This window comes from Solea senegalensis, linkage group LG18 (assembly GCF_019176455.1).
Source record: "Solea senegalensis isolate Sse05_10M linkage group LG18, IFAPA_SoseM_1, whole genome shotgun sequence".
Taxonomy (NCBI): Eukaryota; Metazoa; Chordata; class Actinopteri; order Pleuronectiformes; family Soleidae; genus Solea; species Solea senegalensis.
The window spans coordinates 8,812,718-8,956,896 of NC_058041.1; the positions used below are offsets into that span (position 1 = coordinate 8,812,718).

The 144,179-nt window shown below is 42.4% G+C and overlaps 4 protein-coding genes and 1 long non-coding RNA gene across 6 annotated transcripts in view; 4 read left to right on the forward strand and 1 right to left on the reverse strand.

Moving 5' to 3' along the window:
- The first annotated feature begins 296 nt into the window (after positions 1-296).
- Positions 297-73,210, forward strand: sdk2b (sidekick cell adhesion molecule 2b). 2 transcript variants are annotated; one of them, XM_044013832.1, is made up of 45 exons: positions 318-456; positions 14,091-14,197; positions 16,295-16,442; positions 25,223-25,356; positions 27,055-27,166; positions 28,302-28,492; positions 30,099-30,182; positions 30,315-30,509; positions 31,824-31,940; positions 32,556-32,723; positions 33,158-33,260; positions 35,815-35,991; positions 36,909-37,045; positions 37,647-37,794; positions 39,693-39,833; positions 40,570-40,751; positions 41,118-41,233; positions 42,405-42,600; positions 42,966-43,064; positions 44,186-44,377; positions 45,667-45,788; positions 46,150-46,259; positions 46,876-47,026; positions 47,132-47,369; positions 48,024-48,139; positions 48,305-48,494; positions 48,608-48,706; positions 49,133-49,327; positions 49,885-50,086; positions 50,513-50,616; positions 51,342-51,412; positions 51,938-52,070; positions 52,389-52,445; positions 53,018-53,119; positions 53,886-54,001; positions 54,446-54,632; positions 56,566-56,703; positions 57,157-57,318; positions 58,300-58,425; positions 59,330-59,494; positions 59,925-60,065; positions 61,209-61,368; positions 65,611-65,740; positions 70,403-70,459; positions 71,006-73,210. In XM_044013832.1, exons 1-45 carry the CDS (start codon positions 377-379, stop codon positions 71,474-71,476), a joined length of 6,570 nt encoding a protein of 2,189 aa, XP_043869767.1. In that variant the 5' UTR covers positions 318-376; the 3' UTR covers positions 71,477-73,210. The 2 variants fall into 2 exon arrangements, with proteins under 2 accessions (XP_043869769.1, XP_043869767.1); XM_044013834.1 differs by lacking the exon at positions 70,403-70,459 and having other exon boundaries at positions 297-456; positions 61,230-61,368.
- Positions 73,211-77,170: 3,960 nt separating this feature from the next.
- cdc42ep4b (CDC42 effector protein (Rho GTPase binding) 4b) lies at positions 77,171-94,409 on the forward strand. Its single transcript, XM_044014345.1, has 2 exons — positions 77,171-77,350; positions 90,717-94,409. Exon 2 carries the CDS (start codon positions 90,904-90,906, stop codon positions 91,903-91,905), a length of 1,002 nt encoding a protein of 333 aa, XP_043870280.1. The 5' UTR covers positions 77,171-77,350; positions 90,717-90,903; the 3' UTR covers positions 91,906-94,409.
- A 6,030-nt stretch (positions 94,410-100,439) lies between these two features.
- On the reverse strand, positions 100,440-102,866 carry LOC122759465. The gene is made up of 3 exons (XR_006358263.1): positions 102,505-102,866; positions 102,287-102,353; positions 100,440-101,827 (listed from the first exon to the last, which is right to left on the reverse strand). It is a non-coding gene; the product is annotated as an uncharacterized LOC122759465 (long non-coding RNA).
- A 22,017-nt stretch (positions 102,867-124,883) lies between these two features.
- Positions 124,884-129,631, forward strand: tekt3 (tektin 3). The gene is made up of 8 exons (XM_044013367.1): positions 124,884-125,043; positions 125,198-125,790; positions 126,395-126,478; positions 126,587-126,657; positions 126,752-126,895; positions 127,602-127,824; positions 128,438-128,592; positions 129,254-129,631. Exons 2-8 carry the CDS (start codon positions 125,221-125,223, stop codon positions 129,468-129,470), a joined length of 1,464 nt encoding a protein of 487 aa, XP_043869302.1. The 5' UTR covers positions 124,884-125,043; positions 125,198-125,220; the 3' UTR covers positions 129,471-129,631.
- A 7,325-nt stretch (positions 129,632-136,956) lies between these two features.
- Positions 136,957-144,179, forward strand: part of pmp22b (peripheral myelin protein 22b) — a 7,390-nt gene continuing 167 nt past the window's right edge. The window contains exons 1-5 of the mRNA XM_044014597.1: positions 136,957-137,130; positions 137,656-137,746; positions 137,967-138,057; positions 141,051-141,191; positions 141,903-144,179. The exon at positions 141,903-144,179 is cut by the window's right edge and continues 167 nt beyond it. Of these exons, the coding sequence (XP_043870532.1) occupies positions 137,669-137,746; positions 137,967-138,057; positions 141,051-141,191; positions 141,903-142,063 (471 nt within the window). The 5' untranslated portion in view covers positions 136,957-137,130; positions 137,656-137,668 and the 3' untranslated portion in view covers positions 142,064-144,179. The remainder of the gene's footprint in view (positions 137,131-137,655; positions 137,747-137,966; positions 138,058-141,050; positions 141,192-141,902) is intronic.

Consider the following 144,179-nt stretch of genomic DNA (forward strand, 5'->3'; position numbering starts at 1 on the left):
TGGTTTCCAGTCGCCTGACAGCTCAGCTTTTGCTCGTCTACACCCACTCTTCCTAGATGAAAGTTAAGTTATCCCTAAAGTGGGCACTTTTTCTTCCCCTCTGTCTTTTATTTGTCGCTGTGCACTTCTTTGCCTCCGGGGTACGGATGTGTGTGGGATTCAGGAGTAGGTGTGTGCTTTTGAGGTTTTTTTCTGTTTGCTTGGTTCAGTGAAGGGGAAATAAATAACAATAATAATAATAGTAATAATAAAGAAGAACACTTCAATTGTAAAGAGTTCTCATCTCTTCTTCACAGACGACGTGCCGCCGTACTTCAAGACGGAGCCCGTGCGCAGTCAGCTCCACCTGGAGCGCAACAGGCTGGTGCTAACCTGCATGGCTGAGGGGAGCTGGCCACTGGAGTTCAAATGGATCCACAACAGCACGGAGCTAACCCGCTTCTCACTGGAGTACAGGTGAGAGACATTACACAGTGCAATGTAGTCTACTTTGCTTTAACTAGAGAAAGAAAATAGCCAGGGATTGGATTTTTGCATCATAATTTGATAATTTGATAATAATTTCCCATTATAAGTTTGGTACCACGTCAACGATGCAGCTGAAATGACACAAAAAGGAATGTTAGCCCAACTTAGTGGTGTAGCAGTCACCGCCTCTCAAGTGTACGTCTCCAGTGGTTTTTGTTTTTTAATGGGCATTATTAAAAAAAGACATTAAGCGTCATTAAACAGTCATTATACCATATTTATGAATTATGGATTAATTTGCTTTACTTGCTTGTCGTTATCTTTTTAAATTAACAACAAAATTAAAAGGTCATATTTTATTTGCACATGTGTATTTCATTCTTCCAAGCAGAGGGTCTCCATTCTTCTGTCTCCACGCGGGCGACAGTTGTCCATGCAGTCCTTCCCATTATGAATGTGATATGTCATCCCTGCCTTGAGGGGATTCCTCCAAATTCGGCACGCTCAGATGAACTTGTGTAACGAAGCGCTTTTTACATAACTCAAGGATTATTGCGTTGATAATGAGAAAGGGAAAAAAAAAAAGGTTTAAAGGTCTTTAAAATCAATTACAGACCACAGTTTCAGCCATTGTGATTTCTGTGCGGACTCACCTATTTAGTAAAGAAATACACCATATTAGGCGTCTTCCTTTTTTCCGCCACTGCCTTTCTTGTGTCCTCTTGTGTTTCGGTGACCTCCATCATTCTCTCTGGAGAGGCAGGGAACAGGCGAAAGGCGCGAACGAGGGTTAGGACAAGAGATAAACTGTCTTTAATGGTAACTGGAAGATCCTAATCAAGTGGAAAATGTTATCTCCGAGAGCAGCGTCTGTGCACCGTGGATGTGTGTGTGTGAGTGTGAAGACAGGGAGTACACGGATGAAGCTATAGAAGGTTTGCGAGAATGTTCGCTGACACACACTTTGCTCATCTTAACTCAACTGTTGTGCCGCGTAATATGTGAAAAGGGGTTCATGGGGAAAGAACAGAGGGCGAAAATACAAGCCTTATTGATGGAGAGCGTGCCTTTCTTCTGACAATCCCTGGGGACGGATAAGATCAGAGTGGAAACAGCTGGGAAGAGCAACAGTGACACGTGGATGCTAGAACAATTGATCAGAACGGACTGGACTTGAAAAAAAGCAGTTGTAGCCTCTGGGCCCCTTTGACTTTATTACAGGTGAGTGATAGAATGAGTGATTAAACAACAGGAGCCTCTGTGTGTGTGTGTGAGAGAGTCTCTACTAAATAGCAACATTCAGGCAGAGAGTCATGTATTACTGAAATGCAGAAATTAGAAAATGAATGAAGTTCTTCCATTCATCTTCTACCACTTCTATCCTCCACATGAAGACCTCGGGGGGGGATGCTGGTGCCAAACTCAGCTGGCATAGGGCAAAAGCCAAAACAACCATTTGCTCTCACATTCACACTTAGGGTCAATTTAGAGTGTCCACTTTGCCTAATCCTCAAATTTGCATGTTTTTGGACTGGGAGAGGAAACCGTAGAACCCAGAGAAAACCCACGCAGAAAGGCCCGTCATGAACCCCGGGTCTTCTTGCTGCATAGGCAAACTCCATGCATTCAATATATCATATACTCCATGCATGTATTTAAAATACCAGAAAGAGAAAGAAAGTTGACTTAAGTGGTGCCAAGTGGACTGAGTGGGTCTGAGAGAATGGTCCAAAAAAAGACAAAATCACTGAGCAGTGGTTCTCAGGGCAAGACTGCTTTAAAATGACAGAAAAGGCAACAGTAACTCGGTGCAACCAAGGTTTGCAGAAGACCTTCTCTGAAAGCACACAGTGTAACCTGCCTTTCTTTTTCAATTGTCACTCGCCCGCTTAAATTTGAGCTGCTAGAAATAAGTGAGCTCTCAGAATAATCAGTCGTGACCTGGAGCAACTCCTGCAGTGAGAGATCTAATCCAAAAAGTCTAACAAACGAGGCGACGGCAGTCCAAATCCTGTGCACCAAATCCGTCTTTGAGTGTGGATATATACTGTATGTATATATATATATATATATATATATATATATATATATATATATATATATATATATATATATATATATACACAGTATATATACATATGCATACTCGTCCTCCTTGACGTTTGAGTCAGCCTTTCTCTGTGCCAGGAGAGAATTTGCTCAGACTCGGCCCTCATATTAATGAGGTTATGGTAGAGGTCCCCAGTGCTGAGAGCTGTTTTAAATATTGACACCATGTGACTTGACCTTGTGTCCTCTGGCAACCGATCAATACTGCAAGGTATGCGCGTGCACGGGCATTACTATTCCACATGTCTGTCTCTCACACTGCGTGTATGAGAGAGAGAGAGGTGCAGAGGTGTACGACTGTCAGATAACAGCAACATCATCTGGGTGCCCACGAGTCTCACAGACATGTAGTCACACCCTTTGGCAAATTCCCGCAGTTTTCTTTGTTCCCAAATAGTCATTTAAGCGTCTTATCTTCACATATAATTAAAATTGAAGATTACGTCAAAGACAAGGAAGGTTTCTAGAGCCATCAGCCACAGAATTATTTCGCAAACAATGATTTAGTAACACAGCATAGCACCACCATCTCCCTGTAACACTGCCAAGGAAAAAAGAAGAAAGTAAATCAGGGGCAAATACCTGGCACACGTCCAGTCTGTATGCCTCACACAGTTCTTGTTAATTATTAATCAAACTCAAGAGTCATATTTGTCTGTCAAGTGGTTCTTGGCTGGTGTGGTGAAGTATGCCCTGCGTTGCCTGTTGCAAGATAGTAAACTTTCCTCCCAAAAGTCGAAAAAAGGACTTTACAAAGACAGAAAGAAAAGTGGATGTAATATCATCGGTAGTCACTCTCAGAACAAAAAAAAAGAAATGGCATTAGTAAGAAGACGTCACAAGTTCACTCGGACTGACGTATCTGTGGCTCTGTTGTTGTTTGTCAGCTCTGAGGAGTGAACATTTGTTTCCCTGACAATGCAATCACAAGTGATTTCATTCTCAACAACTTTTTTTTTTTTTTTGCAATCAAGACACAAAATAAAAAAAGAGAGAAACGAAAAGAAAATGAAATATACATTTTGACAGCTGGCACAATAGAGTGGCACCGTGTTCTCTTCGGTAATGACCACTCTTCTGTGCAATGTGACAGTGTTTTGAGGAAAAAGTCAGTCATGGGGTTTTGTTGTGTCAAAAAAAAAAACATCAACGAGACAGGTACCGTAAAGGAATTAAAGCATTTTTGAGGCACTAAAGGTTGGCGAAAACGGACGAAAATTGGCACGCTAAGCTAAAGCACGGTTGGACAAAAGCCCAAACTAAGTTGCACTAAATTCCACGAAACTTGGTGGAAACATTATCCCAGCACAAGTAGAACAAAAAGGTCTATTGGTACCATGGCCTCAACTCAACAGGAAGTCAACCATATTAAATTTGGCGTCCATCTTGGCGATTTGCACGTTTCGTAAATGAACGCACTCGTCTGAGCACGATAATCGTACCAACATTAAAAAACAAACAAAAAAACGCTAAATTTGTATGAAACACGTTGGCGATGAAATGTAATTAAGATGTCTTCTAGATTGGAAAGGGCGTGGCCACGGCAACCATCGGTATCTTGGAAAACTTGGACCATTAGCCACGAAACAGGAAGTGCCCTGTAACTTTGCCATACATTGACTCGAAACTTCATACGTGACACGAGACACCGACCCGCGTTTACAAGCATAAACTTCCCCCGTCAGGAAGTCAGTTAATGTAGCCGTCGTTTTTGCCACGAGACAGGAAGTGGCCTGTAACTCTGCCGTACATTGCACAAAACTTTCATACAGACGTTTTGTGACACCCGGGCCAGAAAACATCAGCACATGAAAAGTGAGTCAAGGGGCATAGTGCCACCTGCTGGCAGCACAGCGGCTGCATGGGCCCGCACCATACTGCTTGCAGCTTTAATTATTATGAATTTTTAGGAGAGATATAATTTCATAGGCTCCGAATAAATTACCACAAGTTCAACGCAATGTTACTCCATGTCTGGAGGGAAGAGACGATGAGCTCGTCTTGCTAACAAGATGTGATGAAAGAATCATGGGGGGGAAAATGAGCAGTTGAGCATGTGCTTGCGAGTGCACACGGCTGTTCTTCTGTCTTTGTGATGACCACTTGGACGATAAGATCTTGTGATATATCAGGTATTTAGATAGTGTCTCTCTATCAGTCCAAAAACATGCAATTTGGGGATGAGTTAAATTGGACACTCTAAATTGACCGTAGGTGTGAGTGTGAGAGTGAATGGTTTGTGCAATGAAAGCAATGAAGCAACAATATTCATGATGATATTGCGCCAAATTAAAAAAGTAAAAGTAAAAGTGTCTGTTATGATATGGAATGGTGCACAGTTCATATTATAGCAGGTATGAAACTTGATATCAGGGCGGATGAAATGTGGTGGGGCTGCATATGGAATGCATTGTGCCAATGACTGTCCTCACTGTGTGTGTTGTGCAAAACTGTTATTTGGATTGTGCATTACACAGTGAATACATGTTTGTTCTCAATTTAACTTGAACCAGGAGTGGATATCGTTCTGGTAATTGTTTTCTTTTGTTTACTTCATTTTTGTTTGTTCCAACTCCCGCCACATAATCTCAGGAAGAATAGGAATTATGCTGAAAACTAAATCCATCTTTTTCATCCAATTTGGCTGCCAAGAACAGTAATCAGTCATCAACAGTCCCAAACAATAAACAAGGGAGCACTGTTACAATATCGTCTTACAATATTTTTCTTCTCTTCTATTTATCACTCTATAAATATCTTAAACATACCGTCAAACCAGTTTATGATACATCCATGGAGAGGAAATTGCAGTTGGATTGGAAATTGAATTTTCTTCCATTCGGCATCATTCGGTTCACCTCACTGATCAACTCGCGTTGCTCACCTCCACGTTAAGTTAAATTAAAATCTATTATCCTGTCGAGCCAGTTTGTGACATCTCCGCTCTAAGTGAGCTATGCTGCACAGACTCCCTCCACATCTGCTCCACTCTTCAACGCCCTGCAGTTAAGCGGTGAATACTGCGAATATTAGAGGAAAAATGTCATAAAATATGGAACATTACACTGGATGGAATGACAATGTCCTTGAATATGCTTGGTAACAGTCATGCGTTATACTTAGTTTGAATGAAAAACGTTTCTTTTGGGGGTTTTTAAACCGTAAGATAACAGATATTCTAATATGTAAGCAACACACACTTGTATTTGATGCATTTATTTAATTCCTTTTATGTTTATTAGATGAAAGAGCAGAAAGAGCAAACCAACAAAAAACCTTGGTCTTGTGTCTGTCAATGACTCGGGCAGAACCAGCCCCACAGCCTCTCTCTCTCTCGCACTCTCGGTTTGTTGGTGACCTTAATGGATTCCTATCGGAAACTAAAAATGGCTGTATTCTACTTCCCTGGCACTCTCCTTCACAGCCCCCAGACACAATAGGCTTTTTTCCTGCCTCTTCACCATCACTCACTTCTTGTTTGTTTTTGTATGTTTTTTTTATTTTCATTTATTTATTTATTAACCTTTATTTAACAAGGTAAATCCCATTGGGATTAAAAAAAACACACACAACAAAAACTATTTTCCAAGGGAGACCTGGCCAAGATAGGCAGCATGAATGACAAATAAATAAATAAATGAATAAATAAATAAATAAATAAACAAGGTGGATTACCAAAAACAAGCATGTGTGATGGAATCTGCCTCAAATACTCAACATACTTCATTTGGATTTAAAAAAACTCGTCTTTTTCCAGTCATTCTGCTGCATGTTCCATGTAAATGGTGCCGAATGGACGAAAGACCTTGACGTTGATGGCGCAATTCAAATCCACCATATGAACACATTGAGCAGGGGCCTGAATGTACAAAAGATCATCATAGCAACAAGTCGCATTTTCAAGTTATTTTCAAAAATAAAAGCCCAATTTCAGTTTCATCTTCTTCACATGGTTTATAAGTGAGGGAGTCATCACTTAAGATTTGTACATGTTAATGACTTCTATGTCATTACCCTGCTAGTGAAATAAAGTGCGACTGAAAGAGTGAGGCGGTGAATAACCCTTACTTCATTAACCACCATTATGGCTTAAGCACAAGGTCATGTGATTACTGAGGATTGAGCTCATGCATAGGTTTGTTCCCTATAAAATAAAATAAAATAAAATAAAATAAAATAAAATAAAATAAAATAAAATAAAAAAAAATAAAATTAAATTAAATTAAATTAAATTAAATTAAAATTAAATTAAATTAAATTAAATTAAATTAAATTAAATTAAATTAAATTAAATTAAATTAAACTTTTTAAACACAGCACACTGTGCTCTTGTGCAACGTTGATTCTGTAGTTTGATATTGAATGACAGAATCATAGTGGCGAGGTCCCCGAACGTTTAGTGCTGACTTGCATTATCGTGGTGCAGGCAGTGGTGTTGTCATTCCATATTAAAACCTACACCCCAGCCCGCCCACTCCGCTCTGCATCTGCAAACCGGCTCGCTGCCCCCTCACTGAGAGGATCGCAGAGGCATTCTCGAGACTGTTCACTGTCCTAGCTCCCAAATGGTGGAACGAGCTCCCCATCAACATCCGGACAGCGGAAAGCCTCCACATCTTCCGCCGCCGACTAAAAACACATTTCTCCCGACTGTACCTCGACTAAAACGACGACAAAAAAAAACAAAAAAAACTTATACATCGCACTTATGACTAGCACTTCATAGTTTGGCTTACTTGAAGCTCTTACTTACTTCTAGCGCTTATTTGTACCCAAATGTTTAAATGCACTTATTGTAAGTCACTTTGGATAAAAGCGTCTGCTAAATGACATGTAATGTCATGTAATATATTACACCCACCTAATACTGCAACAAAAAAACTGAAAGCCTGCCGCTCCTGTGCCACACAGCTATTACGACACACCACCAACAATGGATGCAAATGGAATGGAATGAAAATCCAAAGTGTGTCGGATACATTTTATAAATTAGAGCTGAAAGTAGAGCTCAAAGATTAGGTCATTCACATTCAAATCCAAGTGATTATCACCTGATTTAATTACACACCCACTCACACACCAGAGATGGTGATTACATGCCTGGTTTCGACCATCAAACGGCTTTTACTGCTGCCACTTGCTCACTGTAGGGGCAAATTCAATACCTGCAGCCATTCCTCCCCTAGAAATTACTTAATTATTGACATTAGTAATTTGTGACAGTCAGTGTAATGTTGCCCCCAATCAAATATTGTGTGAACAACAGAGGGGGAATTTATTAAGCAACATAAATTGTCTGCATCAGACAAAGATATGTGGAGGTCGTCGTCCCCTGGCCTGTAGACGAATTACTCATTATTGATTTCCAGTAGCTTAAGCCAGAGCCTCGAGTCGCCGTTAGCTGTCATGTGTTGTATGTGGCAGGATATCAAGACGAGAGAACAAGCTCAGAATGAAGCCTCTTGTCCTGTAGAGTTCAGGAGACATCACGGAATGTGATTCGATACACTCTCAAATGACTTGTCTTGTCAAATCATATATATACGGTATTGACTTTCTCCGGATGATGCGGCGCAGCCATCACAGACATCACATCTATAGCTCACTGGAGAACTGTGTGAGTTCAGTTTTTCCTCTGCATTGTGAGAGGAAAGTTGTGATACACACATGGTTCTATTTTCAGTATTACCCATATCAACCCTGTCATTGGTTTTGCTTATGAAACTGAATGTATTACACATATATACCAGAATTTTTGTTGACATTAACGCAAGTCAAGTTACATCATGACACTGTGGTGGGTGCGACCCTTTAACATCTAAGCCTCAAAATGTCCGTCTGCATATTTTCCAGAATATCTTTCAATATCTGGCAGTTTTTTTTACATTTTACTGCATGTTAAAATATGGTTTTAACAATTTAAAATGAAGAAAAACAAAAGGTTTTATTTTTGTGGTTGTACATGAACACCAGATCTTGCATGTTAAATCATAGGTCTGCCCCTCATTAAACAAAATAAAACAAAATAATTGACGAAGCAATGATTTTAACTCGGTGTGATCGTTTAGTGTATATCATAATCTATTATTCGTCCTGATACATTACAATGCTTTAAGTAATGTCACTTTCACATTTACATTCACACTATACATCTTTGCATGTGGTGACTTTAATGCAAGTGGAAATCCCTCTCAGTAATCCATTTTATAGCAATTAAACAAAAACGAAACGTAAGAACACATTCATAGGGTTTTTACGAGGTGACCCTGAACGCAACACTGAATGCTGCTAAAAAGAAATAGCAATCTGCAGCGCTAGATCATTGACTAGGTTCTTTTGCCATAATTTAATCAAATAAACTCTTTCCCTTTCTGGTGACTGAGACTTCCTGCAACAGTGCGAGATTACCGTAAAAACCACGTTGGCTTTGACGTGCAACTTTTCCGCTTTCAGAAACCATTGGAATTTTTCCATTAACAAACCAGCACGTGATCAAGGTAATGCAAAGTGTGCTTAAGTGCAAACGTGCCGTTGTTAAAGGGTTGAAATCATTGCTGCGTGACACAATGCAGTGCACAAGACACACGATTAAGATCTGGTTTTAAATGAATACTGTGTTGAGCTGAGCGATAACAGCGGCGACCCATACAGTGATGGTAAACGCACTGATTGAAGGGCTGTTACTAGTTCAGATTTATTATGACATATTTTTATGTATTATGATTCACTTTAGGAGAAAATTCTCATTTTTATTGTATAACCAGCAATGTAAGGAAAAAATGTTATTAGTGCTGACCTGACCTTGCAGGTATGATGTTATAATAGAAACACTCGCTGTTAAGTGCACTACTACAGCCATGTTCAATCAAGGATTATAGTTTTTCCAATCATCCCCTCCCATTGTCCCCTCCCCTTTTTTGTCTGTCCTTCTATCTTTCTGTCCCTCCATTAAGGCCGCAGTCTCTGCCTTGATCTCTTTCCAACCCACTTCATGCCCAGTTCCTCTTTGTCACATCCCTCTATCCATTTCCCTGCCACTCCTCCATCTAATCATTTCTCTTGAGTGGGGCTAATTAAAGGGGATCCGACGGAGTGCGCTGACCACAGGAACATCAATCAATCTCTGTCCAACACAGTGAGCCCCCACTGACTCCCCCAACCTGCTGCCAACGTGCAGCTCTGCAAAGGTTAATTGTATTCATTATATAAGGGACAGAGCGAAAAAGAGGGGAGACAGTGTGAGGGAGGATAGTGTCTAAAGTCACCGTGAAGATTCTGGCTTGGCGTGAATTCTCAGTCCACCTCAGCAGGGTTAATCTTGGAGCACCAACACCACCTGGCAGCTACCTCTCCTTTAATGTTTGACACAAACTCCCAGTGTGACTAGCTTTCTGACTTTACACCGTTCCCTCACTACATCATTCATTCACCTCGCGTTCTTTTCATCTGCGGGTAACACATATACTCAATCTTATTAATTGAGTTGATGGAACATATGAAAGGAGTCGCACATCATTAATAGAGTCTCCTGATTAGTTGATTAAGCCTTAACAGACTCCGTGCTAAAACTCATTTGGTCCTTTGAGTCCGACTGACACTGCTGCTGATGAGATTTAATACTGCATTTTTTTTGTGCGTGCGCGCGATCGATATGTCAAACGTTCCAACACAGCTTATCATTAATATGATACTGTTTCTATTTCTCAGCAGCTGCTTCCAAAACAAAGGAGACTGTTTTAGTATATCAAAATAATACCACTTAAAATTGGCTTTACTGACTGATATGGTCGCAATCTTAATTTCCTAAATAGCACAGGAGGTCGGTCAGAATAGTAATACATCTGCGCTGCCAATATAATTTTATGCTGACATGGAAGCTGATGGACGCAATTATCTTTAAACAGTGAGGGTAACAAACGTGCCTGTCAACTGCCAACAATCTGTAAATCTGTGTCAAATCTCATTCAGGATTTTCTAACATTATTCATTGATTTAACCAGGTAGTTGTGTGGTTACACATTCCTATTATTTATCCATCCAATTGTTGTGTAGTTTTCAAGACTGTCCTCGCAAAAATTATAAATACTATATCGGTCCGATATTGGTCAAAATCACTGGATCGGATAGCGGACGGATAAAAGTGTAAAGTGTAGAGTCATGTTTGGGGAGCTTATTTCTTCTTTTTGGGAGAACAATACTTGTTACACAGTTGGAGAATTGTGTCTTTGAAATGACTCAGCACAAATGTGTCGGTAACAGCGTCATGTGTTTATAAATGTTCTAAAATGACTGTACATCGGACTAATATTGGTATCGGTAGATAATCGAGTTTGTGATATCGGTATCAGACACAAAAGAGTGGTATCCCTTAAGCAAAATGAAATGGTTATGTGCATAAATGTGTCTATACAGCTTCTGCTCCTGCAGTGAGTCATATACAGTATGCATTGTCAGCAATTCAGCGCCTGCAAAGTATATATTTGATGCAACAGGTGGCTGCTATGAGTGAGTGAATAAACATCCACTTTGAAATAAGGCTGGGGGATTATATTTATTCCTTTCTTTCCCCCAGTTGCATAAAATTTGACGACTAATTAAACACAAAGCCAGAACTGAGTGGATAAAGGGAACAAATCAATGTGGATATTTCGGTAGGTTTCATTCATCAACTAATGATAAAAAAAAAAGAAGTGTTGCATGACGACACTTTACACTCAACAACCCCAAAGGCGTGTAGATCAAAATCAGTTCAAAATCAGAAGGACTTCAACAGATTGACGGGTTTGTTCATTTTAAAATGTCCCGTGTGAGGTGACTACATCTCTTTTAGTTTCCTGTAAACACTTTGTTGAGAACTCCTCTGTGTCCTTAATTGCTTTCTTGTATGTGTCTTCTGTCCCCTTGCACTTGCACACATTACGGTTACTGTAGAAACCATCACTGAAGGTTACCACGGAGACATTCTGCCGTGATGGTGTGGCCACCTATAGCACATGTCATGGGCGGATGTGACAGCAAATATAGCAAACACACACGAGTGGCAACATAAGAAGTATTTATTATGACAGGCCTTAGTTAGCGACTATAATTACTCATATAACTCATGACAGCTACATTTTATACAATTTATACGTGTTATGATGCCATCCATTAGAGTCTGTTTGTGCTACCACTTCAATAATTATGGGTGTTCTATGTGCAGTATTTCCCACCCCAGCATTTATCCTTTGTTAAAACACACTAGGTGCCTGACATTCTGAGCAGCCTGGAAGTGTGATCTCTAGAAGGTTCATATCAATGACGCCAAAGACCCAAAATCCACTATTGAACCAGGCCACGTTCACACCAGTTAAAGAGGAACCAACGTGGGAGGACGTAAACACACTTTTTTTATCCATACTTCCTCTACTTCCCGCTCTTCTTAGCAACCCAGGGGTCTATATATGGGTCTTCAGGGTGTTGGGTCAGGACACTGTTGTAATATTCTGGTCCTTTGATAGAATTTAAGCTGTTTATCAGCGTTTGTGTGAGTGTGTGGTTGCTGCAATACAAACACAACAATAGCGACTGATTAGAATATAGTACAACCTTTAAAAACATAAAAATACACTGAGCTAGCCAGATAACAACTGCAATACAGCTCCAGATTAGTTATGAATTTTAAGTTGGAATTGATCGATTAAACCTGAATGAGCATTAATACACTGTCACTGATCAATTAGCATTCAGTATGCACTGTATAAACAACAGGGATTAGCAATACAGCAACATAAACCTCTCCGATTGTTGCTAGTTTAGCGGCTAGCACCACGTCACTCATTAGCGGGTAATTGCGCATCACATTATACAACCGATGGCGCAAAACTACTGCTAAGTCATCAAAATAGACTCATGGATAAACACATAAGTAAAACATCATAACTCACGGCTCTATGGACGCACACACTGCGGAGATCGTCTGGCCGATGTTTGCTCTGAGCCGAGCGGTACGTGTATGGTGCGTTCAAGGACCTCGGCAGGGTGGGAATTCACATGGGCGACAATTATAAACAATGAAAGAAACATGCACATAGAACTTTGGACAAAACAAGACATTTGAGGACATCGTCCTTTCCAAGTTTGAGAAACACTGATCAGCATTTTATGGGCCCAACGATTACTCGATTAATCGAGAAAATAATCGTCAGAGTAATCTATTATGAATATAATAATACATATCGTTAATTTATGTATATATGTATATATATATTTATATATTATATATACATATATGTATATATAATATATAAATTGTGTTGTGTGTAAAAGGAATGGGGTAGGTTCATATAAGTTTATACTCGTGCCTACTCCTTTTCAAACATGTGACGAGATGGAAATGTGTCGTCATTGTAAATGTTCTATCTATTTACAATGAGCGTTTGCATGACTTAGACTGTTACACAGTCGCATAAAAGACCTTTAGGGATTCACTATTCTTGAAAGAAACTACTCATTTATTTGGCCTTGTCCTGTTTGAATCACTCTCCTGTAGCCGCTGACTTTCTCTACTCAACAACATCTGCATTTCTTTGTGTCGCATATCACAAATTATTCACACAAACGGGGGTTATGGCAAACTGCTTGTGAACGTGGCCTCCTGAAAGGCATTTATACTTTTTGTACTCTCAGAAATAAACGGTTATAATAAACTTATTTATTCTAATCACACACATTAATTGTGTCTTTTATGCGTGACCTAACCTAAGAAATTGTTGAAAAGTTTCTAGCTGTTTTTTTACTAAAATAGAACTACACAACTTTACTTTTAATTTTCTATAAATATGCATTTAGTAAGAATAGTTATGTTTTAATCATATCATTATTAGAGCATAGTAAATGAGAGAAATTCATTGCACTCTCACTGGCCTGTCACCACATTAGCTGTAACACAAGTATGACATACACCAAAGCACTGGTTCCAGTCCGACTTGACACACAACAGCTGTACAAAGTGTATGTCATGCTGCCTCCAAATGGCAGGGAGGTAGTACTGCGCCACAGCTGGCCACTAAAATCAAGGTCATAGGGGAGAGTGTCAGCTGATGGAGACACACAGCCTCTACCTTCGTCCCAGGGGGATTTTGTTAATGTGCGCTTGTGTGAGTGTTTATGTTTGCATAGAGGACATTTTAGGCATGTTTGTTGTCTGTTCCCATCTACATCAACGTGTGTGTGTGTGGCTTGGGGGAGAGCTTTGCAGTGGCAGCTCTGTTAGCCTCTCGAGCATCATTATCACTGGAATAAACAACAGCTAAGCTCCAATGTCCTCTGCGCCCTTGCTCCTTTATTAGATGGTCTTAAGTTTGCGCGACTGCGTGTGCACCGATGACAAAGCACACTTGTGTCTTTTCCGCTCACGTATTTGTGTGCAAAGTCCCTTTTCGTTCAAACTTTTGGGTTTTAATTAGTTAACCACTTTATTGTCATTGAAGACAATCCCCATCTGTATCTAATATGTTTGTGTTTCGTTCAAGGTACCTCATCCCGTCCCTGGACCGCTCCCACGCTGGCTTCTACCGCTGCATCGTCAGGAACCGTGTTGGGGCTCTTCTTCAGAGGCGCACAGAAGTGCAGGTGGCCTGTAAGTATCCACAAGGGATGCAGCTAAAGATGAACCAAATGGATGAATAAATGGATAGGTAATAGATGGGCAGCAGCAGCAGCGAGAGAGATTAAGAGCGAAAGAGTGTCTGCCTGAGTACACTATGCCCACACTATTTGGTTGCCTTTGTATCAAGGACTGACGAGGGAGGGACAGATGCTGGCTGGGTGAAAGATATACCTGCATCTCGGCGGTGGCGTTATCAACACGGACAGCTGTTCCACTCAGCATTCTCATTACGTTGATATTGTTAGTTGTTTTTAACTTTGCTTCATTTTAATAGGACCGTGGCTTGTTTCATTTTCTCCCTCTTGTCAACAACATCTGTTATTCCTTGGCGAAAATGAAAATGAGATGCGCCGCGTTTCCGAACACTCCACGTCAGAACGCTCAGTCGAGGCGAGGCACGTCGTCCAAAAGCCAACCCCCTCGTAGACACAATGATCCTACACCCATTATCCTGCTGTCCCTGGGTATGCCAGGTTCATTGACTACCCTTGTTTAAACTACATTTGAGTGGATGTGACACACCGTTGTACCTGAATGAACAATGCAGCTAACCAGGCATGAGCGAGAAAGTGTTGGGAGGGAGACATGGGGGATTGAACAGTCCCTCTGGTCCATTTCTTTTGTATTGGGCAAACATAATGTTGTACAAACCAACCCTTTACATCTTTCTGCATCCCCCTCTCTCCAGGAGTCTGTCTCCTTGTAGCTTCCATTACCGTTTTTTTTCCCCCTTTACTTTCCTCTTTCTCACTTTACTTGTTCTGTCGTCTGTCGACCACTGTTTTCTATTTTCTATTTGTTTCTGGGCTTTCGCCCCACTGCTATTCAGTATTTCTTGATTCCCAGCTCTTACCATCTCCGTACATCTCCTCCCCCCCCCCATCAGTTGCTCATGAAGGGGTACCGGCACAGGCAGAGTAAAGGAGGAGAATTATGGACACCTGCAGAAGAAATGAATGAAATAGAGAGTGTAGAGAGAGAGGGAAGGACAGATAAGAAGAAGGAAGAGATAGGGAGATGTCTTTTGGAAGCTATGCCATTGAGGCATCACAATTAGGATTACGGAGACACACCTCGGAGAAAGAGAAACATGCTGAAGCATTAGAGATTAGGGAAGGGAAGGAGGACATCACATCGTCGAAAACTGCAGATCAAAGTCAGGGGATTTGCACACTTCCCCAAATTTTCATTTAAGCTAAGCACCAGAGCTGCACTGTTAAGCCAGATTACCTTTTTTATTCTCTTTGAGAGAGAGAGAGAGAGAAACTGCCATCAATGCATCACCATTCTCCAACATCCATAGTTCAAAAAGCCCCTCGATCTGTTTCTGCAATTGTGTGTTTGATGTAATATTGAAATGATTTCAATTGTTTTCTTTATTGTTTCGGCCGAATTGATGAGACAAATACTTCCCTCGCCTCTCAAGGAGCTTTAAAGGGAGGAAAAGAAAAAAGACATTTAAGTTCCACTTCTTTCTCTCTCTCTCCGACAGCACTGGAGGAAGAAAAGACAACACCTACTTGTTACAGCTGTCTTAAAATGGTTCCCATTCAGCAGCAGACAGTGCGACTGAATCAGACCGAAAGCATCACTTGAAGTTGGGGTCAACCAAAAAAAAAAAAGCCTTAACTTAGATTTCACTTACAAATAGGCAGAACAAAGGTTAGCGCCGTTTTTGTCTGAGCTCACCTTTTAATGTATAATGAGGCAGGAGACGAGCTGGAGCACTGGCCATCTACTATGTTCGAGAAAGGCACACGTTTAGAGTCTGATCAAGACTGATTGCCCTCCACGCATTCACACAGAATATGAAAATGAATCAATTCAGTGTCCTGTCTGTGTCCCTCTGTGAGTCATTACATCTTGGTTCCTTCTAGCCTTATTTGATGTGCTTTGGAAACCATGGCAACAACAAGGCACTGTCCATCAAAGCAGTTGTGTGTAAAAATCCAGAAAAGAAAGCAAGGGAAGTTTGGCCTGTGACTTTTTTTTTTAACCTGTCCCTTTGTTTGTCTCTCACGCTGGTCTTCTGTTCATGTGTGGAACTGTTTCTTTGTTTTTCTATAGTTATGGGCAGTTTTGAGGAAGGTGAACGCACCCAGGCGGTCTCTCAGGGGGAGGGCGCTGTTGTCACAGCGCCGCGGATTCGCAGTTTCCCACAGCCACAAGTCACCTGGTTCAGAGATGGCCGCAAGATACCGCCCAGCAGCCGCATGTAAGTCCCGTTTTTATTGTGTTTCTTCCCCTTGTAGTCTTTGTTTTTGCTTCACTTGCTTTGTGTCTTGCTCTGTGAATATCCTCGGTGGTTTGTTTGATCTTGGACAGTCTGAATGCTTAAATTTGAGTGTCTCCTCCTCCTTGTCGTCCGCCATTCATCCGGCTACATTTTGTGGTGAAAGGGACTTTGAATGTCCTCAGCAAATAAGGGCCAACACCAAAGCAGTTTTGGCACAGTGCAAAATGGAATCCTGCCCTTTGTTCCTCATTTGTATTTCTAGAGAAGACCTAAATCAAACACTTTCATCTCAGCTCATCTCTGTCGCCGTCTCTTTCTTGTTTTCTTCCTCGATGCCGCTTCATTTCGGTCTCAAAATTAGAAACTATGGGAGCTGAATGGCTAGGCACAGACCACATGGGCACACTTGCCCCGAGCAATTTTCAGTTCCTGGCTCTCTTATTCCCAGTTCGACTCCTGACTGGCTGGGCAATTTACTGCATGTACTCTGCCTTCACTGTTCCAAGTAGAGGCACAAGTAGAGGCACAATGTGACCCAAAAAAAGAAATCAGATACTGTGTTTTCTGAGGTTTGCTACCCGTATTTTCTAACCAGTGGCAGTGATGTTGGTCCAGCACCATCAGTGCGTGATAGGGGTATTGAGAACATCCCATTTGAGGATGCTGATTGTTGTTTTTCTTTTCCAACTTTGTTCACTTATAAATATAAAATATAAAAAGTGTATAAATGGAGTGGTGGCCTCGTAAAGAAGAGTTCTCGCTCTTAATTCCACTCGCAGTGGCTAGGGTTTTCATCCTGTATGCTCCAGCTTTAGAGACACAAAACAAGAGCATGCTCTTAATTGACACGTTTGGTTTTATTCAGATTATTATTGAAATAATTCTCCATTTCTTTTGCATCGTTCCCAGTGTCAGGCACAACAACGATCACAATTCATGCAGCAGAAACATTCACTGTCTGAACATGATTCATTTTGTTTTTTTTATCTTTACTAAGCAGTTCAGCCATCAACAGTCCACGGGGACATGTTGTTGTGCTCACGTAGCCTTGAGCCAGTGGCTCCAATTATTATTTTTTAATAATACGGTATTAATATTTCAGCAACTATTAGGCTACAGTGCGTCAACAGTCAAGGTGGAGCATTTTCTATTAAAATAACTGGCCTTTCCTTTGACTGAGCACATGTGCTTCTTCACTCTCTGCATCCGCTGCATGTACTTTGCCTCTTTCCGTCCTCCCGTCCGACACTCGAGCTCTAAGAATGCTAATTCCACGCTCACCACCAAGGTCACAGTGAGCAACTGAGCACCGTTGAAAACGGTCTTTTTTTCTTTTTTTTTCTCAAATTGAAAATAATTGAATTGAATTTGGTTTGTGCCAGTCGCGTTGACTCTCACTAGTGGGGAACATTGGGGAAGTGCCAAAGAGTGAGATCCGCACTGAACACCACAAATGTTACTTTGATGAAGGCTTTTTTCCAAGGACTAGTGCTCTCCAGAGTCAGCGCCAGCTGTGTAGTCTCTCTAAACATCATCACCTAGGCTGTTATGCATCGTGGTTATAGTCACTGCAAGACTGCTAATCAGTGCTGCACGGGCTAAGTTGGAATTTAGAATCGCAGTGACAGGAGGGAGAAGAATCAAGGGTTGGAGACCATTTTCTTTTCCATTTTAAATTATCTCTCTGACTTTCATCTGCTTTTTACTTCATTTTTTTTTTCCTGTCTCCGCACCTTGTCCTCTGCTCCTGCTACATCCCTCCTCAGGTGCCATTACTTTAATTTGCTAGCTCTCCAGGGGTTCGTCTTGCTGCTTCTCTCTGTGTGCTACTTAATCACACCTTGGTAAATTGGGAAGGTAGGTGTGTGTGTGTGTGTGTGTAGGGGAGGGGTTATCCAGATAAAGAATAACGGTAGTAATCACCTCCAACAAAATCGGCTAATTAAATCCACCCTTCCTCTATATGAAGTTCAATTTGGCCACTGTTGCGTGTCAAAGTGTTCGGGAATAGCTTTAGTAATTTATCCATATTGCATCAGAGGAGATGTTCTTGTCTGATATTTTAGTAGAACACTGTCAGAATGCTTGGGAATCCCATTGAGATGGCACCGGTTGATTGCCGTGCACAGAAATACATCCCATGTAATCTGATCACAATTAGACACTTGTGAGCAGACAGATTATGGGTAAATTCAGATTCCAACAGTATTATCAAATACAAATCATTTATATAGATTCTTTAAGGTTTCAAATATCCTGGTTATTCACAAGAAACTCGAGTATCCACCACTCTCTGTCCAGATTTCTGATCAGCCACTTCTGTTCCTTGCAACATGTTTGTGTTTTTCATCTGGTTGCTTGAAAAACAAGAAAACAAAAATGAGCACTTTCCTGAAGTCACGTTTTCACGTAATTGTCACAGCAATTCTAACATCATATTTCCTGGTTTGGGACGCCTGGGTAATCCTGGGTTTTCGTGTCACAGTTAGCATCTGCGTGAAGATACAGAAGGGAAACGTTATAAATATATAATAAGACTTAAGGAATACTTCACCTATTTTTGAAAAATTGTACTTCCCAACCACAGTTTCCCCTGAGTCGAGAAATATCTATATTATCTATATATTTGTTTTTTGTTACATGCCCACCAGTGACACTTGAAACTGCAACGCTAATTCCGCACTCGTCCGCCATCTTTGCTAACAGTTATGCTAACAGGACCAAGTGTCACTGGTGGGCATGTAACAAAGAAAAGAATGAAGATATTTCTCGACTCAGGGGAAACTGAGGTTGGGAAGCACAATATTTACAAAAATACTACCCCGAGTAATACACATCAGTGAAGTATTCCTTTACATGTTACATTTGTGTGTAACCGGTACAGTCATGCACATTTTAATCACATTTTTGAATAGATTGACATGGACCTTTGGAAAGACAGTCATGAGCCTCAGAGAATGACACCTGCTTATTTTAGTGACACCAACATCATTAGGTTGACATTTGTCATTTGGAGTGAAATGTCTATTAGAAGAAGAAGAAGAAGAAGATAATTGTAATGAGATGTGCAAATATGGACTTTCCCCTCAACTGTAATATGATCGAAAACCAAATGACATTAGCACCAGTAGTTTGTTTTAGTACAAATATGCATATTCTATATATAAATATATAAAAACCAAGATGGTCATCATGGACGACACCATAATATTGTGCATTGGCATTATCGCTGAGCATGTGCTGGCAAAAGCCTTTAAATCAAAGCCCGATAGAGACTCTTGTGAAAGTCTTGTTAATTACCCATTACAATAACAAAAAGGCTTTTAGCAGTAATATGGAAAAAAATAATAATTGCCTTGTTTGAAAAAAAGAAGGCCTCAGTTTTGCCAAAATGAGTACACACTTGCTCATCTAAGCAAAGAAAAATAATTGTATGACTTGATTTGAGAGATAGACAGTCATTAAAAAAAGAAGAGAAAAAGAAATTCCATTAATTTGCAGGACTTGGATTGTCAAGTTTTTAAGTGCAGGAACTTTTCCCTCAGGGTCTGAGATGTGTAAAGTCATGCAAAGAAAAGTGACAACACAACACACTATCCACACCCTGGAATGGTTTTGCTTCCCTGCTGCCTCGCTCCTTCTGGCAAGGCAGCGCCTCACTGTGGGAATCGGAATCCGACTGCTCTCTCTTTGCTGTGTGGCTCCTCCGCAGCTGTCATTCTTTGTTCAGGCAAAGACTCTCGCGCTCTCGCTTACCCATGAAGCTGTGGATTCATGAATGAATCTGTTCAACCTGGTTCCGTGGTGACTTTGTTGTGTTGTGATGTAGAGCCGACTACAAGTAGGAAAAGAACTTATTTAGCCCTAATAGTCATCATTCTTCCCTTATTGAAGGGAAATGCTTTTGGCAGGATCGCTCCCATTTGGCAAGTGTGATTTGTTGTGTTATTTTCGGAGACTTAATGTGGTGTATAATCAGAGGCGCGGCAGTAAATACATTTGCCAGGATTTGTAGTTATATCCTCTCGCTATTTCACTCGTGAAACCCAACTTACCACCCACCACCTTGTTTTCTCTCTCCGAAACTTTCCATTGACACCACCCTGACATGGATTTATCTGCTTTTCGCTGAAAACAACCTTGTAGAGGTGTCTGTTAAGACAGAACATGGAGGAGCCTGACCTGGAGGAGTTGGTGGGAGGACATCCTTGACACACACCCATTGTAATTGCCTTGAGTAATCTGCAGTAGCTACTGATCAATTAATGGCCCCGGCCTGTGATGCGAGGGTTCTGTCAGTCTGCTATGGATTCCCCATTAGTCACAAGGGCCGGTGACTAGCCAAGCTCTTCCTCGGCATTTCCCCACATCAAACTGCCCACCATTAGTCATGTGCCTAACAATGTGCAGGTTAAATGGGAAGGGGGTGTCAAAGAGAGGCCGACAGAATTGCATCTATTTAAGGCAGAACTGAGCATGTAGTTATGGGTACGAGCAAGTGTTCACGTTTGAGCATTTTGAGCACTGAATTGACATTCCCAGCTATTGTGTTTCCTATTGTAAACCCAACATTTGTTTGTATGTGCACATGATTGCTTTTTTTTCATAAAATAAGCATTTTAAGGCAAGCGACACACTCGACCAACCAAGAGCAACAGAGGAGCAGAAAACAGAATAGTGAGCCACAAATCTCTAGTTCATCCCCCTGGTGAGAAAACAAGTGGCTGTTTTCATGAGCAACACTCCCTCACCTCACCTCTTCTCATCTCTCTCTCACTTCTCCATCTCTGCGTCCCCAGGAGCTGCGGCTTTTTCATCACAGGTCTGTTGAGCAATAGGGCATGCAGCCCGCTGCTCGCTGCTCGCTCTGCCTTCTTCTTTCCCCCTCCGACTTACTTTCGCCATCATCTGTCTCCTGGCTGTGATTTGACTCATTTCTTAGCCAGCCATGTGAGCAGCTTGATGTCTCAGACCTCTCTCCCTCTGTCCTGGGGGAGACCATCAGTCGACCATGGCCATTTGTCTACATGTAATGGAGGTCTGAGGTCTGTGGAGCGAGGTTAGGCCCCTCATGGCCCGGCAGAGAGGGGCAGTGACTACAGATGCCCAAATACCCCTGTGTGTGAGAGCTGGATTTACGTGATGAGCAAACAGACGCACAAAGCCAGTAGATTTTCATGGTCTGTTTCTCCAATCTGCATTTTGGGTACTGAATGAACAAAATATTAAATACGTGATCATCAAAAACTGAACTTTGTCAAAGATTTGGAAAATAACAAAAAAGTTTTAGTGCATTATCGTGCTTTTAGAAATAAAAATGTGTAAACTTACAAACTAAAGTAATAATCATCCAATGCAAATTATTAAAAAAAGGAAAAGAATCATACAGTAATGGCCTCACCCATTAATCTGTCTTCCTCGAGTTACTACACAATTTCTCTTGAGTGTGACAGCATGGAGTCCAGGGACGACGAGCGCATAATTAAAGGCATCAACTCTGAATCATCTTATATCTAATTTGACTAATGTAAATCATTAGTAATAATTAAATATTAAAGCAGCAAAACATCGTCCGTCTTTTCTGTTTCAGTCAAACATGAATCCACATCATCAATGTCGATTAAAGCGATAGTGAATCACGATGAGGCTGACAGACGTTTAGGACTCACTGTAGATGTATAAATATAAATGAATGAATCCAAAGGAAAAGTAATTGCAAGAGAGACGAACACTGATCTTTGCTGCGAGCAAAAAGAAGAAGCTGCACAGTCGGCCAAATGTGCCTGAGCAGCTGTCCGTCCTGCCAGCCTTTCTTGTAGACCACCGCTCATTCTAGAGAATAATAATGGAAAAGGAAATTGGAGTTGGAATACTCAAAGAGAAAGTGTTTGAAAAAAGAGAGAGACAGGAATAAACATAAAACCCAGACAGAGACATGTTCATACATAAGTGATTTGTCCACATTTCTCACTTTTGTGTCTTGATAAATTCCGGCACCGTGCCTCATATGTGGCGAGCCACTGTTACAAGTAATCATCAGACAGCTGCTCACGATGCCACAAAGACACCGGGGAGATGATTTACCAAAACGCACTCCGGCAGAGAACGAGGTGAGATAAGAATAAGCAACACTCTAAGACAAGAAATTGCTTCAGGAAGCTACATTGAGCAATTTCATTACCTTTTTTTTTTTTTTTCTTAAACCAAACTCTCGTCTCCCTGCTGCTCCCTGTACATATAAAGCAATTCTAGATAATTGGCTTACTTTTAATTTCTTCCTCCATCGTGTGGTCTTTGATCCCTGAAGCCTGGGGAGTACGGGAAAGTGTTAAATCTGCCAAACACGTTGTGTAACAAAGTTTTTTTTGTGTGTGTGTGTGACCCTCACGGTAGCAACCCTGATTGCAAGCGGAGTGGACAGAACACTCAGCGGGGGGCGGTTGCGTTAAATCAACTAACAAGAGGCAAAAAAAAATTCCTCCTACTCTGACTAACACTGATGAAATCAGTGACTGTTGTGAATGATGGTAAGATAATCGTCAAGATGTCGTCTTGCAGCTCCCTGGACAGAGTTCCGATGTGAGGTTACTGTAGGAAAAAGGAATAAGGTTGTCGAAATCACCATATGCAGTCCTTGTTATTATCACAGACACAATATTCTGCTTCCCCTGGGTCATTGTGAAGTTGTGTCTCTTATAAATTACAAGCGGCGCTGGTGCTGCATATTCATCCTCGAGAGTTCCTTAAACAGCAGGTAAAGTAGTTAAGCCTCAAAATTGTGTCTCCTTTTAGAGAGGTCCTGGGACAACACCTGGGATTCATCTGGCACACTGGACGCTTCTGTTATGCCCACATCCCCAAAGGAATCCATAATTCATAGCCGCGCGTCCCGGATGTCACCACTCCAGCGAGCTAGCATTAAATATTTACCGCAGATCATAAGCCGCAGCCGCTGACGCCTGCCAATCCCTTTAGGAAGACTGTTTTCAGGCCCCGGCATCCGCGGGGAATTCCAAATGAGACTGGCGTCTGGAGCCGCTTTGAATCATTCCCGGAGAAGGAGCTCATAAGTCATACATGTAAATGCGAACTGCACAGGTAGCTTTATACAGCGCACAAAGCACATCACTCTCTGTGATGTGTACAATCAGTTCCGGAGTCTCTGGAGCTGCATTAGAGCCGCGAAGGTTTAGTTTAATGTGTGTGCTTATCTGTGTATATTTCAAGTACTTTTTTTTCCTCTATTTGAGTCTCTTTTTTGCTCACTTTCTTAGCAGCGCACCTGCTCCCTTGATAAGGTGCAGCAGGCACTCATACCTCCCGCTGACCTAATGGAGGTCGGCGTGGAGGAAGCGTAGGACGCTGATGAAGCGTTGGACGCTGATGGACAAATAGAGGAGATTGCAAAATTGCTGTGATTACAAATGTATCGCTGCAAATGTCTCTGGGAATTTTAGAGGAATTTCTAAAGCGGAAAAAATCAAAACAAGAGGTATTCCAGCAAAAAAAAAAAAAAATACTGCCATTTTGCAGTTATTGACAACTGCAAAAATGGCAGTATTGCTGTGAATAATCATGCAATTGTACCTCGTATAGCTACTGTGGCTCTGTGTTGCCATGTGGATTGGTACATGACATTGCTTTATAGTGTACTAACAATGTGTACGACACAAAACCCACAGTACGTCACAGCAACTATGCAGCCGCTGATCCGCCGCTGGTGTGTCTGTCAAGGCAGAAGAACGAATATCTTTGCAGCCACTCCGAGCAGCCATGAACGGGCGGGAGTAGATGGGGGATGAGGGTGGAAGTGGAGGATGGGGCGGGTGCGGATGGACAGATAAGGCCAGCGGGAAAGATATATGTGTGGAGGAAGGCAACCAGGCAGAACGCACTATGTACATCCAGATTGTTGAACAGACACAGATAATAACGAAATATTGATTTCGAACATTGTCTTGGGGCTGTAACATCGGGTGGTGGAAGAAGGAGGATTTTCTATCGCAGTGGTCGCTACATAAACGAGAGAAAAGTCCAAATAACGGCGCCGCAGGTATTACCCCCTATAGGACACCCGCTGAGAAATTGATCCGCGCTTACTTACCTCAACATTGCTTCAGCAGCTGACAAGGAAGACACTAGTGTCAGGAATCAGACGTTCACGTTTCAGAGCAGACCGTCAGAACAAGTGTGAACCATGGAGTTACTTCAATACTTCAGCTGTGCTCAGTATGCACCAGCAAATTGTTTACACATTATAAATCCATGGACCTAATGCTGCTTGAACAGTATAATTGAAATGTGAAATGTCCTTTTCAGCCGCAAATTAGACTTAACAGGCCTTGTCTGTTTTTAAATCCCTCCTTAAAACCCACCTTTTCTCTTTGGCCTTTGACACTTTTTATTTCTTTTATTTCTTTTAATTGGAATTGATTTTGTTGTTTTTTTATCGTATGGCTGCTATTTCTTCTTGTGTTTTTTTTTTACGAATTTTAATCCATTTTTAGCAGTTTTATCTAATTTTGAGCCTTTTACTTATAATGTCTTTTATTTATTCTGTACAGCACTTGGTCCACTGTGGTTTGTTTAAAGTGCTTAACAAATAAAGATTGATTGGATTGGATTAACAATAATTCGGCAATCCACTGCTTCATTCGCAGGTTGAAAATGCATTATTTTTCAGGAGATGAACGAGGAAGTGTCTTGGACACAAAATGACCTAAAATACGTCTTTAATGCCCACTCTGCGTCCTCTGTAGTGCCATTACTCTGGACAACACACTGGTGATCCTGTCCACGGTGGCGCCAGACGCCGGCCGCTACTACGTCCAAGCAGTAAACGACAAGAACGGAGAGAACAAGACCAGCCAGCCCATCACCTTGACCGTAGAGAGTGAGTAACCAAATACTACAAAACACACAGCATATGATTCTCATCGTTAAAGTTAATGCGCCAGTAATGAGAGGAAAAGCAAAAAAAAAAAAGCTCAGTTTTTTTGTACATTTCTGCTCCTTAACTGCAAGTATTATTTAAATAAAAGGCCCTTTCTGAGTGTCACACTGTTATATTATATTGTACTACTTATTCCAAAGACACAAGACACACAAATCAAAACCAATTCAACTGGCTTCACCTCAGCAGAGTGAAATATAAGAGGAAAAGCTGACAGACAGCATCTTATGACACGGTAGACTGGATTCGGCTATAGAAGTGAGTGAGGAGGGTGAGGGTAAGATATTACAGCTGACAACACAAGGGAGCAGAAATAGCCTGTGGCATGTATGGAGAAGAGTGGCAGAGTTGATTATACTAGTGTTAGAACACCCACACACACACACACATACTCACGCGTGCACACACACACACAGGTGATAGAAAGCCTAGTGGGAGGTCTAAACCCAGTGGGTCTTGTGAAATCATGCCATGCATTAACATGAACATTCCACACACGGTCTACATATTCACACACACACACACACACTCATGTTAATGTTCAGGTTGCTGGGAGACCCAGTCCGGAGGAGTGTGTGTGTGTGTGTGTGTGTATCTGTCAGTATCTGAAACAGCAGCTGTTCCCGCGGTGACGCCTCGCATTTCCCATGAGCCCCTCGGCTCCGACGGTTACCTGCCTAAGACTTAGCAAGAGCGGAGGACAATGGGAAGTCTAATGAGACTAGTGTTGCTCTATTACAGTTTCCAAAATACTTGATTTGCACTAGAACTAAACTTGTTGCATCGGTGGAGCGATTAAATGTGTGCTACTTGAAGGAGTTTGACATTTTTTCCGCTACGGTGTGCATTTAGCGTCAGACTGGAGTCAGGTCGCGTATAGGCGTTCTTTGTACACCTTGCACGCTGAAGTGTTGACTCACGGTCACCGTCATTCAGTCTTAATTCTATGCTCTGACTGCAGATTATAGACGTGAGAGTGACGTCGGTATTCTTACTGCGCGACACTCTTTCCCCTTTGATTGCACGCCACCTCTTTGAAGTATCGACACTGTACTGTGGTAGATTTATAGTCATGACAAGCAGTCAAACCATGTGTTTGGCGTGGGTGTATGCGTTTGTGTGCATGTGACCCCGTGTAGATAATGTGCATCCGACATGTGCAGCACACACCTAGGGCGTGATGGGATTGAAGGATCCGTATGAGTTCATCACAGACGTGACACATTTCTGACAGCACAAACACACACACACACACATTAGTGTTCATATATGCACTCCAGCACATACAGGGCTTCAGCCTTGCGTCGGTGAGGCAGAGTTTTTATTGTCCCTAGTTGTGAGTTTCCCGTAGACGTCCCATTATACACAGTGCAGTGCCCTGTCGCATCCTATTCGGTCCGTCTCTCTGTCAGAAGTCAGATGCCCGTGTGCACTGGTCAGTTTCAATATTTCACATTGATGAGCGCCCACAGAGTGCACTGGGTGGAAACGGAATATATGGGACGCCGCGGTCGAGAAAGCTGCTGACAGACTCGTCACATTTTTTTGCCTCCCCGAAATCGGTTGTATTTCCTGCTCAGAGTCTATCAAGGTCATTGTGCTCTGCTTACTCTCCCCCATGTGTGATGATCTGTTTAGACGTGGGTGGTCCAGCAGACCCCATCGCTCCCACCATCATCATCCCACCCAGGAACACAAGCGTGGTCACGGGCACCTCGGAGGTCACAATGGAGTGTGTGGCCAACGCCAGGTAAATGTCCAGAAACGTCAAGCTCATAGACCGGGTTCGTTAACCCTCTTTTTCTAAGATAACTTTCACTTTACCGTAATGTCAAGTATATGAGCGCAAAGTTCTGTTTCTCTGCTATCCGGTGTCCATTCATCCATCTGTCATCTACGGTAACGAGAAGTATGCAGAAGGGTTAAAGGGTATGAAATCATACAGGATAATACAAAACAAGAGATTTTTGTATTACACAATAAGTTTCCAATGAAGAATTGTGGTTCTTTATCAATTACCGCCATCAGGTGAGGATATAGTATGCAGAGACAGCTGAATGACTCCCTACGACAAAGCTATCGCAGACATTTCCTACACTGTGTAATATAAAATGTAGTTATGCGATGTTTGACTGGCAATAATAAGCAGTCTGGTTGTGTTACGTCTCCCAGGCCACAGGTGTCGCAATGTGCAGAAGAACTGATACGTACGTTGTTCTCGGGGGAATCTGGCGCCTCAGATAATCTGAGGTAGCGAGAATTTGCTGCCAAATGGAGATTAACACAGATTATGATGTAGACTGCGTGATATACAAAAGAAGTATATCATACAGGACGCTCTGCACTAGTTGTTATACTCCTTGTAAAGTACACGAGGGGCTAAAAAACAAACGTGTATGTTTTTACATTTGTCATGTAATTGTAGATTATCAGTGTCATTTCGCCCTAATGATCCATTTAACATAGAAGTTTCTTGAAATTATTTTAAGTGCTAACACCTAACCTTTGTAGCAAATATGAACTGTGGCTGGTTTTAATGTATTCCGTCTAATTGCGAGGTTTTGTTGACATCTCGGTACACGCCGTATTAAAGCAATAACGACATCCCTCGATTCATAAACTAGTCAGTTTGAAGTGAGACACAGCTGGCCTCCTCTCAGCCCATAGACAACTATGTTGTTGTTGTTGTTGTTTTCATTTCACTATTATTTCTATACCTGATTCTCCAGCAGATGAAACAAATTGGACATTTTACACATTGTGTGAGAAATCCAATTTGAGCCAGTGTTGCAGAACAAGAGTTGTTTCACCGCGGAGCTTAAACAATAACAACATTCATGGAAGGGCTCGAAGACATTTGACACCTCTACTTTTTCCCTCCGCAGACCCCTTATCAAGCTGAGCATCTCTTGGCGTAAGAACGGTGTGTTGGTGATGAGCGGTTTGAGCGACTTCAACCGCAGACTGACCATCCTCAGCCCTGTGGTGAGCGACTCCGGCTACTTCGAGTGCGAGGCCATTCTCCGCAGCAGCAGCGTGCCTTCGGTCAGTGCTGGGGCTTATCTGCACATTCTAGGTAAGAAACACAAGAAACAACGACTGACACAAACATTCATATACACACGCGGTATTCTTACACGGAACGTGAAACACGCACACGCACAGAAAAAAAAGGCATAATTTGAGATTTAATAACAGCCAAACATTCAACAACAAACAAACAACAACAACCTGAGCAGGCAAAAATCGAATTATTATGAACTAAATCAAAAATAAACAATTAAGACTTGAATTAAGACTAATTTAAACACTTATCTCTTGCGTCAACTTCAAAATAAATAACGGAAAATAAGGGAAACAAGTGCAAACGTACGAAAACACATGGCTCGTTCCAAAGATTCCCCATTTATGTCAGTTCGGGTCAGACGGGCGTGTCGGTCACATGACCGCATGATGGACACGGAAAACTCTCGAAAAGACGAAATAAAAAATACGCTTTGAAGAAATTATTTTATAGTTAGGTTCGCTTGTTAACGTATCTCATAGGTGTATGAATATTTAATACTTAAAGGGTTAGCATTTAGCTTTGTATTACTAGAATAGGAGGAGTGTTTTTGAAAAATTGTGCTTCCCAACCTCAGTTTCCCCAAAGTTGAGCAACATCTTCATTTAGCTTCACAAAGCTAAATGCAAATCGTTGAAGTATTCCTTTAATCATTGATTTAATTATTTGCCATTTTGGCCTTTAGTCCACCCTGGATTGGGTCCACACCAATTTACATAGTTTGATTATTGCTTATATTATCTACTGTCTATACATTACAGCAGTGTGAGTAGTGCTTTTCATACTTTCATACAAATACTTTTATTTTATGAAATACTTTCATAAAATATGAAATTCATTATAAAATATGAAATTATTTTATTTTATGAAATACTTTCATAAAATATGAAATTCATTATAAAATATGAAATTATTTTATTTTATGAAATACTTTCATAAAATATGGGGGCCAACATGAAAAGGTCAGTTAGTCAGTGTTATTTTTTTCTTCTTTTCTAGTTGCATACATCAAGCGCGCGTATAAGCGTAAACATAGTGTTTATGCTTTATTAGAAAGTTCAAATAAGGCAGGTATGGCGTGACATTGCTATAAATGTCACGTGTCTCACTATATCAATCTGCCAGAGGTCCATGCCGTGGTAAGGCAGTTAGCAGAAAGTCTAAATGATTTAAAAGGGAGAGAGAGCTCAGGGCCCTCAAGAAACGGTTTAATAGCATTGCTTGAGTCACTTTCATTTCATCTCGCTGAAACACTTTGATGTTTTCAAGGTTGTGATGTGATTGAAAGCACAAGGTGTGGTGAACTTTTTCCCGCCGCCGAAGCCGAAGTCTTTTCCTCCCATCAAAGCCACATTTAAAAACCGTGACACCGCACTAATTACTTATACTGAATCAAACCACCGTATCATCTCATTTTTCACTGTCAAATATAATAATTCGGTCCCCCCCCCGAATCGATACGTTTCAAAACTAAAATACTCCGACTTCATTTGCTTTATATTATACTGTAGTGTCGTTATTTATTGGCGGTTTCTTCTCAAATCATGTAATTAGTTAATGAGCGGCGGTGATCGCATCAATATATCCTCCTGTCTTTGTTGTTCCCGCTGTCCCTCAGAGCCACCGCAGTTCATAAAGGAACCAGACAAACACATCACAGCCGAGATGGAGAAGGTGGTGGATATTCCCTGTCAGGCTCGGGGTGAGCGCTGCATTTGAATATGTTTGCATTTAACAGCGTGCAATTATGCAATTACTGCAGCTAATTTCACTTCGAGTGATGCGTTTCTGCGGTGCGTCTCACTGTCAAACTGGTAAACATTGCCTTCGACAGGAGTCCCCCAGCCCGACATCGTGTGGTACAAGGACGCTCTGCCAATCGACCCAGTGAAGACGCCCAGGTACAGGGTGCTGGTGGGAGGCAGCCTGCAGGTCAACGGCCTCCTGCCTGACGACACCGGGATGTTCCAGTGCTTCGCCAGAAATTCCGCAGGAGAGGTTCAGACCAACACGTACCTGGCTGTCACCAGTAAGTCGTCCAGGAGCTCGTCATTAAATGACGTCTCACGCGGCACTTTTGACATTCTCAGAGATGGTGAGATTGCTTTTAGCAAGAGTTCTTTACATTGAGGACAAAGCGTCACTCAAGGTTGAGCAGATTTAGACGTGCAAAGGTCAACGTTATTGTATCACAGTTCTTTTAGCGCTTGAATATGACAGGTGACTACTTCACACACTCTCAGACTTGAAAGGTCAAGGTCACAGTCATAACACATCGTATAGTTTGGTCATTAGGATAAAAATCCAAACAAATATGGAACAAACAAGTTCTTGAGTTATGTTTCAGCACCAAACCCATAGGAAAGATGGTAGAATAATATAATATGTAGTCACTATGAAGTGTGATTTAATACTTTTAATAGATAAGCAGTTCATCGGGTTTGCATTGATTGAGTTTACATTACCACAAAAAGCACTGAATAATTACACAGCATTTGCTGCTTAAGTCCGTCCACTGTGATTTTGCGACACATCTGTACATGTGCACGTGTTCGTGACGCGCCTGCGGCCGCGTTGAAATTAATGCTGATTTTACTCTCGCTGTGCGTCTGTTTGAATAGTCTCTGACATATAATTCTTCACTTTGTCTCAGTGCCTGCTGCCTTCACTCCACACTGCACCACGTTATCAGAATTCATGATATCCCCCTCACCGACTCACCCCTTCCATTCCCACCCCACGCTCTCTCTCTCTCTCTCCCTCCCTCCCTCCTTCCCAACACCGTCTCCTCTTCTCCTCCTTTGAGATCTAATCTTATCATCTCCCTTTTCCTGAAAACATTAATGTCCCCACTTCTCCCTCTGTCCTACTCCCTCTGTCCTGAGATTAACACTACTCCTATGACAAACTCCCCCCTCCTCCACCTCCCCTGCGTCTCCTCTGGGGAGTGATACAGTTTTCTGTCATCCTATAAAAGCTTTGATTTATTGCATATCAAAGATAGGTATTTTAGTTATCTGCATATTGCCTTTTCTTTCTGGCTTCCTCAGTCGTTTTCCTTCCTCCTCTGCCTCTGTGAGTGCAAAAATAGAAAGAAAATACAGCCAGTAGCAGACAGTTATTGGCACTGAAGTGAAGTCTATGTCAATCCAGAAAGAATTAGTGGGACAAAGCATCGACTAAACACTGGGACGCAGCAGACTGTCGCTTACAAGAAATGCACTTGAACTGGGGTTTTGCCAGAGACAATTATTCTCTCATCTAAATAACCCGCTTACCTTTTCTTGTTACTGTGCTGAGCTGCCTTGTGTGTGTGTGTGTGTGTGTGTTTGTCTTCCCTCAGGCATCGCTCCGAATATCACGGCTGGACCCACCGACAGCACGGTGATTGACGGCATGTCAGTCATCCTGCACTGCGAGACCTCTGGTGCTCCTAGGCCGGCTATCACCTGGCAGAAAGGTGCTCTGCTACACCCTTGCTCACACGCCTCGGGATTATAATCTCCGTTATCTGTTACACACGGGACGGTAGTTTGTCCATGGCTTAACAAACAGAGCCTGATTGGATTTCTTTCCCCCGCATTAACGCGGTGTTATGCTTTTCATGTTTGCATCCCAATAGCGGATCAAGAAAACACTGTCTTTGTCTCTTTTCCTTAGCCCTTTAACACCTAAACCTCAAATGTTTTTGTTTGCTTATTGGAGCCGTAAAAGGGCCAGAAAATGTCATGTGACAGAGAGTTTTTGCATTTTAATTTTGAAATTTGAACCGTATAAATCATATTTCCAATCCAAACCACACAATACAAGCATGCTCTGTGGCTCTCAAGCCAAAACCTGAGTAGTGGTTTTATCACCCAGTGATCTTTGCAGTGAAATTACCGTAATAGCCACATATTGGCTTGGAAGTGCAACTGCTTTGAATTTTTGTCCAAACGTGTCGCCGATGGTTTTAACAAATCCCCTTCCCTCTGTTGTCTGTCCCCGAATGCAATTTTTGTCTTCCTTCCCTCTTTCGCTCTGTCTGCCATCAACTCATCTCCTGTTTTCTTTTCTGTTTTTCTTACACTTTCAGGTGAACGTGTGCTGGCCAGTGGTTCAGTGCAGCTGCCCAGGTTCACCCTGCTTGAGTCCGGCAGTCTACTCATCTCCCCCTCACACATCTCAGATGCTGGGACGTACACCTGCATGGCAAGCAACTCCAGGGGCATCGACGAGGCGTCCGCTGACCTCGGGGTCTGGGGTGAGTGTGCAGGACCGGGTCTTTGATATTCTTCTCAAAGCACAAACACACACAGCAGATGTTATGTGCTGCAAATTCCCAAACAACCCCTCACAGCGGTTGAAGTTTTATTGAGAGGCGCGTCTGTTTTGTCAGAGGTTGGGGAGCGAGGTTGTCCCGTATAATAATGTAGCCACACTCAATTCCTTAAGATACAGCGGCACTCCTGTGTGCAACTTCGGAGCCATCATTGGGGTGTTTCTCTGCGAGAAGCCATAAAGGAGCGAAATAAAAGACAGCGGCATGTCATTTCAACCGAAATGAGTTTTCTAAAATACATTTGTCAGTTTGTTTCACTGTATTGTTCTTCTCAGGAAGAGCATTTCGGAAGTTGCCTTGCCTTCACTCTGTGTGCTCGTCGCTCACATGCCTTTGTCCTCGTCCCGTCTCTGCAGCACGCACCCGGATTACCACCCCCCCACAGGACCAGAGCGTCATCAAAGGAACTAAAGCCGTCTTGACTTGCGGAGTCACACATGACCCCAGCGTAACCGTCAGGTAAAGACACGTTCACACAAACACGCTACGCGAGCATTCAGTAAATCTAGCGCTGCAGCTAACGATTATTTTCATAATCGATTCATCTGTTTTGTCCATAGAATATCAGAAAACCTTAAAAAATGTTGATCGGTGTTCGTCAAACCTGGACATGAGGAATGTCTTGTTTTGTCCACAAACCAAAATGATTGACTTTTAATGATTTATTTGTTATCCAGAGCAAAGAAATTAAGGAAAATTTCACATTTAAGAAGCTTAAACAATCGGAAATCCTCTTTTAATCATGAAAAAAAAGCTTCAAACCCATCAATCGATTATCAAAATAGTTTTGATTAATCGTAAATCATTTGTATTGGCACGGCACTGTATTATAAATGCGTCAGAATAAACAACACTAACATTAAGTCTAGACATGATGTAAAAAGACACAAAGGAAAGTCTGTGTCTCTGAGAGAGGGAATTTTTCTCATTGTCACCAAATGAACCGACCAAAACTGACACCATCAATTCAACCCTCGGTGGCATACCAACTAATTCATCTTCCCCTATGACTGCTGGGCAGAACTTGAGTATTTTTCCAAATTGTACCCATGCAAGCACATTTATTAGGGACTATTGAGTATTTAGGACAGCGCGACAGAATATGAGACCATTCACTGTGTGTAAATGATGTGTTTTGGGTAACAATGAAGCTCTATGGCGCAGGGGAATAAGCCGTTCCAGGCGCTGGCTGCACAGACAGAATGTGTTACTAGGATACGTGCATTGTTTGTTTTGATCTATTCATGTGATTTTTATTATAATAATAACAATAATAATAAAAATAATAATAAAAATAAAAAATGGACTTCATTGCCAGACTTATACTTTAAAGGTACCCACAGTGTCCACAGATCAGAAAGACTTCCAGAGCGTAGGAGCCACATTAGTAGAATCAGCTGAGAATCGGCCAAGCTTTGATGAGACGACATTTGCTAATGTATATGGGTCCCTGGCCGTGCGGGCGAACCCCAGGCTGGTTTAATCTGAGAGGAAATCAATGTTTAGAGATAAAATGATTCCCTAGATAGACGAATCCATGGTTGCTTGGTTTGTTTGCACACATTTTGCCTGCATGAATCTGTCAATGAAGAGGCGTCGCCCTCAGCTAATTCTCGATGTACTGACCGCTGGGCCTTTGGTTGTGAATGAATAATTCACCACTTCTAAATATGTATCGTTAACCCTCTGTGTCCTCGACCATGCAGCTGCTTTTCCTCCACTGGAAAGCTCACGACCACGTGCATGTACATACAGTCAATAATAAAAAACTGAAAGGTGCGTCTGCAGCCTGTGACGAAAGACGCGCACTTTGTACGAGATGAGGGTGATCGGTCACTAGAAAAAAGGTTTGCCGCACACCTCCAGCTAACAACTGAAGTCTAAACCCCCGGAGCAACACACAACCGCCACGACAGACAAATTGCTCAACTCCAAGCCGGTCGCCAACGACGTCAGCGGTGATCAATAGACCATTCTGTCCCTTTCTGCTCAAAGGAGAAGGCTACATCTGAAGCTACGTCAGAGCTGTGAGGTTTTGATGAGTGTGAATCCGCTGTTTGATGTGCAGCCGTCAGTTGCTATGATATGCACGCAGGCAGTTTGAAGAGACGGGGAGACGGAGAGGAGGGAGATGAAATGCCTCATTAATGACATTCCTCTCAGATTGTGGTGGAACAAAAGATGACGGAAACCCCTCGGTTTATTCAGCCTTCATTGTCGAAAAATAGGTAACCTAATGTATCTGAAAGCTGAAAGTGTTCGACATAGTTCATGTTCCAGCTGTCAGGTGGTGACGTTGATGCGAGCCAGGTTTTGAAATGAATGAATAAGGATTCAGCATGTGTTTTGATACACATTTATCACCTTTAGTATTTGCTTGCACGGCTACTGACACAATATACCTAGGCACTTTGAATATCCTTTACTTTTTAATTGTGCTTTTCTATTTTTCCAGTGTTTTAATTAGAATCTCATATGTATGCCACTGTGTTAAATGCCATAATTAAACTCTGGACTATCGCTGCTGCCCTGGCTTTTCTTACATCATTGAGGGTAATTTGCCGATACTTCCTCCCCCAAAAGGTCGGAAGAAAAGCAGACAACCAGCGGTCAAATGTGCCCGGGGTTGAAAATTTTACTACTTGGTGTCAGAAGACACGGTTCCTATGCGATGAATAGGACACTGTTCAAGTGTACAGTGAAAAAAATCACAGAATTTTGCTGCGTTTATTCTGGAAAGAAACTCCGTATTTGTTAGATTGGATTTTCGACACATGTTTTTATTATGGCCATCACCATATCCACTATACACATTTGGGAAGAACGATATTGGTGGTGATAAAAAACTGAAGGTGCTGGTCTTGCACCTTCAAGTGAAATAGGTGATAAGTGTATGAATAATCATGTTGCAAAAAAAAACAAGGAAAAAAATACTACTAATAACTATAAAGCTCATGTTTTCCATTTGAAAGTGACAACATTTAAACTGGTGTTGATGACGTTTCTGTTGCAGGCATGTCTGGGATAAAGATGGCAGTGTTATCAATGTCCAGTCCATTCCCCGCATGCGGATGGATGCAGATGGCACCCTCCACATCTCCCAGACCTGGTCCGGTGACATCGGCACATACACCTGCAGAGTGACCTCAGTTGGCGGCAACGATTCCCGCAGCGCACACCTCCGTGTTAGGTAAAGTCGTGTGCCTCAGTCTCTTCTCCAATATTCTCCCGTGTAAAGACACAAGGAGAAACATGTTCTCTGAAGCTTGACAGCGTGTACACACAGTACACACACACACACACACAGTACACACACACACACACAGACACGGACACAGTTCTTCTTCGTCTTATTGACATTTCGGTCTGATTTCCACTTAAATGATGCCTCTTCCTTTCCCACCGTCTCTGTGGTCTTTCTCGCACAACACACGTTTAACCCTCCCCCAAGGGACGCCTCCACCCTTCTCTAGTGTGATACTACACACACAAACACGTATTTATTGTTTTTGTCATCTCAAATCTCCTTTTTTCTCCTCGTCTTTGTACTGTTCTTACTCGCAGTGAGTCCCCGTGGTAAGGGGTCAATTTAAAATGAGTGGGATTAAGTTTCTGTTTGACAAACTGTTTAGTTGCCGGCTGTCTTACTAGCTGGTTGCCTTTTGACTGATTTACAGTCCGTATTTGTTCATCGCTGTAAGGTTTATCTATCAATCTGTCAGCACTTATCTGAATTTACGGCCCGATGAATTAACGATCCCCAGCTTTGGCCTCGTTCATTCATGTCCTTGTGCATTTCCTTGCTATCTGTCTCCTTCTGCCTCTCAATCCATTTCCTTCCCTCTGGTGATATCTATCTTGTTATGTTTGCCCCATGTGTCCATCTTGACAAGGAGCCATCTTTGTCGCCTTGTCTCGCCGCATTTCATCGCCTATCTCACTGATCTCTCTCCGTCTATAAAAGATTCATCTTTACCTCCGATTCGTACAAAGTGAGACGCTTGGAGAACAACGACGCGCTCGGGCGGCTCTCGGGCCCTCGCCGAGGATTTGTTGTGATAGAAGGGATTCTTTTATTTATCGAAGTTGTCATGCTGTTCCCTGCAGGCAGCTGCCCCATGCCCCAGAGAACCCCACAGCTCTGCTGAGCACATCGGAGAAAAGAGCTATTGACCTGGCCTGGGCCAAGCCTTTTGACGGCAACAGTCCACTCATACGCTACATCCTGGAGGTTTCGGAGAATAGTAAGTCATGTCATGCGTCCATCGACTGCATCGGTCTCTACCTGACCCGTCACGTGAGGTGTTTAAACCCTTTTGAGATCTATTTGCTATTTGTATAGATAGGGGATCAATGCTGCAGCAATGAGTGTAAAATGCATTTAATGTTGTTTGTTCAGTTTGTTTTCCCCATGGGGCTTTAAAAAAGAATTTAACAGCATAATCAATAGGCCTAATTAAAATTGTCCATCACTGCTTTTAATCTGAAGTTAGAAGCGTAGGCTGCCACTATAATCTGTGCTTCTGCAGCGCCTCATGTAACAGGTAGGTGCTCTGCAGAACAGGGCTGGGCTCACTGTGTGCAGCGTACTGTGTTCTTACGCTCTGTTTTCCCTTCATGTTCTTCTGATGAATTCTGTTAAAACGCGTGACAACGTGGTTGTATTAAACGCATAAGCGAGAGGGATAGAACCTCTTCTGTATATCAGTAAACTTACTAAACGATGTTCGACTGCTCACTTTTGCATTTTAAAGTGGTAGTTAAGCGGAATAGTTAGCGTGTTAATGAGCATTCGGTGTGCACATGTGGAACAGGGTGTGTAAACTTTAAATTTCTTTGTTCTAGATGCTCCCTGGGCCATCCTGCTGGCTAATATTGAGCCAGAGTCCTCAGCGGTGACGGTCAATGGCCTGATTCCGGCACGCTCCTATCAGTTTCGCCTCTGTGCCGTTAATGATGTGGGGAAGGGGCAGTTTAGCAAGGAAACAGAGCGGTAAGCTAAAGGCATATATCACACAGTCAGTACATTTCCATGCACGGTTAAGTCAAAGCCACAGTTGTGACTCAACGGCACCATTCAGTTGGAATACTGCCGTTGTCCCAGTTCACAAACACCCACACTATGCTAAGTGGCAATATGCTCCCTCTCAGCTTCATAGTATGAGGTGGTTTCTGTTAGTTCTTCTTGCAGAGTCTGAGTCTGCATGATAGACGAAAATTTATTTATTGGCCATGTATATCTGACTCCGCCTCCATAGATGCTGCTGTATCTCCCTATAAGTTATTGTGTCACATGTTAATCGTGATACAAATTAGATCAAGCTTGGCCAAGTCCGACTCCGGTCCAATTACATGCAGAAGTAATTGGACTATGAGTCACATTATCCAGGTAGCTTAGTCCGACTAAGACTAGCTCGATTATAATATGTTCACATGGCATGAAGAAAACCAAATGATTGTCTTAGTCCGACTAAAATGGGACTTTTAACATGCATGTAAACACGTTGGCTGTTGTCTTATTCTTCTATGCACTGACTTCCTCCTGTTATTTCTGTAAAAGCTGGGGGTGGGAAGTGCTGCACATGTGCAGAGCCCCCAGGCCAGCACGAGTCCCACTCTGGTCCGACTGAACCCATACATACGTACATGCATAGCTTGACTCCCACTCGCATTATCCGAGTGTAATAGTACATCAAAGACATTTGATCTAGTACCAGACTATACCATCCACTTTCACTGAGAACTGCAAGCGGTTTTATTCGTTCCCTGTGATACTGTTCATTATGACGCTGTTTAACAGTAACATCAGTGACACTTGGTTCATCGATTATCACCTGGAACAAATGCATCAAGTTGTGCTCTGCGGTCATGACATCTATGAATGTTTCCTGGACAGCCCGTTTGACTGATCCCTTCAGTCAAGAGCCAGTGAAGTGGGCTGTGCATGTGAGCCTTTCAGAGCGGATACATTCCCAAACATGAACAACACGGGGAAGGATTTAGGTTTGATGTGAGATCAGCCTCACACACCTCCCATCCTCCACCCCCCTTTCCACCTCACCCTCTGCCAGTCATCAGTTACAACACCTCGTGCTGTCAGCTCCTAAGTCAGCAGAGAACCATGCAGTGCCATTAAAAAAAAAACTTGTGTACACTGACACAAACAAGCCCTTGTACGGGATTTTACATGGTGTGATGACATTTCGGTGCATCTGTGGCATTAACATCATGTGATATGCAAGACACTTAGATACTGGGAGGCCAAATACACACGCAAGACTTCTCGCCAGCCCACAGATCTCACTCCCATCTTTCATACGAGCCTTCTCTTGTGTACTCATAGGCTGGGTCCACACTCAGGCCCCTCGTGTTTGCAAATTATAGAGCTTCTTTGTGGAAATAAACGCTTGCACCTCACAGCGAAAATAGATGGCACAAAGGACATTTTCAGTCCTGTTTCAATGTCACTGTCTATCTATATATGTCACACGTGGTGTTCCTGTTTCAGTTTCAGTTCCCTGAGCCCAGTGTTTGTTTGTTTTCAACAAACCAAATATTTACAGGACCGACTCACCGTATACTCAAAGACACACAGGCATTTAATTGAATACAGAGGACTATTTACAGTATTTGAAATATATGAAAAAGCTGATGTGAAACATAGCCACAGCTCAGCAGCAGAGTGTGGGTGAGACGCGGCACACCAGCGGCACACCAGCGCAGCTGTCACACTTTGCACTCGCGTCGTTTGCGGTTGACTAACCCAGGTATCTGAGGATTTTCTCCAATGTGGTATTGGAAAAAAAAAAGAAATAATGCACATAAAATTATGAAACTTGAAATGTATACGCCTCACTTGAGCTGGAGCGCACTGTCCTCTTTCTTTCTCAGTGTCACTCTCCCAGAGGAGCCCCCCAGTGCTCCTCCGCAGAACGTCATCGCGAGTGGACGTACGAACCAGTCCATCATGATTCAGTGGCAGCCTCCACCAGAAAGCCACCAGAACGGCATCCTTAGAGGCTACATTGTCCGGTAAGGTTTTCCCTCCCTGATCAACTCCGCCTCCTCTGAATCATTGTTGTTTTCTTACATCTTACATTCAAATTTGTGTCCTTGAAATGTTCAACTCTCACTGATAAAATAATACACATACATGCATCGACACAACACTTAATCACTCCAAACACACACACACACACGCGCCTCTCCACAACCTTTTACACCCATCCATTATCTTATTACAGTGTGCTAACAGGTTAAAATCAAACACAGTATTTTTTTCACTTAAGAGCCCTGGCAGAGTCATCTCGTGCCACTGCAATTAAAAATAATTTTGTTTGACAGAAAACTAAAAATGAAATGAGTGGTTCAACTTAGGGAAAAAAAAAACAAACGGAACTATTCACTCCGACAGAGTGAGTTGGAAATGTGACACACTGCAGGTAAATCATGTAAACATGTAATTAGTCTGGTTTTGTGTTACTTTATTTATTTCAGTCCAATTAAACAGCAGGTGTTATCAAGACAACTGTCAGTGCCATTGGGCTTGTAATCACATATTTTTTTATTTATTTTTTTGCCGGTGCTTTGTCTCCCCTAGCAGGAGATGGAGCATACTGCAAGTCTTGACTCAAAGGAGAGAGGGGGGTGGGCGGGGGTGGGTGATAAAACATTGTTAAACACGGGGGTACAAACAAGGGAGGAGACACGTTAACCCTCATCCACAACACATGTCTATTTGTGCTTGAAGTCTGTCTGTGCCCCTCAGGTACCGTCTCACTGGGTTGCCCGTGGACTACCAAATCAAAAACATCACCAGCCCAGATGTGACCAACCTGCTGCTGGAGGATCTCATCATCTGGACCAACTATGAGATCGAGGTGGCTGCCTTCAACGGCGCAGGTTTGGGCACTTTCAGCCACAAGGTCACCGAGTGGACGCTGCAGGGAGGTGAGCACTTCACTATCAGTTGTTTTTAATCCGTTGTCATGGAAAAATAAGAATGTAATGAGAAGTCCGGGATGTAATATAATATCCTAAAGGCTCAGTGCTGTTCTATTGTCCACCTTTAACACTTCTTTATTAAAGGTGGACAATCCATAAGCAGCTCACACAATCACAAACAAACTGTCACAGAGGGTAGGTATTAGGTGTGTCATCAAAAAAGTGATGGCAGCATCGGCCCGGACCTGTGCCGCAGCAATCAATAGTGACATCAGTATAGGTGCTGGCGGACTTCCATCACCTGAACGACCCTTTTCTTTTTTCTTTTACTCTCCTTTTATCTCATTTCTTTGCTCTCCCTGTCCATCCCAGTGCCCACCATCGCCCCTGGCAACGTGCAAGCCGAGTCAGTCAACTCGACCACTATCCGCTTTACATGGACAGCCCCGAACCCTCAGTTCATCAACGGCATCAACCAGGGCTACAAGGTCAGTAGTTGCCGCGTAGCCATCACTGCCAGCCATCACTTCCATTGACAGAACTGTCAGAGGAGAATGTGCAGGATCACATATCCTGTGTAGCAAGAGGGGAGACAAGAGCCATAGGGCAAAAGATATTCGTTGCCATTTTGAACGATGGACTCACTTCTCCCATTTGTCAGTCGGAGGTCATTCTCTTTATCTTTGCAGCCATTTTTCATATGTTTTATTGTGAAGCCGTGCGTGCACGTAATGATGAATGTCTTCATTATTTTGTCTTGGGCTCTTGAATGTGGTCCATCTCCCTGTCTCTGTATACTTTCCCGGAAAAACAATGTGGCCCACAGGGAATCACGGAGCCACATTCATAGGATAGTTCTCTACTCTACTGAGACTTAATTATGTCAATGAGGTTTCCTTCTCTTTCATTCTCCTCTCTTTTTTTTTTGCCTATATGTTCAATGGCGCTCCACAGGCCTTACTCAGCAGGGCGGTGGTGATGGGAGTCGTACTGTACAAACCTAATCTGAATTTTAAATACCGCCTTTTCCTCCGGGGAGAGCATTAAGCAGCAGTGAGGAAAAGGTGAAGAGAAAGGTGATCATAACTAAGGCAAGGGAAGAAATATATGGAGTAGTAGAGAAAAGAGAGAGAAAGGGAGGCAGACAAATTTATCTCTGACGTCCTTTTGCCAGCTCTTCCCTCGAAGTTCCCTTACTACACTAGGAACTTGAAATGAACCCAATAGATGTGCCACTGGGACTCATTAGCTAAGCTCCTAATTGGTGAACCTAGGTCTTATTTGTATATGCTATATGGTCTTCAATCAGCATGCATAATGGGATGCAATCATGCCTCTCTTGAGCGTTAGCGCTCCTCCTCTCCTAGCCCATCTTAGCGCAACTATTCCACCATTCGCTCCCGGTCGAAACCTCTTTGCGGCGTCTTTTTTAATATATCTGGGAGAGCTGGGATGCCAAGTAACTCCTCAGAGCGGCTCAGGAAATACCAGAGGGAGACACAAGTGTTAGTTTTGTGAGAATAAATGTGAGATTTTCATTATTGGAAAAATGATTAGCTGCTCTATTTCTGACTGTGTGTAATTTTCCTCGCACTTTCTTTTTCTCGTCTTTTTTTTTTTCTTCTTCTTCTTCTCCTCCTCCTCCCCCCGCTGCTTTAGTTGCTGGCATGGGAGCCTGGTAAAGATGAGCAAGTTGCTATGGTAACAGTGAGACCCAACTTTCAGGACAGCGTACATGTGGGATATGTGACAGGTCTGAAGAAGTTCACTCGGTATCACACTTCGGTGCTGTGTTTCACTACGCCCGGAGACGGCCCCCGCAGCCCGCCCAAAGCTTTGAGGACACACGAGGACAGTATGTGACTTTCCTTCCTCAGTTTTCTCACTCCCGTGGTGGCAAAGTGACACAAGCGTCTCCCAGTAACACATCCTTCGGGCAAGATCTATAATTCATGCAGAACAAAATTGTAGAGAGCTGCTAATGAATGAGTATATTTTGCAACCAAGCAGGATCATTGTAATTAAGCCCCGTAGACTTTATTAGTCAGGTTTTTAAAAACTCCTAATTTTCCTCAACTTGTCAGACTTTCAAGCAAACTCGTTTAAAATGCAAATGCAGTCACTTAGCTTGTAGCTACAGCTAATAAACCATCAGTGATGAGCCCACACTCATCCTTTGCCCTTTGAACTTGCTCATTATTCTTATCCGTCCCTGTCCAGCTCCCGGTGCCGTGGGTCACCTGAGTTTCACCGACATCCTGGACACTTCACTCAAAGTCAGCTGGAGCGAGCCGGGCGAGAAGAACGGGATTCTCACAGGTACGCCATACGCATACTTTTATTATAAAATATAGCTGTAATGAGGCAGAACGGGCAAGGGCCTCTAATGAAACAGAGCAATCACACAAGGCAGCACTTAGGTGGAACTGAGACGGGAAGAATTTGCTCTAATTAGCTTTTTAGCAGCTGCTTGACCTTGTTTGGTGATCCCAGCACATTAGCGCTGCAGTCGGGTTCACTTACAACATGTACTTTATTATTTGTTGTTTATTTGGGTCATTTGGCCTCAATAAACAGACCACATGAGCTTATAAAACACCAAATATACGATTGCAGCATGCGGTTGTATACAACTCTGTGTCCTTTTCCCAAACTCTGCACAATAAATATACCATAAACAAGGCTGCTCCTTAAAACAAGTCCTCTCCATCTCCAGAGACACAATTAAACAAGTTTCTACTGGTAATAGTATACCTGAAAAAAAAATATCTTAAACTTTAGATACAGTATAAAGTCTTATTGTTTTGTTTTTTTTTAATGAGACAAAGTAATTTGGGTTTGTGAGCATGTTTTATAACAAAGAAAGCCAATTAGTAAAAATGAAATCCATACGTATTTCGTCCGTCAGTCTTAGTGTGTACATACAAATTGACCCCATTAATGATCTTTCACTAATGGGCGTTACGTCTGTTCTGGTTTAACCCTCTTAATAAGGTAAAAAAAAAAAATGATGCTTGACATTAATATTCAAATGTTTACAGAAGCCGAGCTTCAGCGGCGCATTGTGAGCTTTTTCCCCCCAAACATTTGAATGTGCTGCTTATTCCTCGGTGACAAATACTGGCATGCCATGTGAAAGTATTGATTTTACAAGATATTCTGCCTAATGTCTTATACGACCGCATGAAAAGAGCGACTGGCCGAGGAGTAAAATTGCATTAACTTTGAGAGGGTGACGACATGTATGTGTGTGTGTGTGTGTGTACGGAGGCATAATCACAGTCTAATTTAATTTGCTGTATTGATGACATGTATTTGATATTTCTCTTAGCTTGCCAGATAGCACGTGGGCCGAGAGTCACTGCTGTGGTACAATGAGCTTCCAATCGTTCCTCGAGAGGATTTCCTGTCTGAACAACGCGTCTGCTTCTCCTTCTCAGGTTACCGCATCTCGTGGGAGGAGTACAACCGAACAAACACCAGAGTCACCCACTACCTGCCCAATGTCACCTTAGAGTACAGGGTCACCGGGCTCACCGCTCTCACCACCTACACCATTGAAGTGGCAGGTATGACCTCCAAGGGTCAGGGCCTGCTGTCATCGTCCACCATCTCGTCTGGTGTTCCACCAGGTCAGTGACCAAACACAGTTCCTTTCAAATGTGTCTCCCTAACTTTTGGGAGTCTGGTTTAGAGGATACTTTGTAAAAACAAGTATTCTGGCTCCCAGCAAAGCCAAAATCTGCTCTAAACCTCCCCCTTCCTGCATTTTTACCGTGTGACATTGAACTTTATCAACACACACTTTTTTTTTTTTGTCTGGTGCCAGACGCGATGAAATCACACCCCGGTCACCTCAGAGGGAACAGAAAAAAAGTCAAAGTCGCTGATATAGATATTGTACCTAACCCCGACATATATCAAATAAGAGCCCCCAAGAGACGATTAAAGGCAATTAAAGTGTTTAATGATTTCATTAAACACTTTATTAAAAAAACAAAGGCAGCGTAATAGAAATCCAATTATTAGAGCAGCATTCAGAGGCTGGACCGCTGCGAAAACGTGGGGAAACGATGGGCTGTTAATCCGAGAGCAGGCTACTGGAGCGGCAGTTACTGTCGCCGCGATGATCATTAATTCCACTGTAAACGCTGATGAACCTGCGTCTGTCCTGCAATGATCCAACCAAAAAGATTTAAAAAATAACTAACCACAATGTGCACGATGCGCATTTCACTTCCTTTGAATACACATGCATTTAGGCAGTCTTTGAAAATATATCTCCGTCCACACTCCTGTAGGTCATGCGTTGATGTTAATATCTTCACCGAGAATTTACGTGAATTCTATTGCAGGATATGTGAGACGAGATGTATTGTTGATCTCCAGGAAGGTATTATGGGGAGTTTTGTTGTTTTATGCAGTGGCACTTTCCATTTCGTTTCTACCTCGACACACAGAAACATCCCATCATACACGCGCACACACATGCAATCAAACAATGATTGTCATACGCGTGAAATTGCTCTCCTGCTGTTTCTCAAATTTACCACTTTCGGATTGTTTTCTCCTCCAGGATTTCGCAGGAACAGTGAATTTTTTTTTATTGTTTACTCAGCTTAAGTGTAAACACTAGGATATCAGATTGAATCGTATCTCCAGATAACTGCAGTGTAATTGACATTCATGACACTGTCTCCGCCTGTGTTCTGTGTGCAGGCTTCTTTCCCCACAATCTAATCTGCTTTTGCTGGCTTAGCTGAAGTTGGGAGCACAAGGGAGGAAATGAAGTGAGATCAGTGAGACGTTTGCAGTATCTGTGCAGCCACAAGAGGGAGCCATGGCTGATGGATTCTCCAAACCGAAGCCTGTCTGTTAGAGAGGCAGAGTCATTCTTTTCTTCTTCCCTGCTTCTTCACAGAGCTTCCTGGCCCTCCAACCAACATGGCAATTTCCAACATTGGCCCACGCTCCGTGACACTGCAGTTCAAACCTGGCTATGATGGAAAGACCTCCATTTCCCGTTGGCAGGTGGAAGCTCAGGTGAGGCAGATTTCAGTTCATTCATTCATTGTCCAGCGCTTTATCCTCCTCACGAGGGTCACGGGAGCCAGGTCAGAGACAGGTCACCGGTCCATCGCAGGGCCAACATACAGAGACAAACAACCATTCACTCAGTCAGAGTGTCCATTTAACCTTTGCGTGTGTTTGGACTGTGGGAGGAGCACGCAGAGAAAACCCACACACACAAAGACACACAAGGCTCTTTTTTGCTGCATGGCAACAGTGCTAGCCACTACTCCACAGTATTAGTTAATATAAATATAATAATTACGTGTCATTGCTTCTCTCAGATGAAGGCGGTGAGGAGAATGACAGTGTTTTGTGTTTGTCTTGGTCTCAGGTGGGTCTGGTGGGAGAAAATGAGGACTGGGTGATGGTCCATCAGGTTTCCAATGAACCCGAGGCTCGCTCCTTAGAGGTGCCGGGGCTGAACCCATACACCTTCTACAGGTACACACACGCTCACAGACACACATCCACACACACTAATACATATTTGTGCTGAAATGCGTCACCTGCATTCATACTAGATTTTATGCCTCGGAAGAACCCGAGAGACTTTGGAAAAACCCAGAGCTTTGTTATGCAGTCGCCAATATTTGCTTCTTAATCATGCCTTATCTCTCACGACTCAATGCAACGTGCATAACAAAGCACTTACTTACATACGTCCTACTTTGTCGTGTATTTATTTTCCTTCATTAATCTTTAAATGTGATTACATTTCTTTTTTTTTTTTACATTTTCCTCATACCGCAGGCGTTCATGTTATTCTGTTGTCTGGATTTTTTTTCGTTTTGTAATCTTTGCTCATGCTTGCACATAATCTTTATGTTCGCGCCGTCTTGTTTTTCCTTGATTACGTTCAATACAACCAATTAACATTTCGCAGAGACCAATCCCCCACAGACTCACAACGGCTATAGTTTTCCTCACATTACAGCGGAGGTAAATGTTCACATCCCTGGTTTATTGTTGCACATCCAGGGGTTTAACGCAAACACAGACTGTCTCTCCGCTCAGCACATTCATGCCGTATTCGTTACATTATCATCATTTGTCACAGGTTCCGAATGCGTCAGGTAAACATAGTGGGAACCAGCCTCCCCAGCCAGCCTTCTAGAAGGATCCAGACCCTCCCGGCACCCCCTGACATGGCACCCGCCAACGTCACCCTGCGCACCGCAAGCGAGACCAGCCTCTGGCTGCGATGGATGGTAAATAGAAATCTGCTTCTTCGGTGTATGTCGTTCACCTCTGAATCACCCGTGACATTTTTGTAACCATTTGTTTTTTTATCCGCGTTTCCTCTCGTTGCCCAGCCGCTGCCTGAATGGGAATACAACGGCAATGCGGAGCAGGTGGGCTACAGAGTTCAGTATTCCCGTGTAGGCTCACAGGGCCGGCCGCTGATCCACGTCATCGCCGACCGCCTCGAGAGAGAGTTTACGATTGAGGACTTGGAGGAGTGGACGGAGTATGAGGTCAGGGTGCAGGCTATCAACGGTATTGGGACCGGACCATGGAGCCAGCCGGTCAGAGGCAGGACCAGGGAGTCTGGTGAGTTAATAATATAGATTTTCTGATCATCAGTAACTAGTGCATTTCTTTGCTCGCTCATTCAGCACACACTGCAGTATTTTTTACATTTATTTCACAGTGTTTTTGCAAATGATGTGTGGTATACCTAATTATTATTCACAGTGGAGGAAACAAACACAGTTTGCCATATGTATTCGTATCCTGCTTTCAGCAGACGGCTCTTTTCCCCTCCTTAACAGACATTGGGTATTGAGGAATGAAAGGAGTGAAGGAAGGAGTCTGAGGAAATTGAGAACACATGGACTTGAATGTGGAATTCCTGTGCTCTTTTTTTTCCACTTACTCCAGCAAATTCTCAGGAATCAGCGCATTATGTCCAGGGATGAGTGCCAAGGAAGAGAAAAGGCCTATTCTTGCAGAGTCTCTCTCTTTTTTTTTTTTTAGCAGCAGCAGCCTTCGAGGGTATACCAGGATATCAAAGGCTGTGCGCAAACAAAAACACAAATGATATCACCATAGCAGATCCCTCAATCTGCCATTCTGCTAGACAATTACATTCACACAATAAATACATATACACAGAGGGAGTGTGGCGAATTCATTTTTTTATTTTTTTTTTCAGAAAATATGTCAAACAATGCAGCATTCAGACGTAATGTTTCTGTTTTGCAGTCCCCTCCTGTGGACCCACCAACGTCTCTGCTTTCGCGACTACCTCGAGCTGCATCCTGGTGCGCTGGTTTGAAGTCCCCGAGCCGGACAGAAATGGTCTGATCCTGGGCTACAAGGTCTGTTTGTGTTTCATCTTGCTAGCAGTCAAACGCACCTAATTAGTATTTGGAAATAACAGCTATTTTAAGCAGCTCACAAAACAACAGGTCGACAGTACACGAGTTAATGTCCATGCTCATTAATTTCCCCCTTTTCATCTCCCGTGTCCTTGCCCGGATCAGGTGGTGTACAAAGAGAAGGACTCTGACAGTGCAGTCCACTTCTGGACCGTGGACGGGAACGCCACCCACAGCGCGCAGCTAACTGGTCTCGGGAAATACGTGCTCTACGAGATCCAGGTGCTGGCCTTCACTCGGATTGGAGACGGTCGGCCCAGTTCTCCGCCCATCCTGGAGAGGACTCTGGATGATGGTAGGGCCTGGGCTTTAAGCAACAATGAGGAATTAAATAATATTATATTATTAGGAAAAAAGCAAGTATGACAATTTAAGTTGTGTAAAAGACTATCTTTTACTTTCTTGCAGTGCCAGGACCTCCAGTGGGTATCTTGTTTCCTGAAGTGCGAACCACATCAGTCCGGCTCATTTGGCAGTCGCCCTCGCAGCCCAACGGCATCATACTCGGTTAGTAAAGTACAAGATCATCTCCATGTATTAGTCGGTTTTAATCTCACTGAAGATGTATACTTTAATTGTATTAAATGGACCCTTGTTCATTCATAGTTGGGGTAAATCAAATGTGTTACTTTCCAGTGTTGCTGTAAAGGGAGTTGGATTCTCTTGTTAGCTAATAGGGGATTTCTGCACGAGCGTCTGATTCATTATACATCTGTCGGATCATTTATTTTAGATTGTGAAATATGACAGAGCCACACACAGCAGCATGCAGGAGCAGATGCTGAAGGAATAAGAGCTTCATCTTGTTGTCAGGGAAAACCAATACAAAGGAGGAATTATTCAAATAAAAGCGAAAATACATCTTTCAGCCTAAATTGAATTTCCCAACGACGCTCCGTGACGTCGGTTTGTTTGCCCCGTCTCTCTCCCCAGCCTACCAGATCACGTACCACCTCAACTCCACCAACAGCAACGCCGCCACGGTGGACGTGCTGAGCCCGAGCGCGCGTCAGTACACGGTGACCAACCTCAAGCCGGAGTCCGTCTATGTGTTCCGCATCACGGCGCAGACGAGGAAGGGCTGGGGCGAGGCCGCGGAGGCGCTGGTGGTCACCACGGAGAAAAGAGGTGAGCGCATGAAAAAAAATCTATATAATTGTGTTTTGGAAAAGTAAAGTATTTTGAAGTGTGGTTCTAAAGTGACAAAAAAAGCGCACAAAAGCATTTTTCCTGAGTGCAGACGCAGGTGTGTGATCTCCGTAATGACACGTCTCGTAAGGAGCCGTGCTAAGCCTTCATTGCACTCACTTCATTTTCAGTTAACAGTCCAATAAGCAGATGTGTTCTCCGAGAGTGTCTGTGCCCTTTGGGTGTTTATCAGAAGCACTCTGATGCATTTGTGAGAGCGAATCAGTCCATCTGCTTCCCTCAAGGCATGTTGGCGATTGTTTACTCTGCTGCAACTATCATTTGTCAGCCACTCCTCAGTCACCACAGTTGCACTTGTTCTTTTTTACCTCGTTTGTGCCTCATAACGAAGGCAAATGTGAGAGAGCGAGAGAACAATAAGTAAAAGTGTATTTTATTCCAGTGCCGACTTGTTTTTCCTCATTTTTGTTCCACTCCCGTTTCTTTTCCTGTGGTTTTTCCACACGCCTCTGTCTGTGTGTCCGCCCCGCCCCCAGTGCGTCCCCAGCCCACTAGCCGACCAGTGGTTCCGCAGAAAGACGTCCAGGCCCGCCAGGTGTTGTTGTCATGGGAGCCCGGCAGCGACGGCCTGTCCCCTGTGCGTTACTACACAGTTCAGCTCAGGGAGCTTCCTGTCAACAACTGGACGGTCCACTCCGCCTCTGTCAACCATGAAGCCTCCTCCTACATAGTATCCAGGTAGAGATCAACCAAACAACGGCTTTTGCCTTCGGCTCGGGTTTCATTTCCATACTGTGTCACAACAAATGTATAATTTATAGTGTATAAACTTGGATAAACAATCCATTCTCTCACAGCCGCAACTGCTGCATTCACTAAAACACTAGATTCCCACCAGCTGTAGTAACATCCTTATATTACCGAAATACCCCGTGTATTCTTGACTGGTTTAGGACATTTAGGCTGTTAGGGCAGAATCTGAGCAAATGCAGCAGCCGGGTTTTTGAGTTTTCGATTTGCCAGGTAGCTTGCATGAAAATATTGTAGCTGTCACGGCGCGACTACAATTCTCTTTTGATGTCTGTGGCTTTAAAAGGTGTAGGTTCCACCGCGGTAGTTTATCACCAAGATTAATGTGCTTGTGCCTGCGCCTTTATCCCTAAGGCTGAAGCCCTTTACATCGTACCAGTTCAGAGTAAAAGCCACCAATGACATAGGAGACAGCGAGTACAGCGAGGAGAGCGAGGCCATCACGACTCTACAGGATGGTAAGAACGCAATTATCTGCTAATAAACATGTAATTACTTAATAATATGAACTGACTTGCTTATTAGAGCTAATGATTGGTGCTACTTGGACTTACTGAATGTAACGAAATCTGCCTCTAAAGCTCTCTTGCCTGTTATTTTGTTAATGTTAAGTGTAAAAATGCCATGTTTCAGCTTTATGGGATGTTATATGTATACTGTATGTAAATGGTATACACTGTATTCCTGCAGTCGTGAGATTATCAGAATAAGCATATTTTCCCCCCAAATGTCAAACAATGCCTTCAAATTCAAAGATTGTTTATTCTAGTGTCAATATGCAGTATGTTCTCTGCATAGATATGAATATATTTAAAGATCCAGTGTTAAAATTGTGTTCCGTGGCGTGATGGAGAGCGTTTAAGTTTGCATGAATTAGCCTATTGTTGCAGTGTTAAGTAGACAAGTCAGCAGGTGATGTAATGCACACGCCATCTGCACGGTTACCATGAGATAAAAAGGGCAGCGTTAAAACCCCGGCAACATTTCTTCGGTGTTAACTTTAACTTTGCTCCACTGGTCCTTTCAGCTGCTATTTTTGTCTGCGACTGCTCCGCTGTAGCCGCCGTGGGTTTTTTTTTTTTATGCCCCGTGAATGCCACTGCACATGAACAGACGAGGCATCTTGAATTGTGCACATTTTCAGGTCAATTGAGCTCCTTTGCCTCACTTTTATCTTTATCAGCGCCCGACCAAGCGCCCACAATCCTCTCTGTCACGCCGCACACGACGACGTCAGTGATGCTCCGCTGGCAGGTAAGACAAGACAGCATGGCTTCTTTTTATTGTTTCACTGATTGTTGTTGAGAAAGTGTCCTCTAATGAGAGGCCACGGTGAGACTTGTACTTACAGCCTGGACGCCACGCACTTTTACACATACCCTCTACTCTCACTAATAAAACACACCCTCTCACCTGAATTAATAGGTCATAAAGACAAAAAAAACAGAAGGCACCAAGCCACAGTTTTTACTTTTATGGAGAACACTTGTAGAGTTTATAAGGCTAGAGTGGTTCTTATTTCCCCTCTGTGCTCACTCTCTCTCTGCCCTCATGTTTGAGGGGGGATTTCTCTCTGTTACTCACCAGTGGATGAGCTCAGTATCAGTGGAGTCTGTGTTTCAATAACAGTAAGTCTCTACAGTAATAGTGCGTTAGAGGCAAAGGTGAAAGTTCACTGGAATGAAGAAACATACCAGGGAAATGCCCATTGAGGTGAAAGTATTGATTTTTTTTTTAGAATATAAAAGAGATTTCAGTCCCGAATCTTCCCCCCTGTAGCCCCCCTCTGAGGAGAAGGTCAACGGAATCTTATTGGGCTTTCGGATTCGATATCGTGAGCTGCTGTACGACCGTCTGCGCAGCTACTCCGCTCATACCATCACCAGCATGTCCACCTGGGCTGATCTCACTGGTGAGGAATAGGCATTTTTCTACCTCTCTCAATGTTGGTGTGTCACACAAAATGAAACGTTGCAGGGCCTGTCCACGAGCTCCCCCGCTGGTCGTGATTGTTCACAGTGTGTGATCAGTAGCAGTATCAACTGCAGGCTATTATTAGGGTTTACTCAGGAGCCTCTCTGTTTGTACAGTTCTGTGAAACTTAGCCTATAATTTCACCATTATTGAGCACTGATCACTGAGTTTGTCTCTCCTCTGCTGCCTTCTCATTGTGTCTTATTTACTAGAAAAAAAAAAAATCTTTTATCTCATTTGTTTGTCTCCACCACAGCACCCTACAGTATCCGTAATCTGAGTGACTCAACTCTGGCCCAGTATGAGTTGGACAGTAAGTGTTGTTACGTCTCTGTCTCACAAAAACACACTGTAATTACATTCCCAAACTAATTAGGTTTTGAAAAAAATAAAAAATAAAAAAATAAATGTAATTCTTTGTATCGCACCACATGTCTCGAGCTTGCTGCTGCCTTGGATAGTGATACAAGATTATAGGAATATGGAGCACATTAGCACAACATTTGGCATTCACAGTGGGACAAACACTTCTACAGAGTCCAATGGAAGTTTGTCATATTCAGAAATCTTTGGACACTCCGTACAGAAGCCTGTGTAGCCTTTTTGCACATATCTGCCTGTTTGGATAATAACTTCCAATGCAGATGCTTGCAGTGTCCCTGAATGAGTCATTTGTAAATGATGGACCATTGATTGTTTGGGTGTACATGGAGGAAGCTGACTGACCTCATTCCCTAGTACTGGAGTGACGACAAGCAGCATTATAGATAGAGTAGTTGCATCAAAGTGGGTGAACTAAACGAAACTAAAAAAAGTGTTATTCACATTTTTGGAGCTGAATGTAATCTCTAACTGCATATACCTTTTTATTCACTTCTGCCGCAGAGCTGAGTAAACACAAGCGCTATGAGATACGCATGAGTGTGTACAACGCTGTAGGCGAGGGGCCCAACAGCCCACCACAGGAGGTGTTTGTGGGAGAAGCAGGTATGTTGTGCACACTTCCTGTCATGTCAGTCAACACAGACTCAAGAGCCTAATGTTTGAGAGGCTGAAACAGTCTTATGGTGCTTTTCCACTAGCGTGACTTAACTTGGCACGGCACAATTATTTTGCTTTTCCATTAGTGATAGTACCTGGTACTTTTGTTAGTACCTGCTCAGGCAAACGTTCCAAGCGAGCTCAGGCGTTACTATGCGTGGCATCTTCACACTGCCGAACAATACCGAACTGTAGATCAGTTAATAAGACTTAACAATCCTGAACACGTGGGTTCATCTCCAACATTAAGCTAAGGATATGTCTAAAATCTCGTCATTTAATAGAGGAGTGTGGCGTATTTAGCCACATCACAAACCCTGCTACTGTGTTTCAGTTCAGTGACTGTGTCAGACACATATTTTTTTAATGAACTGATTCAAATGATTCAGTTACACTGAAAACAACTGCTTTACAAGTCACAAGTTGTGTGTGTGTGTGTGTGTGTGTGTGTCGCGTATAAAACAAAGTCACGCCACTTTCATGCAGCCACGCTGGGATGACCCCGCCCACGTTGAGGAGGTACTATACTGTAAATGGAAAACCAACCAAACTTTGCAGAGTCGAGCTGAGCCGAGGCGGCACGATATAGTGGACACTCGCCAATTTTCAATGCAGTTGTTTGGTTTGTGTGAGCCGTCTGCCCAATGAGCAACACATGCACGCAAAAGTGAATCTTTGACTACATGTTTGCGGTGCGTTTGTGTCACGACAGTGCCTACAGCGCCACCCCAGAATGTGGCCATTCAGACTGCAACGGCCACCCAGCTGGACGTGACGTGGGACCCCCCACCCGTGGATGCACAGAACGGAGACATTCAGGGCTACAAGGTCAAATGAATATTTATTTATTTATTTATTTATTTTTTAAACTCTCCAGCAAACACTTGCCAAATTAGATCCAGGGGGAAAAAAAACATTTTATAGGCTCATTCTCAACAAAGCAAAATAACTGTTGTTGTTTTTTTTGTTTTTTTTATCATTATATTTAAATGCTTTTGTGGTTCACAAGAGACGGCATGTTTTAGATGTTAATCACCATTTAAATGTATGTTTTTGTCGTTTTAGCTAACACCACGTTCCACAGGGGCCTTCAGTGAGATCTTGAGTCTGTTGCTCAAGAAAACATTTACAGGGAATAAAATTAAATTGTATTCATCCCTTGAGGGAGTTTAGAATCAGGGCTGGGCTTTATAAAAGCTGAAGTAGTCGTAATCCCTGAGCAGCATCTGTAGACATACATTAATATGTATTTATGCCTCTCCTTCTGTGTAGGTTTACTTCTGGGAGTTTCAGCGTAAGAATGAGACGGAGCGGCTGCGGACTCTGTTCATGCCTGAAGGAGGGGTGAAGCTGAAGAACTTGACTGGTTACACCACCTACATGATCAGCGTGGCACCGTTCAACGCTGCAGGGGACGGCCCTCGCAGCCCGCCCACCAGGGGGCGCACTCAGCAAGCAGGTAATTCGTGCCCATGGTTCTCAAACTGTAGTATGTGTACCGTCAGTGGTACATGAGCTTCCTCTAGTGGTAAAAGGAAGGAGGATATATAGCAGGGGAAGTTTGACCGGAGTGCATATAACATGAAACAAATAAATAAATATATGATACCAGTATCTGAAGTATATATGAAGAATAAGATGATGAAAGAGCAAACGATCTGCCTCCTGTGAAAAGTCTGTAGCTGTCTAAGCTAACGTTGGCGGCAGCGATGTTGCTTCGAGGACTCAACATTTCCTCAGGTGGTGCTTGGTATAAAAAAGTTTGAGAACCACTGAATTAGTGCCATGGCCAAGACTGTCGCAGTCAAGCGAAGCGGCGTAGTAAAACTAATAGTGCTCCATGTGATAAATGAACGCATGATGGAGAGGTACTGAGGAAAACAAGACAAGTCTAAAACAAATGTGGTAACGGGACGATATGACTAACGCTGATAAATGTCAGCGCGCGGGGCCATGTTCGCTCATTTGTCATATTTATGTGCCGCTGATGCTGATGCTGCTGATGCTGAGATGCCTTGGAGTTTTTGAATAAAGTGAATGAGTCAACCATGAGGAAAGAATTTGATGTGAGGGTGATGCTAATCGTTGCTGTCACCATGCCAAAGGACGTTAGCAGTACGTTCCTAATCAGCACAGCTACTCAAACTGAATCTCCCGTTCTGTCTGAGAAGTAGTTGGTATGAACTATTCTTTGAGCAAATGTATGTCATGTCTACTCAAACATTTTCAGTTCCCCCTTTTTTTTTTCTTTGTCTCTCTTCATTTTTTTTTTTGCACTTTGTCAGTCGAGTAAATAGCGTAAAAGAAAAGGAAAGTGTTCACGACTTCTTGGTTTTTCCTCTGTGGGTCAGTGACATAAGAGGAGGAAGCAGATGACAGGCTTGGTGAGGGAGGCAGGAAGAACACTATGCCAGCTCAAAAGACAAAGACACATTGTCTTTTGCAAGCGTCTCAAGTTTAAACACAACAGGACAAAGTGTGTTTTCAGCACAACAGTGTCACAAGCGCAGCGAGGTGGAAGAGCACCGGGGTCTGAGAATGGTCATTGTGATTGGCCAAGGTCAGAGAGTTAGTGTGGCCAAGGTCAGAGAGTACTTTTATGTGCCTTTTAACCTGTACAGACAAAATGTGATTTTGACCTAATCAACGCAGTTCAACTGCTAAACAAGGACACTCACTGCAAAGCATTAGAACCAATCTGAGCCCCGTCCCGTTCACTTAGAAAAGCTGCAGCACCGACAATTTCAGAACCACAGCTGTGGAAAGTAACTATAGCAGCACTTTAGACCTGCAGATGTACTTTGCTAAAATAAAAAGTAATAACCTTTTTTTCCAGTGTGCCAAACAAAAGAAAAGAGCAGCTGACAAAACAAGTGCAGATATATCCCATGGGGGGGGAGGGGGCATTAGTACCTCAGTGAATTCCACAGTTATAATTGTGTTTACTTGTGGCAGGTAACTTGTGTTTACAGTTGTCAGGATTACTGCAGGAATTAAAGCTGCCATTCACAGTCACAGACATAGGTTCATGACAGCCACACACCAATCTGGAGAGAGGATTCACAGTTAAGTCTTGCTCTTCGGTCCCACATTGGTTTAGTGGATCAGTTGTGTTGAGGTCATTAACTTCACAGATTATCTGTCAGTCAGTTCCATGATGTGTTAACCACCCAGTAAAGATACGCTATTTTGCAAAGATTGACCTTGTACTTCAGATCAAAACATTCACAAATACCATGTAGATTAATTTACAAGTACAAGTCAGTGAACCTAACCCTTGAAAGTCAGCCTTTAGCTGTGGCACATTGTGGCTGTGGCCCCTCGCTCCCAAAAACCCTGGGAAAATTCTCTGATGCATACCTGGTTTGACCTTTGACTTCTGTATGTTCCAGCTCCCAGTATTCCCAGCTTCATTCACTTTAGCGAGCTGACCACCACCTCGGTAAATGTGTCCTGGGGCGAGCCGACCTTCCCTAATGGCATCATTGAGGGCTACCGTCTCATCTATGAGCCGTACACACCGGTAGAAGGTAAGCGTCCTTTCTTACTCTGCTTAAAATGGCTGCTTGCTTCTATTAAAAAAATAAAAAATAAAATAAAATACATGCACACAACAAGATTGATCTGGATTATCAATTAAAATAAATGGAGAATTTGACTTTTATTTAGATCAATTTAACGGAACATGGTCAGACTCTTGCGGTGTGCATTTGTCCTGTGCTATGAGCTAGCCATCACCTAGTATTTAACTGTACATAATGTCATTGTAACCCAACACATGCTCTGCTATCATCATAAATAAGATGTGAATACAAATGCAAACCTGTTTCCCACAACTAATTCCATCCCTGTGCGTGTGTGTGTCTGTACTGAGTGTGTTCCCCGCATTGCTTGGCCCGAGTAAGACCCGCTCTAAATGTGGTGTGTCTGTTTAGACTCTTCAGTGGCCTGTGCCGACTGTCTTCACTCCCCCTCCCCCCCAGGCGTCAGTAAGACAGTGACGGTGGATGTGAAGGGAACTGGACCTTTGTGGCTGAAGCTCAGAGACCTGGCTGACGGCGTCACGTACAACTTTCGCATCCGAGCGAAGACTTTCATCTACGGGCCTGAAGTGGAAGCCAATATCACCACTGGCCCCGGAGAAGGTAGCGGCAGTGATATGTGTTTATGAAACTAATGATGTTTCTTAATGATGTTTCAAAACAATGCAGAGAGTGTGTGCTTTTTTTGATACTTTTATTTAACTTATATCCCAGTCTTTCACTGTGTTCATGCACATACCCGTAGATATACATAACTGCCCCATAAACTGGTTTTATTTTCATAAACACTGAACCTATGAGTTAATTTTCACATGTCAGGAACAGGCAGTGATTGAAAGTGAATGTGTGTTTGATGCAAGCAGCAGCAGCAACAGCAGTGGACATATAATGAGAGGAGAAGATGTAAAGATAAAGGGCTGTAAAGTTATTATACATGCTAAATATTCACTTATACAGGGGTGTCAAACTCAAATGACCTGGGGGCCAACGAGCATCTAGTCTGGTCAAGAGGGGGCCGACATAGAGGAAAAAAAGAGGAAAAAAACAACTATTTATAGCCGGTGGGCAATATAAGATATTCATTATGATATAAGACAGAATTGCAAAGTAAAAGTGCTTGTTTTGATATAAAATGATAAACAATAAAACATATTTATGATGTACAAAAACAGAGAATTAAATTGAAAATTTAGCAAATAATGACGAGGATAATTGTGATTAAATATATGTAATTTCATGTTGAGTTTAGTACATTTAATTAAACAATGATTACAACCGAATGTCTTATTACTATTATAGTAGTCCGCTCTGCTTTCGGACGTCTTTATTTTAATAAATCTCCACTGCTGACCCTATTGTTGCTTCTACTTCGGTTGAGACATTTTTGAGAGGGATAGTGAGGCGTTTTAGGTTTTGTAGTGTTTCCCACGCATGGCTGTAGGTTGCTGTGTTGCTGACAATCTGGGTATCAGACTGCAATGAGCTGTGTTATTGGGCAGGTGGCGGTGGGCGGCACAACACACCAAAACATAAACCGAATAATACATTTCTTACAAAAAAGCTCCTTTAATTATTCCTCCTCAGGAGCCCCTGGGCCGCCTGGAGAGCCTTTTATCACTCGCCACGGTTCAGGCCTGACCATCCACTGGACCAGTGGAGACCCAGGACGTGCTCCCATCTCACGCTACGTCATCGAAGCCAGACCTTCAGGTACGAGCCTCATTTGCACAAGCCAGTCAATCAACACTTTAGTCATTAATTTGTAGGCTTTTTCTTTATTGCCACTTAAATGGTTTGATTAAGATAAGTGGTGTAAAATGTCAACATCTGCTGCCCCAGTGTCTGCGTCCCTGGCATTTTAATGGGTTATTGATTGAGCTGCTGCAGTTGAGACAATTGGTATCCGGTTTCAGTTGTGATTGACACCACTTGGGGAGGGTTAAGAGGGTGATGGATGGAAGGTAACTCACAGGGGAGGATGTGTTTCATGATTTATAAGTGAAAATTGAAGGGGGGTGCTTAATTGTAGGATTTTAAAAAGCGTTATCCACGACTGTGTAGCTAAGAGCCAGTATCCAGGGAACAATTAAGATTAAGCCCACATCCATTTCCCTTATGTTATATGCCAAGTGTCATGACTCCCTGCAGACTCGTATAACTTGACGACTTGTTTTTGTCGTGAAATCAAATTTCCGCAGCTTCTCTACCTTTTGCCAGAAATCAACGGCAAGACTGATGAAGTCAGGCTGTTGTTTATGTTTGTGTGCCCCATTAAAAAAAAGACAAAAAAAAAACTTACATGGCTGTTTACAAGAAGCAGTGTGTAATAAATGACTTCCAAAGCAAGCAGGAAGCCATCTAACACGGCTTGGCTTGAAAAATGGCTGCGTCGGTATTTATGATGTAGATTTGGTCGCTGTAAATTTTAAGGGAGCAGTGAAACTGATGGATTGAGTAATATTTGTGGGAATTAGGAATTACCCGGGGAGCTGCCAACCAGACTGGGGCCTTATATCAAACAAACAACCAACCTGCTAATAAAGTAATACCACATAAAATTTTAACTGTTTTGCAACTTTCATAGTCTCCTCTAACCCACTGTTGTGACTTGCAGATGAGGGACTGTGGGATATCTTAATTAAAGACATCCCCAAGGAAGCGACGCTACACACCTTCAACATGGACATGCTAAAGCAAGGGGTCAGTTATGATTTCCGAGTAATTGGAGTGAACGACTACGGCTATGGCTCTCCAAGTCTTCCTTCCCCCTCTATATCTGGTGAGTCTTAGTGTCAAATATTAAGTATGTAGTAGTAAGTTATTGTAGTATTTTTGAAAAATTGTGCTCAGTTTCCCCTGAGTTGGGAAATAGCTTCATTCTTTTTTTGTTACGTGCCCACCTGTTAGCGTAACTGTTAGCAAAGATGGTGGACACTGTTCACATTCTGGGAATGAAACAGTGTCCGCCATCTTTGCTAACAGTTACGCTAACAGGTGGGCACGTAAACAAAAAAGAATGAAGATATTTCTCGACTCAGTGGAAACTGAGGTTTGGGAAGCACAATTTTTTTCAAAAATACAATCCCTTCTCTAGTAATACAAAGCTAAATGCAAATCGGTGAAGTATTCCTTTAAGAAGTTGGACTTCACAGAAATACAGCGGGATGTTGTTTAACAACAGCAAATTCCTAATGTTCTGTTTTCTCCAGCCCAAAAAGTGGCACCTTTCTACGAGGAGTGGTGGTTCCTGGTTGTGGTGGCACTGGTGGGGCTCATCTTCATCCTGCTGCTGGTTTTCATCCTCATTATCAGGGGACAGAGCAAAAAGTACGCCAAGAAGTCTGAATCAGGTTAGTGTGCGCACATCTCAAAATGAAATGGGAGCATTGTAAGACTACAGAAGCCTTCAGCCTTGGTTTTTTTTAAGCCAGTGGCACAGAGTTTATGTTTTTGGTTTAAACCTAACAGATTTTTGATGAGAAAAAGGCTGGAGGGTGAAGTAGGGAAGCGGGAGAACCGGGCGGGGGGGTCATATTTGTCCATTCAGTGCGGCTCTAAAAATCTGTGGGTATTTCCTTCAGCTCAGCACTTATGCAGTGGCTGTTAAGCTGCCAGGCAGGGGAGGAGAGGGGGTCCCTGCGGGTCACTGCCCATCTCTCTGACTGACTGACAAAACAAGAGGTTCCTTCTCTCTGCAACACAAAGACACTCTCAAAGCTTCCATATCCCCAGGCATCTGGCCCAGGCCACTGGACCTACCCAGTAGATTTTATTTTTTTTGGGGTGTTTGCATAACCAATCATTGACCCTGAGTGGCCCAAGAGCAGCCACGGAGGTCTTGAACACCCATAACTCTTGCGATTACTTAAAGTGTTTTTAACCTGTAACATGGCACACGACAGCCTCTCCAGTCATTAATCTGCTGTAGAGCAGCGTGGAAAATTGTTAATTCTGGGACCATATCGTTTGGGCAAAATCATTTATCAATTACTCTGTGTGTAGTCCACTGAAAGTAAAGGCTTTTCTGTGCTGTCAACAGAAAATGTCTTTTGTCTTTAGATATTTAATTAAATGCCTTTTATTTAATGTAAAATACATGGACATGCAGATCTTCCATCGCAGTCAATTTCTGTGGTATCTAAATCCAAAATGCTTCACACTCATGTAATGTAATGTCAGCTATTTTTAATTGTAGACCTCATCACTAACGGTCTCTTTTTTGCCGGTGTGTTTTTATATATACATGTGTTATATATAAATGCTTTAAATCAATCTTCAAGAGTTGGTACCATTCATGTGTCTGTTACCCTGTTTCCTAGTTCACGCCAAGTGAACCAGCACATTTCCCCAAAACAATGCACTATTGCATTAAGTCACAATCATTTGCAGCTTTTTCATCATTTTTAATTTTTTAACCCCTCTATACTATACGTTCCATCCATTCGTCCTCCCTCACACTAACCTCTCTGTCCGTCTGGCCTGTGGTCACACAGTGACTTTGTATGTTTGTCCAGGCAACAACTCCAACTGTAACGCTCTGACGCACGGAGACATGGTCAGCCTGGACGAGGGACGCTTCCCCGCTCTGGAACTCAACAACCGACGGCTGTCTGTGAAAAACTCTTTCTGCCGAAAGAACGGAGTCTACACCAGGTCAGTCACCCGCACGCTGAACGTTTTAAGTGCAGATGGTGTTTGAATTTGAATTAAATGACCATATGGTAACACAATTGTGTTACTGCGTTGGAAACTCTACCTTGTGGTACTTAAGCCTTGTGGAAAAAAGCACACCCTCCTCCTCCAGGAGTTAAATTCACACTTTGTACGAACAGGCTGACAATTCTGTTGTAATTAGCTTTTGTATTTCAGTGAATCCCTCTGTAGCTCATACATGCATGCTGAGACGGTGGCTGTGTTAACCAACACCTGTGCTAAGAACACCACAGGGACCGAGTCACAGTGACATCTTGGGATCAGACTGTATACTTTGCATTACTAGTACCTGGGTTTGGGTAAGATGGGGATTTAGGGACAGCTGCACTCATGTTCGGGACAGTTGAAAGGTTTGCAGCTATTTGTCAGCAGATATCATATCGTTCTGTAGTGAAGCCACAGGTGCACTACTGTCTCCGCCTCTCTGTGTGCGTTTGTCCTGGAACTTAGATCGTGTATAAGAATGCGACCAATTTGTTTGGGTTTGTGCATGTGTCTGACCTTGAGGACATCAAAGCAGGCCCAAGGCTTTGAGGAGCTTCCAAGCAGCTTCCTAATATGTCCCCAGCTTGAAGAGATGGGAGTGAAAGAATGTACAGATGTACTCTCCGAATTGCAGCTCTTTCAAGTCGGCCCCATGGCAAAGAACCTCAAATCCTAACACCTGAGCCTCCCAGATTAAAGATTAATGCCACATCTCGATCTCTGATCTCCGAATACCAATGACGGGATGAAATCCCCTGCCTGATATCCAGATCAGAAATCAAACACACTCTTAATTCCACGGCAGTCATTGTAATTCTGTGCTTTGTCAGACAGCCTAATGCCATTTATGGTTGATTGTGGAATGAGATTTTCTCCGTGCGGAGATCGTTTGTTCAGCGTTTAACTCCGAGAGGGTCGATGGCAGTGAATCACTGCGGTTCACTTTTGGTAAGTGACAATTTATTGGGGTCACTACTTAAACTGTCAATATGCCACTTTATAAGTGTTAGAAGGCTTAACATAATGCTTATAAAGCCTTAAGATTTTACTGTGTGTAACCCTCAAGTTAAAATGCACTCACAGGAATGTGAATGTTTTTTGGGGGCCAAGGTTCCTCCAGGAGGTCAATGTTTTAGCTGCCTGTACGATAACGAAGGGGAGGATTATCTGCATCATCTCTCTGTGCGTGCCCATTCCTGTGAGTGCCTGTGTCGTTCTTTTTCAGCAGTCGGAGATCTGCTTTGACACACTAGTTTGCAGTTTTAAGGAGGTCTCGGTGAAGTAATTCAGTGTCACTTAACACGGTTTTAAACACTCCTGAGTGACAAAGCTCTTGAACACTTAAGACATGTTAATGAGTCCCTACAGGCAACGGTAGCAAGAGCCTGATAATGAGTAAAGACTGGGGGCAGATTTGATTTCACCCCGTGGTTCTCATTTCGTAGCCCGACATGCTGCTGACTGAACGTTGCAGCGAGTGGATTAAGAGGACCCTTCTCAACGCAAGAGAGAGCTGATAAATAATTTACGCCTCACTCAACAGCGACAGTGTCTGAGGGTCAAGAAGAACGGCTCAAAGTGGGCCGGGCTTCCTTAAACAGGCAGTTTATAACAACTTCCCCGTAGACACACAATAGAATTTCTCGTGGTCGACTCCAGCTCTCTTTGTTTGATTGTTTCATCGGGGGAAGGAACTGCTGATGAATTCAAGATGCGACTTGTTGGGAATAAGCTCAGAGGGAAAGACAGAGAAGAGATTTTTTTTTTTTTAATTTTCTCTGCAACAGATGGACATCTTGCATTTCTTAACCAAACAATGACACACTGTTGCCCTTAGCAAGTCACATGCCGAGGCTGTCAAGGCCAATTAACAGACTTGACAGACGTTCCTTACATCTATACATCTATCTATTACGGAGGCAAGCGCCATCTAGTATGGCCTTTTAATGCTGTTAATGACTTGTCCTTATCTTGCTATAATGAATAATTCATTACTGAAGGAACTGAAAGACAATCACAATTAAAAAAAAAAAAAAAAAGAAAAACCTCACACATGATTTGTTGTCTTAGATTTACTTAATTATGATGTTTTCACAGATTGTATTTTAGGATTAAAGAAAATATATCGGAGGAAGTTAATTACCAGTGAGTATGTACATTACTTAATTAGGCATTCACAGTGAGAACTGCATCTCCAATCGTTGTCTTCCATTTTACTAGAAGTCTCCACGTGTCTGCAAAGTCAGATAACGTTATACACGGACACTTGAGATATTACACAAATCGGCACAAACTTTGGTGCACGTGGCACATGAGCAGCTCTGCACGTCCCACTCCTCCACTCGTGCTAAATGAATTAACTCTAATCTAGTTTGTTATTACTCATCAGGGTTATTAAATACCAGTTTGCTGTGTGATTTTCCCCGCGGCATTTTGTCCGCACCAAAACACTAACCCTTGTGGGGGGAAAAAAAAAAAGAAAAAGAGAAAGAAAGAAGCTTGAATTCACCCGCAGCATTTTTGAAATGTTTTTGAAAATATGTTTATTTGGAAAATAACTTAAGCAAATGCAGTCTCCATGTGTAAAGCAACTGTGTGCGCTGCAGCCGCGGCTCCCCCGGCACCGGTTGACAGTGTGGTCTGGGAAGTCAACAGGAGTCGGCATGTCCCACTGCTCTCTGCCAAACCAGCACCAATCGGCAGAAACAGATGCATGTTTGTTTAGCAGAAGCGGGGACACTGGGAAGTCCCCCCCACCCCCGATATTTACTTAAAGATCCTCTCACAAGAGCGCACCATTTTAGGAATTGTTGTTCCCCAGTACTTCGTCTTACCCCTACCCTCATTTTTCCTCATTCCTTCCTTTCTTTCAGCTTTCAGTTTCACTCAACACCTCTTCTCGACCTCACTCTCACCGCACACTCCCTTCGGCGTTCCACTCTTTGCTCAGTCCCATCACTTACACTCCGCAAACCTACATCCGAGCTACATATTTGATTGTCGCGGCGCGCGGCCGAAAGTTTAATCCACGCCATCGCTCATGTTCAGGCTCTGATAACATTTGCCGGGGGGGGGAAAAAAAGCCGGAGGCTGCCGTTTGTGTAATGACCCCTCGAGTGTCGCAAGAGTTCAATTTATGATTTAGTCACAAGGGCCCAGTGGTTTGACATTCCACAGACCACAATGAGGAGCGAATCAGGGGAAATATTCATTCCAGGAGAGACTGAATGTAGGCAGCGAGCCGTCTCATGAGTTTCCTGTGATTCTCATCTAGCTGCGCTCTCACTCACAAAGATAGTAATGCCTGTATTTGAAAGGGAAGCACTTGGCGACCTAGTCATTGCAAACTTGCGCTCAAAATCATTTTGTTAATGCATATTAAGAAGCCCTGATGAGTGTGAACGTCTAATTTCAGTCAGTGTTTATAGAATTGTACAGGAACACAAAATATGAATACAGCAAAGTCTCTGAGAGTTGAATATGGCAGTTTGTCTCGTTGATAAATGACAGTAGGTCACAAAGAATTGGACGGTGTAAAGGTAAAAATGGTGATTGAGATAACATGCAACCTTCCACACAGTCAATCAGACTGAGGATGTAATGTTCTGGAACACTGGGCCACGGGGACACAAGCTGCAACAGCTCAGCCAGATTATTAAAGCACTTTATTTGATGATCCCTAGAAATGTCCCACTAGGACGAGTTGAGAGTCTTTACGGACATGGTTTGCATTTGTTTTCCCTGATAATTACACGTTCCTGCAATACCCATCCATTATCTATATCACTGATACTTCAAGGGTCAAAGCAAGGGCTGGAGTCAGTCCAGATGACACTGGGTGAGATTTACGGTCCACCTCTTGGACACGTGTCACCAGTTCATCATAGAACCAACGTACACGGACAGGAGGAAGCTGGACTACCCAAAGGAAACTCACACAAACAATGGGAGAAAGTGCAACCTCCACGCGGGCCCCAGTCAAATCAATAGCAACTTAAAGCGACCAATGTCACACTAAATGTCGTCCCATCTGCCTTTTTTTGTTCCCAGCTGTGTCCCAGGCATCTGCAATTAGTTACAAATAGAGTTAAATTAGAGTTGAATTAGTTTTAATAAACAAACAGAGGTGAACACATTTATATGGTTAAGGACAAGCAACTGAATTATTCTGATATTCTCCCCCTATGCTTGGCCCAGGTCTCCCCCCAGGCCCAGTCCAGGCAGTCTTCACTATTCTGATGAAGATGTCAGCACAAAGTACAACGACCTGATCCCTGCGGAGAGCAGCAGCCTCACTGAGAAACCCTCCGAGATATCAGACTCACAGGTAACGTAGCAATACTCGTCGCCCGCACACCATTTAGTATGGCATTTGTGGGAGAAATGTCCATAAACTGTCTGCATTATCTGTTCAATCAGAGTCCGTACCTGTCTGTGTGCGCACTCAGTCATCTCCTTGAATTCAGCGTTGCATCGTCAGTCGTGTACAGTCTCACGTGTCAGTTCACACCGTCTATGTGGTGTCCTTTGTCATTCAACTAAATGTGTTCGACCTGCAGAGGTCGCGTGATACCGTTACAGTGATGCATGTGGTGAAGTGTGTGTGTGTGTGTGGGGGTCAATGTCTCTGCTCACAGGAAGCAGAGCAGTTTTTATTCCAGGCAGTGACCTGTGGAGAATGTTGCTCCGCAAACATCCACCTGAGATCCAGGCCACTGCACTCATCCACAGCTCTCGTTATGTAAGACGGTGAGAGCTGATGGACTGTGCAGAGGTTTTTTTTTATGGCTCGTTTTTGTACTGCTGCTCCATTCCAGGCAGCCTATCCAACTTTCCAACTGGATTTTCAAGTTCAGTAAGTGAGTTTAGATTGAGTTGGGGGAAAAAAAGAAAAAATCTGATTCTCTATTTTTCCATTGATCTGTCTGTGTGCCCTCTACCGTGATGTCTGATTCTTTGAGTTTTGATGTCTGATTGTTGGGGGGTCAGTATGGGACTTCCCTTTACTTCCTCTTGTGCTTTGATCTGCATTTTTACTTCTCCATGTGCATCTCTGATTTTGTTTATGTCACCCCCCCGACCACTGCAGCTTTCTGTAGTTTGAGTGAACCCAGGTACAAAAAAAAGTCTCCACTTGAATTTATAGGGGCCTTAATCCCATTTTTTAGATTAAAGACAATGAACTGCTACAGACAGGACCTTTCTCAGAATGATAACAACCCCCTTGAAATGAAGCATTTCACCACCTGGCTGACATATCTACCATTCGCACTTGCATATTGTCAAACGTGGCACCCCCCCCATGACAATGCCTGTCTGCTGCCACGCTGCACATCCAATGAGCTCACGTTACCTTTGATGGGATAAAATACACAGAGCCTTGTCTATTACACCAGAACTCCAGTGCCATCCCCCCTGACAGGCCACCACATCAGCACCCAATGGTGCTGTGGAGATATCTTGGAATGTCCTTTGAAGTTTTATTGAGCGGATAACTCTGACCTATCAGTATGACACTGTGCCGTCTGTCCTCTTTAATCCCGGGGGCTTCCACCAGCAGGTATAAGTTGACTATTGTACTCCTCAAGAGGGGATTTGGGAGAGACTAACATTGACTTGGCAACTCAACAAGGCCACCATTACTGCTTTGCTTCCCCGCAGGTAGAGAGAGGCCTATTGACGTCCATTCTTTTTCCTCTTTTAGAATTCTTGTTTTCTCAGGTTGTTTCTGTGGCAATGACTTTGTTTCATTTAAAGCCACAACCAGTCGAAGACAGACGATCACATATTATTTGCGTCAGAGATGGATTGCAGATACTGTTTTGTTTTTTTTCTCCTGAGTGGCATTCAGTGTCTCTTTCTTCCCTCTGTGTCTGTCTGGGCTACTGTAGCTTTTTATTTTATTTTTTTTGGCAGAAGCTCAACTGAGAATACTGTTTGGATTGTTTCCATCAACAACGCCACTTTGTTTTGACAGTCCGAGGTATGATGTCATAATCCAGAATAAGATAACATTTTGACCCAAAATAAATCAATGTAATGTTTTAAAGTGAATCTAACAGCACTAATGGCAACCAAAATCCCTTAGGATTGCAATTGTTTAGATGAGATACTACCACTGGAGTGGTTGAGGAGGCCTAGATGGAGTCAAATTTATATCCTCCCATTCCTGTTTGTCCTCCCGATCAAAATACCAAAAAACAAACATATAATATGAACGTCTCTGGACTTTTTTGTTATTGTCTTTCTCCCTCAGGACCCCTTATTGTGTTCACGTCATCAATGAGAGTGACATGAGTTAGCAGGCCCCTTCTCTTTAAAAAAAAATCCATAACTATGGGACAAAGGACTGACCCACTCTTTGGTATTGTGTTATGCTTCAACGTTTGCGGGGGGGATGGGAGCCCTGCTAAGAAAAGAGTTTGTTGTTTTGGTCTTGTGTTATTTAATAAACCCTAGGAAGGTTATTTACAGAGCATTTTAACAATCTTTGAATTACAATGTGGAGTCATAATTACAAATAAAACCAAAAATGGTTTAAACGCGATCCAAGATGACAACATATGCCGAGGTCAAGGATCAAAGTTCTTAAAGATAAATCGTCTGAACATCTGCCTCTCTTTTCTGGTAATGAACAACTTAGCTCCAGCAAACAGTCAATTTGCTGCATATCTGATACGCCTCCTCCGCCGCCGCCGCGCTTCTCTCCTTCTGTCCCCCTCACTTTGCTCCTCAACCCACGGTGTTAGCAGCTGTAAACAAGAACGCACAGCAACTCCATTACACTGATGATAAAATAAACCACTGTGCGGGTTTCGCCAGCTAATTACACATATTTCTTAATCCGTTATTCTGCCTAATTTAACATCATAATGATGAAAAAATGTTTAATAATTGACACTGGCAGCCTGGTGAACGTCTGCCTTACACATAACCTGCATAAATAAGACGGAGGCTCCCTCGAGGCACGAGTGCAAGGCTGCATTTCATGCTTAAAGCCTGTTTCTGTCACAGAATGCAACTCTAGTAATTAGCCTGTAATGAGTTTAAGTAAGGAGCCGTTTCACCTGCCATGGCCTCCCGAGAGCCACATTTTCAAGCATCCTCACTGGAGGCTGCTCAGTTGGATCCTTGAGTTATTTCTATTAAGACTGATGATGGAATGAGAGCAGCATTGGGGCAGATCGGAGTGGTGTTGCTTGTGTAGGACATTTGAAGACTCTGAAGAACATCTGTTGCGCACTTTACTTGCCAGGCAGCAAAAAGGCAGGAGTAGGACGCAGTTGTCTGCACACACTGGTTCCTACGTGCACCGCACACACAACAAAAGCGGTGTCTGATTTCTACATGCGGTGTTAATTCCTTTAGGGTGAGGTAACGCCACTTGAAGTGGCTCGGTGTGTTCCGTCGGTCCATTGTGAATGGATTTTGTTATGGTGTTGTTGTGTTGCCTAACGCAGCGGCATGTTTGGAATGCTTCTCAACACGGGTTGGCCAACAATATCACAAACACGCACAGTCACTGATGTTGCTCAAACTCGGACTCTCCTTATTCAGTTGAACGGCGATACAAAGTGAAAATCTGATGTTTATAATTGTTTTCGGAGCGTTGAGCGAAATCATTGAAGTGCACAGGAAATAGGAGGGTCACTTTCCTATGTTTTGAATCAAATGGGATAAAAAAAAAAAGACTGTTTAACTTACAGTTCGACCCAAGCATTTCCTGTTTGGACATCTATAAACCTGAAAAGTCTCTGTATAGGGTTTTAGTATGGGGGGGACGGGGACGTGAGGGAAATGTGAGACTACCCGCCACATTCATCACATATGTGCTGTGCAGTATCCAGCAAAGGATCTGAGCTGTGGCATGTAGCCTTTGTGCCAGCAACCATGTTTCTTTGTGGGAAGATGGAACATGATAATATGATGAGCTGTCCCGATTGTTGGCGTCATCTATACAGCTTCATGGAGGCTCATTACTTGTTTCTTAATACCTATTCATAGTCTAAGCTGCCACGTTATTTTTGCGACAGGTTTGGCAAAGTTTACATTCTTGCATCCAGGTGATTCATGACAGGCGTGCTGGCCAATTGGCCGCTTGCTTATTTTGCATTTAGTTGCCCATGAAGAAAAAACACCCAAAGCTTTATTTTTGTCTGGTAAATGGAATGTTACTGAACAGGAATATGATGGTGTTACTAAACCAGCCTGCAGCAAGGTGGAGGGTCATTGACAGGAATTTCTTTACAGATGGCTTGAGTGGAATTCAAACCACCTTCCGTGTAAAATAATTTGTCTTTCTTCTCAGTTCAGCTCCTAAAAGTCAATTCTGTTCCCCATGCTCAATCTACAGTATGTTTTTTGTTTTCATTTTATTATTAGCCTTTCACACGATTCACATGGAATGACACAAAGGGGGCCCCCTTCACACCTGGCATTAGAATGCGTTTTTCTGTGATCAGATTAGTGATTGGATATTGCTAACATGCGTCTCGGGTGTCCACATCACACAGTCATACCCGCCTTGTGTCACCGCCCCCCTATGTGCACCGTCAAATCAACAACAACAACAACAACGTTAGCCGCAAGCGAAGCCGCGCTATTGTATGGACTCCTCTTTGCTTTTCAAAGCAGGAGAAAAAAAATCATCTTTGACAAGCGAGAATCCGACGGAAGCGGAGGAGGCTGCGCCACGTTAGCTGTGCTCGGAGCCATCACGTAGTTGTTGTGGGAGGATCGGAGACGCATCGCATTTACACTTCCGTTCAATCTGGTCTCAATGCGTCTCTGACCAACTCCCGAAGTGGTTTGGCAGATCCGATTTGCAATCCGACCGCAGAAAACGCATTCCTAATGCCAGGTGTAAACGGGGCCTCTGAAGGTCGATACATGTACGTATTTATGGTTTTTAACATCATCATGACTGGGCCATTTGAATCATTCTGTTATGGCGATGTACTGTAAAACCCATTGTTCTGTTCACCCATAGGAGGCGCTGGTGTTTTCATATGGGACAGGTGGCCTACATACACTTCCACTGCATTTGGTGAGGTTCCTGTAGCTGCCTGCTTTGAATGTTTGTAGCCTGATAGATGACTGGTTCCTCTAGCTAGTCCCTATTCAACCTTCTTCCTCAGATTCTCATCAGGTATAAATGTGGTACACTGTGTTATACAATATATGGGGAGGATACTGGGATTTTATATCCCGATCCCGATGCAGTCAGTCCAGAGACCGGCTGCGTAAAATACTGAAGATAAATTGGTCTTTGCCATTTTGTGTCAATGGTCCGTTCTCAATGCACGCTCCAGTAACAAGTCATCCTGCCGTACTCACGCTTTTGACCATTTTTGACGTCCATGTGTACTTGTGTTGTGTTGTAAGTGTGTGTGTGTGTATGTGTGTGCGCGCGCATGTGTGTATTATTTAGACAGGGATGATGTGAATTGACGACTATGCCCACAATAATTCAATAACTTCATGTCCATTTACATTTATAGCCCCAGCATCTCTAACTGCTCTCCATGGAAACACTGCAAGAGCTTCCAACTCCAACTCATTAACTCAGTTCTCCTTCTCCTGTCTTTCACAGGGCAGTGACAGCGAGTACGAGGTGGACCCCAACCGACAGAAGACCCACTCCTTTGTCAACCACTACATAAGTGACCCCACCTACTACAACTCCTGGCGCCGTCAACAGAAAGGCATATCCCGAGCACAGGCCTACAGCTACACAGAGTCTGAGTCAGGCGACCCGGATCACTGCGCCCCACCGCCACTGCCTCCTCTACCTCCACTTCCACCTCAACTCAGTTCACCTAGTCCCCAACCGCAGCAGGCCCAGGGACAGCCCCAGGTCCAACCCCAGGTCCAACCCCAGGTCCAACCCCAGGTCCAGCCCCAGGGCCAAGGCAGCCTGTTTAGGCCCAAAGGTAGCCGGACTCCCACCCCCTCCCAGCAGAGCTCCAACCCCCCGAGTCAGCACAGCACCCTCTACAGGCCACCAAGCAGTCTAGCTCCAGGATCACGGGCCCCCATTGCTGGCTTCTCATCGTTTGTGTAAAAAAAAGAAGAAAAAAGCTGAAAAAGACATTGAAATTTCTGGAAATATCTACCCAACTCGCATAACTTGCAGTCAACGCAATCCAGACATTTATGTCTATTTTTCCCCCCATTACTTTTAATTTTTTTCCACGTTATTTTCTTATTCAGCTTGGATACAATGCGGAACAACACTATGATACTTTGAGTTTTAGGAGCACTTTTTGTCTGTGCCAGTGTGAACCTAAATTCTTTTTACCAGTTGAGAAAATACGCTCTGCCACACCTACTGTGTTCACTTTTTTAACCATTCGCATGACTTTTTTTTTTTTCATTTAGTTCCTCCTTTTTTTTAACTTTTCTTGGAATACATTCAAATTTGTAATTTCTTTGATTCTGTACAAAGTCACAGGCTTTTTTTTGAAAACACACATGAATATACATAAATATATATATATATATATATAGTAGATGTACCTACGAGACAAAATCATATCGATGCAGATTCTGCATTGAGACTAACATGATGGAGCCATGTTGTGGAAGGGAAAGGAAAGTGTTGGATGACCTGGTGGTAAAAAAAAAAGAAAAGAATGGAGAAACAAAGGACGGACGTGGATGTGGATTTTATGCCAAAATCAAACAAGTTTTATTGTGTTGGCTGAAAGAGTTTTATGCGCACTATGGAGATTCTGTCGTGTTTCCATGGAAACAGCTCCCTGGCCTTTAGCACACAAACACTGAGTTGGACAACGTTTGCCCGCAGCCGGTCAAAAGTGACCTTGCTGTGCCCAAAGGGTCCATATGAAATGAGTGTATATCTGTTGAAGTGATTTACTCTTTTAAGTCTTCTTTTGTGAGTGTATTACAGTGAATCAAAGATGCCTTGATAGAGAAATACTTATTTATATCTGGCACCACTGACAAACTGAACCGCTTATGGTGCTCTTGACTGTGGCATCGAAATGGCTGGCCTCGCTCTGTGGGAGCCATCTTTTAATCCTTACAGATGTGGGCTGTGAATTAATTTGCATACAAAACCCATACTTTCTTTCATGCTTTGCTGGCTCACACATCAGTCTCATAACTGCACACGTCTACTGAAAACGCTTTGAGGAACTTCAAATGGAACCGAACTGTAGCCGTCTGGGACTGGTACATGTTGGCGCTTTAGCTCGCCCCGCCCCCAGAAGTGAACAGTGTGATTCTGATGAGAAACAAAGTGGATTTATCTCTGTTTTCTTTCCCTGCTCGTATAACTTGTCTGTCACTGATCGCTATCACGGGGGCAGCGCTCAGCCCGCGCCAAGAGATGATGTCATTAAATTGCCTCACCTCTTTCCCTTTTGTGTAATCAACTGCTGTGTACTATTCAGGTGTGACTGTGCTGTCCCAAATACTAATGTATGTGTGATTACACTTCTCGAGTGTAAGCTTTACAGATCATTCACTGTGTCTGGTTGTAAAGACTTTGTCCTGCAGCAACTGTAAACGTGCCTGGAGTAATGCCACAGAGGGTCGGCACTGTCCGACCACCTGCCAGGTGCATTCATAAGGCTATAGTGAAGACTCAGTGGTGTGTTCCTAGTTTCCATAGTGAAAAAAAAGGGAAGAAAAAAAAAAGTCATCTGCTTCATTTTTTTTTGTTTCTCTCTGTGGGGTAATTTCATTGTACGCAACAAATGCTTATCATGCTGAATCTGAATGAATATATGATCACAGTACATTTCTGAAAATAAATTATTTTTCAATGTTAGATCTTTGAGTGCTTAATTGCACTGTACAGGGAGGATGAAAGGAAGCCTCTGTGTGAGTGTCAAGAAAAGTGACGGGGGGAATTCAAATCATATTTCTGCTGTAACGTGGACGACATTAAACAATCTCTCTTAAACATACACTGCATTCAGTGCACCGCTGCTTTAGTGGAGGGAAAAAAAAGGCAAATTTTCTCCCTGAAACTACTGCTACACGACCTCCACTGCACATCAGTCCTCTCATTTTCACTAACACATATAGTACCAGGGAAAGACCTTCCCACAGCAGATTGTAGCCAATCTGTCACAGTGAATGAAACCACAGCACAGCAGTTCAATAAAGACACAATTTGAGTTGTCTGTATAAGTGCACATTCCAACATGACTGTTTCCATTGACTCGGCACGGTTTTCCACTAGCAACAGTACCTTGCTCCAGGTACTTTTTTTTAGTACGAGTAGGTACTATGCGTGATGTCATCAGACTACCGGCCACTGATTGGTCAGAGTCACAGGAAGAGACGTTCAACACAAAAATCAAGCCGAACACGGCTTAACAATCCTAATCTCCAACAATTACCAGGGAAATGTCTAAAATCTCAATATTTAACAGAGGAGTCTGGCGTATTTAGCGACAGCGCTAATGATCGCGACCGGCATCACAAACCCTGCCGCTGTTTTTCAGTCCAGTGACTGTGCCAGACGGAGTCTGTGGGTCAAGGAGGAAGTACTGAACAAATAGATTTATTTAACTGATTTCAAGGAGGAAGTACTGAACAAATAGATTTATTTAACTGATTCTAACGATTCAGTTACACTGAAAACAACGGCTTTACAAGTCACAGAGTAGTACCGAGTAGGTACTATTTTTGCAAAAATTTTTGGAAAACCAACCTAAACCGTGCCGTGGCAAGTCGAGTCGAGCTGGGACCATAGTGGAAAAGGGCCATAAGTGAGTGAAGGCTAAACTCCGCCTCTGTCCAGTGTCCAGATTACAGTGTTAAACTGAATTTGATTTCATCTTCTCAATGCTACCTCCAAAAACCCTTTTAGACCAGGTCTCTCTCGGTATACATCTTGACCTCAATCAAATGGGAACAAAAGCACACAACCTTAAAAAGGTGGTGAAACAAGAATCAAAGGGGAAAGGGAAATGAGAGCACACAAAGTGAGTGGTGTGCCGTGTGTAAATGTTTTGTGTAAGCACAGAGGTGGGATCTGTTGATGCCTAATTAGCTGATGAAATTCCCACTAAACTAATGTGTTACTCAGGGCAGCAATAAATTGGATCAGAAGCTGTGAAATCCTGTTATCTGGCAACAAATCCCCCCCTGTTGACTTTCTCATTTTTCTCTTTGCTTTCCGATAACTGCAGTTCATTAGCTCAATAGCCGTTCTTCAGTTGGCTGAACTGCCTTCGCTGGCTGCCGCATTAAACCCACTCGAACCACATTAAGTGATGCATGTATTCGGGGCGCGAGTAATACTTTGTAAATATTGTTTTAGTTTTTTTTTTGTAACACTGAGGTGAGCTAACAGACGTACAGTAGATGCTTGGAAGTACACGGTCAGATGGTGTTAAATGGATAACAGTCATCCCGATCCGGGGCTAACCTACTAAACACATAGACATGAGAGGAGATTAGACTGTGGAGGACGGAGCAGGGAATTGGAACGAGCATGTCCAGAGCGCTAATCCCTTTTTGGAAAACACATGGGAAATTTCTTTTTCAACAGAAGAAACGTGGACAGGACATTTCCATTTGCTGAAATGTTTATTTCCCGACGTTCTTTCTGTCCGTCTCCCTCAGGAAAGTGAATGACAGAGAATGGAACAAGCTGGTGGTCCCTGCTTAAAAGGGGACACCAAAGTACTAAATAGCCCTGAGCTTTGAGAAACACCCTCAGTTGGAATATTAATAAGATGTATTTCAAAGGAATTTGAACCCCTGGATTTAATTGCCTCATTTGTGAGCTTCATTGAGGGTGGTTTGGGGATTTGAAGAGGATATACAAGCAGGTCATTTGAGAAAGGGGATGCTCCCTCAGTGCCATTCATGAGTGCTGTTCTAATTTGCTGCTTGGTAGTTGCTAAAATTGGTTTCTGACTTGATGTGCATTGTGGGAAGTAGCATGAAAATGACTATAGCCACTTTGGTAAGTAAATTTACCCAAGCCTCACTTTCACCCATCTAGTGGTTTTGCACAGTGTGTGGTCTAAACAAAATCACCTACCTGGAGCGCCCAGGCAACTGAAAATTGTAACTTTAATTGTTGTAGGATTAAGTCAAATTTGGTCACAGTTGTGTTCATTTCTGCACTGGTTTGTTTCCCCCTCCCCAGAAAAGAGTTTCCCTTTTGTCCTAATTTCTTACTGTAGCCTTCCCAGGCTGCATGCATTATATAACGTTCAACACAAAGCCACACAAGGAAGCAATAATTGAATGAATAAGGGGCCCACTTCAGGGTAACATGCCATCAAAGTTGTGTGTTCCTGCACAACATCACTGGAGTTCCCCATAAAACTCCACATCAACGATGGTTTCACTGTGTAATAATATAAAATGTGATATTTACAGGTGGCTGAGAGAGACTTCAAAAGGACAGATGGGCAGTGGCAGTGGCATAATAAGAGTTAAAGTTCACACCTGAGGACCAGATGGCTGTTCAAACAGCTAAGACACGAGCACGGTTCGCCATGACCTTGCTTTGTGTGACAGTTTTTAACGCTATGTGGAAATCATCAAAGGTAATTGGAGTAACTGGCACAAAGTCTGTCCTAATTGCTTCCGTGAATATTGAGTCATACAGAATATGACGTGCACAGACAGCACATTTCTGGTCTTAAACAAGCATTAAAGCAGAATGTATAAATAATGTTGTCTAACCCAAACAAATGTATGAACAACAGGAATACACGGTGAAAAAGAAAAAAAAAAGGTGAAACACCATTGGCTAATCCCTGCAGATTCTTGTTTTGACATTGGGATGTTGATAAAATTCTGCTTCAGAGCTTGTAAAGTTCACATTGAAAATAATAGAATGTATTTATTTATTTTTAAATCTGTTTAGAAAGCAGGCCTTAAAAGGTCAGGGAGAAATCACTTGACATTTTGAGAAAAGGCTTTCACACTCTTTTGAAAAGATTAATATCATAACTGCATGATGAACGGCTGGGAGTCTTGTCATCACTGGGAGGAAACCAGGACTTGGTACAATAAATATTATGGTACATACTGTAACAGCAGCGTAGATTATAAATAAATGAATTTAGTCTACCGGTTGCATCAGGACTTTGAAAAGATTGTGTTTCGAAGAAGCAGTCACAATCATCTCTTTCATGGAGGAGGAAATGGATGGTAGTGGTCGACTGCAGGGCTACTGCTGGTGACATCTGCATGCTTTTCAAAGAGGTTTTGTCGGGTTTTTTTAAGAAACAATTAGATTGATAATTAAATTACATTTTTTTGGATCCAGAAGGAGTGGAACTACGGTGAGCACAATTATCAGTACAATAGCAAAGGTCCCAAAGCGTTATGGCATATGGATTCTTATTATTCTTTGTTCTCGTTATATTATTCTTGATTAGAATTTTTTTCTTTGTTGTTTGGCCCTAATACTCAAGAGTAGTAACCTCAATTTCCTCATACATGACCATTTAAAACTTATTTGCAACCTGCAGAGTCGCCCCCTGCTGGCTAATTACATCCTCACGGGCTTCACTATTCAAACTGGAAGAATACGTTCACTTAATCTATGGTTTTAGGAACGTTTTTTTAAGTGGTTTTAAGTTTGTCGCTGTGCACTGAATGGCTTGCTTTCACTTCAGCCCATTGTTGCGTTGTTGTGCGTAAACAGGACACTGTGCCTTTAAACCGCAGCAGGGGGTGGTGCTCGCGGGCACGTGAGGAGAGGGGGTGGAGAGGTGAGGGCTGGGAAAGGGGAGGACCGCTTTGTGCGCCACACTGGAGCGAACTACGCGGACTCTGGAGCTGTAGCAGTGCGACTGTGCCACTGAAGGTGACAACTTTGTTTATTTTTTTAATTTTTCAAATAAATAACACGGACGCCACACCTGTGTTCGCCGCGAGCTGCGTGGAATATAACCCGACACTTCGTCACCACATTGGACCATAAAGAAAGGTAACATATCACCACGGAGCGACTTGTTTCATACTCGCGTTGACATTGTTACATTGTATCAAAGTTATTTAAAAGTGTGTGCTGCTATTAGCCACGCTGCTAAGCGCCCAGTGTCGTTTTAAAGCACTCTTGAGGGGTCAAACTAGGTTGAAGTAAAACCAACTGTGCGAGATCTGCATCTCATTTGAATGTCAAATCTAGTCCAGAGCAATCAGCGCCTGGCAGTCTCATCCAGCTCCTGCCTGTCCCATATGGAGCAACAACAACAATAAAGCCCCCTGGCGTCGTGCTGTGCATTACATTGTGAAAGGCACCACTTCAATTTTACGGAAATCTGTCAAAACTGTGCTTACCAGTTGTTTTTTGTTTTGTTTCCCCAAAGCTCTCAAGGCTATTGGCTGATTTCATCAGGATCTTTTTTTAGTCTGTGTCACTAGAGAAACTGAATACCATTAGAAAGGGTTGTTTGGCTGACACTCACTCTGGATCATGGTCTTAGACTTGTGCAGGGCTTCTCATGTGTGAATACATTAGTGTTGACCCGATTAGATTTGGCAATAAACGCGTTTCATGTAATTAAAGTTATGAAATGCAAAACTGCAACAGTCAAATGAGAGGGATCATCAACTGGGATAAATAATAATGAAAGTAAACTATTCCAACTTTTGGATCAGATGGCCTTAAGGGTCCATAGACCTAGATTTAAACATTACAAATCAGTAATGTTATTTTGAGGATGGCTAGTCATGGGAACTAGGTTACAGAGCCTCATACAAGTGTCCCAGATTACTATTTTCAGCTACAAGACTGGATATGGTTTGATCAGAGCAGGGGAATGGACTTTGAGGCATCACTTTTCTTTGCTGTGTGCAATGAAAATATCATCTAGAATAGATAGAAGGAACTTCCACTGCACCGTCTTCCTTGATGAGTGGTTCCTGTTTGTGTTTACAGGCTTGGCACTTGCCCCTCGTGGTCATTAATGCCTGATGAACTGGATAATTTACTCCAGAATTGCCACTGTGGTTGTATACCTGCCTCGATTCATTCATCATGCTATAACTGAAGGCCGTATAGTGTGTGCTTGACTTTTAACTACACTGACCGTAAAGCATGCAGGTCCTTTTGCAACATTTGGTTTCATAATTCCTCACTCAGTGTTGATAATCCAAGCTTTATTCTTATTAAACTGTTGGTCTGGAAGAAAAACAGGACAAATTAACAAATGGGCTTCACTTTGGTGGTGTTTTTATGCAACTGTTGCCCTCTGACCTCCTCCTACACATGTACATATTTACACACAACCACACCCTAACAACAGCTTTAAGGTCTGTCAGTGTTTGTCAGTTTGCTGGATGAATCATTTACCCAACAATGTTTTGGTCAGGGTGTTGGAAAAATGACGCTCGACTGTGAACTGTAAGTTCACTGGAGAGAGTTAGAACAAGGTTAGTCTCAGCCTGACCTCCACTTACGCCTGCAACGCTTGTCATGACATCATCTCGCCTTTCGTCCGTCTTTTCCAATGACATAAGAAATGCAACACACTCGGGGCCTTTCAGCTCTTTAGTATAGCCTCTCCAGAGCTGCCAGGCAGATATCTCACCATTAAGACCCATTGTGTTTCCTGCCTAGTCAGAGGGGAGAGGAGTATGTATGCATGTGTCATCTCTGACTGTGCTTTTTTTTTTACTGGCTATTTCAGTTAGCTCTTGAGGATACTCCTGCTGCGTAGTGAGGAAACTGGCTACCTGCCCAACTCTGAATGCACTGAGGTCATTACAGTTTTACACTGGAAAGAGTGGGGGCTGGGAGCAGGGAGGCAGTTACAGTCATTTGCACTCATGGAAACACTAACTTCAGGCAGTTTCACATGCAGTTAGTTATGTTAGTGGAGTACAGTTGGCTGTCAGTATTTTATTAGTGTGTCTGTGTGCTATATTAAGGTTTAATACAGTATAAATATTTCACCTTTGTTTATAGGAGTCTAGGAATACAGGCTAGTCCGATGGAGTAAATTGTGATAACTTACATTATATTGCATGTTTGTGCTGCTTCCATCCCTCAGGAAATGCCCACATAAATGCCTCAGCAATCCACCCACCTTTATCCCAAACCTTTTAGGAGGCCAACAGGGAATGGTGGGAAAATGGCTTGATATTTTAACCTCAGCGTGGTTTTGTCACAGTGATATGGCTCAGTGAGAAACCACTCAGTATTTTAAAGCTAAGGACAACTTCACCCCCTAAAATAAAACACCTTTTAAAGTAAAGTGTTTAATCAACATCTATAATACCTCTCTAAGAGATATGATTACACTATTTCCAGTGTTTCGGTAAAAACTCCAGAGTTCTTAAACCGTTCTGATATCTAAAATATGAATCACTTCAAACATAGAGGGCGTGTGTTTTCTTTTCTACTGATGACACTATAAAATACTTTGAGGCTTGTGTTGAACTTGCCAACGAGAGCTGTTTTGTCTCAGACAATCGCAGGACTCACCCCGCCTGCAAAAAAAGCAGAGAGGTCTTTGAACTCACGAAGAGAACTCATGCTGAGGGTGTCCGAGTTGATCTTTGAACAGACTTTTTCCAATAATTGTCTACCACTTAATCCTCCACATGAGGGTCGCAAGGGCCACTGGAGCCAATCCCAGCTGACACAGGGTGAAAGGCGGAGTACACCCTGGACAGCTCGCCTTGTCCATTGCAGGGCAAACATACAGAGACTACCGTTCACTCTCACACTCTGTGGAAGGAAACCATAGAATAGGGCTTTAACTAACAATTATTTTCATATTTAATCCACTACTTGTTCAGTCCACAAATGACATATAAAAGACTGAAAAATGTTGATTAGTGTTTCCAAAACAGTCAATAGTTAATTCATCATTTAAGCCCTACTGCACAACCAAAAGCTTTCTGCTTTAAGGCAAAATTGCCCTGAACAGACATTTTTTTGTTTACAATGATTATACAACTTAAGGCAATAGAAACAAATCATCAGTCTATATCCATTTAACACAGCGTATCTCTGTAAAACCATCTCATTTGAACACTCCTTCAAATTCAAATTCAAAACGTGCCTTATCGGATCCCAGTCTAGACTTTAAACAACTTATAATATAAGGCCCCGTGCTTTGCCTTGTCCTGTAGAAGGTTTGTATTTTCAGATCAGACGTTCATCCATCCCATTTCACAGCAAACTGTGTAATGGCTGTTCTTTCTTTTGTGCAAAAACACACGTGTTCTTGACACTCAGCCACTCAACAGATATTCACCCGTTTGGTTCACCCTATGTGTAGCGTGATCATTGTGAAAAGTTACCAGTTTGACAGAAACAACTTTACTCAACTCAAACTCAAACTGCTCAACTCAAATCCCAAAATTCAAGCTTCAAATAAAATGTATTTTACTGAAAATAATCTTCACTCTCACAACATAATCGCATGTTTCCTGAGTTGCGTTTTTCAAAGCCGAACAACCAGTTTGGGTAATTATCATATCTGAGCGTTATTTCCAGTGAAGCATGAATGTGGCCAGCTTGGTGGGATGTTCCCACACTGCGGGAGCATCATCTGTGGTATGACTTTTTTTAAAGAACACCATGATCTAGTACCGGGTGGCACACCTATCTTGTATCTGCTGGTATCATTTTACAGTACATGATGTGATTGGGACTCAGCTGAAGTGGTATGCATAAAAGGTGCAGTCGGCACTGATTTGGGGAACTTTTTTTCTCTACTTCCTTATCTCAAGGACAAATAGTTGAGATCTTTGGAAAGCTGTTGGAAAAAAAGTTTCTGCTTCTTTTAACTTGACTCACCAAGACAGTGTTGCTTCTTACAGCAGGATTTTTGGTTAAGAAGTTAACTTGACTATGTAACTGGGTAATCTACTGAAAGCATGTGTGACTGGTGGCGTGCAGCTGGCTGCTCTGGTCCCAGTTTAGGCCCGTTTACAGTCCAGCGAGCCTCATTATTCCGTGTATGGACACAGACACAGGTGTTTTTTCGCTCTCAAGAAAAAAAGACAAAAGAGGACTGTCGGTGTAACTGGTCACCGCTGTGTTCACGAAATGACAAACACACACTGGGAAAGTGGTTCCAAGAGACGGGAACAGTCACGTGAGCCATTGTGGGATCTTGATGACCCCGTGAGAAGTGTTGGTTTCCTCATGAAAAGAATCACATCTTCCTGTGTGAACCACTTAAGGAAGTCCAGTGCTGTGAATTACAATGATGAAAGGCTATAATACCTCGATAGATAAGTATCTGGGGCCCTTGTCTGTGTTAAAGGACTGTAAATAGTGGGTGTCATTCATGTGGCTCACCTTTGAGACCCATCTTGTGTGTGTTTGATTGTGTGTATGTGTGTACGTGCATTTATCTATTTCACCGTACAAGCATGTGTGTGTGTGTGTGTGTGTGTGTGTGTGGTTTGGGTGTGCCAGAAGTGTTTGGTTTTCATCTTCCGCTGACTCGCATTGTTTTGTTTTCTTTCGTGTCCATTGTGCTCTGTGTGACGTGAGACACTTTGTACCATTTGGGAACCGACAGGGTGTGTGTGTGTGTGTGTGCTACTGTGTGTTTCTCAGCTGTTTGTAACTAGAGAGCAGAGACCAACTTTTTCCTGGTGACTCTTCAACCTACTGGTGGCACTTTGCTGGACTTTAAACATGCACACAAGCACATTGATATGCACAGTCGGCAATCGCTATGTGCCGACACTTCCAGGAAATCAATGTCATTGCTTGACTGCCAAATCAAGTCTTATGCCAAATGTGAAAGCTGTCTTAAAGAAAGCCAAATCAAATAAATATTGAAGAAGATAATGATGAAACTTCAACAGAGCTTAAGGAGGCAGATCTCAAGGTTTCCGAAGAGCCATGAATTATAGTATTTTATTCATTAAGTCATGGTTATTTTCTTTTCTGATCCTGGATTTTGATTCCCAGATCCAAAGGTGAAGTGCTCGTTGTGTCAAAGCGATCCAGTGATTATCGCTGAAGCGGTTCCTCACACATGAGAAGCTGAAGACCAAGAATTTGGTCTTTGCCATTGGTTGTTGATTTACAAATCATGTCCGTGTTAATATCACAGCGTGTTGGACACGATTGCACATGAATGCAATGCAGCAGCCACATAGATCGACTACTCTACATGTCCGTGAGCTGACCTGCTGAGGTGTAATCAGTCCACGTGAGTCACTTACGGAGGCACAAACCAAACCAGAGTAGAACAAGGAAAAGACACAATTATGTTGGTAAAAATATGCCTCCAATCACTGGGAACTATGTATGCATGCACCTGTCTGCGTCTCCATCGTATTGTGAGATTTCAACTAGTATGCCTATATTCTCTTTTTTTCAAGCATTATTATTATTTTTTTTTTTAATCTGCTAATGCTTACATTAAAGTTAAAACTCAAGCTTTGTTAACTGATCTCGTCAGTCACGTCCCGATGCCCCCTGTAACCGCTTTGTGGAGGGATTTCAGCTGGGATGTCTGATAACAAAAAAAGGTCCACTAGCAGTTAAGAAGTTCATGGAGCGCAGTCACTTATCTTCAGACGCAGAAAGCAGCTTAGTGATTTCTCATGACATGATTGTATTGTAGACTTTGTTAGCACTGGGTTATGTTTTTGTTGATTTGGCATGTTTTGTTTCCTGAGGCCTCATCTTTAAGAAAACAGTACAGCTCGTCTATCGAAGTCGAAATGTGAAAACTCAGAGGAAGCTAACTGTCCTTGCTCTAACGGGGGCATTTTGTGTTCCCTCTGTCTTTTTTAATCCTGTCCACAATAGAAACTCTTTCATTGTCCAGCAGCAACCGTTAATTCGACCACTTGGCGCAGATCCGGCCCTGTGGTACCAGGCATGAATGCTGCCTATTTGTCAGAAACTGATGTGGATGGGATTGCAGTGATTAATTAGACATGTATACATGTGTACGCACACACACACGCCACTGTACAATCCCTCCACTGTAGGCGTAATAAGGGCTTGGGTACACAGTGAAAGAACGTCTGTCACTGTGTTGGCATGACTGAGTGAATCCAATGTGGTGACACCCTTCACTGCCCCTTTGAGGGTGTGTTTCTCTTTAGTGCCTCCATCTGTGCCTCTTCTTTTGCAACAGTCCTTGTGATAGTGTTGCCCCTTCACATTTCTACTCTGGATGTCATTCATAAAGTGATAAAAAAAATAGTTTTTTCCGTCCAAAACTATTTCTCGGGAGACTTGTTTTAGGCAAAAGGCTTATTTTATAATCGAGAGACGTGTTCATTAACTATCCGTTTGGTTTTTAGCCAATTTTCCTCTCTCATCCCCATCTGGCTGGGGCACGGCATGGCAGCCCACCCAGTATCTGACAAAACACTTTGTCCAACCATGCAGGAGCAGCAGCTTTATAAAAGATTGGAAACAGAGAAATTGGGTTTGAAGCCTGCCGTCTATGTCTGGTGTTACATTTTTGAAACATAATCACTTAACCTAGTCGATTGGTGATTGGATGATAGGGTGCCCTGGGGTCGTGATAGAATTTTGCAGTGCATCAACAGGAACAGAAAGAGGATTTTGGAGTTGACAGAGGAGGGCTGGCTAGTGGGGCAGCGGGAGGTTGGTTTGCTTGTGTGTGTGTGTGTGCTGCCCTAAGCTCCTGACACACAGCACACAGGGCTGGCCCAGGCATGCTGGTTTTATTTGCCTGCGTTGAACATGCTGCCCTTAATCCTCCTGTGGGTTTGTTTCTGTCTGTGCAGCACAGGGGCCCTGGAGGTTGATACACTATGCTTTACAAACACACACACACACACACACACAGTGCCTGTATTTGGTCAACAGTTTTGCTGATGGAGGTGTAATTCCACTTCTCAGCCGTATTAGTCTAAAGCCATTTTACATGAAGACGTTGTCACTTCTCTATTTCACAATCTTGAAACGTTTGCGTGGCTGCTCTCGTTTGTAAAAAATAAAAATAATAATGCCACATGTTCTGAAAATCTTGATACCTAACATCATCCGAGCCTATAAGATTTGCTTTTCACTGCAAACTAGTGGGCTGGTAACTTGAGTAATTCTTAAATGCTTTAGGGTGCAGCAAATAATTTAATAGTACATGTGTGGCATGTGAGGACAAGCCTAGTGACAGAACATTTTGCTAATTAAGATTTAATACAGGCCCCGAGGACATTTCATTTGAAACACATAAGGTTTGTTTACGTTCAACATATTCTGCCGCAAAAAAAGGTAAAGTAAAAGCAAGCGTTTTGTGACTCGCGAAGCCTCCAGTTAACCGCCATTGCCTCTATGTCTGGACTATAACTCTCTTTTCAAGTGGAATGTAATAAAACTATATTAATAACTGAATAATAAAAAATGTACTCCATTGAGGAAGGATGCGAGTTGCAGGAGGGAATGAAATCATCATGCTAATTTTTAAGGCCTGCCTCAGCTTGCTATCGTCGTCTTTAGCCTGATTGTTTCAGTGCAATAGCACTTGCAAAGACTCCATACGCTTACTTCTGCTCAGAGAACTCCCAGCGATTTCTTGTTAATGAATCTTAGAGGATGATTCATTAAGATAACTGATTATTGTAGTGGTGGCGACACATTAGGTAGCCCCGGCCCTGGTTTTATATAGGATTTAAAAATGATTCAGCTTTCTTTCTTTGGTTGTTCAGTAACAGATAAGCTACAGACTATTGCCCAACTTGCTCCTACCTGAAAGTTTTCTCTCAGGCTGTTGTGTTTAATAGTGTACTTCACTCCAGCTGCTTTTAAATGGGATAGATCCTTTGGCCATAGGATACTCTGAAAACAACTGAAAACACGTACGTGTGGATGTAGCCCGTAGAATGTATAATTCTGCAATAAATATCGGAACGGACAACGTTTACTGTCACAGAAACAGAAGGAACCAAGCCAGGGAAAAAGGAGGAAATCAAAGAAAACAAAAGCGAACAGACCAAACAATCTCGAAACACAAGAGGATGACGACAAAGACAGCGTCAGTGAATGCCAGCGTAACACAGACGTGGGATTATGACAACGTTTATCCAAAGTAGTGTCTACACAAAACGCAAGGGCGGTGACTTGAGATTTTGTTTCAGGGCTCCCAAAACACAGTTTCCATGTAGATGAGTCAGAGCCTTAACTCAAATGTACACCTGTGCGAAACAGAGAAGGTATGTTCCTGGACACATGGGTGGTGGTGAGTGAGGCAGCCTATTATTTTTTACCATTCACATCCGCCTGTCTGTTTCTGTTGAAGATATTTCTGCCATTTGTCATCTATGTGTAGCCTTGGAGCTATGTGACTAGATATGAAGTCGAACAGGAAGAACTGGTTTCTTCTGACAGTAATAAGGTAATTTACTGCGTGCTGTTGTTCTTTGGCAACAGATTAGCACACTATCATTTTAGATCATGACATTCGGCGAGTTACGCAGTTGTATCCGTCTCATTTTCAGACTTTTTATTAAGCACGGCAGCATTTATGTGCTACATAAACAGCACACATCTTCATCTACCTATATAAGTAGTCAGTAAGTTTCAGTTAAGAGAAGCTACGTAGTTCGACTGAACTACTGTTCTTGTCTCACGTACAATAAGTACTCGTGGGAAATGGAAATATTGCACTTCCACTGCACTCTGGCAGTATGCCCCCTCACAGCTTGTTGGTATTAGGCAGTTTGGTCTGGTGGCCAGTGTTAGCATGTCCAACACCATTCAGAGTCTTCTTTTCATCCATGAACTTTAAAATATTGGATTATTTAAGTTAACAGAGCATATGCAGTTGCCTCATCAGTCCAACAATTGTACGTTTTTGTCACGGTTTACTTCTGCCGTGTACTGGCTTCTTCCTTGGGGGTTGGAACTGTGGTTCAGTGCCCCCAGGTCAGCTTTAGTTGGATCCATTGACAAATTAGATTTAGTGTCATTTCAGTCAGACTAACATGTTTGCCTGCATTTCAAAAGTCAGATTTTAAACAAACACATTTCAGTTTTTTTCTAATACCATGTAACTGTACTTGGATTGAAGCAAACATTAAGGCATTGAACTAACTCAATTAAGTGATTCTGCTATTGAATGATATGAGGTGTAATCATATTCATACTTTTGTAATTCCTTGCTCCTTTAAAGCATATTTGTGAGGATATTTACTGTTCATCACAGTTGTATAGTTTTATATGTCAGTTGCAATCATAACAATGTCATCAGTGTGATTTCTAGTGATAGAAATTGCAATCGCAGATGTTGTTTTTTTGTTATTTTTCAGTGCACACAACCAGCCTCCTCTCGCACCGTGGGAATCAGATAGTTTGGGCTGGAGGTTGTGCGTCCAACAGAGTAGGGGCAAATTAGGTTTGCTGACCTTTTTGTGAGAGTTCAGAACTTTCCATTCTTATGCAGCCCAATTGATTAATTGATTAGCAATGTCACAGATCCTGCTGGGTAACTCGTATATGCATTTACATTTCAATGTCGCCGACAATAAGATTGAACAATGGAGGAGATTAAGGCCAGTTCAAGGTCAAACAAAGCAGGACTTTTCTTATTGCTCACACAGCAGAGTCTCTGTGTTTAACAGACAACTGGGGACTTAAATCAAGACTAAGCAAGAGTTTGTCAAACTTCCAAATGATACAAAAAGATTTTTGCTTGCCCAAGGTCAATTCTGCTTTTTAGTTGTTAATCTGGAGCCAAATAAGCATATTCTTCTGGGTTAAATATTCAATAAAAAGCTAAATTGATCTGTCAGCCAATATTTCCACTCCCATAGCGATTGCATTACTTTTGCACAGTGGCTTCTACCTTATTTATCCTGAATCATAAGACTTTCTGTTGACATTTCACCACTTAAAATGTCAAAAATGAAACCAGAAAGTGATGGTGTAACTCAACACCAGCCAAGCTGTGACTGGATGGGCTTTTCAAAGCCCCTTTGCTCTGTTCATTTAGTAGGAGACAGGGTGAAATGGGAGAGCTGAGGACTGTATGGTGCCTGCGATCCAGAGGATTACGATAGTGAGACTGAACACTGATGAGCATTGGTGGTTATGTCATGTCATACTGTGTGCATCAGTCTCCCGGCGACATCAGATGCTCTTAAGCATTCATAGCCCCGTCACCGCTTGTCTCAGTTTGAGCTGAAATCATGTGGCATTACGAGTGCTTGCTTATATAAAAGCCTTCGTCACTGCCTTGCACGCGGACCAAAAGCAAAAATTCTCAGCACAAAACAAACAAGATAATACTTTTGCCACTTCAAGCATATTCGCGTCTCCAACACAAACATTGTGTGTATTTTTGTAGAGCTCCAGTAATGGCAGTGTGACCTGTTTGTCTCACCGGGCCTGTCAGCATGTGTAAAGAGGGCTGAGATGGACTCTAGCCTTCAGCTATAGTCAGAGTGTGTGTATGGTAGAGGGTGATTCAGGTTAGACTGGAAACCCTGAAATATGACACTTATCTGGATTGTATGTCCAGTAAGCCACACTTTATTTTGTCCTCCATGTGTTCATGAACATTTTATTCATGAACTTCTGTAAAATATCATTGTCAATAATGAAATAAAGAAATAAGTCCATGAAAATGAATTATGAGATTCACTCGACTGCTACAATAAGCCTCTTGAAAGTATTTGAATTCTCTGAAGGACTGTCAGTGAGCCCATCCTAGTATCTTGTTTGCATCACTGCCAATCAGAGCTTGAGCCAATAAGAAGCTGAGTTAATTGCAGTTCATTTAGATTGTACCCTTTCACACAGCTGTTAATAGTTTACTGTCAAGTAAATGCTTATTGTGGTGGTGAGAAAATACTCCACCGAATAGACACACATCAGGTTTCCCTTAAAAGAGACTAGATTTATTATATCGATATTGTATGTAATTGTTTTAAATTGTTAAATCTTTTTACATTCAAAAATATATAAACAGACGTAACCTCACTAATGCATAAGTTGTATTAAAAATATTGGATCAATTTTCCAAAAATAGAAAAAGACCATTTAACAATTTTTCCTTTTTAATACAGAAGATTTGACGACAAATACAGATATTTGTACTCTGAAACCACACAATGGACATGCCACTGCCATTCTTCATGATTTATAATTCTGAAAGTATTGTAAGGCTAGAACTGTATGTGACAGGGCAGCCTGCAGGTCATACTCCATCTTTTGTCAACGAGGTCTTGATGATCCTGAGGGAAGCGTTTGAAACTGTTCGTCAAACAACTGGGGGCCCACCAAAGACATAAAATGGGCCATTTCCTAGAATGACTTGAGGTGCGAGCTTTGCACCTTTTGATATTTGAGCACCCACTGACATCTTTTATACTAAGGTTGAATGTCTTTTAGTGACATCAAAAGCATTCCCCTTCAGCTATATAGCACAGTGTCAGTTTCTGCCCTGCATGTGACCACCAGGAAGGGTTAATCCATCTGAATGAGCCGATCTCTCCATGTAGGGGATAAAATCTTTCTCCCCATGTGTCTCCATCAGGCTTAGGGACAGGAAGCTTGCATGGAAGCTAGCACTCTGCTCTGATGTTGCCATAGAGAAATACAAAACTGTGAGCAGCAGGGAGCAGCAAATCAGTTGTTGAGTTGTCTTGAGTGTCCGCTGGCCAGTCACACATTCAACAGCCTGTTGTGCAGTCGTGCTAACTGGCTATTGCTCAAGGCATAAAGTAATAAAGTAGGCTAATGATAGACCGCAGTGACAGTACTGATGTGTCTGCTCTGAGAGTCTTCAGTATTTGTATTTGTTTCTCCTTTGCTATACACTTAAGCATTCATTTACCATTGGAATATATTTCAAAACAGTAAAACAATTCCAGTAATGTAGAAAGGAGTCAAATTTTCTAAGACCTTGGTATGTGTTTGCTCTTTGTTTGGCCTTTTTTTTATGATGTAGGAGCAGTGCATCTCCCCAATTACAACTACAAGCACTGACACAATTTTAAACAAAGTTGTTGAATTCAAAAGGAAATATTGGCAGTGGATGGGTTCAGAGGAATGAACAAAAGGCTGCAGTAGCTTTTTTCATCTATCAAACCACCCTCTGTTACATCTAGTGCTACATTTGCCTTTCCAAGTGAATGGGTTGTTGTTAGAGATGCATGTTTTCATGGGTGACATTGCTGTGGAATATTGGTGAGTGAGGCCCCTATTCATTCTTGAGGGAGATGCATGTTCAGGCCTAGAGCGTGGGCTTAAGTTCCAGTTTGAAATCACTGAACGATGGGGCTGCTGTCTGGCTAAAACAATTGAAACCCTTGTAGATCGCAGAATCGCACAGAGCTAGACGACTGGAACATACACAGATGGGTGTTTAAACCTCTTCTCCATTCTTTTCTCTTTCAAAATCATGTTTCAAAGCCTTGAGTCACTGACAACTTGATAACAGTTTGGTCTAAGTGGTGAAAGGGGCCTTATCAGGTGATTGAGTCACAGATGATCAAGGCTAAGGAAAGAATCAAACTGGCCTGTGTTAAATTAAGATCACCCTGCTTTCTTTTCATTACAAAATTCTTGGATCTATCATTTGGCTATTATCAAACCTGATTTCAGTTAACATTTGTTCAGTACAAAAGTCAAAAGTGACATACAGAAATAAACTGAGGCAGCAATAGACGGAACAAAATATCCATCGGTGGTGCTCAGATTCAGTCATGCTCGAGGCTAAACCGTCAACCAAAAGTGAGGGTAGAACAGCAAGTGAAAAAAAAGGAAGGAGTGGATACACTTTATCTCTTGATGACAGGAGGTGTACAACAGAATGTAGCCGATCTGGACTGTCAGAGTTACGGTTTAAGTCGATCTACGGTGGAGAAATGCTGTTCCTCTTCATTCTTTTATTCCTGCCAGCTTGAACTGCTTCGACTCACAGTATCCTGTGTCTCGACGGTTATATAACAGCGAGGGGCCAAAATGGGAACTAAAGCTCAGCACATGTAGCAGGCACTGCAGCTCCCTGGAAAAGTCAATGTGACAGCTCAGACCATTACATTTAGAGAAACTGTACCAAAACATCTGAATGAGAGCTTATTATTTTGACATTAAAAATTTAACTGGGGGTAGTCACATTGGGTCAAATGAGGTGCTTTGAACTTTGTATCACTACTGTAAGCTTTTCTTCACCATTGCATGAAGTTACAGAGTTGCACATCTGCATTCACTTCTTGTTTGAATAGAACATCTACAAGCCCTGGCATGTAAAACTTCCATAGAGGACAGGAGCAGTGATTTGATAGTGATGTGAAGCAAATAAACATTGCTCTCCAGAGCACAAATTCAAATTGTGCCATGTTGCCTGGTAAGGTGAATTGGCGCTAATGTCTTCTATTCTTTTTCACAGGGCTATTCAACTCCAAGATGAAACCCAGGCTGGAAGACCAGAATGGCTGCACGCATTAAACTGTTGGAATTCTACTTGCTTTGACATCTCAATACAATAACTAAAAACTCTGAAAGATATTCGACTGAACGCCTTCACAATCCGTGTTCCACTTCTGCTGTCGGATTGCAAGTAAGAGGCTGCCATCATGCCTATCCTCAAGCCGCTAGTTCACAACTCTAACCAATCAAAGAGACGGTCTCGAGCTGACCTGACCGCAGAGATGATCAGCGCTCCACTGGGGGATTTCCGCCATACCATGCATGTGGGCAGAGGTGGTGATGCCTTTGGGGACACTTCGTTTCTCAGCACCCGATCAGGGGAACCTCCCAGGGAGCCAAGCACAAAGCAGGGCTCACCAGGTCCCAAACCAGGCTTGCTGTCCCGCACATTCAGAAGCAGCAAGCGCTCGCTGTCAGTAAACCGCGGGGACAAGTTTGAATACAATACGATGGCACCTTCTAGTGGCTCATCCAACTTTGTGAAAAATGCCATATCCTTACCATATCTAAATGACGAGGATACTAACAGAAGCAACCAGCTGACAAAGAGTCTTTCTTCCAGCCCCATGCAGAAGCTGTCAGAGATTGAAAGTAAGCCAAGTAATGGAGCAGCAGCGATGGCGACGCTTGACGCAGAGTTTGAGGAGCGCAATTTCGGGGAACTCACAGATCTGCCTCCATCCATGCCGAAGGGTGGAGGAATGAAGCATGCCGAGTCCATGATGTCCTTCCACATTGACTTGGGACCCTCCATGCTTGGGGATATTTTGAGTGTGATGGAAAAGAAAGCCTGGGAGGAGGATGACCTTGGCTATGAGGAAGGCAAAAGCAGTGAGAGCGGTGCGTCACCCTCGCTCATACCCCACATAGATGATGATGTGGAGGAGCAGGCTCCTGCAAGGCCTCCTCGCAGCATTTACCAGCAGAAGCCCATGCGGGATCCCTACACCCCAGAGCTAAATGCCCGGAACAACCACCACAACCTGGATAGTTGCTCTGTGTCCAGCTCTGGCTCGGTCACTGAGGAGAAGGTTCAGTATCACGTCCACGACGGCGACACGGACAGCGCAAAGTACAGTTCACCACGCGGAGAGGAGGACAGAGAGTTCACGTTCATGGATGAGGACGATGATGAGATACGAGTGTAGAGAACCCTGTTCTGGCCCAATAGTGTTTTTCAACGACACTAATTGTGAGAACCAGATGTTAGGAGGCCATCACAAGCTGAGAAAAGCAAAAGCGGGGGGAGAATTTAGAGGCCTGGCCATAGCTGTTTTAAGTGTTTTTGTAGATGAATCCAATCCCTGCAAACTTATCAACATCATAAATGAAACCAATTAAGCCTTATTCACTCTGCTGTAGTAAGAAGACATGAGCTAAATGCCTGATGAGAATGCAGACCGGCTCATAAATTTGTACTCTTGACAGGTTTGGCTTTGCTGCAGTTATGCAACACAAACTCCGAAACTCGTGATTGGAAAAGTGGCGTTCAAACTTTGTTCGTCTCAAAAGTGCATTCATCAGTGAGCCTTTGGTTATGAGCGTGACATTCATTAGTACAAGTAAAGAGTAACCACAAGGTTAGCGAAGTGTACTCTCAGCTGTCAATCACATGAATATCACATTTGGAGAGTGACGTGTGAGGTGAACAGAAGGATGTGCAGGGTCACAAACTGAATGCGGACGTGTGCTACTATTCTGAGGAAGGACGAGGGGAAATGACTAAGTGAAACTCAAATAAATGCATGTTCGTGTGATTGTGAAATTTCATTTGCCAACAGTAATATTTTGGCGTATACACTAAGTCGTGAAAGTGGCGATAACTTTTTGTTTTTTTACTTATGACTTCATTGTGATTTCTGCATTATTTTTACTATATTTTATGTACATGTATCTAGACGTTGGTCTGCAGTAGCTCGTTTGATTTGGGTAGTTTATCATTTTGCAGCCGTCTGTTTGGCAAATTATTCTTTTAATTCAGACAGATGTGGTATTTATTCATTAATTCTCATAAGGGATGGATCATTCCTGACGTGCACTACTATGTCTTAAAAGTTGATTTTGTACCTTTTCTGACGAGAGTCATTTCTGACATGGTACCATAGAGGGAGCCTGCTGGTTTCTGTGGAAACCGGCAACATGGCACTTAATTACTAGACTAAACATTTAACCTCTGCAATCTGTCTTAGCAAGACTGTGCTACTTAATCATTTTACAAAAGCATTCAGTCCAAGTGTGTCAGAATGGATGCCCTCTGTATTGCCCTTTAACATGAAAAGGTGGGGATTGTGGTAAATGACGATAATGTTTGTGTGTCATTACATCTCTTTCCACATCACTGAAGTTGGTAGCATTTGCAGGTCAGAAGAGAGATGGGAGAAATGTGAGAAATGTTCGAAAGGGAGTCAGTGCTGTAGAGAAACAGTTGTATTACGATTAATAGTCTTCGCTCCGTCTCAATCGCTTTAATGTTGACATGAGCCCAGGTTTGTCTCCAAGGACATAGACAGGATGTAACAGCATGTACAAAGTGTTATTATAGTGCAGCGACTTAATGGGCGAGCGTCAGATATGTCTCGAGGCAGCAAGAATGAGAGACATTTCCTGAAGTGATAACATACACCTCCTCTGAACAACCCAAATCGCACAGTAGGAACAGATTATTAAATCAACCGATCATCTGGTCTTTCCCAGTCTACTCATTAAATGTGTGAGATTATTGGCCCCCAACCAGCTGGAACTGTCCCAAGAACAGCGGGGTCAAGAACACACAGGTGGGCTGTTTTTGTTTTCGTACGTTTTTACTCCTGTGTTACTTCCACTTATAGACTTTGCAGAAAGAGGCGTACATTCCTTTTCACCTTGGGTTTAAAAAAAAAAAAAAAAGAAAAAAAGTTATTGCCATATTTGTGGTAGCTTTTGAATTTCCTGTTGTGGCACATGAGGCAGGGGTGTGTACGTCGAATCAGAATGCCAAGCTATTCTGCGGTAGGCTTTTCGAACCATGTCTACGTGAAGAGGTTGCATGAAATCAAGAGGTGAAAAGCAGCCTGGAAGATATAGCCAAGTATGTGTTAACATTATTGGGTGATAGCAGAAAAGATGCGTTTTGTTTACGTCTGTGTAGATGTGCAGTATCATTGGAGGGAGTTCTCGTCTATGTTTTGATGGGCCAAACTTATGCTGTCTTACTTCCTTTGGTCCATTGTGAAATATGTGGTTTGTGGAGTATGTGGGCAGCTACAATCCTTCACCGGGAAATGGACACCTTAAAAGGAACAACAAAATCACTCCTCATCCATCGTCAGTGTAATCATGTAAATATAATTTTGTGCCATTGATGATTAAAGGAAAGTGTGCTTCTCAGCAGGGAGAATGTGAGAACTAGAAAAAGGTCTGTGGCTCCAACCTGAAACCACACATCTGTGACCAGACTGTTTTTGGAAGTTTTTATATTGTTCACCTATTTGGGATGCCAGATTTGTGGAGTAAGAATTTGAAAGCGGTAACCGATATGGAAAGATACTAAATTCCTCTCAAACACTTTGTGATTGTCTTCACTCTCTCTGCCATGGTTTTCAGTGGGGAAAGTCATTACTACAGAATAAACCACATAAATGAATTTGCAAATACTTCCTCCCCAAGGTCTGCCTGAAGGTTTTCCATATCCAACAGTGTCTGTTTGGTTTACGGCAAAAAAAAAAGATAAAGGATTGTGATTAACGACTGACTAAAAGTTCAGCTGTAGAATGTTTTTTTCTTTCCTTTCTGTTCAGTGGCTATAGTGTTATGCCAAGTATGTTCTTTTATCTTTCCACTCCATACTGGTTTCAGTATATTAATATATTTGGTTTCCTCACTTTTCTTTTTAAATAACTGCTATATTTTTCAATAAAACAGAAAACTGGTCATCTTTAACTTTTCGCCAATTTTTTTTTTTTTTTAAGTTATATTTCTATAGATCTTCAAACCAACTTATTTGCCTTATTTCAGTTGCATGTGAAGAGAATTGCTTACACTCGTATTTTTGCAAGAACGTTTACTGGGTCGGCCAGTTTGAGTGACACCAACATTTTAGCACTCAAACTCAATTATTCAAAACAAATAAGGTTTAAATGGAAGATGAAACTTCATGTAACATTTCACATCATAGACACGCATCTCGATTGCCAAGTAGAGTCACCCAGTCTAGATCTTGGTTTGAAAAAGAAAACAATTCTTATTTATACATGCCATGAACCCTATGAAAACAGTACAGGAATGAAAAATAGATGCTTATTTATATAATACATCGTGTCTGCAAGGAAGAGATAGATAAATAGATTAAATTATTCATTAGTAATGAAGAGATCTGCTGTCAGCAGCTGAAAGCCATCTTAACCACTGTTACAATATAAAGTATTTTCTCCATGGATCTGATATTAAATCTACCTGGGTCTGAGCCAATATTGTTGCACAAAAATACAGTACTTTTCAAAAATCACTGCACCCAAATACGATGTTGAACTGCTGTGCAATTCTCATCTTATGTCAGGCTTGCTTCTATCCCACTAGATTTTCAGATGTTTGCACTTAATGACATTTATGTCAATAATGGACTTCCTGCTGCATTTACTTTCATAAATTTTAATATTTAGCTGGCAATAGTTTAAGAAATGCAAGAAGTTATTTTAAAAACATGGTGTTACTGTTAATGGTGAACGTGTGTCTATATTTTCTAACTGAATGCTATCACCAAATACACTTTATATATGCAGTTAAAGTTTTCCCAATATCTAAATATATAATAACAGAACTGAATTTGCTTGTCAGTGTTAATGCAAATCTTGTTACAGTCTTATCTAAAGTCAACCTCTTTCTGTTTGGGGTGATGAACACATTTGTGTGTGTTACTACTGCCCTCTGCTGTCGGTTTGGAGTGAATGCAGGTCAAGCTCAAAAGAACCAACATCTGTGAAGATGTGCTCCTTGATTAGTGCGATTAGATCTTTAAAAAACAGGCATCAGTTGCCAATACTAATGATATGGAAAAGTTTCACTACTTAGATGGCAAATGGAATCCGAACATGTTTAAGTAAACGAGTCTGAGGAGAGCAGGACAACTGAGCACATTTAGATTTTGGCTTGGAATGGAATGACCCTTTGTGCTGAAGTTAACAAAAAAAAAAAAATGTCACAGCTGTCTCCACCTTCTCCCTCAGAACAGAGGGTTCAAGTCCTCCCACTACTTAAGCTAGTAAACCATTGCATTTCTAATTTGAAATTTCCATAGGCTTGTACTGTAATATACCATTTTTAGTGGTTTTAAATCTACCGATTCACTCAAAGTTTTGATCATCCTTCAGAGTATCTCAAATCTGGACTGTCCATTCTTAGAAACAAAAATTAAATTCAAATACATCCATACTCAGACTGCCAGGAGTTTAACACAATGGTCAGTCAGCTTTAGCAAATACTTTCCTTGAATAGCAAATAATTGTACAAACATTTAAGACCCAGCTGTCATGTCTGAGCACTTAAAGCAGCATAATGATCACTGGGTCAAGAAAGTTGTTAGTCCTGCACTTAAGTGTAACTTAAGAGAATACTTAAGCCATACCATATGGAAGCGGTCATAGATACCAGTGTTACTCACAGCTTTCACCTTGACAAATATCTACAATTAAAAAAATAACTACATAATTCCATTGTATCTAAAGTCAAATCAGGTTTATTTGCACAGTCCACATTCAAATTTTGAAGATACTTAACAAAAACATATTTAAATGAAAAAAGAGTAACCAGTTAAGAGTACCATTAACACATTTGTCAACAGATTCTATTCATTTCCAAAAGATCAATCTTAACAGTACGTGTTATGTTAGCATTATTTTACTTAAATTGTAATAGGGGCAAATCACAAGGCACTTGCAATAATACAAAAGCAGTTCACATAAAAGAGCCAGCAAATGGCAACAGTGCAGAGAGGGAAAAAAAAACAAAGAAAAAAACCCTCCCTTTAACAGGAAGAAATATTTGGCAGAACCAAGACTCATTAGCATGCAGCCATCTGCCTTGGCCGGTTGGGGAGTGAGAAGTATTGGACATATGTAATGTGGTATGGTGTTGTACTGTGTCACTACTGTGTACTGTTGTTCTGCTATAGTGCTGCATTCTGTTGCATATATGTGGAATGTTTCAGTGGTGGGTGTAGTGGACCAACAACAAAGTGAACAACTTGAAAAGCTTGACCCTAATTTCCCCAAATGCATTAGATTCACACCGTCGCATCAATTGTCTCCATGATGGGGACTTGTTGCATAGCCTTGGTGAGCTGATTCGCAAAACTAGATGGATCCAAGTCTAGTTTTGGAAACTGCACAACCATGGTACACAATTCAGTAAGGATTCATGGCCAGATGTCCTCACACACAGAGAATAAGGGGAAGGTACAAAATCCTTACCACATATTGAGTCGACTCGTTTACCTCGTTCTCTGTAATGTTAAGGAGACCCAGCTCATTAAACCCTAACCGATTTTTCTCAAATGTATAAATATGAAATTAGGGCATGCAAGAGCACATGCATGTTTCTATGGACAAAACCCAACAGTTTGTGAAGCGTTGGACAAAATCCAACGCTTCACAAACCGAAGGATTGCATTATACACCCTCAAGTTAAACATTTAAGCAAATTAGGATCAAACATTTCAAATTGTCTGCTTTTTGTCAGTCCAGTGGTGGTAATAGATTTTGGTAGAGCATAATGTTGGGTGATAAGAGGTGGTGTGTGGAGAATGAGTATTGGTGTTTGTGTTCAAGTTCGTAGAACAGTTTATCAAATCGTGTGGTTTGCCCACATGCAGCAGTCGTTCAGAAGCGAGGTCTGCATGTAAGATAGTGTGCAGGGCTTGACACGTTCAGGTCTCACAGCTCCAAAAAGGTTGAAATCTTAAAAAAAAAAAGGAAAAAAAAAACAACACTAAGTACAGAGCAAGCAAGGACTAAGCAGAGATGTTTAACATCTGAAACCACATACCTGAAGACATCCCATGGCAAAGGGGTATCATCGACACAGGAGGAGTACCACTTGGCTTTGACACAATCTGGATGGAGCATCTCCGGGTCACACGGTCCCAAGTAGATTTTCCTGGTGGCAGAGGAACCTGAACCTTCCATGGCCTCCATCACCTCCCAAGTAGATTTTCCTGGTGGCAGAGGAACCCGGAACCTTCCATGGCCTCTATCACCATTGGGCTGTGTGATCTGCACCAATTCAGCAAAGAGAAAAATCAGGCATTTACAGTTTTTCTTGGAATTTATCATGTCAGTGCACCAGTAGCTCACCTGTGTATATGATGCCGGCTTTCTTACCATAGCAGCCTTGGGTGGAATCCAGCCTGGGCCCATAGCTGGATGCCGTCGCTCCCCTCCCTCTGCTATCCCTATAGCTACACTGTTTCAATAAAAGCTGAATTCCCTATAACTTTTTTTTAATGTAATATTTAGGATTATAAAGTATACTGCTAAGATTGTCAAACAGCCAATTTGGCACATATAGGCTTTTAATCTAGGGGGCATCCCTGATGAACACTGGGGGGAAAAAATGCTTTTATCTGCACTACAAACTTCAGCATGGGAAAATAAGTTTTACATTTTTTCAAATCAAACTTCCATAAATATTAGAGTGATATAACACTCCAATAATTCTATTCAAAACTAAACCTATGCCTTTGACTATCTAGACCTTTGAAATTCAGCCCACAGTAATGTTTCAAATTAAACTGAAGAAGATAGTAAAATGTGGATTCAACCTGATACTCTTGATTATCATTGATTACTTCACCACCAATAGATGGTAAAGAAGTAAAAATAAAAAATAAAATAAACAAAAATTGTCCGTCTGCCAAGTTTGCTTACTCCCAGGAAACACAAGCGCGCTTCTATCTTGTACCCCCGCCTACCAAGTGATGACAATACCATGTGTGAACCTGTGCAACTTGTCATTGCAGTGAGTATTTGACGATCCTACTCGAGTGACGCATTGTTTTTTTGCAGGGGTGGGTTAACTCCCCCTGCTGGGAGGCCTCCCAACATGACGCGCAAACAGAAAATTCTTGAGTCTCCAGTAGGAAAAAAAAAACTTGGCAGAGTCGACAAACTGGCCTTAATCATTAATAGTATTGATGGTGGAGTGCAACAAATGGAATACAAATTCCTATCAAAAATACGTATAATTAAAAATTACAGGCAAAGGGACAATTCACTTTGTCAAGCCTGCACATGCACCTCCACCATTTAACTGAAATATGCAAAAACTCAGATGTCAATATATTGTACACTTCATAATGCATTATCCATGGGCTGAATAACTGGAAGGTAAAATTACTCATCAAAAACCCCAAAAGGAAGGAATTTAATTAATTAATTAATTTGTATTTATTTATTTCCTGCATTACCTTTAATTTTAACCCTATTGACTGTCAAACATTTTTGCAGTAGGACAATAGCATTTTCCTATCCTATGATCATTAAATATCAAGCTTTGCTAATGTACTAGGTTTCTTTAATGTCTTACCATCAGTGGTAGTCAGTAGTACTAATGTCAGTAGTAGTCAGTAGTAGTAATAGAACTAATATCAGTAGTAGCAGCATCAGTAGTTTTCAGTCCAACTATGGCAACGGATTCCTCCAACTTGTCGTTAACTTTAACGTTAACTTTGATGTCAGTCAATTATGAAACTCAGTCACTCCAAACGTGGACCCACACACAAACATGCAGACACACACCTTAAGCCTTTTGAGACAAAGGCAAGAGCACAGGAAAAAAAGTCAGATATAGAGAAAGAAATGATAGAGCAGCACAGTGGCTGAGAGAAAGATGTGGAAGAGTTGAGGCCTCGTGGCATGTCAGCCAAGACAGATTAAAAAGGTGTGAGGGCATGGCAGCCAGCAGAGTCAAGCCAAGGCACAGCAGCCTAGACTGAAGAAAAATGAAATTGTTTGACGCAACTAACGTGGTTCTATTGGATGGCTGAACTGAAATGCTGACAAGGGGTGTGGTGAGTGCATGTGTGTGTCTGAGGAGAACAGGACAGGAGAGGTTCTAAACTCATGGCAGATATTTTAGCAACTACTTGGGCATATAAATAAAACTTAGATGGAGCGACAATTGGACGGACAGGTGACCATGTTGGAGTTATAGCATGCTGATCTTGATAGAGACAGATGGCACGGCAGCCATATCATAGATAAACCTATTCCCTGTTGCAGTGACAAAGACAACTTAAAAATATAACTGAGCCTACTCTGTCAATAGATCCCATCTCAAGAATCATCTGATTTGTCCTGGTCATCCAGAAAACTACAACAAACAAATACCAACTGAAGCAGAATCCTTTTTTTTTTTTTTGGTAAATTTAGAAAAAAAATAAATTCCTCCATGTTTAATTTTAGGAATGCAGCACCAAGGCTGACAAAATGTGACGTATAGTGCACAAAATTGCTTTTGCACACAATACATTACAGCCCTCACATACACTAAGAAAATTTAAATTTTTAAATTAAATTATAAATGTTACAATATATGGTAAAATGTGATAAAAAATTTTACAAATTATTGCAACATTTGTTATTATCATTTTACAATTCATTGTAAAAAATGCATTTTACAGTGTATTGTAAAAATGTATTATATACCAATAAATACGGTAATGGATAAATAAATGCACCGACGGACAGAAAATGGAACGCATCCCTCGAAGATCCAACGGGGAAAATGGAAATGAAATGAAATGAAATGCAAATGAAATGCTGTGAAATGAAATTGGATGAAGAAATGGGTGGTCCTCCTCGTTGGATGAGCTGAAATAAAAGTGTGGTTATGGCACAGGACAAGCACAACCCCACCCATAAAGAAAAAAAGTTACTCACACACAACAACCAAGATGTACCATTCTGCGATCCACCAGGAACTCGTGCTGGCCCATGGCGTGGAAGTCTTGTTGGTTGGAGAAATAGGTGAGCGAGGCGAGGGACGGACATCTGCGAAGCTTCGTTTTAAAATTTTTAATGGCTGGAACTAAGCTGATTATATTAACAGACTAAATTGGGAGGAAAACCATTTCATATGGTTGGGCTTTTATTTTTATCAGTTTAACAATATTGTGCTTTGAAGCTTTAACCAGTTGTGGGTCATTTTTACCCCCTCAATTTCTATTCTGTATGTACACTGGTTTGAGAGACCCGGACAACTCGGAAATATTTTTTTCCCCCTACTCTGATTATTATTATCATTATTGATAATAATATTTTTTTTGAAAACCAGGAGAGAGAGACGGGATAGGGAGGCCGACACGGCAGCCATCCAAAAAGAATGAAAATCATTCTTACCTTCTGTAGACACACCTACAAATGAAGTGTTAGTGCATAATCAAGCCATTTCACATATTTAGATTCATGGTACAGTGACCATTTTCAGACTAGGCAACACCACACTATGACAAACACACTTTAACCATCTACTTCACTGCTGAGCTAAAAGGTTCAAGGCTTGATTGCCGCCACTCACTCATTCAATGCAAAACACAACACCCAGTCTGTCACACAGCCCACACACAAACATGATGTCCACGTTACTTAGTGATGCTTAAGAAGGCCCAAAACAGAGAGTTCTACATTACTAGCTCAGCAGTTCAAGACAAAACTAACTGACCAGGACAGTCTAACACTTATACACCCAGGGGGGACTTTCACAGCCAAACAAGCAAAAGGACTAACTTATGCTCCACTGTCTCCCCTTGGGCACAAAACGCACATCTCACCACTCACACAAGCCTTGTCAGGTCTTGACTAGTGTTGAGTCGATAAGTCCTAACAGCTATTAATTTAATAGAGAGAAGAGACATGGCCACCTGTTTGAATGAATGGTATGGTCAAAAGAAGAAGTGGTACAGCGACCAGAAAGCATACATGTACTGGCAAGGCAGCCATACATGCCGGCACAGCGGCCAAGAGCAACACAGCATGGGAGCACAGCGGCATCCCATAATAACAACGCCCCTTACTTTGAGAAGACTTCATGAAGAACCGTCTGGGGAGACAAAAAAAAAAAAAAGAGAAATTAGTACATTCTTATCCGCAATGACTAGCGTTAATGAGCCTGAAATGTTCAATTTAATAGAAGAATTTCAAATGAAATTATTTTTCATCTATATGTTTTAGAGCTGCAATTAATAATCATTTTCGATTAATCTGTCCATTACTTTCTTGATTAATCGAGTATTCGTTTGGTCCATAAAATGTGTTTGTCAAACCTGGAAATTATGATGTTCTTAAACGTCTTTGTTTTGTTATATGGAGCAAATAAAAGAAAAGTATTTACATTTAAGAAGCAAGAAACCAATAGATTATCAAAATAGTTGACGATTAATCGAGTAATTGTTTCAGCGCTAATATGTATATGCCACATGTGAATATTTGTGACTTTTTAGTGACAGGGGAAGTTTACTTTGCAAATAAATAAGAGTAGAAGGCCGTTTGTGTTACTCACCTATCCACAGCACGTGCCGTGTGTGAAGACAGACAGCTCAACCCGGTCTCGGGGCAAAAACAAATGTCTGGAGAAAAGAAAACAAAATACAAAACATTTTTACATCAAATTAAAATGAAAGAAACACACACATGACGTTATGTAAAGAACTGAACTGGACACGACAGTAATGGCGTCACCACCAGCTAACACGAGGTGACGTTAAAAGACTCACTGACCTTTCTCGGCAAATCCTCAAACTGGACCAGGTCGACCCGCCGTCTCCGATCTTCATTCATGTAGGGCATAATATTTTAAATACAAGCCCGCCGCTTCACACTAAATCACAGTTTGAATAGTGTGTCACTTTTTGCGCGTCTGACGTCACACGCCCGCCATGACAAGCGCGGTGGTTTTAAAAACCAAATCCGTCCTCCTAGAAACAGGCTTTACCGAATGAAATGGAGTTTAAAAGTTCTTGGTCGCGGCTTGTTCTTCTTCTTCGGCAGCTGTTGAATTGATGTGGTGCCACCAAACGTACGTTAGTACGTGCTGGTGGCGGAGGAGGATTAAGAGAAGTGAGTGCAGGTGCCCACCTGATAAACACCTGTTAATCAGCTGATTGGCTCATCACTTCCGCATTGAAAAAAGCTTTATTAACAATGGGCCTTTTGCACAGCAGCCATTTTGTCATGTTTTAGCAAAATAAATCACATATTGTTCAGTTCATATAAGTCAGGACAGTGACAATGAACCATCCAAGCTTCATTTATTAGCTTATTTACTCTAGTGATTTTCCTCACGGCTTAACATCTCATCCATCACACTTTCCTGACTGTGTCTAAGTTGCTAAAATATATAGATTGATTTAGTTTTCAAAAACAATTAACATTTGTTAAGCTTTGCTTTTGTTTCAGAGAAAGAAAAGAAAGACAATTTTTAATTAGACAAACAATTGTCATGTTTTGGAAATAAATGTGTAAATATTTTGACATGTCTTTTGAAGCACATCCATTTCTTCTTTCTTTCTTTTCTTTTCTTTTGGCTGTCTTTGCTTTAAAACGTCTTAGTGGAATGAAATAGCTTGTCATTTTTACCCATAAATGATTTTTTGTTTAGATCTGGTATCAGGTTATTCAAGTAAGAGATATTTGGAAAAGAGTCAGTGTTTTAAATCAAGTACATCACAGTTATTCTTCATTTGAGAGAACAGGTTCAGCTGAAATAACTACAAAATCACAGACTACTGAGATTGTAAATTTCCTCTTAGGCTGTTCATTCTATGACCTATTGACTATTTACTTTAATTGAGAATTAATGTTTTTCAAACTCTATTAATCGAAATGTCCCCCAATGTAATATCAACATTTCTATTTTTTTTTTTTATTTCTTTGCTTGTACTGGTGATGATTATACATGTTCTCTTGCAAAACACAGATCCCGCTGAAACAGTTACAGAGCAGCTGAGAAACTGAAGTTGGGTCCAAGACGGTCTGTAAAATGTGCAAAATGTGGAATTTCAGTCGTATGTCGAAACTAAATAATATTTGTCTGTAACTACATTTTAAAATGTTTGCAAATGCAGACTTTTGCAAGTTTTGCCCCCTCTACTTTCTGTATGTCCCACCTCGAAACTGCTCTGTTCTCACCTGTTTATTGTCCAACTTTATTTCTCAGTTGCAAATTCCCTTAGTGACATCTTGTTCTTCTTAAATCAGTTTTTGTTTGTGTGTATTTCAGATAACGTCACGTAATTCAGATCCTGTTGCACTGGTGAAAAGCTCCTGGGAGTGGAGAGTTGGAGAAGAAGTGGCATTAACTTCAAATAAATGTGATACCTGTCAGTGCACTAAGGCTATACCCAGTATCATTCAACATCAGACATTATCTTAAGTCTTTATCATCTTTAGGGTAACATTCTTCAAATTGCCTTAATTATATGTGCAATGTCTATTCAAGATCAGTAGATGGAGCTAAATTACCAGTGTGATAGTTAGGACAAGGGGCTCTGAGGGTATGTAAAGTACGTCATTATGGATGAGTTAGTGACTGTCCACAGCTGTTCATGACAACTGAAAAAGAAATATGGTGAATGCATACACTCTGAAACTCTTTGTGTTCAGTTTTTGTCCAAGGTCTTTATTGTTCGTTTTCGACTTCCACCAAACATCATTGTTTTTTCATGGTGTCGAGCCAGCTCAATGAACAAACAGGCAAGGCAGGATCCATTTTTACTTCAGCTGAAATTCTCACACTGTTCTCACACTTGACTTGACCTGAAAAGTCACTTTCCCACAATGAATTTACCATTTGTCAGTTTTTAATTTTCTTGGCATTCTTAAATCGTTTTTCTTTTTTCTTGAGTTGCTTTTCTTGGAACAAACATTATGACAAGTAACCCAGTTACAGTCTAAATCTCAGTCATTCACTCTCAACTTATTCATGCAAAAAGATTCCTCTTTTATTACGGAAATGAAACGACCTCAGTGGCTCTTGGTAGGAACAGACACAGAAAATCAAACTAGTGAGGTGTTTATAAGGAAAAAAAAGACACTTTAAATGCTTGATTTCCCTTTTTATCTTTTCACACAGCATTGTAGCACAGGCATCGGTTTACGTTAAGCGCTTGTTGCATCATAATTTGGGGTCTGAATTGCAGTGTTTCTACGTTGATTCTTCAGAAGAGCCTCTTACGTTGAGTCCTTAAATGCAACATCACTTAAATGCATCTTTGACACAAACAGTGAAAATCTTTCCCAGACTTTACCAACAATCATTTCTTACTTTGTTTAGTCTAAGCAAGTGTGTATCCCTTGTAATCCACCATTGAATCCTGTAATAAGGCAGAATTGAATACTCGAGCTACCAGAAGGAACTATGTAAATAAAAAGAAATCTATAGAATAACAAGCTTGATGGACTGGATGTTTTTCCCTCTACATGTGATTCATGGGACTTGTGTGTCTTTCTTTTCTTTTAGATTTTCAACATGTGATGAAGGGTGTGATTGCTGCGTGGGCTGAGAAAAACAAACCAGGTTCAAGTATAGACTATCGCCAAAGGGTCTGAAGGCAACCACATGCACCTCAAAAACTTAAATATTTAGTTTAGTCGAGCTGAGCCAGTCTGAGCCGGTCAATTAATCTTTTCAAATGAGAGTGTGGTCAAACAAACCAAGATGGATACATAATGAAGTCAGCCCCTTAATATGTATAGGTCTGCACTGAGCTGTGATTGCAAAGGTCACCCAAATACTGACTTACTCCACAGAGGTGAGATGTTTTACAGAAGGGAATGCAGCTACATTAGTTTCATCTGTACCTGCCAAAATATCTCAAGAGTCCAAATATTTGATTCTGATACTGTTCTATTTATAGCCACCATCGACATATAGGCTTTAAAAGGTTTGAAAGTATCCGTCAAGTAAAGGTCTATGGTCTGGTACTCATAAATTGTAATTAATAAGTTTGGCAGGTCGTTGCATTTGTTTTCAGCTGAGCAAAGCACATTTGTGCGCAAGTGAAGGGATAGCAGCCACACATTAAGGGCTTTCATTAGAGCACTCTGTAATAACACAGGTTTCAGAAATGGACGCCTCATGTACTGTAGGCTTTAGTGCTTGGATGAAGTTTCTTTTCTCACTCTCATGTTTTCAAGCAGGCTTCACGATCTGGGAACCCTCAAATCGACAGGAAACGGGCAAGAATATTCTTCAACAAAGGTGTTTTTGTCTTGCCTTTGTGAGTGAACTTTGAAGATAAATAGCTCAGTCTTGAAACGGTGGCCTATAACCTCTTTGTAGTTTGAAGCAGCGGCACTGAAGGGTGTTGATATCAGCAGTAAAAGGCACAGGTCAAGGTCACTGCAAAAAAAAAGATTATATGTTATTCAACATGATTCTCAGTACTAACCGATAAACACAGTTGACCAGATAAAGGCCGGCGAATGTCATTGTCTCATGACCCATACCAGCCTGGCCTATGAATTTGGAAAACAGGATTGAACACAACAATTTCTACATTGGTGAGTTGAAATTAGAGAGTCAAGATAAGTTTCACACTGTGTGAGCCTGTGCTTGGATGCAAAACTAACATCTGCATCGAACAAGCCGTTACTGAAGAGAAGATGTCACCTAAAACCAGGCTCCTACTGAACAATACTCATACAGTGCTGTGTTGTATCATCTAAATGGGAACATACTTTACACAATTTACATCATGTTTGACTGAGGAAGAATGACAACTAGCGATTTTTTTATATATATATATAATTCAGGTGAGTACTATAGGCTCAGTTTCCCATTGACATCCATTCATATTTACTTCTTCTTGCAACCAGCAGAGTCGTGGCGAGTCAATATAGTCTTACTTCCAGTAAACCAGAAGACTGCAACCACTGTTATTATACATGTCTATGCTTTTAGCTGATTAATTGAGACATGCCACTGGACCATGGATGGTTGTAATAAATAAGTACATAAACAAATAATATATGTCATTGTAATAATTTATACTTCTTCAGATAAATGAATATTGTACATGGAGACTGTATTCACAATGGTAGTGAGAACAAAACAAGGAAACGGGATCATTATATAACAGTTGCCACTAGATATTATGTCTCCTTATGCTGCCTTTTAGATTCATCAATCATGATAATAGATATGCAAGGAATGCTGGCTGTCATTAAAATGTGAGGAGAAATTCCATCATGCTGCTATTGCGCCTCCGCTCCCTTCACTGGCTTCCTGTAGCTGCTCGCATCCGCTTCAAGACTCAAAACTGCTTGCGTTCCATGCTACAAACGGATCCGGTCCATCCTACACCCGGGACATGATCAAAACCTACACCCCAGCCCGCCCACTCCGCTCTGCATCGACTAACCGGCTTGCTGCCCCGTCACTGAGAGGATCGCAGAGGCATTCGCCAAACTCACGACTGTTCGCTGTCCTGATCGACATCCGGACAGCAGAAAGCCTCCACACCGCCTGCCACCGACTAAAAACACATTTCTTCCGACTCTACCTCGACTAAGACGATGACGACAAAAAAAAGCACTTACTTGCACACTTATGACTATCACTTACTTACTTCTAGCTCTTGTATGTACGCAAATGTTGAAATGCACTTATTGTGTCTCTTTGGATAAAAGCGTCTGCTAAATGACATGTAACGTCATGTATTATGTAGATAAGATGGACGAGCTAAAAGAAAGTCACTGAATAAAATGTCTAATGTCTGCCTTTTAACGTAGATGACAAAGCAGTGTTGGCAATGTTAGACAATAACTGTTGACAGTTCTCGAGCTGGACCGAATCCAGAGGATAGCAGGGTTCAGGAGAAGTAACACAGTGTATGTACAGTGTGGCCTTGAAGAGCGGTCTTCTGTGGAATTCATGGAGTAGTGCTGGATGCGATTATAATAATGGCACTTGGTAATGTGCGGGAAGGGCTGGTATGTTGGACGTTAATGTTTCGGCTGTCATCCCTGTTTAAGTTGAAATGAGATTGTAAAACATTTTGTATTTACCACATTATAAAATACTGCTTTGTGGGGGGCGGGGTTACAATACGTTAGACTTACATGTCAGGGTAGATAAATGGCTCAATACCAAGTGGGTTTTGACAGAACGTAAGGTCAGAGAGCCCTGACATGCCATTGCTTCACTGACACTGCACATCCGCTCGGTTACTACTAGAAAAACAGATACACAATTCCTTTCAGTTTCCTCCAAATGTTTCCTGCTGTCAGTCGAGGGGTCCGGGCCGACACCCTTCGCTTCCCTTCTCTGGGATTTAACCTCTCACATGGTGGAGAGAGCCAACTTCCTTCCTCATGAGGAAGCTCGGATGGAGCGAGGGTGGAGGCGTGGAGCCGGGGCTGCCTACGTCTTTTCCCTGCATGGGAGAAGGTGGTGGAGAAGAGTCCGAAATATATTTACAGAAAAGACAGGCGTGCCGCGCACATTCCCTCCCTCTGAATGAAAAAGCTGGGGTGGGGTCGAGAGGGATTTCACAGCAAAACACAGAGTTAGGAAACGGAGTGGACGGATGCTGCGCTACTCCATCATCTGCTCCTCCCTTTCCCCTCTGGGTGTTTATTTTTTACCACGTGCACATGTGTGTATGTGCGTGTGGCTGGCCGTGCTCTAAGGCGGTTTTCCTGTGTTTCTTTCGGGGTGGGGGCAAAGCATCTTGAGGCCTTGTGTGGATTTATTCAAACTCAGAGGAGCTGATATCCTCCATTTATGGCATGAATCCACCCAGTCCACATTCTGCACTCCCGGTTTTTAATTGACTCACGTCCGATGAGACACACCTTTAACTTTAAAGTCCACAGTCTTATTTGTCTGTGCTGAGGAGTGGTTCAGTTATTGTCTGGGTGTAACATTGGGTGTAAAAGTTATGGACTTTCTGCTACAGGATAGAAGGAAATGTGGAGGTAGAATGGTCTCTTGTCTGCTCTGTTTAACTGGCACTGAAAGGGAAACATGAGACAGACTGTCGCCACAACAACGATTCAGGAGAAAGGTCAAGTTCTGAGGACGCTAAATCAAATTGCTGAGATAATTGCTTAAAAGGCCCATAGCTCTATTCCACTTATGACATGAGACATGAAGTGAAAAAGACATTGAAATCCCTGAATCTGCCTGCTCAATCTCACACGTATTATTTGGCCTCTGCATTTTAAAGTGCTGCCTGAGAATTTGGTCTTTGGGATTTCCTGTAGGATGCTGAATCACTGGGTTTGCCCCAGATGTCACTCATTGTCAAGGAGGGCTGAATTCAAACTATGTGTGGATGTCAAGGCCTGAAAGCATTCTTTTTTGACTCTCCTCAAAAGTAGTGACCTGCCTCTTCTATATATAATTGTGGACTGCCATGATACCATACTATCATGGCAATACAACAGAAACTGAGGTAGAATAAAGGATGACGCAATGAATTCCCTCCAACTGTGTCCACTTTTTACTAGTGTGCGATGAAAATGAGCTTTCTTACCATTTTTACAAGCTTGATTCATAATCCCTGACATTTACTTAGGTCCCATGTTGACTGACAGCCAGTGGTAAATTTAAGGGCCATTAAGCCAACCATTCACAACCCCCTGGCGCACCAGCTCAGCCATGCATCACAAGAAGACTGCTGGCTCCATGGAGGGTTTGCCATAGCAATGGAAAAAGTGCAGTCACTAAGTGCACGGCGGCAGTTAAAACCCTTGAGACACTGGAAAGTTGGTATAGACGGGAAGCCTGTGTGGAAGAGCAAGGCCTTTGCTTAAGAATGCAAAAAAAAAATAGAGCTGCCACTGACTGTCGGCATTTGTTATGAATATTAATACTCACATGATTGAATTTTCAACAATTCAATTTTTTATAAATTAACTGTTCACGTCAAATCGTTATATAAAATTATATCTGTTGCGGGGAAATACCACAGCACTATTTCAACAGCGTGTCTTGTGAGAAACTTGGCCAAATGTATGACAGACAGAGATTGTCATTGGCTAAAGATGAAATGTAGGTCACGCTTAATAATTTAACAACTTTGTGGTTACGCTGGCACAGAGTTCACAACCCAACTTGGCTGCAGAGAGTAATTACCCCTCAAAGATAAAAGGAAACTTTTTGTATTTTGATAGAACATGTGGATAAAATGTGCTCTCTTTTAGGCACAATGTGAGAAAAAGAAAGAATTTTAAATTCTGACCGTGCTAATAAGCAGAGAAGCTTGCTAAACCACAGAGGAACTGAGACTGTGAAGATCAAACCTCAAACCCCTTTATTTCCAGGAAGCTTTTTCAGGAGGACCTCACACAGTGGAATCCCACACCTCCACTTTTGGTAAAGGGTTTATTTACATGGTGGGCACACTGCACGTATCCTCCAAATAAAAAAAAAACAAAAAAACCAAACCCAAAGGCATGAAACCAAAAACAGCTGAAAGTCATTTCTCTCATGAAATGTACATCACATGTATAATTTCAGTTTTTTCTTTGGTGTGGAAGTGTTGTAGAAAACACTCTCTACCATTCTGACTCATAACGGCAGAGAGTGGACAGCCCGTGGCCAAGTGGAAAGGGACCTTGACTTGTAACCAAAGGGTCGCCAGTTCAAATCCCCACCCGGCCAAACAAAAAAGGGCTGCTCCTAATTCTAGGATGGGTCAAAATCCAGAGGAATACTTTTCCTAAGGGGATTAATAAAGAAAAAAAAAAACTAACTAACATGACAAATAATCGTTTTCAAGTTCCCCTGCCTCTGAGATTGACATAGGTACAACCTGGACAGTTCGCCACAAACAACCACCCACGCATACACCAGTGAATTTAGAGTGTCCAATGTTCCTTATCCCCACATTGCATGTTTTTGGACTGTAGGAGGAAACTGGAGAACCCGGAGGAAACCCACGCACGCATGAGGAGAACATGCAAACTCCACTGGAAAATAGATTTGCATCAAATGAAGGGGCATTACCATATTACACGCTCCATATTCCAGTGTAAGGATGAACATGTAAAGATATGAATCGTTTCCAAAATGCATGTGATACTTTGTAAAAAGAAATTTGCAAAGAACATAGAACAATTGCAGAAAAAGAAGAACCAAGTGGCAGCTTTTGCGATTTATAGATTAGTTCAGCCCTAATCTATAGGAGATTTTCTATAGGCCTGTAGTTTGTTGAAATAGAATTGAAATACCTTCTTTTGCGAAAGCTTTGCTTTTTTTTATAGTTTTAAGATTTTAAGATTTTAAGATAAACTATTTTTTAGACCTGAAATGAACCAGCTTTGCATCAGTGTTATCAGAGTCTACTTTTAGACCACCTGTGGAGCCTGACTCCTCATTGGATATGTGCCAATGAGGCGTGAATGATGTTAGCAAAACTTTGAAAGTCATTTTTACACATATAAACAAATAAAGTTTGTGCATTATACTTCCATTGTACACATAGTTACAGGAAGAAAACTGCAGTGGGAAATGAAAAAAAACTTGAAATGACTGATTTGACCTATGGCTATATAACCAGACTCGATACTGGAACTGCATAAATCCATGATCGCATGTCACTGGCTGTAAACACACAACGATATTTACAGTAGGGTCTTGTCTGATATCGTGCTGACTGCTTGTCCTGACACATGCACACAAGTACAAGCGCATGACAAAGCACCAACACACACGAGCGTCCCCTCCTTGTATTATCGGAGTGATCTAGTGAACCTCGCGGCCGTAAGAGCCTCACAGTGAATTTCAGACATGTTCGGGGGGTGTATTTATAAATTGCGAGCCCACCCGGCCTGACGTGCTCTGCATGCTTTGGGTGTTACCAGAACTGACTCCAGCAGCATTCTTAAAGCTACCAACGTAAGATGCATATATATATATATATATAAAAAAAACATCTTCTATCAACGTAAAGTTTTTATTTATTTATTCATCGGATTCTATTGTATTCAAATCAGTAGTTGTGACACGGAGCTTCGTGTGACGTGTTGACATTTAAAGGGACTGGGTGTGTCTGCCGTGTCGACTGATGTGAGTACACATATACTGCATGTCACATCACAGTGGCAGCACCTTCCTCTTTTGCAAATAGCTTTCTCTCTCTCTCTCTCTCTCTCACACCAGATAGATGTGTCCAAACCCCACGCCCACGCCCCCGCCCCGCTCAGACTTTCCATTCCTCTGTCCGCGGTTTCAAATAAAAACATCCACTCCACTTATTTTTAGTCTCATAACACTTAATGCACAACTGCAGCATGGTGCCGCATCATTTACATTTAAAGTAAAGCAGTTATAAAATTATAAAAAAATAAAAATAAAAAAATGATGGGCGGACACAATGAATATCTTTTACTTTAAACAGATCAGGTTTACGGGTGTCAAACCTCTGCAGTCACCTGCGTCTGAATTAACAAGAGCCTGTGCTTTATCCGCGGATAGTTACACATTTTGTTTAGCAACTCCGGTTAAGTTTCGGTGAGAAGATTGATTACACTCTAGGGTTTTCGCATTAACTACGTTATACAGCTGGAAACCGCTTGCTATTTGTAATGATATCTGTTACCGAGGTCCCTTCTGTGTCAAGGCCAAAGATCCATTACCAAACATTCAGACCGAGTCACGGGTACAGTATGTGTCACTGATGACCCTTAATCACTGGAGCCAGAGGGAGGCGTGACCTCAATTTAAAGCCCGATGAAACAAAATAAAACATGTAAAGCATTAGAGCTGAGTGGGAGGGAGGTGTATATACTCAAACCAAACTGTTTGTAATGGTGATAATGTCGTTTCATAATGACATGCATGTGCTGCATTTCTTCATTATCTTGCTAATTATACAATATTGTAGCATTGGGGAATCATTTGCTGAACAATATAAGACTTCTTGTCAAGATGACTTGGAAAATGTATTTGCTTTTTTATTTTTATTCTACTTTGATTGAGCTTGACCTTTGTCTTGTGACAAAAGGTGAATCATCATCGTCTCAGTTTTGTTGTACACATATACACATGCAGGGTATAATAATAATAATTTATAAAATAATATATATACATATATATATATATATATATATATACATACATATATATATATATCTTTCTTTTTTTAATTTGCAACATTGTAAATGTAAATAATAATATGCCATGGAAACAGTTTTCAGATTTCCCTGTAACTTTCAAACCTTCTGTTTTTTTATGTACACAGCTGGGGAACTGCAAGACCAGGCTTTGGAGTCAGGAAATTAGATTTTGGTAGTGCACGCCACAAACCCAATGAAATGAATTTTTATTCATGACACAGATAAATCCTTTTAAGAGATTAGATTCTGCTCAGTTTGCTTCTTTTTTTCCCAACTTGTACATAAATACATAAACCAGCCTGACTAGACTATAAATTAAAAAGAATATGTTGTGCTGCTTTTTTTTTTTATCTTTATCACAGCTTGAGATCAAGATGGAATCTGTTTTTCTGCATTTCCCTGGTACAGATAAATCACCTTATTTGAAGACATTTCGATTGCCTACATCATAGTTTCTTGCTGTTTACTCAGGAATCTAAAAAATATGAATGCTAATCTTTGTCAGTGTAGAGTTCCCTTGCAGGGAAGCTGTAGCTCAAGCACAGTGTTTTGCCATCTCCTCTCTTATATCCAAACAATTCTATCAACTTTACCATTTTCTCCCCCCACCCCCTCCTCTTTCTCTCATGTGACTCCTGTTGTTTTTCCAAAGCATCCTCTGCTCTCTCTCTAATTGTCCTCCTTAAACTCCTCACACAATCACAAGTGCCAACATTTTCAGACAGCAAAAGCCTACATCACCTCCAGTGCGTGACTGAAATAGTCCAAAAGCTACAAGGAGGCAGCAGACAAAGGCCACAGTGTTCCACTCATCCCCACAAAGGAACTACAGGGAGCAGTAGGGAGCAACTAATGTGCACCGACAGGGAACTCTTACACAGAATTTGGTTCTTTAATGCAAATCATTCGCATCCTCTCACAGTATTATCAGCTGACTTTGACTCTCTCTGTGGTTCTTTTCAGGTCATTTTTTATACTCTGCATCAGCATTTTCACCACTGCTTTCCACTTTCCACTTCTAAACCAGACAGACAGACAGACACATGCCCTTTACATGCCTCCCTCACCCCAAAGCTCCTCCAAAAGGCTCTTACAGCCGGTCCCCACCCCTGCCGCTCAAAGGACGGCACGCCCAAAGGATTCTCCTCTGCAGACACGGGGGACGGTGGGGGAGAAAGAGCAATTTTATAAGTCTGTATTACATCATAGCTGCCTCGCTGAATTCTGATGACCGCGCGCACACGCTAAAGTGACTGTGCATCAAGCTGCATTTGCACCAACTCCGAGTCCCTGCAGACCGACACAATGACAGCCGCAGTGGGATCGTGGTATGGTATCAATTTGCAAGGTGGGAAGATGTAGGTTTGGACTGGGCTCGTCATTCTTTCAGCTCAGCGCTGGCAAATATGGTGGTGGTGGCGAGATCAGGGAGACATATTAACTGTGACACATAGCAACTCTTTGTTTGCCTCAGCAGACAGGGGGTACCGGGGCTGCTTTTGCTGGCTCCTCTGTGTCCGCCGCACAACAGGAACCAGGATAGTCGTGTTTCAGGCTTGAAAAAACGTTACACCTAATAAACAGAGCAGCAGCAGCAGCAGCAGCAGCAGAGTTTTTCATGCAGGCAAACACATAATCAACAGTTCCCCATCTGCATCACCTTCTAAGGACAAAAGGAGACAATGTGATTTATTTCCTGCTGTTGCCGCTGCGATTACTATTAAGTTTTTGTATACACACAGACACAGTTCACACCAGGACTGCTGAGCTCTCCGGCTGCCCGGGATCGCTGTGGGGTTGTGGGTGCTCATATGTTATTTACTCACTGTTATTGTGAGTGTATCTACTGTATCTCTTGTTCTGGAATTGTTCAACTGGTATTCTTGTACTTGCCACTAAGAAAAAAAACAAAATCTCTTCACATTCCTTCACCTAATATTTTTTTTACAACAACCGGATGAATGCAGACATCTTCACCGTCCAGGGAGAGGGTGTGAAGTTGTTGTTTTTTTGTTTTTCTATAACATGAGCGAGGCTGAAATCCACTCCCGTGTGCAGCTGTGCCCTGATGTCCTCAGCAGCCACCGTCAGCTATGTGGGCACGTGATGGGTAAGCGAGAGGAAGAGCGAGGTAGTAACACATCGAATGTCTTCTCGCTGCTCCGATTGGGAGCAACGTGCGGTGTCCTCAGGGAACTTGGGTGGTCGCCACAAACGCCACGTTGGAAATAAACTTTGTAAAACAACTGCAAGCTTACCACACGTGTATTTACACACACACAGAGTTGGAGACCTGGCAGCGATCGTACAGAAGATCAAAAAGAGGAGAAACCAACAGTGTGACACTGCTTTATTTCTTGGTGAGAGTCCCTTACAATTAGTTCTACAAAAGTTATTTGACATAAATATACATTTATAGTTCTTTGGTTGCCATTAATCTTTCTTAAACTTAAGTCTCAAAAATGTGTCACATGACTTGTGTGTGTGTGTGGGGGGGGCAGCTGGATTCACCTTTCCTCAGTGTGACTTCTAGGCACAGCGCAGCAGGTCTGATCTCTCTCTTTACCTCACTTTTGCTGACCTTGGCTCCTCCCACTGAGGTCAATGTGCATTCCCAGCTGCTGCAGCCGATCCGGTCCACACTAAATAAGAGGGCGTATAGATGCCGCACATCCAACAGAGCCATGCATGGGCCAACTCGCCACTCACGTGGCACATACACCTGAGATGCCTGCGCAGAACATGGGACACACACACACTGACATCATCAGAATCGCAGTCAGATTAGACTACCACCGACGGTCCCTTACACTGCAGGGAGTTGAGGGTTTGACAGAGGAGAGTAATCACTGCAGGAGTTGCCATTTGGAATTCCACTAAGACATTTTTACTGCTCAGCTCACTGTGTGGTGCCAAAATTGGGAACCATGGTGCCCATAATTGTCACATGCCTACTCCACTTATTATGATACCCTAGCAACTCCACTGAATGAATGCCACAGCAGAAGTTTGAGTCCGATACAGACATCCAACATATTAAGTTAAACATTTTCAACTACATCCATCTAGGAGACTGCCGCTGTCACCCTCCAGGAAAGACAAATAAATGTATCTCACATCCACTACAGACGCTGACAATAGTCCTATTTTGCTTCAGTCCAATTTTGAGAAAGGGAGAACAATTTGAAAGCTTGTGAGGAGCTGTCAACCAGATGCCTTTGGCATTTCGGAGCGAGAGGGAGGGCAGCGGGGTTAGAAAATGCTTCTGAACAAAAACGCCATGGTTTTAAACGCCATCCTCCGCCTTGTAGCGGTAAAAGCCGAATCTTCCTTGGCCTTTTGTTGGGAGAGCGTGATCCACTGGAGAAGAATTCAGACATGGCGTGTGTGTGTGTACAAAAGACAGTTCATTCAATTATATTTTCTACAGAAATTTAGTTTCATGCTTCCACGTTGGCATTTATACAGAGAAAAAAGGCAGGGCAATAATGATATAATTCACTCAATCTGAGGAAACCACATTATTAAAACTGAAAACTATTGCACACAAGTTACAGAGGTCACTTTGAGGGTAAACCATTCCTTAGGTTTTCATGCATGTTGTGAAGTGCAATATGGCAGAAAAGCCACACTGAGTAATTTAAATGTTAACCATACATTCCCCGAGTCTACTTAGAAGTTGCTAAATAGCAGCAGGGTTGCGTTGCAGCAGGGTGTGTCTCTCTGAAGGCCTGACATGAGAACATACCATTGAATTCATCTGATACCTTACTTGATGCACTCTGACCTTTGGCAGAATGCAAAAAGAATGCTGAAGTGTAGATTGCTGTGGCTGATGAGCGGTGTGTTTGGAAGAACTGTATACATGTACTGTAGCTTGTGTCACTTTCCAGTCCGTGTGATTACCCAAATCCTTGCCTGTGGAGCATCGTTCATTTACAGACAGCTCAGTCAGAGTGGGTGTGTAGAGTTTTTAGGAGAGTACTTCAAGATCCACTGTGTAACATTGAAGAGGGTTTCTTGGCAGTATTTCACCAGTGGGAATGTATTTAATCGCACATTCACTACCAGGTCAAATAACTCCGCAATTCGCATGGGTTTTAATTAGCGTCAGCTCCGATCAACGTTGATTTGAATGAAAGACGTGGGTGAACGCGCTCATTTCTTCTTTGTTTGCTTCATTTTTGACAGCACTGCATCAACTCCGGTACAATGCTGTGACCCACATTCAGCTGTTAGACAAGCCATTAAAGGAACACATCACCGATTAGCATTTAGCTTTGTATTACTAGAATAAGGGTAGTATTTTTGAAAAAACTGTGCTTCCCAACCTCACTTTCAATACTGATTGTGCACTTTTTAGACGCACTCGTAGAGGGACGGGACCTCATTCCCAGAATATAAACAGTGTCCGCCATCTTTGCTAACAGTTATGCTAACAGGACTTTAGCGTAACTGGTGAGCACGTAACAAAGAAAAGAATATATTTCTTGACTCAGGGGAAACACAATTGGGAAGCACAATTTTTCAAAAATACTACCCCTATTCTAGTAATACAAAGCTAAATGCATACTATTAATTGAAAATACACCTTCACCAAACCCTAAGCCTTTAAGTTCTAACCACCATTTGCCATGAGCTCTGTTTGTTGCACCTGCCTCAGCTCACACACTCTGCTGGCAGTGACTTCAACAGTCAGTGCTCTGACAACTCGCAATAAAAACACAAAAATCCAGGACTCTGGGCTTCCATATAAAGACATCAGCAAAAACTTAAGGGCATTAATGCCAAAGAGGAACAGTGGAGCTGTTCTGTCTTCAGTGGAAAGCCTCTCCTCGGGGAGACAACGGTGTGTTTGGAGGGCTCTTAATCATGTGGCAGAAACGGTCACAGTCACAGAGTCCATCTGGACCCAGCAGCCCCAGTCCCACTTTCCAACCCTTGTTCCCATGCTGCCAAGGTCCAGCTGCGTACGGACTCCCATCGACACTGACAGACACCTCTTTGTGCGAGAGGACACAGACTACGACCTGCTATAGAAAAAAAGAAAACTACTGAGAGAGCTGTAGCAAATGGAACATTTAATGAGTGATTAAAGGGAATGATGGAAGAGGAAAAAAGTTAGCATAGCAATTGAGAAATAGACACTTGATTCCCTGTTTCCTTCATTACTTTAGTTTTTCTTTTTTGCTCTGGTGCTCAGTGCAGTTCACACACATCAGCTGGCCACATGTTGAACATGCCTCATCTCACACCCTCGCACACAAGAAGTGGCATTGATATGACGACTGTAAGATCCTTTCCTCATTATTAAAGCGCTGGATATTCATCTGACTGTTACTGGCATGATCATGAGTCACTAGCCCATGCAGCTGAAGTCTCTATCGTCCATGTTCCCTTTGTGACTCGCATAGATGACAAGCATGAGCTGCATTTTCCCTAATTTGGGGTGAAGGTATGTGTGTGAGAGCAACACTCACACCCAGGGTGAATAATTCAACTCCTGAGTCAGCATGGAAACATTAGACCTCGCTCCCCTTTGTAAACGTTTGGCCAAAAATAGCTTCAATTTCAAGCAACACGCCAGTTGTGACCTCAAAGCTTATTGTTAACCCAATTTATAAACGTGCAATGCTCTGTAAACCTCTCTCTATATGTGTGTGTGAAACAACAACCTCAAAATGAGAAATTTTAGCTTTTTGAGAGAGAAAATCCGATATTGAAAGCAGCAGCAAACCGATGTAGGTGTTATTGGAAGGGAGTTATTGGGCAGCAGTGCAGATACACAGCATTTGTGTATCTGCTGATGACTCATTCCTTCCAGGGCAGTCAGAGAATAAAGCATAAAGTACCCATTAGTGCAAATAAAAGTTTCAAGTTACAAGAGCATTCCCTGTGACTGACCAGTGGAGGTGCTGTCCTGCAGAAAAGGGATTTTTCAACGAGGCTTTCTGAATGGTTTGGGCTGAAGTAGTCAGCATAGTGAGACTACAATATATCATGCATACAATTCACCATATGTGCTTTCCTACATAAAGGGCACAGAGCTGCAGTCAGTTGATACGATCCTCATGTTGCACATAACGGGCAGAGTCTCTGGACAGTGTTTCATCTCCGGAGCCACCCCACCCCACCCCTCTCCTGCCCTCTCCTGCCCTGTCCTGCCCTCTCCTACGCTCTGCTGCGCGCCACAGTGTGGCTCCAGTGGAATGTGATGACCTCGGACTGGACAAAGCCCTGCATTCATGGCCCCCTCGTCCCACTCTGGAAGTTAGCGACTGGGAGCCCTTGATCACAGAGTGGGTTGAGGGTGGCCCGAGTCCATCCAGTCCTTGCCTGTCCTGTCAGACATATATTGCCCACCCCTGCACCGACACATGACCGCCTGCCTCCAGATCCAGAACGACAAACACTTCTGTCGGCTGCATTTGTATCCACTTGTTATTTTTCTGTTATTTTAGACACATGCATGCTTAGGATATTTACAAGTGTTTGTGTGAAAGAGAGTAATTATCAGTGAACATCATTTTAACCAGCAGTGGGTCACCATATGTTACTTGGAGTATTAGGGCCAAACTTACATTATTATTATTATTATTTAGAATTTCATGAAGTTACATTTTGGTGTGGGCTTGACAAATAGAGAAATACTTAAAGAAATACAGCACCACATTATCTTTAGCATCAAGACTTTGAAACGATTGTGAAAGAAACAGAGTTTGTTTGGAAGAAACAAATCACACAGACTTGGAGGAAATCATCTCTTTTGGAAATGGCTGGTAGTGGTCGACTGCAAGGATAACACTAGTTACATCTGGGTGCTGCTGCTATTTAAAATGAATACCTTATATAATGATAAAAGAGAAACTTTATTCTTGTAAAATGACGGCGTTATTCTTGTAATATTACTTTTTTAATATTGCGACTTTGTTCTCTTAATATTATGACTTTATTCTCGTAAAATTACAACAATGTGGTAACACAGGCCTGAAGAGAGGTCGATTGCTAATGATGTTGTTCAAAGAAAAAGGTGAAATCTGTGCTTTTTCATCTTGTGGCATCAGTGTCAGTTCATAGTTGACACAAGATAAAACACACACACACACTGCCTGCCTGTCTGTCTGTCTGTCTGTCTGGAAGCTGCTTCCTCTGTCTGAGTATCTAATACAGAATCCATTTGCCTCCACCGTGTATGTAATATAATAGAGCCCATCGAGCACTCTCTGCCTCAGAGGCTTTTTCTAGCAAATACAGCAAACACAGTAGTTACCGTGCAACCACACGCACAGAGAACGCAAGCAGTTCAGTGGCTCCTCATTGCTACGCGACTTGTGCTTGAATGACCTGGTTAGAATAAGAGGACACATCTGAAGATACTGATACTGCAATGACAAAGGCCTTGAGGTCACACTAGCACACTCACACTTCACAACAGTTGTGGTGAACGTCTTTAATCGCGATCATTTCTGAAGGTTGACATTTGTGAATGGAAAGGATTGGGATGTTGGAAAGTATCAGGGTAATTCAGCTAAACCACAATAACAGCTAATCAAAGCAACAATCATTTCTGCATTCACCACTAACAGTGATGTAAATCAATGGGGGGGGGGGTTGGCAGTATGACTGCTAAATGGCTTTTAGAATGCCATCTTCATTTGTTTTTCGAGATTTAATTCAATTAGATAAGAATACGATTACATTGCGACATCAATAACACGGAGGCCTTACTGTGTTTGTGCAGCCGTCGCATTTCTCGTGCGTTTATGCTTCACAAATGCTTAGAGAAGTCCGATTGTATGAGCTATCGTGGTCAAGTCCAGGTTAAGGCCATGTTCACTTATTAACACTGAAAAGCAAAGGCCTCAGTGACGACTAGGACACCGTGTCAGGACCGTGTGTATCATGGCTACAACAGTAAATAGCTCACTCACCCGTCTCAAATAACCTGAGATGAGAGAAGAGGCCTCTGTGATTTACCCATCAGGACCAACTGTTATCTCAGCGGGGGATCCCTAATGCTGTCATCAGATTTAATGGTTCATTTCCTCCCCCACGTTTCCTCTCCAGGTGTGGCCACCCCATCCTCAAAGACTGCTCCATCTACAATTCATGAAGGGAAACCGATGCCTGATATGTTCAGACAAAAGAAGAGAGAGAGAGAAGAGAACGAACTCCATTTTATCCATTCTGCTTTACAGTAACAAGACTTTGTTTCAGTCAGCAGAAAATGTTAAGAAAATGCTTCTGATACACTGAAGGTCGTTGGTGAAACGTTTCAAGGCCTGAGAGAGTGTTTCTTTGCTTGATATGGCAAAATATAACAGAATTGCTGACGTGTAAAGGCCAGAATATACTTTTCCGTCAAAAAGTAAAGTCATCCCTGGCCTGTGATGTGCTGTCTAATGTTACAGCTCAGTGAAAGCAGCGGGGAAGTGTTTGTCTTGAAAGTATACGCTCTACTTTTATTTTACATTTAATTTGACACTTCAACGTCCGACAGCGTTACGATGCGTGCAGAACTCTTGTGTTTATATTTGGCAGTCTTACACAGAGGGGTTGGGGCTGCAGAACGCACTTTGTCAACCTACTTCATGTCTGAAGGAGGACATGTCATGACACGCGTCCCACACACACACACACACTAATTATGTCGCAAAAGAAATGAACATAAATGTGTCCAAGTCCAAGCCAGAGAGGGGGAACAATCAATGAAATCCAAGCCTCTGTGTCACATGAGAACGCTTGCAGTGCGTCACTTATTTTGTCTTTTAAAGCTACAGTACGTAACTCTTGGTGATTCCTATTCTGCGTTTTTGTTTAGTCTGCACGTACATAATCAGTGTGACATTATTTGCACATGGCGTCCTTCACCTAAAAACAGACTAAGACCTGACTGAGGGAGCGCTTGTGTGTACACAGCAGCAGTGCAGGGGCGGGCGGGCGGGGGCAGGGCGTGTTTATCCCCAGCTGAACAACCAGGTAATTTGAGCAGTAGATTTCATGTATATATACAGTTTAACGTGATAAAGTTAAAGTAATACTTTTAAATGTGTACTTCCCAACCTCAGTTTCCCCTCAGTTGAGAAATATCTTCATTCTTTTCTTTGTTACGTGCCCACCAGTGACACTTGGTCCTGTTAGCATATCTGTTAGCAAAGATGGCGGACACTGTTTACATTCTGGGAATGAGGTCCCGTCCCCCTACGAGTGGGTTTAAAAAGTGCGGAATTAACATTGCAGTTTCAAGCCTCGGACCAAGTGTCACTGGTGTACACGTAACAAAAAAAAAGAATGAAGATATTTCTTTTTTCAAAAGTACTAATGCCTATTCTAGTAATACAAAGCTAAATGCAAATCAGTGAAGTATTCCTTTAATAGCAACCTTATCATGACAACACCCCCTGTTTGAGTTGTGTGATGTTACGTTCATTCAACATGTCAACAAGTCACAATAACAGTTCAACAATATTATAAATTATATTTAATAGTATAAATTATGTTGTTAATTTCTATATAAGAGGCTCAGTCAGGACTGTGTCAGAGCAGCAATGTGTGTGAGAGAGAGCGACTTTTACACCGTATGGACTCATACTGTATTACACACAGTATTACACACGTGACGTCCACACTATGACGGTACAAGACGGACACACATACCGTCTTGTACCGTTCCCCCCCCCCCAACTGTGTTGATATTTAAAAGTAACACACTACAATTTTAAGTCCAAATGTGAGCACTCGACGCTCAAGTCATCACACAAGCAGAAATGGGAAAAGAGGTCAAAAAAAGCCTTTCTGCAAAACCACGTAACACATTTAACATTTAAGCATAATGATAATAAAACTGCCGATATCATATAAAGAAAAATTTGTAGAAGTCATTCATTTCAACGTAAACTTAATTTATCACGTTTTCATTCTCATAAGCATTGCACCCTTTAGCTCTGTGTCACATATATGTCGTGTTTGCTCTCTCAGACATTTCCACTATGCAGTCGTTCACAACATACTCTCATGGGCCACAAGACAGGCAAATGTATATATATATATATATATATACGTATATATATATATATACATGACATTTCCGTCACGTTCTGAGGCCAGCGAGGAGGGTGACTGGGAAGCACTTTTCCAGTGGACACGAGTGGCTCTTTTCAAATGAGGGCTGGCTTTTCATGCTTTTATTTATATTTATAGTGTCTGAGGTCAGGAAGGCAGAGGCATGTGGGGTGGCCTTCTTCAACCAAGCCATGTTAAGTGATGCTGCCTTTTGTAGGGGGTGGAGCAATGAAATGTCATTCCGTTCTAAATCTAAACCTCCATGTTCATGACAATAGTAGCCTCCCTGCGAGCCGTGGAATAGTGCATTGAGCGGCGTCTTTGAAGCTGTATGCCAATCACACAGTCATCGGTAATGAGCGTGCTGTGACAAGTGGAGGGAACACATTGTATAGGTGTACTGATATTGTCAATTGTCATGTGGTTTGCTGTTTGCGCGACAATCGTCAACATCATTTAAAGCAGGGGCGTAACATTAAATTGACCTAGGGGCCAGTGAACTTCTAGGCTGGTCAGGGGGGTCATTATAGTGAAAAAAGTTCAAAGGTTTGGGGAAAATCAACTGTTCAGTGATTTGAAATTAAAATGTTATCTTGATAATCCATCGTGATATTGCAAATTAAAAATATCCAGGATGATATTGCACACCATTTCAAAGAGTGTTAGTTTACAAAAAGAATTTGTTTGTATGACGCAAAATGAATCTGCAAATAACAAAAACAGACGAAATACAATAGAATCAAACATGTAACCAATTGTAATTAAAGCATTAGACAAGCTTACATATAATTAGATGTTGAATTTAATAAATTTAACAATGTGATATATGTAATCTAATGTATTATTATTATTATTATCAAAATATACTTGACGTCAGTGTTGGGCCACAGGATATTGACTGGGGGGCCGCGAGTTTGAGAACTCAAGTATAAAGTCTTTCATTTTCACCACAAAACATCAGAAATGTTACACAACTAGTGAACATAAATGTTCGTCACAAACAATGAATTTTAACAGCGTCAGAGAACGAATATTGATCATCAGTCACACTCAGATTCCTCATCACATAGAGCGAGCCAATTCAAATAGTGAAAAGATGTGAGATTTTGTTATGGTGATAAAGATAGAACAGCTGAGTAACTCCTGGCTACAGGTTGGCTTGTCTCTCTGTCGTGGAAACAAGGCTATCATCTGTCCGCCCGTAGGCCTTCAAAGCAGATTGGTGTAAATGATCCTCATTCTCAATGGTAGGTAACACAACACAGATTATTATTCTGCACTAAAGAGGTTTGTGTGGACTCTTCCTGTGGCATGAATCATTTAACAGGTAGCTGTAATTCATACAGACAGCAAAGGTTCTCAGGATAACAGCTATCTGATGCTGTCCGGAGAACTGGACTCCTCTGCTTTGAGGATGAAGCTCAGATTGCCCCACTTCTGACAAGACATTTGAAGGGGCATTGTAAAATGGAAACCAAACAAAATGCATAGTGTATAAATTAAATTTTTGGCAAAAATACCTCAACTTTTGCCTTTTATGCCACTTAACAAAAGGGCAAAAGTTAATGGAATGAAAATCAGGGGACAGCAGAGGAGCAATGTGCAGAGCACCATCAACATTAACCTTGTTGGTTAAACTGATTCACATGATCTATAGGGGGTTACAGTGCCAAGGATTTGTAACTCAGCAATCTAATTACTACCTTTTTTAGCCTACAGCCATGTTCTTAATTAAATCTATTTTAATTTTGAGGCACAAAGAATGGGGCTTGTTTGTAAAGCCAATTAGCATAATTTAAAAATCAGAAAAGAAACATGACATGAATACAAAACCCAGTGGCACTTTGCAACCTCACTATAAATTCTTGCCTAAATAAAAGCACCTGGTCACCTACAGTTAGAAACTCCCAGGCATGGTGTTGCAGTAACCTACGGCAACTGCCTCAGTGTCAACAGAAATCTTGGACAGCCCAGGACTGTGCACCACCATTGGCTGGCTGAATGGACTACTTGCAAACTTGTCCATCTATTATGCATGCCAGTATACCTTTAGTGCGTTCTTTAGCTCACTCCCAGGTACACACAGCTGAGAGGTAGCCTGCTGTGTACAGAAGAGCTCTATTAATCTTGGTAAGACATTTATCTTTTCTGTGTGTGTGTACCAGATTCATTTTGATTATTTTGGTTTTACACTGCTTCATTTCTGAATGTTCTTGTCAGTTAAATTCCAACAATATTACTTTTATTATTTATTTAATGAGCTATTTTTATGTGTGGAAACCAGTGGTACTCTGAGGGGAGTCGGAAATGGAGCTGATTGGATCTACTCTGACAGCCACATATTCGCGGCCAAAAACCGGCCACTTTCTCCCGGCCATCTCCACCATGGCGTCCAGCTATCGCAACACTCAGCCTGCCTTGACCATGAATCCCAGTGCCAACCTGTGGAGGACCAAAAGCTATTTCAAGAGCAGCAACACAGTCCCGTCCTCTGCTTCCATGCACCGAGACAATTTAGAACTGGTTCGAGCCCAGACCATGTTCTATCCGTCCAACAGGACGGTACTGAGTACCCGCTACACCCCAGATGACTGGTACAAGTCCAACCAAAGCAACTACAGGGAGTCCGAGTCATCTCGAAAGAGCGCAGAGAGACTGAGGAGAGACACAATGAGGTTGATGCAGGACAAAGAGCAGCTGACGAGACGAACCCAGGAGAAAAGCAGCAAGAACATCGGGGAGAGACTCAGTGACATTGTCTTCTGGAAGTCCGAGCTGAGCCATGAGATTGACAACATGGTGACAGAGATAGCAGCTCTCACTGAGGTCAAGAGGAGGCTAGAGAGAGCCTTGGCAGAGACTGAGGGGCCCCTTCAGGTGAGTGTGAATTCACTGTGTGCATTTCCTTGAATATTTCCCCTCTGATAAGTAGAATCTACATTTTGAGCCATTGTTATTGGAACATTTTGGAGGCACTATTTACATGTCCCTACATTTGCCTTGAAATCTTAACGCTCTGTTCACACTATCATTCATGCATATTATGTCCCTGGCTGTGTCACAGTATCTGTGGTGGAGCAGTTATGACTAGGGTTTCTGGTTTTGGTTGTAGCAACAGTATCTGCCCGGCCCTTCACAGAACACACACACACACACACACACACACACAAAGCAGTGCTTTTGCTGGGCCAGACTCCTAATGAAATCACCTCAGTGCCTTTGTTAGCCCGTCTCTGGTCATCTGTGTCACCCACAGTGGTTTATCAAGCTAAAGATCTGATAACACAGACACCTCACTGAGCTAAGATCATGTGGCAGGAGACCTTCTTCCCCTGGTAACTGACGCTAGAGGAGAAAGTAGCTGACGTATTACACAATACAGGAGGGTAATAACGTTTTGCTCAAATGACTTCCTCATCTGCTTGAAAGTGCATTCAAATAATATCTCAGCTTGTTTTAGTCACAATCACTTTGTCAATAGGTGTCTCAAGAATGTTTGTACCACAGAGAGAAGCGGATGTCCATCGATCTGGTACACGATGATGTAGAGAAAGACCTGATAAAGGTAACGTGGCAGCAGTTTGAGCATAGACATGTGTTACTTTTCAATAACAACCTGTTAAAAAGTACAAAAGAAGGTGTTTGTATCTCTATTTAAATGTGCTGCCACAAGGAAGTCGCCGTGATCAAGTCATGTCAAGAAAGGATGAGGCGATACCTGGACCGAGCCATTGCTCAGTTAGCGTGAGTGAAAAATCAATGACTACTATTATTATTTCCAAAAAATTTGACGTTTGCATGGAAATGTTCTTCTCTGAATCTGTGTGGGGATCCTCAGGTCAAACAGAGCTGCCCAGCACGAACTGGAAAGAGACATAAGCGATAAAGTGACAGCTCAGAGGATTGACGACAGGTGTCACTATCTGAGGAACACATCAGATGGCATCGGCTACTACAGAGGGATCGAAAGACTAGACCCATCGTGAGTCAGTAGTAATCAATCAGATTGTAACTGTCCTCTTCCTCATTATTGTTTAATGCAGCTTAGAATAAAGGTAGGTTGTCCATCACTGGTAAGTTAGCGTCATGCTAGTGCTAATTTGAGGCTGTGCTTAGGCAGCAAAGGTACTTAAATGTGTGTACCAAATTTCATGGCAACCCATCCTAATGATTTTGGGACGTTTCCCTAAACATCACAAATGAGAACCATCTAAAGCCGTGGACACCGCAAGACTTTTTGCCCGATTTCACCATTTATAGTTAAGCAGAGTCTGCACCAGTCAGCACTATTTGGGGACAGTCGGCATGGCTAGCTGGCACAGAAATCTGTTAGTGTGAGAGAAATACTCAAATTGGCCCTACCCGACCTTAGTAGTAGTCAATCAAACATGTTTGGATCTGGACACAATTGGGTAGTGTGTACTGATTGACCAAGCAACCCAACCCAACCCAACACAGGTTGCCAACAGCCAATGAGAAAGAGTAGGCGGGACACAGGAAATAGCATCAGAAGACAAAGACTCAAAGATATTTAATGAAATCTAAAACATTTGATCATCAAATTCCTTCATGGAGCATTCTTCATAACCGACTACCTTCTACCGTCTACCTACCACCATATACAGTTTCCAAAGACAGTTGGACTATGGACTATAATATGCCATATGCCATTGTTTTCCCTCTGTTAGACTCTCTGTGCCGGACTCATGGTGCAGGTTCACAGACGACAACATCCTGCACTCCCAGAGTGAACGAGCTGCCTCCCACAAGCTCAGGGACGAGATCGAAATCCTGCTAAACACCACCTCCAACGAGATGTGGAACCAGTTCAACAATGTCAACGTTGCCTTCACTAACCGCATATCAGAGACTTCTGATGCCAAGAACAGCCTGCAGACACACCTGGCTAAGGTCACTTCCTCTCTTACATGGTCAAATTTGACAAGGTTCACCTGCATTATAGTTTTATTGTACGGACAAAGACAGAATGTCTGGATTCCTAGCCTGTAGGGGACATTCGTCTTCTGTAGAGTGCATGCATGTTTACAGTAAAAATTCCAACAAAACGGGAGTGATGATAATAAATGCCTCGTTTATTGCTTGTGCGATGGATCACATTGTTCTCAGGTTAATTGCCAGGAGGTTACACTGTCTGAGCTCTACATCAGCAGCTAAACGGGTTAAAACGCTGACATCCGCTGTGATATGAGGCACACTGTCCTCAATAAACCTCATTCACTGCCAGTTGTGAGAAGAAGGGATTAACTGGAATTCAATTACATCAAATGGGTTTAGACATAGCCGGCTTGCTATGCAGCACTGTGTTCAGCATTCTCTCAATACTGCCTCTTCCTTTCAGATGCTCTCCTCTCACTCTTGTCGGGGGCTTCATACGTTACCTTAACCACCCGAGACGTTAGCCCGCAATTTCGATGAAACTGACAATCAAAACGTTGCTGCCACATTAAACAGCCGATTGTTTCTCTGACATTTCACCTCTTGTCTGTCTTTTCTCCTTATCCAGACACTGCAAGAGATGTACCAGACTGAGATGCTGATTGAGTCTCTGAGGAAGGCCTTGAAGGACAAAGAGTACCCGCTGAAGGTGGCTCAAACCAGGCTGGAGGAGAGGACCCGCAGACCGAACATAGAACTCTGTAGGGACAACCCACATCATAGGTATGACGTTGTGAAATGATCAGTCTACAACACTAATCTTAGTGATGAGATGCATTTATGAGCAAGATTAGAATATTTATGCCTTTGGATATTTAGTCATTTTTGATTTCCATAGTCAAGCTGGGGAGAATTTGATAGCAACATCTAGTCAGCGATAGCACGATTAGTCGCTAGTTTAGACTTGGAGCCCAAAGGGGTGTAATTTTTAACTGCGCGATTTCAGTTGCTTTCAATCCCAAACAATATTATATTAAATTAAAATCACTTTTTTTGTAACTTGATAATTATTATTTTTTATCAAATCCACCACAAGTAGAATTTCAGTTCGAGCTTTGCCACAATCTAGTGGCAATTATCAAAATGACAGTGTGACACGATGTGAACTATACAAACAATTCATGTTACATTTATCAGTTATAGAGATGTATTAGAACAAAGAATTATTTTTTACTACAAATCCAAATCCATTTTCTTTTTAAATTAGATGTAAAACTACAAGGGGACACACATGTCAGTCGATCACTTACAAAAAGAGGAATGTACTACTACTATGACATTTCAATAGGAGATAAGAGAGTTTCCTTTATTCCCTTGTTTCTTTCTCTTCACCGTCCTGCCCATTAAAACAATGAACCACTTTTCCTTTCCCTTCCCTTTGCAGCCTCGTCGTGGAGGTGAGAGAAATTGAGGACACCATTCAAAAACTTAAAGAGCGGCTGATGGAGGCTGAGAATGCTCTGCAGATTCTGGTGAAGACCAAAGTGACCCTGGAACATGACCTGTCCATCAAGGCCAACTCTCTCTTCCTGGAGCAGGAGAAGTGCATGAGTATGCGCAAAAGCTTTCCCAGCATGCCCCGTCTAGTGGGCTACACCTAAGTCAGGTCCTGAAGAAATGATTGTTAGAATTTAATCAACTGTGGCTGTGTTAATATTTCAGAGTGATTTATTGTGGTTGGGCTTGAAAGTCAACATTCTCAGTACTGTACCTGCAATATTTTTAATTTGAATTTAAATTTTAAAATAAAAAAAAAACAGTGCAATGCTGTGTGATGCGCTTTGCCTACTCACAGTGTAAATTTACAGTAAATAACCATCATTCTTGAAATAAAAATACTAAATTAAATAGCACTTTTCTTGTCTCGATGACCACTCAAAGCTGCTCTACACAGTTTTGCCACTCACACTCATTCACACACACTTTCATACAGCGTCAGGTGCGACGTGGGGGTTAAGTGTCTTGCCCGAGGACAGATTGGCACGTAGAACCCACACTTGAACTCACAACCTTTGAGTTGAAAGACGACTTGCCCTACCACTGAGCTGCCGTGTTCCTGACATCATACCTCCACAGTCGAAAGGTGATTAATAATAAGCCATAAAAATGATGATGGAATGTCAATCTGGCCTAGTCACGGTTCTGTGTTTGCACTAACAGGCCACAGCCCAGTGGAGCACAAATGGTCTTGGTAGCACATGTATCAACAATAATCTCTGAACCAATAGAAGGGATTAGCCGCGGAGTAAGACACACATCTCTGAGGGTTCACTCAGCTGTGTCAGGTTAAACTGACCCGAACGTCACCTCAGGAGAGCAGTGACACGTGGGAGACTGTGATTTGGGAGGACTGCGACTTCACACGTCCACCTGTGTGTGTGTGTGTGTGTGTGTACATAGAAATATGGAATGTGAATGGCTTCTGTGTCTTCACCATCCTTCTTTAATGACTGGTGTGGCCCATTACTCATCACCACATACACACAGGAGGAGCTGAGCAAACACGTATGAAGGGTTTCTTTAAAAGCCCCCACACCCATCCTGGACTTCAGCCTTGTACCACTCTCCTCTCGTCTCTCTCCGTCTATTCCCCCGGTGTGATCAAGCATGGGGATGACCCTTGCTTGATTCCATACATTTACAGATCAGTTTCATTCCATGTTGTTTACTCAGTCAACACCTTTCAGGAACTGAACAAACTGTGGACACACAGACCCAGATACTGTAAACATTACTATCACGCTCCTCGGCCCAACCCTCCCACTACTGCACCTCTTGCACAACCCTTGACTTTTCTGCGGAATGTAAACTTTGCTCGTATCGCCGATGCCGATCGAGTGTACCGTCTCCTGCACAGTAGCCACCGTGTCTCCATTTATTTTTTTTTAAACTCGTCAGTGCTATCAGACTGAGCTCACATCACAGAGCAAATAATAGTCTTCCCTGATTTGAAAGGACCACCTGTACCTTTTTTTTTTTTTCCATCTCTCCCTTGCAGTTAATTCATGTTTTGTGACGTCCATCATCTCTCAGAGCACCGGTGGGAAGAGCACGAATGCCTTTACAACTAAGATACGTCTCAGGTTGAGTGAGAGCCTGCAGACAAAGTGGATGGAGGTGGGAGACAGATGTTCGGCTGGACCGGCATACCAATCAACGAGACAAGACATGAGATGCAACTTGGTTGTAATGTTTCCCCAAAATCTATAATTTGAAAACTGGTTCCATCTTAATCCTTTAAGTGGCTGTAAGGGTAAAGTAAAAGCCTCGATATCTGTCATGTATGCAGGGAGGGAGGGAGGGCAAAGAAAGACAAACAGAGTGTGTGTTTCTTGTATTTGTTGCCTGTTCTCGAGCATTAACACTGACCTTGTCTGGACCAGTATTCCTAATGGAGACCAACACCTGGTCCTTGTATGGCAGAACCTCAGTTCTGAGGAAGATAAGGCCTTGGGTAAGCTGTCCAAATGAACGTAAATCTATGCAAGTCTTAAAATGGATAGGGATACGAGAATGTGTGTGTGTGTGCAACTTGCACTTTGATTTAGGTGTAATGTTTTACGACTGTCTTCTCTGCTGTGCAAACACCATTTTGTTTGACTACAGCCGTCAGGAGCAAGTCACGGGCAGGAGGTCTTTGCCATGGTTTCCTTCATGCGAGTGAGTGTGCGTTCAGTGTGTGTTCAGTGTGTGTCCAGTGTGTGTCCGGTGTGTGTCTGTCCTCGGCCGCTGTGCCCAGGCACATTCCTGAGTCCTGGAACTGCAAAGAAAGAGCCGGTGTTGTCTATCTTAAATCAAAAGCCTCATTGCTCTCATCACCTTATAATTAAACACACTGACAGAGAGCAAAAGCTTGCGGGTTTTCGCCCCTTCATCTGTTCACTTTTGTTTTTTCCCTCTTCCAACCCCCCGCTCAGAAATAGGCGCCAACAAAAAGAGAGTTCAGTTAAGTGGAATGAGGGCCTGTTTCTCCATCTCTCGTGTTTCGTTTGAGGTTATGGTTCCCTCTCTGGATGAGACACAAATAGGCCTATTTGACCTCTTCTACCACCCCCGCATTTGGGGAATGTACTCTGGAATTCTTCCCGCAGTCCAAACATATTGGCAGTTTATTTTTAACACCCACTCTTGTTATAGATGCCCTGTGCCCCGTGTTATTTGTGTTTCTTACATACCGTCCATACCACGCTGAAGAGCTGCTGAGGGTTACTCCACTGTAATTACAAACTTGCACTAGGAATGCATATATCGTCCAAAACAAAAATAATAAAAAAGCTTGCTGGGTGTTATTAAAATGATTTCCCTGAAAATACGCAAATTAATAATAGTTTAAAATAATAAAGAGTGTCTTCTATGTTTCTTCATGGATAGTCACAAACAAATTGGCGCACAATAGCAGGTGGGCAATGTGATCTTAAAATGATAATACGTGATGATATTTCACAGATTTCAAAGTAAAAGTCTTTGTTTTGACACGGAATGATGCACACTTCACAATAAAAGTGTGTCTCCGACGGAAAATAAATCCATTAATATTAAAAAACAGACAAAACAAATGTCAAATGAAGTAAATAAGTACATGTACTGCTGAATATAATAACATGTGGCCCGCGGGCCGCCAGTTTGACACCTCTGGGTTAAAGGAAGCTAAAAAGCTCAGCGGAGTTGCAAATGTAAAAGATACTTAAATGATTGTCATCACTAATGGGCTCAATTCACATTTGATTTGATTTTATGTTGAAAGTTGATCTGTGTAGCTTCCTCCCTCGACCAAAAATACCATGCAAATTCTGTCTTTCAAAGATTCCACTCAAAAAATACTACTAATATACAAGAATGTAAAACTGCAAGATCAACATTACCCACAACCTGGAAAATATCTTTAAAGTATAAATGATTGGCTTATAGTGACTACAAACCTTCAGTTGCAGATGGAAAACAACATCTTGGCCATGGTTCTTCTGGCAACAAATATAATATGTGACATACATAAAAATAACAAAATAGAGTGTTGTCAGGGGATTGTGGTATTTACTGGAATACAGCTCCAACATGTGGAATGTTTTTTAAAAAAACCGAATCCATCTCTTCTCGGTTTTAACTTAATGCTAAACATTCATGGGAACCAACCCTTCTTACGGTTTCTGGACGTGTGCCAGAACTCTGAGTTCTCTCAAGAGGCCGTTTGGTCGCTCTGTCGCCTGTGACGTAAAAAAAGAAGAAACTAAGCAGGAATCCATTGAGTAATTGGCCCAGCGGCTGTTACGAGCGACTGAGAGGAAGCTGGAGACAGACTGATAATATTCTGTGCGGTTTTCCATCCCAACTGCCAACCTCACATACAGTGGCTCTGTGGTTGTACAAGACAGTCTGCTAATCTTTTTTTTTTTTTCTTTACCTCCTTAAACTTCTATCAAATCAATATCACACCCTCCCTGACTGCATTCTGCACATAACTGACCCCGACCACAGGTCCGCAGGTCAAACACAAAGACCTGTACATGCAGCAAACACACAAGTCTTGGGGTCATTCGGGGTGATTAAATGGAATTCTGGAATAATCCATACCATTGATCTGTGAGTCCAGCTCTTCTCAGTCGAGATACAGGACGTGCGCCAGAGGGAGCAGTGGAGAGATAAGAGCGTGACACAGCAGCGAAGATGTCGTTTTTCCTGCTGAATCACAGTGGGGCGAGGATGGGAGAGTTATGCACAATGACCTCACTCAGAGCCACACGTGTTAGGTTTTCATTCCATATATTGTAAAGTATATATCTGGTGCCAAGGCAACAAGAACAGTGCTATGAGGAAGAGACAAAGAAAACTTAAAAAAAGTCCCTCATGTATTTTTGTCTTCACATTTTCAGGCTTGTTTATGTCACTACTTTAGAGGTGAGTCACGACCGTATGATTTCAGAAATGTCACATGACACAAACATTTCAGCAACATTATTTTTTTCCGATTCCTCTGAGATCACCATATTCTGTGGTAACTTCTGTAAAGCAATGACGCTGCAGACTTTGCCTGGGTTGGCAGGGCAAACGTTTCCACTGGCATCCATTCCTGCTTTCATTTGGCCAACGCATTACTGTGTCTGTACTCGCCCCACTGTGTGTGTTTCACGTATTTCAAAAGGACAGGGCTCCGTTTACCTCTCCCATTGTCACCGGCCCCCACGTCCAGTCTGATTAAAGTGTGATGACAAGACAGGAGTTGAGAGTATAGCTTGAAAACTTATCGGCACACAAACAAACAGAGTGTATTTACATTTCATCTCTCTTTCAAACTCTCCCTCTCTCCCATTTGTGCCTTTCGTGTTCGCAGTGCCCCTGCGTCCACCTCTTCTAACCACGCATACAATTTGCATGCTTAATTTGGACGAGTGTTTTATGGCTGTTAAGAAATCTCACACGGATTCCGACTTGCCAGATTGACCAGGTCCACAGGGGTCCAGTGTGAATCGAGAGGGGCAGCTATTAAAGTGATACAGCTCCGTGGTCCGACGGACAACGACGAGAAGACTAAAGCGACTGAGCCACGTTTGACCAACAGCTGCCACAAACCAAACCACCAATCAGAAGGCCCGTTAACTAGTGGCCAAGCAGCGGGCCTTACCTCTGTTGTCTAAGAAGCATCCGCTGGGTTCACTGTCTCAAAGTTTGCTGTGTGTGCGCGGGCCACTTATCCGCCGCCGCTAATAGATTGTGGTTTCGAGCGGAGATCAGTGAAAACTGGGGTTTAATGCGATCAAGTGAAACAATGAAGCCTGTCACATTCTTTTAAAATCAACATGAATGGACTTTAACCCTCTTATGACCATTATCAGGATCTTTTTGATTGTATCGCTGTGGAATTGTCGAAAAATGTTCCAAGATAACTGTCACTTTGAATAATAGGTATTTCACCATATGTGCTGCTAAAAATCTTGTCTGCGATTGGACGACTACCGTGTACTTAGTATATATATATATATATATACACAAGTACATGGGTGCAAAGCTCTATTTCTCTGCTTTCCAGTATCCATCCATCGTCTATCGCTTTATCCTCGACATGAGGGTCACAGGGGGCGCTGTGCCAAATCTCAGCTGACATAGGGCAAAAGTTGGGGTCCTGGACAGATTGTGGTCTTCACGTAACAGAAGGGTTAATTAGGGGCTCCATCTCTTAAGATGTGTTTTTGCTTTCTTTTAATGCATATTTAGGAATAGTGTTGACAGAAAAGAAAAGCACAACTATTGGGAGCCGCATCTGTTCTAACACTCTCCACTGTGTTGGCATGTGGATGGAGTTACTGTAACTCAATCATTTCTACTCTCCTGATTCATTCCCCTCTGGCCGAGGTCCTATCTATGGCTCTGGTATGCACTCTCACTGTCTGCCGTGCTAACACGGAGATAAGTCCCGCTATCTTAACGACGGAGGTGAAGCGTTAGACACGTCAATATGTAACATTATGCGGGTGTCTTGCCCTGAATGTTTGCTATGCGGCTCTCCACAGAGAGTTTTGTAAACGTCACACTCCCGCGTCCGCTCGGCCCACTGATTGTCAGGCTTTTACAAACATTGACATATAAGGGATGGGAATGGCGAGTGCACAGCCACAGTGCCGTTTTAACAAGAGATCTCATTCACACGTCACTGTAAACCTCCACGGTTGACCAGTTCACAGCGCTAAGGCCCAGTGAGCAGGAAAAGTCCCACTTGATAATACGCAAAAGGCTCTTCAGCGACATGCAGCAAAACACTCACGCCAGACAAAGAGGTACTTCTGCACAGCTCAGTCTGAGAATGTCACATACTTTGATTGCGGCACAGCCACAAAGCGCTCACTCAGAGCAGCACTTCAAGGCTGTGATCTGGTCTTGTAACTGTCCCTTTCATGTGTGTGTGTGTGTGTGTGTGTATACATGAGCACAGCAGAAAGGCCTCCATTTTCATCCGAGTGTGAGAAACACACACAGAGGCACCCAGGAAGTGTGAGATAAGTGGTGAAGAATAGCGAGTGAATGCTGACAGGGGTTATCTGAGGTTACACAGCTCTTCTAAGCTCCTCTGCGGGGCTGCTGATGGTGTGTGGGGGGGAATGTGCCATCCATCTAAGCCCCCTATTGTCTGTGCAGTATGAAAATCAATTTGTTTTCTGTCATTTTGCAGATTATGTCTGATGACATGCACAAAAAAAACCTATACTGTATTTGGAAAGGGTTTCAACGACAGCAGGCGTATCTTCCATCTTTAAACTCTTTGTGGGAGATAAGGCAGGCGCTTGACTCTTTAAAAATATTTACAGTTTTGACCACTCCCTTATACTCCAAGAGTACATTTCCTGAAATTCCACAACCACATTTACTGGATAAACTTCAGGTTGCAGTTTTAACAAGGGGCTGCCGTCCCTGGTCAGGGTGGAACGCCATCTCACTCCCACTGGAAGTGAGTCATGTCAAACAGAGGAGAGTCACAGATGCTATCTCGCGTTGAGCATACCCGTCCACACGTTCGGACACATTGCATATCACGGGGCTGACCACATGACGAGCGCAGGGAAACGACCTCATACTACAATACCCAATGTTTTTGTATGCAGTTGCCAAGGCAACAACAAGCTGATTTTATAGTGAATCATTCCATTTTGGATAAAGCCCAAAGAACTTCCTTTGAAAGAAATGAACTTCCTGGCCTGACTGATGTTCATTGCCTAAAATACTTCACATGTCCATAAAGTTTTAATCAAGCTAAATATGACATTATTCAACGATTTCACGTGTATTAGATATTATATCTGTGCTGTATTGTATGATGTGATACCACATTACATCAAACAGCAGTGTACAGCATTATTATAATGTGTAAGTTGAAAACACGATGAGGAAAAACAATCCTCGAAAGCAGATAACCGCTTTTAGTAACCACGACATCCAAACAACGGCGAGACCTGTCACTACACGAGAAGTGTGAGTCTGTAACTAAGGCAACCCGTGCGCTATTACGCATGGCGCGTCTATATTGGGAAGCCTGGCTGCGGACCAGAGGGTCTCTCCATGACGCAGCGACGCACGCAGGGCGTTGTTCTTCCATAATGAGACACTTTATAACAGCACGAACAGCGCTGGCGTCAATCTAGTCCGAGAGCGACTTTCAGCACTGCAGGGACTACTACTCTACTCTGTTGGGACTTTTTTTTTGGAGCACTTGTTTTTTGCTTCCTGCGAGCCCGAGTCTCTCTTTGTTTTTGTGGGAATACAAGCTGCCCGCTCATAGTAAGTGGACTTTGGTGTCTTTAAAGCCTCGTTACATTCAGCTGCGGATTAAAGAAGGAAACGCGCTTTGCACTGGGATAGACGGCGCTTGATTTACGCGCACAGACAGGACGACACCCCGGTATTACATTAATAGTCGCTGGGTGTAAATTTGACTTATTATGCTTTAATTGAGCAGAATCTAACGTTACTGTTTAACTGCTCTGGTCACCAGTGAAGGACAATGATATTATCTCGCGGGAAAAAAAACATTGACATCATTTATAATATACATATATTTTAATATAAATAATGACGTGCTCATGTTTATACTGATTTAAGGCGGATTCTGCCATCTGACAGAGACACAGACAAGTCCTGGTGAAGTTTCTCTGAAGGCTGTGGGGCGTGTATGTGTGTGTGTGTTGAGCGTGCTGCAGCGACACACCCATGACCCACCAATCTGACAGCCCCACACTCATTCACTCACTCATTCACTCACTCACTCTCTGACACAGACTGTCTCCTCTTCTCATCACTGTCCAGATCGTCTGTAAAGATGCTGCTCCTACTACTGGGAATCGTCCTACTGCACGTCGCTGCCCTGGTTCTCCTGTTTGTGTCCACAATTGTCAGCGTGAGTAAATATTGTCTCGTTATAATTTGACAACATAACATCTGGAGGGTGGTGGTGGTGGAATGAATGACTATTAACTGTATTTGGAATAAATCTTGAACAAAAACAAACATTTAAACCTGCCATAAGATTCTGAATATTTTCCGTATTTTTCCTTTAATTACTTGCATGTCTCTAATAATAATAAGACTTTCTCTCTGACCCATGTTGCTGACACCAGGTATGGACGACAGGTGAAACTAGCTCCGCAGACCTCTGGATAAACTGCACCTCTGTCAATGGATTCCACTGTGACCCAGCATCAACTGGAGGTCAGACACCTTCCTCACTTTATTTATTTATTTTTTTTATTTTGTGTGCATTTATGAGACATTGTCGGTTGGTTTAAACTGCAGATATTGCACAAAGTAAATGGAAAACTGAAGGAAAACATCACATTTGCTGAGTAGTAAGCTGGTGTTTTAAAGTTTGTTTTGCTCAGCATAAACGCTAAAAATACAGAGTGTAAACAGCAACACTTGCATTAAAAAGGGGAAAGAATTGAAATTGGTGAAAAAATGTCTTGGTTAAACCCCAACATTCACATACATGTTGAGGACGTGGGTGTGTCTCGGGACTCTGGTGCCATCTAGGGCAGAGAATGTGGCAGCGCCGTGCTGATGTGGTAGCTGATAGGCTGCTGCTGTATAAATAGTCGTGGTGTGATGTCCATATTCAGGTCTCGTGTTGGCCGCACATAGTGACAGGAGTCAGGGAGCTGTGGACAATCAGGGTGGGGCTGCAGTATTTAAAGTTTTAGATCCGTGTGTGTGTCGGTGTTTGACAGCAGGGAGACCTTGGACCACCTCAGGCAGAACATAGCATGCTGATGGCGGGTCACGCCCAGTGTCGGCTCATAATGCCCAGTGTTAGTTTGCAGGGATCACTGGGAAGCAACAGCTGCTGATACTGTTAAGAGGTTTATTTCCACAGGCGTCCTCCTCCACATGTTTGAATCCAAATAACTTTTTATATTAAACAGTTAATATGTGAGAGGACGTTACCAAATAGTGGTTAAGAATGATTCCATTGCCTTAGCTACAAGTTCCTGTGAGATCACCGTTGACTCGCTGCATGTTCTGCCATCACGGTGGTGCGGGAGCTGCTGGCAGCAGTGGGGTGATGTCATTTGTCTAGAATGAGCCGTGCTCAGCCAGCGTGTGTTTTGTCAGGGCAGCAGTGCCTGTACACTCTGCCAGGTAGTTTGATGGCGCAGCCAGTTTGTTTGACTTGCTTTCATTTGTGCACTGACGCACAGTGTTTGTTCAAGACAGTGTGCTGTGCTGTGCTGCGCCCCAGCTCTGTGTTCTGTGCTCTGGGAGATGGAGGATAGTGGTCTGTTATCACATACTGTAGAGGCCAAGCCTGCATTCAGAGCGGCTTTTTTTTCCGCTTTTTCTTTTTAATGCTGAGCAACCATTTTGTGTCTAAAGTGATTCATAATCACATCACAGTTATTTTTAGGACATTTCGGAAACTTCTGCATTTCCACTTGTTGTTGCCTTGGTTACAAAAATAACGACTCCATTTGGTTTTCATGACTCCTGGGGTGAGACGCACTCAAGTCACGGGGTTAAACGTCACACAATCACGCCCAAAACTTAAGACGTTTTAAAGTACTTAAACAGCCCAACGTTGGCTAAACACAGTGAAGGAAATACAAGAGTTTCTTCGTGGGGCGGGGGCACGGAGTCTTAGAATAGACAAGCGACAAGATAGAAAACCTAAACAGTTGTTTTCCTGTTTGGAAGTACAGCGACAGCCGTGCCCTTTTTTGTATTGTAATACGACTGCAAGCCATTCATGTAAAAATGACTGTGAGTCACACTTGCTTATCAGCGGCGATAAGCCCTGAACTTTGCCTCATGTGAGGAAATGCCCCATGTCGCAGTTTCCTCCTCCCTGTCAGTAGGGGGAAGGATGGAGGACTGACTGCGTATTAGAAAGCAGTGATGTTTTATCTAATACATGAGACAGGAGAGGAGCATGTTGCCCGTTTCGCGTAGCATATGAAAACACGGGGTGTCTAGTTGTGTAGTGTTGTGCTCGCCGTGTTTTTGTGGAGGGAGATTTGCGGCGTGTCGCGTTACCTCCCATATCTCATTCCTGAGCCAATGGTCTTCAGGACGTAGGCTACTGTAGCACTGTTACTGTAGGTAATCTGACTCCAGGCTGGTAACCCTGTGCAATTATTGCAGATAGTGTTGCCCTTTAAAATGATATCAGTGGCATATCAGCCTTTCTCAATGGAAAAGTGCCCGTGTTTGTTTCTGTAAATGGTGATAAAACCAAAATGTGGTCGGTGGAAGTTACGGCAACACACAAAGTGAGCCGCGTTATTACTTTACCGTCCTTTTTTCGCTTCTTGATTGTGAGCGGGGATAAATTATGCATCGTTGCCCTTAAGTGCCCCTCCACCCATTAAAACCACAACATGTCTTTGATTTACATTATGCAAGACGATCGATAGACCGCAGATGCCCGGGGATGTTGACGGAAACGCGTCAGAAGTTTGTCTCCGCGAGGTTAGCGGCGGTATTCCACGGAATCAAAGGAGTCACCTCGCTTCAGCGGTTTCTGCACAATGTACACACGGAAGGCCCCCGTGACACGACAGGCCTAAAGACGTGACAGTAAAAGCAGACACAGCTGAAGAGAAGAGTTGGGTAGATACAGACGGGAGGGGGGCAAGAGTGAGTGCTTTGGGAAACCTAAGAGGCCAGATACGCAGGACGGATAACCCTCAGACAAGAAATAGACCTTGCTTGGAAATCCTGGGATTCCTGGCATGGTGGCGTGAATGTAGCACAGTCCAACACGCACTCAGATACAGCACAGAGACGGCAGCCCGTCTTCCCAGTCAATACAGGTGTCTAATGAGTTAATGGCTCGGAGCAACCTGGCCTTGCAGGACTAGCACTAAAAATCGATATGGTACATTTAGTCATAGGGGCACTGCTGTGAAGGGTGCACAGAGCTTTTAGGAACAAGATACCCAGGTTCCATTGTTATGGATCCATTACACATTCCCAGAAGTAAACATGGCTGAAGTGAGCTCATTACGACCGCTTTGAGTGGATGCTTAAATCCAGGCCGATGAAAGCTAACCTCTGAAAGCCTGCATCTGTTGTTTTATTTGTTTCCTCTTTTCCTTCCCCTCTGGTACACTTAGGGGCAGTCGTGTCTATATAAACCATGCTTTGGCTAATGATGAATATTTGTCATTGGTTATTGATTACAATCTCTCTTCTTCCTCCCCTTACAGAGTGGATTCAGGCGGTCCAGGCTCTAATGATCCTGTCTATCATCTTCAGCTGCCTGTCTCTCTTCCTCTTCTTCTGCCAGCTCTTCACTTTGCAGAAGGGCGGACGCTTCTTCCTCACTGGAACCTTCCAGATCCTTGCCAGTGAGTTGATCGGCCTTTCTCACAGTTTTACTGACAAATGCAAAAAGGGTGACGTAAGGGTGTAATGAATGAATTTTTATTTCTTTATATGATGAATCAAATTCATTGTTATTGTTGTTGCATCCCCGACTGAATTCATACTCGGCAGCACTTAAAAGGTCTAAAAATACACCTTCATACAAGTCCACCCACACACGAGTGTTCACACAGCACAGTAAGTGGCAGGGAATTCAATTAAGAGAGAGTCTAGACGAACGGTTTTGATGCACCACTTGTCTATTGTGCTGCATGCCCTTTCGCCACAGAGCAGCTCATACTGCCAGTCCATTGTGTCCTCTGTTGGCAGCCCTTTCCAACATCCCAGGTTTTGCTCTCTCTATATTGTGCCAGTGCATTGCCTGGCACCCAGGTGCCCACTCAGCCAAGCAGGAATGACAATGGGCATACTGCCAGCCCCACAAATTGAAATGTCATGATGGCCGTTGGTGAGTGGGATGGAGGTCTGACAAACAGTTCCTGCCAGAGCAGCAAAAAAAGCCCACAGAGGTTGGCATGATGTTGGTGAATAAGCATGGGATGCCACGAGGTAACGCAGAGGGACGCCCAACGACAGTAGACAGAGAGCAGAACACTGGGGCGACACAGGATCTGATAGATGAACCACATGGAGACTTGTGTTGCCCACTGCTGACATGTTTCCCCTCTCTGCAGGTTTGTTTGTGATGAGCGGCGCCATCATCTACACGGTGATGAGTCCGGAGTGGGTGCCGGAGACTAACTCCTTTGGCTATTCCTACATCCTGGCATGGGTGGCCTTCCCGTTGGCGCTGATCAGCGGACTCATCTATGTCATCTTGAGGAAGCGAGAATGAGCCGTCACTTCGCCCCAGTGTTCCCAGTAGACCCCCAACTGCAAGTGTCACCAGTTCTCCTCTGAGGTGGAAGTTGTCGTGTCAAAGTACCAACAATCAAAAGGAGTCACCAGGCCAACACACCCGGGCCACGCCACACAAAAGGGGGGGTGGGGGTGGGGGGTGATACCAACAAACAACATGCAAACACAACACAAAAACAACCAATACTGTCTCATTTAAAAGATGTATATAGTATCTATGGTTTAAACCTATTTATAACACTTTTTACATATATGTACATAGTTTTTGTGTTGCTCTGTCAATGAATACGTGTAAGAGCTTTGTTTTAGCTGATAAAGTGCCTCAGTGTTTGTTTGTAATGATATAATTGGATGCTATTTTTGTGTGTTTTCTTTGCTTTTTTTTTTTTCTTCATTTGGTAACTGCCAAAGAATCGGTAAAAACAACAAGAGAAAACGTTTCTTGAACTATATTAACCAAAGTGCATGTATAGAAATAGAAGGGTTGGGAAGATTTTCGTTTGGATAGATTTGCTTTGCATAAAGAGTGGAAACATCCGCGGGCGCAGCATAGCAATGAGGTATAGATTTTGGTCCTTTTCTATTTTGTGAATTTGCAAGTTTCCGTGTTTTTTTTTTTTTTATTTCTATTTCTTATTTTCAACAAAAGATGGTGCTATATATTTATCATTCCTATTACTGATAGCAATCATTTACAACAGAGTTATTTTGTTATTGTTTAGTCAGATTGCCATTACTTAAAGTGAGAATCAGAGAAGGTGTACAACTGTACATACAGTGCCTGACTGCATATTTAGGGAACACAGCAGATTTTACCTTGCAGTGTCTGACTTTTTTATTATTTTTTTTTATTTTACTTTCTTCATCAGCTACTATTAAAAAGTGGATTTTTGAGCTTGGGGTGGTGCACTGATGAAATCAAAAAATCATTTGTAATGTCAGTATTATTCTTCAAGTTTTGAAAGAGTTTGATCACCGTGAAATTACTTTACATACGCTTTACTTTAGCTCGAGTTGCCTTTAAATGTCCCTCATTCTGATGTTTGTGTTCACCCTGTGACCATGGCTGTTCAGCGTCTAAAGAAGTCAAATTGCTTACTTACTAGAGTACTACAAAGACAAATAACACCATGGGACGTCGCCTGAGGACAAAAGAAAAACAGTGTAATTCTAACATTACTATTAACAAACACCACTCACTTGAAGCCATATGAGAAAATACCAGAAGATAGGAAAAATATTTAGTATTAACTTTATATGTGAGTACAAAAGACAGAGGTTTGCAGTGATGATACAAATGTCTGTTTCACATACTTGAAGTTTGACATGCTGCAGTCTCTGCCCACTGACGTCTGTGTGTTCGTCTACTCTACTGTATAAAACACTGTTTATATATGTTGTGCATAACAGATGTTGATGACAATCTAACCTTAAAAAAAAAACAAAACACTCACTTACTCAATAAAACTTCTCTCGCATTATCTAATACTGTGTATTCCACTGGTACAAGGGACTGGATTCACACTAACACTTGATGCATGAGGAGCAAAAAAAAAGACGACAGTGAATTACGTGAGTTTGGGCCACAAGAGCATTGTATGGATTTATCTGCCAGTAAATGGTAATAAGACATTAAAATGGAAGCAAACTGCGACGCATTTGTGGCGACGAATCCGTCACAACTGGCAGTCGACCCGCCGCTAGACGTCAACAGCATGTGAACTCCTGTTTACAGTCTCGCCGTGCAAGCAAGTCCTCCTTACAGTGTGCAGTCAGACCCGGTTAAATCAAATGTGCTGCCTTGTGCATGTGGATGCACTCGTTACACACACACTCACACGGCGGCAAAGACACACACGTTGGCACTCGGTGCCAGTTATTCTAACCACGCGGCTCGTGTTTCAGTGTCAACAGTGTCTCTCTCATAGCGTCGGACGTAAAAGGAGTTCGAACACTGTAGGCGAGGGTCTGTCCTCCATTTGACATCTCCTGTGAGATCATGTGCCCCCCATTGAAACCAGGGTGAAGTATTTTGATTCGGAGCTTAGACTAGCCAGTCTGCTGTGGGGTTTAGGCGATTAATGACGGGTTCA

What these genes read in the sequence shown, in the direction of transcription:
- sdk2b (XM_044013832.1), top strand. Translation starts at nt 377, where the DNA reads ATGGCTGAGGGGAGCTGGCCACTGGAGTTCAAATGGATCCACAACAGC. An exon ending in GCCTCTGGCTGCGATGGATG is followed by an intron (nt 47,027 to 47,131) that starts GTAAATAGAAAT and finishes CTCGTTGCCCAG; the next exon opens with CCGCTGCCTGAATGGGAATA. An exon ending in GGAGAGGACTCTGGATGATG is followed by an intron (nt 48,495 to 48,607) that starts GTAGGGCCTGGG and finishes ACTTTCTTGCAG; the next exon opens with TGCCAGGACCTCCAGTGGGT.
- cdc42ep4b (XM_044014345.1), top strand. Translation starts at nt 90,904, where the DNA reads ATGCCTATCCTCAAGCCGCTAGTTCACAACTCTAACCAATCAAAGAGA.
- tekt3 (XM_044013367.1), top strand. Translation starts at nt 125,221, where the DNA reads ATGGAGCTGATTGGATCTACTCTGACAGCCACATATTCGCGGCCAAAA. An exon ending in TAGAGAAAGACCTGATAAAG is followed by an intron (nt 126,479 to 126,586) that starts GTAACGTGGCAG and finishes TGCTGCCACAAG; the next exon opens with GAAGTCGCCGTGATCAAGTC. An exon ending in TGCAGACACACCTGGCTAAG is followed by an intron (nt 127,825 to 128,437) that starts GTCACTTCCTCT and finishes CTCCTTATCCAG; the next exon opens with ACACTGCAAGAGATGTACCA.